At 48.7% G+C, this 134,798-nt stretch overlaps 4 protein-coding genes across 9 annotated transcripts; 3 read left to right on the forward strand and 1 right to left on the reverse strand.

The window, feature by feature from the left end:
• The first annotated feature begins 5,248 nt into the window (after window positions 1–5,248).
• Window positions 5,249–17,430, forward strand: LOC134145517 (UAP56-interacting factor-like). The gene is made up of 9 exons (XM_062585068.1): window positions 5,249–5,363; window positions 8,389–8,532; window positions 11,380–11,522; window positions 13,500–13,627; window positions 14,666–14,750; window positions 15,077–15,120; window positions 15,206–15,280; window positions 15,417–15,528; window positions 16,288–17,430. The coding sequence occupies exons 1-9, from the start codon at window positions 5,285–5,287 to the stop codon at window positions 16,381–16,383; spliced, it is 906 nt and encodes a 301-aa protein (XP_062441052.1). The 5' UTR covers window positions 5,249–5,284; the 3' UTR covers window positions 16,384–17,430.
• A 36,878-nt stretch (window positions 17,431–54,308) lies between these two features.
• Window positions 54,309–101,246, forward strand: PLS3 (plastin 3). 6 transcript variants are annotated; one of them, XM_062584325.1, is made up of 17 exons: window positions 54,309–54,361; window positions 61,039–61,188; window positions 81,166–81,252; window positions 87,576–87,739; window positions 89,600–89,729; window positions 90,087–90,219; window positions 91,429–91,510; window positions 92,065–92,230; window positions 93,726–93,868; window positions 95,018–95,113; window positions 95,626–95,821; window positions 96,456–96,534; window positions 97,158–97,272; window positions 97,414–97,547; window positions 98,253–98,376; window positions 98,947–99,071; window positions 99,947–101,246. In XM_062584325.1, exons 3-17 carry the CDS (start codon window positions 81,186–81,188, stop codon window positions 100,077–100,079), a joined length of 1,887 nt encoding a protein of 628 aa, XP_062440309.1. In that variant the 5' UTR covers window positions 54,309–54,361; window positions 61,039–61,188; window positions 81,166–81,185; the 3' UTR covers window positions 100,080–101,246. The 6 variants fall into 6 exon arrangements, with proteins under 6 accessions (XP_062440309.1, XP_062440311.1, XP_062440308.1 ...); XM_062584324.1 differs by lacking the exon at window positions 54,309–54,361 and adding an exon at window positions 55,311–55,331; XM_062584327.1 differs by lacking the exon at window positions 61,039–61,188 and having other exon boundaries at window positions 54,339–54,361.
• Window positions 101,247–104,736: 3,490 nt separating this feature from the next.
• Window positions 104,737–105,951, reverse strand: LOC134145487 (nyctalopin-like). The gene is made up of 2 exons (XM_062585035.1): window positions 104,929–105,951; window positions 104,737–104,841 (listed from the first exon to the last, which is right to left on the reverse strand). Exons 1-2 carry the CDS (start codon window positions 105,949–105,951, stop codon window positions 104,737–104,739), a joined length of 1,128 nt encoding a protein of 375 aa, XP_062441019.1.
• An 8,316-nt stretch (window positions 105,952–114,267) lies between these two features.
• On the forward strand, window positions 114,268–117,498 carry AGTR2 (angiotensin II receptor type 2). The gene is made up of 2 exons (XM_062584700.1): window positions 114,268–114,449; window positions 116,102–117,498. Exon 2 carries the CDS (start codon window positions 116,175–116,177, stop codon window positions 117,288–117,290), a length of 1,116 nt encoding a protein of 371 aa, XP_062440684.1. The 5' UTR covers window positions 114,268–114,449; window positions 116,102–116,174; the 3' UTR covers window positions 117,291–117,498.
• Window positions 117,499–134,798: the final 17,300 nt, after the last annotated feature.

A 134,798-nucleotide genomic window follows, 5' to 3' on the forward strand; every position in this document is an offset into this window, starting at 1 on the left:
AATTCCTGCGTACTCAGGCACGAGCCTGGAAACTCATTGCATGCTCCCATGGCATAGCTACCTGCAGATTTATCTGTCGTTTATCAAATTGCCACACAATCGGGCTAGATATCTAGAATGCTAAAGTCAAATTAATTTCCCTTTTTCTATCCTTCACAGCCTTTCAACGGTTCTTTCCCACCCTCCCCTTCCTCTTTCATTAAGGGCCAGTAACAAGCAAAACCAGAGTCACCAGCTTAGCGGCAAAGAGCTCCTCCCAAAGCCCAACTTCTCGCCACAACAAGTAGTAAGTCAGAGCTGTGCCATCCCTTAGTTTTGTCTGTAAAACAGAGAAAATAGCATTTCCTTATTTATAAGGCAGCTGAGATGAATGCAGGAAGGAGTGGAAATGCTCGGTTATACTGAAGCTTCACAAGACAGTGTCTATGTTTCAGGATACAGAAAACCACCAAAAATCTCCCCCTCCCATAAATAGCTTCCACTCTGAAAGACTTGTGGTTACCCACATCCGCTCTAGATGAGATAAAAGCTCATATGAGATAAAAATTTATATAAGATATGACATCAACAAACTGCAGCCCAAGACCATAAGAGGTAAGATATTAATGCCCTAGAGGGATGAGATCTAGATAAAGCTTTGATCTGTCTAGCTTTGAACGAGGATTGCAAGATGTGGTTACTCACAAGCCTTTCGCTGACAATGTTGTTGGCATGATTAGGCCGAGCCATGCTTCGATCGAGAGCATTCACCACCCGTAAGTCCTGAGTCAGTTCAGTGTCTTCAGGCAAGTAGATGTGATAAAAGCATCAAAGCGTAGGAAGAAAGCAGAGACATAGCCCGGGGTGTGTATGTGTGTGTGTGTCTGTGTAATGAGGTGTAATGCCCCCTCGACACCTACACCAGGCTTGTAGACCTCTGCCAGGCAACGTGAGATATGGGCACCTAAGGCCAGGCGGTGATTTCAAAGATTGCTGTGATGGAGACACCCCGGATGCTCGCAGCATTCCTGAATTAAATAACCAAGCTGAACACAGAGCAGAGCTTTGTCAGCCTGTATTGCCTTTTGCCGTGAGAAATGGAAGCCCTCTGAGATGGCAGCAGTGACCTTTCTTTTACATCCTTTAGAGACTTCCTTGCTTTAAGCAATCAAACACCAGAGCTTTCATAATGTTCCTATTGTGCTTCATTACGAGCAGCCTCACTCCTGTGAGTGTGAGGTGCTAGGATAACACATGCACTGTTATTTTACCACTCACATGATCCTTGTGCTGTCTCCTTGATTACTGCTCATTTCATTCCCCCTTACTTTGCATATCGGTGTATGGTCTGTTCCCGCTGAATCCTGCATTTCTTCTTCAAGACCTGCAAATGTCCACAGCTTCGCACAGGGAGTTCAAATCATCTTCAGATAACCAGATTCAAGATTCATACCAAAGTGGCAGTATCTGGGCCATTTTGAGAGTAAAGCAAGAAAAACATATATTCCATTAAATCAAAAGGCAAACACCATGTTATATATCAGTGCTAAAGGGAAGGGATTTATCTGAAGCATCATTTTGAAAGAGCTGGAGACAGCTCAAAATACTCCAGCAGCTGACGTTTGAACAGCAAAGAAGCAAGCAGGATTCGCTCTGGCTACTTTAGTGAGCAATATCTATTCTTAAAAGTCTTTTTGTCCAGACTACAATAAGACAGTAGATCCATTAAGAGAAGATTCGCGGTACCTTTTCCATTAGGGGCATCTGTTTGACCGTGTAGCTACGAATGCTTCACTGAGCACCAGAAAATACATAGCTGAAGGAGGGGGGCAGGGCGGCTCCTGCCCTCAAAGACGTAAATCCAAGTGCCACTTATTCCAATTACACGCACCAGAAGCACCTCCTCTCGGTGCCACAGGGGCCTTTCCCCTTAGCTGGTTGTTCTAACGTGATTTCTTACGGGATTTTTCCTTTCTCCCTCTTTCGAATGACTTGCTTGTCATGCAGTACTTTCCTTGCTTGGTTTTGATAATATTAGAAATACTTGGTAATATTTCAGTGAAATATTGGTTTAGAGTGTTAGAAGACCCTGAGAAGCAACATGAGCAGGGACTACTCCTACTCCTTGTCCTAGATAACTGAATGCAAGATGATCAGTTGTCTTCTGTTTTAATATAATTGTTTCAGTGCTACATCATCCTGCAGGCCTCCAAATCTAGACATGCATTTTTGTGGGATGATTTTTAGGATGTTCTGCATAGTCCAGAGGTAGAGCTCATGGGTATAGCAAGAGTAGTTTTGCATGTATCCATCTGAGGTCTCGTTTTTCAATGTACCATGCACACATGGAAAAAACAATCTCTTCCCTAAATACCTTATGGACTTACAGCACATAGGCTGCATCTGCTAAATGTATAAGAAGCAAACCATGTAAATCTTCATTAAGTGTTAATAAGGAGTGTTTGACCTGTCAGAAACAGTTGTTTTCATTGACCAGAACCCAATGACAGATGCATCTCAGCTGCTTCATTGCAGTTGATCATAAATGCTGCATGCAGACTGAGTAGTATCATCACTGCAGCTCAAATTCTGTGAACGGGTTATATAGGGGGAAAAAATCTGCATAACCTTTTCTCAAAAAGCCTTGAGAATAGTTTTGTTTGCTTCTGTCTCCTCAGGAAGATGGTCTGCAAGTGGCAGCATGTGGTTAAAAAGCCATGTTCAACATCTAATGATGAAACACCAGCCCTTGGCAGTGGTGCTCCAACTTCAGAGTGAGCTAATGAAACTTTATTGCTACCAGTGTTCATCATTAGGAGCTGAAATTATGTTTGCTGTAGTTCTTACCAATTAAAAGGCCTAAACACACCCCCTTGTGGGCAAAATATGAAATACCACAGAAATAATCTGCTCGGATTTTTGGCCTATGGAGCTATATAGCTGTTTATGCTTGGAGTGGTTCTGACATATGGTGGAGTCCTTCCACCCCACCAGACACAAACACACGCATGGAGACAGCTAAACATTTCCGTGCCATGTATTCCCACACTGTGCTGACTTACTTCCCGAGAAAAAAACTTGATTTATTTGCTCCTGCATCCTCTAGTTTTAAGCCTGTTTTACTGAAAGTGAACAGTGATATCTGCTGTAATTTTGTATTTAATAACTGTGAGATAAGGCACTCCTAACAGCAACGGACAAAGTGATCAGTGTTAATTTTAAGATGTTTATTTTTTGCATCAAGACTTAAGATGTACTACAAGTTATATAACATGCAGAAGATTCACTAAGTCTACTAAAAAGCTGAGAAACCATTTCTGATAATACAGCTGGATGCTAGCATGTGTTCCCTTCTCCCACCAGCTTCTATTTTTGTTTGTCCTTAGCTAAAAGCCGGCTAGGATTGCATAGTGCCTGGTTATGTGACAAGAGGAGAAACCGATAAACTGGAAGACTTGGTGCACCAAAGGAATGCTTGCCATGCATGGTAAGATGATCCCACATCTTCAGCAGCCATCACCGCTGTGGTTTGGTTCAGGGCTTACCTCACCGGCCAGTTGCCCCGGCGTGATTTAGCCCAGGAGTCCTAGAGGGAAACATGACAAACTCCAGGTTTTTTATAACCCTACTTCGACCTTTAGAAAGGCACATTACTGAAATTCCTGTCTTCAGAGGGAGAGGCAAGCCTGCCTGCAGATCCCGGCACCTCCGTCCGGTGCGCGGGGCTTGCACTTAAGGGGAGGGTCTGGTGCTGAGGGCCTTGTCACCAAGCCCAGCCCGCGACACTTGCACTGTTAATGTGAGAAATTACGCAGAAGTGAGTTAATGGCAGTGCTTGGACATACTAAGTAAATGGGACACTTGCCAAGTCATTAAGAGGTCACCAACTGGCAGCTGAGAGATAACTGGGACTGCGTATCAGCTGGTGCGTCCCAGAGGCACAAATATGCCTTGTGCAGGTTTATCACTGCCTTCGATCCCAGGTGGCTTAGGGGAAAACAGCTAATTATACCTCTCATCTGGTGAAATGGAATCTGCTGTAAAAGCTACGCTGTATTTGGAGACAAAAGTTGTCATTTGCAGATACCTGCTATTTTACAAGCCAGTCTAAACCCTGCCTTCAACACCATCAAAAAAGCTGCCCTCCCTCCCCACTGCTAGAGGTTTGGTTTAGCTATATACTTCCAGCCTTGTTCCCAGCAGCTGTAATGTGTCTCTGACTGCTCTAACTAAATTGCTGAGAAATTACTAATTTCCCTCAGAAGAAAAAGGGCTTGGAGAAGGAGTTGCGTTTGAACCAGGTGTCCCCAAAGAGGGACAGTGTCCCCCAGGGCACCTCACGTGTTATTAAATCATTAAATCAGAAAAAATTGCAAACTGGGTATCGTGACCTTATCCTCTGAACCCTTCATGTTAAAATGCTTTAAAGATCATTCTGCAGCATCATTGCAAAAGACAGCTAAGGTTATTTGTTGGGCTTCCAACACTGTTCTTTCGTTATTATAAAGGTACAGCTCCCTAAACCATCACCTTTGGAAGTGCTTGATCTTACCAAGAACTATACAGGTTCTATACAGGAACTAAGGGGCAATCTTTGCCCTGATTTGTCTGCGTATGGAAATGTTCACCTAAGGTCACATTAGCCCTTCAAGAAGTGCAACTGTTCTCCCAGTTCTTCTATTTTGCCTGGGTGTTTCTTCATCAGCTTTGACCGCAGAAGCTGACATTTTGTACTCAACGAGCAGGATCAGTGCCACAGCAGGTCTCATGCGGAGGCCAAAAGATCCGCTGCAGCCTCTGGCTTGTCTGAGTGAGCAGGGCAGGGGGCTTCGGGACGCGCTCTCCAAGATCAGGGCCTCCTACCCCCGTGTAGCTACGCTGGCAATGCCAAGCGGGGCCAGGGCTGGGGTGGGTACTGGTGTCGGAACGGGTGCAGGGAGTAGGCTCGGTACCGGTGATGGGGTGGGTGCCGGTGCCAGTACCAGATTCGGTGCCGAGGCAGGTGCTGGGGCTGATGCCAGGCTGGGAGCTGGTGCGGGTGCAGGTGCTCGTGCTGTTACCAAAAACTAGAGCCAGTACCAGACCGGGTGCCCGTGCAGGCGCGGGTGCCGGGACCAGGCTGGGTGCCGGGGCGGGTGCTGGGGCGCGGGCCAGGCTGGGAGCCGGGGCAGGTGCTGGGGCCGGTGCCAGCCCGGGCGCCGGGGCCGGGGCGGGTGCTGGGGCCGGGGCGGGCGGCACATTCCGGGCAGGCGCACTGGGCGCGGGCGGCGCTGCGCGCTCGGAGCGGCCGCCGCAGCCCGGGGCCATGGAGGCGGCGGCGGCGGCGGAGCCGGGCCCCGCGGCGGGGCCGCAGCCGGGAGCCGAGGAGATCGACATGTCCCTGGGTAGGTCCGCGGGCCGGGGGGAGCGGGGCCGCCCGGGGTTTTGCCTTGCACCGCGGCCGCCGTGCGCAGGGCAGCGGCGCGCTCGGGAAAAGCCCCGAAAACACCCCGAAAAGATTGCAAGCGTGGGCGACCGGAGAGTGGGGAAAAAAAAAAAAAAAAAAAAAAAAAAAAAAAAAAAGCACAAGAACCGGGCGGGGGGGGGGAATCGCAGCTCGAGGCCGGGCTCTGCTCTCCGCGCCGTGCCGGCCGAGGCGCTGCCGGAGCGCGGGCGCGGCGGGCTGCGCGGCCCGGGCGGGCGCGCTATTTATAGCGGCGTGCCCGGGATGCTCGCCGTGCCTCCGGCCGCGCCGCGGGCACGGCGCGCAGGCAGCTGCCCTTTGCTTAACTGCGGCAGAGCTCGCTGGATTACTGCGCTGACATCGCCGCGGTGGAAGGAACGGCCGCCAGCACCTTTCACGTAGGGGTTAGTTTCCTAACAGAAAGTTTGAGTCATTTCTTCCTAGAGGCGAGACGTTTGTCAGCAGGGCTGGTAGGACATTTTTCACAGCGGACTCAGCCTGAGCCTGCAGCTGATGCAAACTGATTTTTATGGTGCTGTGAGGGCTTACTGCAATAGTGGTTCTGGCCCTTAATTCATTGTTTATTTTTTTTCCTGCGGTGTTGCTTGTCCACCTCTTTTTTGGTCTTGTGGCACGTGGTGCCTCCCTTGTTTTTACTGCCACCGAATGCTTCTCTCTGCCAGACCTTGTGTGGTCCAGCTCCATGTTCAACCCAGAGTACCCCTAACTCAAGGCAGAAGAGAGAAGTGGAGAACGAGAGCCCTGGTTAGAAGTGATGCTTTTACCATCAGTTGGTTTCCTTGCTTGCATTATCAGTCAAAGTAGCTTCAGGAGTTATCCTAACACCCCGCTACAGAACTGATTCTGTCTTGAAGGCATAGGGGTACCTAATATGACCTCTCAGGATCCCTTCCAGCCTCATATAGTAAGTACATCTTTGTATTACTCCACCGACCCCATCAGTTAACAGAGTAACGTGTCCGTTGTGGTGAGGAGCACGTGAGACCCACTCACTGAATGGCATCATGCTGCAAAAAAGACGATTCCTCCCACAGGCCACCGCAGTTGCTGCACTAACCAGCTGCCAGGAAAGGCCTTTCCCATCGCACTGAGCAGCAGCATTCCTGTTACAAGAACTCCCTTATACAGACTCAGCTTAACATTATTGCCCACTCTTCCATTTCCATTTTACAGTACATTTATGGGAGCAAAAGAAAGGGTAATATCTAAGAAAACAAGACCACCAAAAGTCCGTAGAGCAGGCAGCTGAGTATTTGTCTCTTCTCTGTACCTAGCTCTTCCTCATCCTGAAGAGAGCCCACCCTTGATGCCAGCAGATGCGCTTCGAAGGTGCCCGTGTCCCAAAGGCACGCGTGGCTGAGAGCACAAGCGTGTGCTCGTACCGAAGGCGTTGCGCAGGCTCTCCCAGTGCGCCGTCTTCCTGGCAGACTTGATAGAGAAATCCAACGAGCAGTTGCACAGGCTGTTCTGGTACCTGCTCGTTCGCTTTCCCTGGCGCTGTGTTAATTTGAATGCAGGAGTTTCTTGATAGAGAATGAGAAGTGACAACCACTCTTCGTGATAATCGCCCTCTGAAAGCTAATAGCGCTTCTGTGCTTCCGCTCCAGTGATTCATTAGGGAGCTGGAGTTGCTACTGCCTGGGAAAAAGCCTGATTTGGACAGTTCTTTCCTTGCTAATTTGGCAAAAGCTGAAACATTCTGCTTGAAGCTTAATAGATGTGGTTTTATTACTGGCTAAGTATTTTCTGGAAGTTTCAAGGTTTAAAGAAAAAATTATTGGAAAATTTGAATTGATGAGATGTCCCTTTCCCTTTCCCCTTCAGGCTTCAGAATAGCTTGAATTGAAAAGACCCCCTTGATTTTAAGCCACCTTGTCGGGAACTGAGGGGCTTTAAGCCACTGTGGGATGGTTTTTTGGTTGAGCTGTGTGTCTGGAAGTGGTTTGTGCATGGTCCACATACCTCAACTTCCAGAGCTGCTTTTAAAAAGGGGTAGAAGCTTTAAGCTGAAAGTGGCTAAATCACAGTGGGAAATAAAAAGTTACAGGCAGATCTTAAGATTTGTTATTTCATTCAGACTCTGCATCATCGCAGCTGCATTGAGCTGGTGTCTTGCAAAGAAAGTGAGTAACATCTCTTAGTTCATGCAAAAGCCAAATAGAGTATATTTTCCAGAACTGCATAAAGAGTTAGAAGCCCTAGACCTCTTCAGGGTGAACAGCAGCTCTTTTAGCAGGTGTCCAGGTGAGGGAGTCCTGCTGGGTCCGTTTTGGTGCATTCCAGGCCATTTTGTCCCCCTTTTGTGGTGAGGTGGAGATGGTGACGCAGAGGTAAGAGGTGGTAGCAGCACCTTCCCCAGATAGCAAGAAAGTTGTGACTCAAGTCCTGAAGCCTGTGGGACTTAAAATACAAAGTAGTGCTGATATTTCTTGTGCATGTTGCATTTATTTGCTTACTGCTTTTGGAGCCATTGAAGTTCATGGCTTCAAGCTTCATCTCATGCCCCTGGGGGCTGGAAACTTGCTTGGGGTTTTAAAGCAGTGAGGGGAGCTGTGTTGACTCCAGGAGCTGGGAACCGAAAGGAAACCACCCCACAACCTCCCGGTGAGCTGCGAGTGCGCGCGGGACTGGCCGGGTGCTCCCCTTTGGTCGGAGCAGCCCCCGGCTCTGGGTCTGAAACCTCTTTGCTGCACACGGCAGATACGTGCCGGACGGTGACATGTTTTCACATAATTCGCTGCGCTCTAATCTCCAGCCTGCAGGAGCCAAGTAAATTGATCCTATACTTTCTGAGCTAAGCTTAATCTTTTATTGTCAGGCCAGCGTGGCTCACAGGACCGCAAGCTCCGCTTTTGTAGAGGCCGAGCGCCAGCACCAAAAGGGGAAAATGATGTTGGCAGAAATTGCAGGTTTTATGGATTTCCCCTTTGCCATTTCTGATCTAGACGACATCATAAAGCGCCACAAGAAGGAGCAGACCGATGCCCAGGCGGCAGGGAACCGGCGGAGACAGCAGATGAAGAACCGGAATCCGGCGTACGGGTACGGGCGGCCCCGCTTCCGCACCTGGGTGCAGAGGAATTTGCAAGGTACATGAGCACGCAAGGGCGGACGCGAGGGCTGGGCACCGCACTGCCCTGGAGAACACATCTGCATAACAAGATACAGCTCCCAAATCCTTTTCGGATCTCATTTCTGCGTGCCTACAGTATACGCACTTGCTCAGAATAGCTTTTCTCTCTGCAACAATAGAGTATCAGGGCCCTTTCAGAGCATAAATTCACCCATTTCTCTCCCTTCCAGCCTCTCATGAATTACTGATTCAAAGTGACTTAATACCTACACTCTATTCCCTTTTGGCTTTGCATATTTTAATTATGCAGCTTCCTAATCCCCCTTTTCCCAGAACACACTTAAATTACCCCTTCAGTAACCGTCTTTGATAGCTCAGTTATTGGAGCTAATTTGTCATTTTCGCCAACCATGCTATTTTTATGATGTGGGTTTTTTTTTTTTTTTTTGTAATACCGTATGATCACCCACTGATCTAGATTTGGTCTCACTAGCTTTTATCCACCAAGCTAAAGTGATCTGCTGTATGAAATGCCATCTTTGAATTTTCAAAATTTCTCAGAATTTTACTGTTTTTTTTTTTTTAATTACTGTTAAAACACTTTCACTGAAGATTTTGGTGGCTTGGTGGCTTTTTGCAGCAACATCCCTGCATCCCTCCCTCCGAGCATGGCCCGTTCGGACCATAGGGCTGCTGGGAGCAGGTCCCGTGTGTCTTCAAGCGGCTTCCCCCACACGCATCCCCATTCTCAACCATGTATTGCCTTACCAAGAATAGTTCTGGTTCAAAACAGAATGCTCATAATTTCCCTTTGCAAATTGATTTTTTTTGGCCAGAAAAGAAAATATAGGATTTGATATTCTTCCACATTCAAGGGACTACAACATTCAGAGTCAGATAAATCCACAGGAGTATTACATTGTAGCTATTTCTTAGAAAGGAGAACTTTTAAATTCATTTATATAATGACTTTTGCTACTCTTAGTATTTCATAGGCTTAACAGAATTTGAGTTCAGCCCTGTCAGGTACATGGACCCATGATGCTGGCTGGCACTGATGTCGCTAGCAATTTAGGAAGCTCAGCACAGGCTGGAATTGAGCCTGTAATTCTCTGGGTCTCCCTTCGCTTTGGTCCCTGCTGAAATGCAGCCCCCTCCGGGCTGAGACGTGATAACCGCTATCCAAATGAGGATCAGTACAGCACAGCACTGTACTGTCAGAGCATGGAGAAGGGTATTATGCTGATTAAAACAGCGGGAGAATTCATGCAAGCAAAGTGCTGTTATCCCTCCTGGAATTTGGTTTAAACCATCCCCCCGAGGTGAGAGTCGGGGGGATGATGCTCCCACTGCTTTTTAATGACAAGAAACTCCAATTTTAAATCTCCTCCACGGAGAGTGTCAGACACCAGGGCTTCTCCCAGGCTGAACTTGCAGGGGCAGCTCCTGGGCACCACAGGGGTGCTCAGCGCCGAGCGTGGTGCATCCAAAAAGAGGGGAATTTTCCTCAGCTGCTGATGCTGTGGACTGCTTTCAAGTGCTCTTTTATTAATAAATATCCTCGAGACTTTTTGCAGCGATGGTGCCACACTGCAAGATCCACGTGATGGACCGAGGCCTCGGTCCCCAGCTGGCGTACGCAGGAGTGCCACTCGGAGGCCGATGGCCCCGCAGTTAGTTATTCACCTCGGCTGAGATCTGCCTGAGTGCACTGCTGAGCAGAGGCTCCCTAACGTGAACTGACTGGCGGGGCATGATTTTCTAGCCAGGGTTGCCTTTTGCATCAGTCCCTCCCATTGCACCAGGGAAATATCCAGGAAGGGCAGCTGAGCTCAGCCTCTCTCGTTGGAGAGAAAATACCCTGCCCGGTTTCCAGCCGAGCTCCAGGGTGGCTGTGACCGAGAGTTTTGTAGAGCCGGAATTGGTCACATCACCTTTGCTCCTCTGCCTTGTATTCCAGCGCAGGCGTCCTGCTCCTGTGCCGCCGCGAACCCGCGTTGCGCCCTGGGGCTAGAGCCTTCATTAATCACTGCCGTGATGCCCCGGGAGGGGAATGTCCCTGCTTCCCCAGAACACTTCATTTCTAATTGCTCCAAGTCATAATGAATTGCTGTGATGTAGGAATCGATGGTAGAGGATCAATATATACATCTAACCGCTCTGGGGTCTGTATCACTGAGCTTCTGTTATGTGGTGTGCGGGGTTTTAACCATGCTGTATTACTACCCCGTACAATTCACTGCTTTCTGCCCCTTTTTTTTTTTTTGCCCATACTGATGATTTATACACCCCTGCGAGTATGCGTGCACGCTTGCCCGAGACAGCTACTCGGGAAATGTCTGCTTAATTATGACTACAGAAGTTCCTCGCAGGGAGTAATTAGGCTGTAATGCAGCATATGCAGTAAGTAAGTTTACAGCGCGAGCGATTCCAGGCTGCTGTGGGTTGGTCTTCTGGATGCTCGAGTCACTTCCATATCTGTATCAGAAGCCTCATCTGTTTCATAGGTAATTCAAAGCCATGTGAGCTCTGGGAGCAGATTGACGGGTCTCCTGATGCGAGGGTTACTGCTTTTAATAGGAATCAAAATTGTGCAAGGCTTTTCTCTTCTGTTTTCTTCCAAATTAAATAATGTTTGTCAGCTCTACCCGTAATAGCTACGCTCGAGTGAGGCATTGGAAAGATAGATTGTGTTTTTATTCTATGAAATTAATTTACTTTCCTTGAAGAAATTACTGTGCTTCCTGCATCACCGTTTATATAGGGACTTCTAGATCATATGAGTCAACCTTGTTAAGGCTTGAAAAACTGCACTCCTGAATCGAGTGGTGAAGCATGCTAAAACAAGTGTTTCCTTTCTTAGGACCTAACCGCTTTAGAAGAGGCTTTGGACAACAGCAGTACAATAGAAGGCAATTCAGGAACACGGCGCCCGGTCCCAGGAGAAGAGCAGCTGCCGTGTTAAATGGAGTGAGCCCTTTAAATCGCCAGGCGTCCGCTCAAGAGGTGGGGGGAGTGATGAAGGTACAGCTGTTCCCAAATGTCATGTACCAATCAGCTGGGTTTTATGATCCTCGGTCACCCCAAAGAACAAGCTACACCATAAATGTACAGGCACAGGCTTTTACGTGCTTGCACACCACATTTGTATGCGTAGGTGAGTACGGCACGTATATGCATAGGAAGCAGCAATTTTCCAGTTGGGTTGTAAGCTTAAGACTTGGTATATTTTTTACTGAATCTACTCCAGCTGGTTTTCCAAAAAAAAAAAAAAAAAAAAAAAAAAAAAAAGAAAAAGGAGGTTTTAAAAATGTATTCTTAAAAGATTTTAGAATACTTCCATGAGAATAGATTGCATGTTATTTCATCTCACTGTTAGCATTTACAGGAAGCACGTTAAGATTCACCACTATTTTTCCTCCACCTGGAGCGTTTTCCAAGGCCCGCTGAAGTCGGGAGGCAGCCTGCTGTGACTGCATGGGGCTTTGGGTCAGAGCCATACTTTGTGCTAGCAAGGCAGTAGCCCTCCCCAAGGAGGCCGATTCCTGGTGCCATGACGGCTGTAGGTCAGATTGCCCAGGTGCTTCAGTGTAAAATGTGGGGTTTTTTTGTCATTTGTGGCTTTCACTTTTTCAAGCTTAAATTTTCAGGTCTTCTCTCTGCTCAAAAACCCTTTAAACATTTTCATTCTATTTTTCAATTATTTTTAAGACTCAAGAGATGGGGAGGAAGATATGTATTCACCATTGAAGTAATTCTTACAGCTTCCTTCTGAGTATCTCTAAAATTAAATTAGCTTGGAATAGAAGATGGAAATCCAGCAGGTAGATAGTCCTCTGTGAGAAGAGGTGTTTTTTTCTGTTCTGGTGGAAATCTGCTCAATTAGGAGCATACGCTCAGCTAAGCTTCCAGAAAACCCACCGAAGTGGTGAAGCCCATGCCACGTTTAACGACCGTCCCCTAAGAGTGTAAATAGGAGAGCCATACACTGAGCATACATGAGCATGAAGTGCAGTTATTCCTGCAAATATAGACTGCGAAGACTCAGGTTATATACGGAGTGTAGCTGGATATTAACAGAAAGTAATCAGTAGTTGCTAGGAGGCATAGTTCTATGGTGGCTTCCATTTTGCAGAAATAAACCAAGTGGGAAGAACGTGGGAATGCATCTTACTTGGTGGGTAGTAACAGAGTGATGGTGGGTGTCCCATGGAAATACACTGGATAGAGTATGGAGCAGCTGTACCAGTAACAGCAGGAGGACCTTCACCCCTGACTAGGTGTTTTCTGATACGCTTCATATTCCAGAGCTCAGACCTGGCAACCTGCATGTCCAAATGAGAAAGAGTTGGTGACCTGAGGAAAGCCATAAAGCTTGGCTTATGCAAAATTTGTGCTTTTTTTTTTTTTTTTTTTTGGTATTTCTGCACCACTAGAACGAAATGTTCTACCTGTTGTAGAACATGAGAATATATGCTGTTCTACAGCATATAACAGATCCAAATGTGGAAAAGAAACACTACTCAGTAGAACTATTCCTGCTGTAGCTACAAAAGACCATGGAAGAGAACTGGTTTTAATAAATTTTATTTAGGAATGAGTCTCTGATTAAGAAAATATCAAAGGCAAAAAAAAGAAAATCCCCACTCTTTGCAGAGCAGAGTTGTTCTGCTGTAAGACTGCTGAAGCTGCAAAGGAGAAGCAGTTGTGAACGAAAATACAGGTAATGCAGAACATGGCTCGCAGGGCTAAAACCCCTTGGAAGCCATCCCGAGCGGTGCTGAATGTGCCGGCGAGCCGTGCGGGCACCGCCGCCCCGGCGGCTCTCAAGGCACGCGCCTCGGAGGAGCTGAGTTTCCCTCCAGGCAGGGCAGCCGAGGATGCCGAATGCACGCACAAGGGTTTTCAAGCAAGGGCGGCGAGCGGCGGGGGGGGACGGTCCCCTCCCGGCCGGTGACCGCCGCGCTCTCGCCGCTCTTCCAGGGTAACAAGAGCGACGATGCTTTTGCCAAAGGCGGTGGCGGCGGGCAGCCGGAGGCGCGGAGACGGCCGCTGCTGGGCCCCAAGAGATTCAGAGCGGCAGCTGCCAACACGCACGCCGCGGGGAGAAGGTAAAAGCCGCGGTAACTCCGGCCTTCGGGTTTTCAGCAATTTCCCGTGCACCTTCTGGGGCTGCTCTCCTGCTGTGAGCTGCTGCGACGGGGAGTTCACGCGGTGCGAGAGAAACGCCCCGGAGCGTATTGGGAAAGACCTTGGGAATAAAATACCTGCCTGCCCATAGCTAGTACGGCAGGTACCAGATCCGTCATTTTATTTTAGCGAGTAGCAAAACCTGACCTTTCTGGTTTTATTAGTCAGTCACTATGGGGAAAACTTTGGAAAGATGAAATAACACTTATTTTCACAAAGGCAAGGAATGTAGCTTCCAGCCTGCCCCAACCTTAAGGCCCAAGCAGAGCGAGGGACCCCTTCGCGCTGCACCCCGGGGCCGCTCCTCAGCCGGGCTCGCCGGATCCGGGCTCGGTAGACTTCCAAGCTGCCGCGGCTCCTCGTAGCTTCTTGGACGCAGAGGCTTTGAGGCCAGCTGAGATTCCTGTGCGCCCTGCACCGCAGAATTTCCGCTCCCGATCCCTGTGCGCTCCAGGTGGGGTTTCCAGCGCAGGTCGGAGAGTCCCTGCCCGAGCGGGGACCCAGGAAGGTTGGTGCCTGCGGCTGAAAGCGGGGCGAGAGGGGACAGAAGCTGGCGCTTCTGTTCGGATAAAGTTGCCCGACCGTCAAAATACGTGGGGAGAGGAAGCTCGGTGTCGATGTCTGCCGTTAGCTGTGCGGAGCAGAGGAGGGACTGGGTGACCCGCAGAGGTCCCTTCTGACCAGATTTCTCCTGTGATTCTATTCTATGATGTTTTTAATGGAAATAGTTGAGAACAAACAAAAGCTGTTTCAGTTTCATTTGAGCACAAAAGCTAGTTCCACTGAAATTCTTTGGCGGTAGAAAAACCTGTTGGGCTGAACTCGGTAACATATATCCTAATTTGTTTTTTTTTGCATGTTTTCTAATACCAAACTCGGGGAGGCTTTTTGGTGTAAACCTTCAGGAGAGGCCTGGCATCTCGCTCACCGACGTCCTTTTCTCTCTGCCCTGGGAACAGCAGGCCTTTCGTGCTGAACAGGGGACCAGGCTTCCAGCAGAAACGGATGCAGCAGCGCTACTCCAAAGCCAACTTCCAGAGAGGGGTCAGTACAGAGACAGCTTCTGCGCGACTTGCTGCGTGTGACAACCCCTCAGTTTTACCAGCCCGTGCCCAGCTGGATCTTTGCTTCCAGCAACAGCTGGGAGAGATGGCAATTTCTAAGGCAATATATTCCTAGGGAGTTGCTTGCAGGGCAGGGCCAATAGCTCTTTTTATGCAGCTTAGTGTTGCGGCATCTGGAAAATAAAACCTGGACAGGTGAATAGAAATAGGTTTTGTAGCTTGTATTTACATTTACCAACTGAAATACTTGAAAAGCAGTCACTGAGAGGTAATTCTCTAATGTATTTTCCTTTTTTTATTTCACAGCAAATGGATGCAACTGGAGAAGGGAAGCAGCCAAGGATGAGAAGGTAGTTGATGGAAAAGGCACACTGCAAACAGGACTCGCTCGGCGGCCCTTGAATCAAAGCGGGATGCGTTTCTCCGTCTTGGCAGGTGGCAAGTGAAACCCAGCCCCGGAGCAGTCCTGACGGTTTCCGTGGCCAACCCCCAGGCGGGCCAGAGCAGCGCGTAAGTAGGCGAGGTGGTTCGTTGAGACGGGAGCCCGACCGCAGCCCGCGCGCCGGGCCCCCTCGCCCGCTCGCGGACCGCAGCGAGCGAGCCGCCCGAACGAAACGCGGCTCGGGGCGCTCTGTGCCCTCCGCAGGCCCGGAGCCAAGCGGCCGTTCCTGAGGAGCCCCAGGCCCCCGCCGCGGGTCTCCAAGCCCCAGCCGAAGGGAGTGCTGCTGAGGTTCAACTTCCGCGCGATGGCGAACCAGGTAGAGGAGAGCCGACGGGAGGCGCAGCCACGCCGCCACTCCGCTCACGTCACGCTCAGGTTTTCAGGGCTGCCGGTTAGCTTGATTTAATGTCAGCCGGGAGGAAAATCCGGCAGCCTGGTCGGACAGGTTGTTCACGAAGCGGAAGGCGCCCGAGAAGACCGTTCAGCAGCTACGGACTCGGCGGCGTCTCTCGCGCGCGCTGCCGGCCCGCCTTGGCCGGTCCTCCTCGCGCTTGCTTGGAGGGGGAGGACGCTGCGGCTCGCCGCGAGCGGTCCTGGCCGGGGCAGGACGTTTCGCTGGTGCTCTGGGTGCTCCCTGCTCCTCCGAGACGCGCGACGCTTCCTCGGTGCTCTGCTCTCTCTTTGCTTGGGCGACCTTCTGCCTGCCACGTTTGACGGTGAAGCGTGGCCCCGGCGCGGAGCAGGTCGGAAGTCCGGCAGCACCGTCCGTCGGCGGCGGTGCTTCTTGCCCGCCCGGTTGGGTTTTTACTTGCTGCCTTGCGCTCAGGTGCCGTCTTGCTTGCTCCCGTCCTTGCCGAGGATGCCCCGCGTCTCGGGGCTGGGCACTGCTGGGAGGTTTTCCAGCTGCACCCAGCCCGTCGAGCGCTGCGTGGTCGCCGCGCGGCGAGCGGTTTAATCGACTAACCGGCTGCGAAGCGCCGTCCCGACTGATGGGCTCTAATCGATACCCTGCTACGGGCTCGGCTGCGCTTTGCCGTGCGCCTCGGGACTGAACCGCTCTCCCTTTCCCCTGCAGACCAGCCTGACGCTGGATGAGAGGTTCTCTGGTCTGAGGAATAAGCGGCGCTTCGCGGCGGCGAGGAGCGCGGGCCGGACGGTCACCATGCCGTAGCGCCGCCGGCTCGGCGCGGCGGCTGCCGACGGCGGTCGGGGCCCCGTAACGGGCAGCTCGATGCAACTCGATCGATTTTCTCCGAGATAGCTGATTTGGCAATGTGCCACCTCCTTCCCACCCCCACTCCCCCCCCTCCACCCCGAACGAGCGAGCGAGGGCAGGGACGAGGCGGCAGGAGACGCGGGGCCGGATTTGCTCCGCGGCGGGGACGGGGGCGCGAGCTGCACGGCGCGCCGGCGGAGCCCCGTCCCGCGGAGCCCCGTCCCGCGGAGCCCCGTCCCGCGTCGCGTGGCGGGCGGGTGCCACCGCCGCGTCCGCCCCGTCCGGGGGCGGAACGGGCAGAGCGGCGCGGCGAGGGGCCGCTCCGGCCGCCGCCGTTCCCCAGCTCCCGCCCGAACGCCTTATTTCTGGCGCGTGCCGGGGTCCCTGCCCTGAGGTTTGCTGTGTCCGACCCCGGTCCCGAGCCTGTCCCTGCCCGCTTGCTCGGCCAGGCCTCGCGCTGCTGGCGCTGCGTGCTGCTGGCGTGGCTTTCCCCGCCGGGGAGCGCAGACAGGCTGCCCCACTCCAACCCGGCTTTTCCAGCCCCGCGCGACGCCTGCGCTGGGGCTTTCGCAGGCGCAGCCCGTGGGGCAGCGTTAGGGATTTCACAGGCGCCCGGCCCAGAGCACCGGCGCGGTCAGACTGGCGCGTGCGGGGAGGAGGCTGCACAGCGGTCGGATGAAAATTAGCCGAGGAGCTAATGAGCTGCATCCAGACAGTTGTTAACGAAGCCCTGCCCCAACCGCGAGTCGCTAATCCCCCCGCTGCTGGAAGGCACCGCTGCGGACGCGCCGCACGCAGCCTGTCACTGCGCCCTAAGCTAGACTCACCACGGTAAATATTTGATAGACCGCTTTACGTTTTACACCGAGTGTCTTTTAACAAGAGACTGGACTTGGAGTGGGTTTTATAGGAGTTTGTGAAATGTTACTAGTTTACTAAGCAGTGATGTACGAGTCCAACGCACTGAATAATAAAAATAATAACAATAAAAAAAGTGTCAAATGTAGCATCCAGTTATTTACCTTTCTGCGACAGGCATTTGGCAGGTGTTCAGCCCGCTGGAGTGGCACCGTTTCCGTGGGCGAGCTGTCCCGGCTGCTGGGCCTCAGAGAACCAGCTGTGTAAAAATAACCGTTTTCTTTTTTTCTGGAAAAAAAAGGCCCCTCTTTGAGCGGAGGGGCCTGGCTCGGTCGTGCGAGCAGAGTTTGCTGCTCTCAGCGCTGGCTCCAAAGCACAGCGCAAGCCGCACGGGAAGTTTCTCGATAGGCACCTTGTAAAATCCGTGCTGGGATCTCTTCCGCTTATACCATTATCTGCAAACTCCCAGGGCAGACCTGGCTCTGAGCATGTCCAAGGCAGAAGGAGCACAAACTAATTTCCAGGCTAATTAACCTAGGAAAAGACACAACCTCTTCACGCAAACTCTGCACAGGTAACCTGGCAGAAGAAATACTGCTGTCACAAATGGCAACAGCCCTGATTTTAATCGCACCTTTGCTGTCAATTTTGACAACAGATGGCAGATCGGTTAAAAAAAAAATCCATGCTAACTTCTTACACCAGCTTGCAAAGGGATGGAGCCACCCACCCTGAGAAATAAGATGGGTGTGCAGCTATCATCAGGGTGCTCAGAACATGCTCTGATGTTCCCCCAGCAGCTGATTTTCAGCAGTTTTTCACTTTATATTAGTTTTTAAGGACTACTTAAATTAAAATCAAGGACTTAACGATAAAAGCTCCCCCCCTCTTCCACCCTGGTTCCCCCAGAGGGCTGAACGAGTTTGCATGAAGCGCAGAAAGGAACCAGCATTGCGCGGAAAGCTGTAGAATTTGTGAGCAAGTCCGTCGTGCTAAAACCGTTCGGGGAGCGGGCACAGCACCGGTGCGCTCCCGCCGGCATAAAACACCCCTTCCTGCCACACTACCGAAACAGCAGACCGGCTAGCTCTGAGCTCGTCCTTGCCCTTGGGCCTGGGTTAGGCGCTGCACAGCAGCCCCCGGCTTGGGGAAGGCGCTCGCTGGGCTTGGCAAAGCCAGCTGAAAGCAGTCAGGCTTAATTCTTTAACCACCGCCTGCAAGGTTCATTTTTCCAGGGTGTTTTTGCTGCTGCGGGGTTTAGGGTGCTGTTTCCGCCGCAGGGCCGGTGCCGCACGGGCAGGACGGCGGTCCCCTACCCGGAAGGTGGCAGCAGCCGGCTGTCCGTCGAGCCCCCCGCCGGGGCGCGGGCGACGGGCACTGGGAAGAGGCAGCTGCGCAGCCTGCAAAAATTCCTTTCGTTTTATTGCAGGTCAGCCAAACCCGTGTCCGGCTTTCCAAAATAAGACCTCTGACGGTGGCGGAGAGGTTTGCAAACGTAGGAGTGCCTGTGCGGGGTCAGAAGCTTGTTGCTACTGGGTGGGGGGGAGCCCAGCGTACATGTGCATCGCTGTGCTTGCCCCCAGCCCGAACCTGCAGCACGGGGACTGCTGGAGCCCCCTCTGCTCGCTGCGGCTTTCTTCCTCTATTGCAATGTGCAATTTGCTGTTATCTCTCTGTCTGTGCCCCCAAGTGCTGGTGCTATATGGAATATAGCTGTCCAGAAGCTGTTCTGCCCTTCTGAGCGCTTTCCAGCTCTGCTATATCTGAGATCGCAGGGCTGGGGGGTAGAGGTGATATTTGAGATGGATTTATACCAGCTCAGCTTTGTTTTCTGTTCCTCTCCTAATCATTCCTATCATTCCAGTTGCTTTTTGACCCTGAGTAGCAATTTGCAGTAGGAAATAGCAAGGCACATTTCTACCAGCTGAACGAAACAAGTTTCCAGCCACTGACTTGAACATCCCAGTGAACACTTTTCTCAGAAGCTGTTCACCCAGGCTGGGTGTCGTCTGTGCAAAGATCACCTAGAAACTTGTATTGAGAGGTTGCAACGTGCTGCTGCGTCTGCAGAGCCTCAGCCCTTGGTCTCCCAGTGCCTTTGCAGCACCGACCCTGCTGCAGATTGGGTTTTTCAGCCTCTGGGACCTGCAACAACAACAAAATCCTCCTGCCCTGGGGCCGTTTCTGCTCTCTCTTTGCCCGAGGTGGCACAAGCCCTCTCACCACCACTGCTGCAGAGCCCATGTTAGCAGCATGGGGAGAGCTGCTTGCAGGCAGTTTCGTGCACTCTTTTTTAACGTTAGAAAAAACCTTCAGAAAGGGTTGGCATCAAAAGGCAACAACTCAGGTAACCCCATACTCAAGCTCCAGCCCGGCTCAGCTATTGCTGGCAGAGAGGGTTACAGAGGGAGCCCAAATCCAGCCTAAGCCCTGCTGATGTGTGTCTCGTTTCTTGATGAAGGGGCTTCAAGAATAAAAACGTGCAGTTTCAGCAGAGCATTGGTCAAATCCATCCTGCCAACAAAGCTGCGGCTGAGGCATCGAACACCGGGCTTTGGACCCCTGCACCAGCAGAGCCAAGGGGAGCTGCTCTTTCAAAGCACCAAGTCCAATCCAGTACGACCCAGCCCCAATTGGCTCTCCAGGGCTTAGTAACCAACCGCTCAGGGCAGTATCTCCCGCGTTGCACGGGGGTCCTTGTGCCATCATTTTTCAGACTGGCTGCAAAACAGAGGCAGGCAGTGCATTAACTCACTGCCTGTGCCTGAAAGTGCAGGGGAACGTGTTGGTGGAGGTGGAGCCCACCCTCAGCAGCAGGAGCTGTTAGTTTTCAGGGGACCCTGGAGGGATTCAGACAGCCAGAAACCATAAGCAAAATATTTAAACAGAAACTTGAGACGCAGACGGCATCTCTGGCGCTGTGGTTCCCAGAGGGGCTGGGATAAACTGAGCAAACGGCGGTGCATCAGCCAGCCAGCAGCCGTGCAGAAAAGAGAGTCACAACAATCCGGGAAGTGTGGCCCCTAAGCTCCGATGAGAGCTTTCCTGGCCTGCAGAGCAGGGTTTCTGCAGGCTGGCAGTTCATGCATGGAGCGCGGGTGAAATACTGCCTTGCGATGGCAAAGCAATATTTGATCCCCAAAGTCTTCATGCTTAGGAGGACTCAGGCTGCGAGAAGGCAATGTCCCCTCCACCCCGTCCAGCACCTTGTGTCCCGCATTGCCCCCCTCCAAGCAGAGCAAGCTAAGGGACCTCATGCCAGGAGGGTTTCCCAAACCGGATCAGGCTGTGACGTGCAAGAGCCGCTGCTTCCCCAGCCCTCGCTCTGCTTCCCCGCATCACACGTGCATGCAGCAAAACGTGAAGGCGGGAGCCACGGGCAAAGGTCCAACGGTGCTGGGTCAGCAGCTGCTTTCCAGAAAGCTCGTATCACTTCTGAACGGCACCGCACGCTACCCAGCACGGCGCCGGGCGGGAAGGGCACCTGGTCGCATGCGGCAGGGCTTCCTCACGATTTCCCGGCCGCTTCGTACCCTGGAAATGGGAACGTCCCTTCTGGGGGGAAACCAATGGGCCTGGAGCATCCCCTCGCGCACCGGGATGCTATTCGTCCGCAGCCGGGCTTCCTTCACTGGTGTCTAATTCCCACTGCTCAGCTGGACCCACTCCGACCGCTTGTATAGTCCAACTTGAAGTGCTCAAATGTGGAACGGGAAAGCCAGATTTGGGCTTTATCCCTTGGGATGGGGGCTTAGGATGTCGTATTAAGCCATGTCCTGAAGGAGGTCCTATCTAGATACGTGAGGACTGCTGCCAGCTCTCACAGTTACCCTGAACACGCTGTGATGTTTAATGTTGCCACCGTTGCCAGCAGCGCACTTGGCAGTTGCCTCCATGGTGTGGAAAATAACCAGTGAAAAGCCTCGCTCGAGGGTCTCGGCGTCCCTCGCGCCACGTCTTCTCTTAATGACGGGCTGTGCAGGAGCCGGCAGGCTTCCCCGTTGGTGCAGATTTAGGCTGGGGATGATTAATTGCCCTAACAGGCTGCAAGCCTCCACTGCAACGTGTTTGTGCAGGTTTTTTCACTGCAGGAAAGACTTAAGGTCAAGTACCTTTGGTTGCACGTTAGCAGTCATGGATGGTGCTTGTGGGCAGTGAAAGGAGAACACCGTCCACAGGGCGAGAGGACGAGATGGGTTTACTTGCTTTGTACAAACCTGTAAACCACCCAGAGCTTGCTCCTTTTTTTTTCCCTGAGAAACTGTGGTCATCTGCAAAAGCTGTCCTAGAAAACTTGACATTTTCTAGGAACTGATTCCACTTCGGCACAGCAATAATGCAGCGGATGCAGATTCCTCCAGGATTTCAGGCGCTAGAAGAAGACTCAGCTTTTTAAAAGCATTTAAGAGTTTACCAGCTCTGCAGGCGGGGAAGAGCAGGCGTCTGGTTTACTGGTCCGTAGTGGTGCGAAGCGAAAGGACCATCCAGAAGGAGCCCCGCTAGGACCGTGGCGTCAAACGGCTACGATGGGTTGGGGAAGACGGAGAAGCTGGAAGAGGGAACAAAACGGAGACAAAGCCCTGTGGAAACTGTGGAGACCTCTCTTGCTCCAGGAGGACCCCGCGACCGCGGGCACAATGCTCGCCTCTGTTGCATGTCTGCGGTTGCTGATCACCTCCTCAAAGGCGAGGAAATCCTGGGAGTGGGGAAGGAAGCTGGTGAGACAGAGTCATTTTGCCCCCCACCACAGCCACACATGTTCAAAGCGGAGTCAGGAAATGCTGGAGGATACGTCTGAGCGTTAGCAATTGCTAAGGGCACCCTTGTTTCCAAGGTCTGCTCGGGCAAGGAGGGTCTTGGCCTACGGCACTGGCCAGGCTTTGGATAACCATGGTCCAGCTCGCTGCAGCATGCGGCTGCAGTGCCAGAGCTGCGGTGCAAGGCCAGAGCCACGGCGCAACGCCGGAGCCGCTGCACTGTGCCGGAGCTGCGGTGCAAGGCCAGAGACAAGGTGCAGCCTCAGAGATACAGCGCAATGCCTGAGCTGCAGTGTAATGCGCGAGCTGCAGGGACCGTGCAGAGGCCAGTGCGGGGCCTTTCCTCTAGGTCGGGGAGCCGCAACCGCTGCGTACCCAGACCCCAGCGGAAACCCCGCTGCTGCTGGCTCGGGCAGCCAGGGCCCAGGAAACCGCCGCAAGCTTGTGTCTGCAGACTGCAGGCAACCCGAGTGTGGAAGAAAGGTGGATTTTATTTATATCTGTTCTTTTAAAAATGGACAGGAACACCGGGTTGTGTTTTTACAGCAAGCCAGGAACACACCAACAGCCAGGTACGTGGTCCGAGGCCAGCGTTGCCTTGGGTTTGCCAAGGAGTGCGGGGGCCTCGTCTGGTACGATGCATCTAACACCACGTTTTAGAAGCAGTCTCACGCTGTTAAACGTGCCTAGTCATGAATCTACGATGCAAATGAATAACACAGCACTTCTGGAGGGAAAAGGGACTTGTGCGTGCTGCCTGCAAGATGTTCTGCTGTTGTATTTATATCGGCTCCAGCAGTGCTCATTAAAAATAGACGATAATTGCAGCACTTTTTAAGCAAGGCGATAACAGAATGTAGCCATAAACAGAATGTGAAAATGCAGCAATTTCTACCCAGCACCTAGCTTTAATGGAAGGTTTTGTCTTCTAATTAAGGCCTCCTGATCACATCTTTCTCTGTGTGGTTGTCTTTGCTTGAAAATAGACTAGCTGGTGCAGATCATACATATTTTGAGATGATACCTGTTTCAAATTACAAGCTGGTTCTCTGCAGAGCTGCTGTCTTATTGGCCTGCTAGTGCCAGCCAGGAAAAAATACTCAAAACATCAGAGCGCAGTGCGTGCACGCACAGACCACGGTGCGCACGTGCACGCTCGCTGCAGCAGCTCGCCATCCCGGGCTGCTCTGCGTGCAGACGTGGGGCTCTCAGCCCTTGCTGCCGCCTCTCTGCCAAGATAGCAGTGGATAGCATGCATCTGTTTCTCTAACTAGCTCTCCACCATCTCCTTTGCCTCTGATCCATCCCTGCAAGGGCCTTGACCTCTTCTGCTCCTAGACAGCAGCGCCTTGGTCTCAGGTAGAGAGTAGTCCCCGTTCTGGCACAGTGTTTGCTGTGTCCTGGCAGAGCAAAGGTGGACTCAAGCTTGCGAAAGACTGTCAGCAGCTGCTGCAAGCATCGGGCCCGTGCTCTGCCAGCCCGACCTCTGCAGGGAGAGTTTTACTGATGGAGCTGACCAGCTCAAGCAGGCAGAGCACAGCCTAGGCAGATCCATGCCCCCACCTTGCAAGTCCCCCTCTGCTACAGGTTTTCTGTTTAGGATGTGGAGGATTGCAGTATGCCGAGGAGAGGCTGGAGAAGTCACTTGCTCTGAAATTTCCTTTGTTTCGGACTTGCTTTGATGGAACGGACTAAAAATCCCTTTTCCAGTCCACAAAACCTCTCAGCACTGATGATCTGCCATTTGGCTGGTCTGCGAGGCTCCGGTCGGGAGAGCCGCGAGATCCCGGCAGCAGCGGCACGAAGCAGGTACCGATGGAGGGAACGGCGCCTTCTCAGGAGAGCCGTCCCTTCCACCCGCGACGGCAGCATCCCGCGCCCGCTTTGGGATCCGGCCTTTGGGGACTCCGGCCTGGAGCCTCAGAGGCATCTCACAAGTTCAGCGTGCCTTCCAGCTAACCAGAAATCTTTGGCGTATTTGGCTAGTTACTAATTTATAGCTGGGTAATTTCCTGCTCGTACGGGCTGCTGAGGGCTGCAGATACCTTGGGGCCGGAGGCAGCTCCTCTGTTATCTCAGCTGCTGCCTTCTACTCTGTCCCGTGCATGAACGCGCCCAAGCACCACGGAGGGCGGGAGGCAGGGAGAGCTAGGAGCGTCCAGCTGCTGAACACCAGCCCACGGTCGTTCGTGAGGCCTGAAGGTGTTCCCGGGCAGAGGAAGCGGGCTGGATGAGATTATTGCCTCCCAGCCCCACATCGCTTGATAACAAACTGCCTGCAAAGCAGTATTTTTCCTTGAATGCTCTCGCGTGGTTCTCTAGGAGCGGCTGGAGAGCTCCGCTGCCTGGCGTCACCTCCAAGTAAAACCCTTCTTTCCTTAGAGCCAGGAAAGAGCATTTAGCGTTTCACTGCAGTACCAGAACTAATCATTTTGGTGGCAGAGATGATTAAGTTTCAGCTGCTCGGCGAACCTCCCCCAGCTCTCGAACAAAACCAGAAATGTCCTCGTGAAAATGCTGTATTCCACCAAGGAGCTCTCACTGCTGGGATCGAGGAGGTAAACATGTTTATAGGGGCTATTAATTATACACCAGTGTCCTGACAAGATAGGGGATATTCAGTCTTTTTCCAGGTCCTTTTGTCTGTGTTATATCTAGTCCCAGACCCGTTCAAGAATTTATGGGCACCATTCCACCCCGTATCAGTGTCTGCAGGTGCTGTTATAATAGATCCCTTTGCAGTAGCCATGGTGCTGTTGTCTCCATCAGTTTGTCTGCTGCTGTCCTCTCCTTCCCCAACAGCTGCTGGGAACCATTTGCGGCATGTGTCCATCACAACTCCAGGCAGGAAGGAGAAGAAACTTTAAGAGTTTTTTCTAACAAATATTCAGCAAATGGTAGGAGGCCCTATGATGCTCATGATGGGGTCAGAAGGCTGGTCCAGCTTCTCCAGCAAGGAATTTTCTTCTGCCCAAGCCTGGTCAAACATCTCGAATAGTGCAAAAGTGACCCATGCTCCTGTCTGCTGTGGCATCAGCCTTGCACCTCCCAAGGCTCAGACCACGGCACGAGTCCTGATCACTGCCCCACTGTACACGTGAGAAGTGAAACAGGGTGTGAAGAACAGATTTTGGGTTCAGGTAGTCCTTTAGAGTGGTTCTTGCTCCACGTTCCTTTAAGTCATGCAAAAGCCCTGGTGACCCTCTCCTTTTCCACTAGTGCTTGTGTTTTTCAAAAACATCAAAAAAAAAAAAAAATCTGATCCTAAGCCCAGCTGTGCAGGCAGTAAGAACTTTGTGTGTGTCACGTTTTAGGACTAGATCCCATTTTTGTGGCATTTTAACTCATATTTAGACAAAAATGTTACTGAATATCAAGTGGTCACTGAATTCTCTTTAGTTCATTCTTGCTGACGTGGATTAGTCATGTTTACTGAACTATAGAAATGCTTGATAAGTTTTTTTTTCTTTTCCCCCACGTTTTTTTTTTTTTTTTAACTCAGCATTCCCAGAAATTGCTGGTTGCATTTTAAAACAACTGACAAAGTAAAACTCACACAATGCAAGAGAACTAAAAGATAGCGCCGCATGGTATTTTGCTCAAGTTGCTAAATCACATTAGCACTGTCAATAAATTTCCGCTCCCTACCCTAAAAGTTACAACATTTCAGCCCTTTGTGTTATTTGATTATGTTTTTATAAGAGCGAGACCATCCAGAAGCGGATTACGGACGATGCTACCCTTAAGCGGACTTTGTGCCGCCTTGCGCTGAGTGGTTTAGCAAGTGCGTGTTAAATGTTATCATAAGAGCTGAATTGTAAAGCGGTGAAATCATATGAGAGTGCAACAGGCTTAAGAGGCACAGCGCAGTTCATTTCCATTAGCTCAAGCTCAATCCCAAATATTCTGCTGATGACATTTGCCAACAAAATCTGTTATTTTCCAGCAAACCCTGAGAGAAGTGAAAAGTCAAAGGCAAGGGGCATTTTTCATCGTTTGATCCCGTCCCTGCATTTTCTCCCGGTTCTCCCCAATGGATAAAGAGCTTGGATGCTACCAAAGGATTAGCACACGAGATGTGAAGATTTTTCAAGCTTTTAAAAAATAAAAAACCTTGAAGGCTCAAGCCTAGGTATTCTGGTACCATTCTGGCGTCGCTTTGTGCATGTGTTAATTTAATTGCACTAAATCCACTGGTGGTTCAGCTGCAATGTTTTCCCACCTGCTGCCGGTGCTTTGCGGATATTTCCAGCGTTGGCCATTTGCTGAGCGCCTGGTTTCCCTCCCCTCATGGCAAAGTTTACCCGTGCCAAGTTCCTCCTCACCAGTAGCCCCAAGCTCTTTTCATTCCAATCTCTCAGCCACTCCGCATACAACTGACTTTTATTATCCTTAATAAACCCACTTCCCCCACTGTTCTTCTCTCAAGGCCACAGTCAGCAAACTGCCTTGGCTGCTAGGTCATATCTTTCTCCAAAGTGCAGTTCATGGGGCAGGAAGAGTGACGAGCAGCTCTGCTGGCACTGAGCTTGTCAAAGCTTTTCAGATCATTTTCTAGCTTCTGCCGCCGCTGCGTGCTGTATTGGCAACCGTGGCGGATTCATTCACAGGATCCTGGCGAACGTGTCAGCAGATCCGAGAAAGCAAAATCTCTTTGCTGACCAAAGCCAGCCAATGCACGGCTCTTTTCCTTTCAGGGAAGTATGATTTGCAAGAATTTAGCGACAGTTAATGAAAAAGATTTGTGCCTCCATTCAGATTTTGTCTATTTTTAGGTCTAGAATTTAATGGTAACACTCAATTAGCTTTAAGTGCCTGGCTGGGTTTGCCTAAGAAGTTTCTTACATTATCTGTTAGAAGCAGGCTACTTCTTTCTCATGGCTACCTCCCAAACCAACCGAGCATTTCACAGGCTCTCTTACATTGTAAAGTTTAGTGGGTTTCGACATCTTTAAAACCACTCTTTGTGTATCTAGCAGTCTTCACATAGCTGCTTTTATATCTCTATTTTTTTTTATAGCTGATCCAGAGTAAAAGCCGTGCCTCCCTAGTGCTTAAGAGATCGTACTAAGTGATCTTGCTTTATGGGCTCGCCAATGTGCAGCTGCCGGTGGTTTGGATGTGCTTCGCGTGTGCAGAGGACGCCCGGCCGGCAGCACCGATGCGCCTCCCCCCGATTACAGCGCGCGTCACCGAACACTCGCCTTCCCAAACTCGGCCCCGAAATTCGGCCCCGAGCAAGCTGGCAACGCTTCAGCTACGACCCTCTCCCCCGCGGCGCCGCGGCTCGGCTGCGGGTCGGCGCAGCGCCCGCGCTCCCGAGCGGCCGGCTCTCGCGGCGCGGCGCGGCGCTGCTCCCAATTAGCGGGTTTTGGAGAGCGAGAGCCAGTCTCTCCCCAGACGTGCTGGTAATGATGGCTGTCACAGCCTTCCTGCTGCCTTGCCTCAGTGCAAATCGGGTCAGAACTGCACGTTCTCTGTGCAGTAATACCCGGACGGGGACAACTTCTGCTTTGTTCTGTAATAAGATGGACCCAAGGGGCTAATTAGGCATAGTTTGGACACTAATTGCATAGCAACCCTGTTTGCCTTCAGATACCTTGTTACTGCAGTTGCATCAGTTTGTTTCATGTCATCGGTGACAGGAAATTGGGTGGCAGCCAGGTCTGCCCGGAGCAGGTTCGGAGCCTGCAGATCGCACGGGGGGGGGACGCGATGCACGAGCTGATCCCGCCGCCTCCTCCCGCGAAGGGCTGCAGCGCTGCTGCGAGCGTGCTGCAACGCGCAGAGCCATCCGCTCGGGTCTGGGGAGCAGGGTGGTCGCCCAGACCACCCTGAGCACCCACCAGATGCTTCTGGCCTCTGGGCACGAGGCTGTTGCTGTTTGGTACCCACAAGGCATGACCGGTCAGCTGTGCCCCAGGGAAAGCCAGGCTAGATGGAGCCCACTAGTGCTGCAGGTTGTCATGCTGAAGGGAAAACAGAGCAACTGTCTTTTCTTTAATACATGCTGAAATGCTCTTCTGCCCCGTCCCTGTAAGTTTTCACCAGTGAGCTTGTCTGCAAGGTGATGACCTGCACACTCCAGACAGCGCTGGCCTCCGTGTGAACGGCTGGCATCGGTCTCTACAGGCATTTTTCTTCCTTCAGCCTGACTTCCCCTTCCCCTTCGACAGGCCACAGTCGAAGTGGTGTTCGCCACACTTTCCCAGCTCTCCTCCTTGGTGCAAAGGAATGCATTTTCCGAGAGGGAATGATAAGCCCTATTATAATTCAAAAAGCTCTCAGAGTTTTACCACCTGTACTTGATTACACAGGAGAAGCAGCATAGTGCCAAGATCATCTGCAGGCACTCAGCCTTCGTAGCTCTTGGAATCAGCCAGCTCGTACCTCCAAGACTCACTGTGCAAACAACCTGAAAAGTTTCTGATTACACGATACAGGGGAAGCAGCTCTGCTTTTCTGAGAGCCTTCCAGGTTACCAGTAACTCTGAAGTGAGGCAGTGCTTTTGGTGCACCATTAGTGTCCTCACTAGTTCTCCAGTTGCCCTGGATAGAGCACAACAATGTTATGGGAAACACCCGCAAGCCCTTTGCCTCTGGAGAAATACCCTTCGGCAGCATTGCAGTTCCTCCAGGTTTTGCTTGGAGAAATCCCTTTGGAGCTTGCCCAGCCCCATGGTAGTCGAGGTTAGCGGGAACGCCTTGCAGAGGTTCTGGGCCCCCAGTGACAGCAGCCAGTAACTCCAGCTCTTACTGGCACATCCTCAGCTGCAGTGCGGCTGCTGATGGGTGCTGGAGGGAAGCAATAGGATACCACTGCCATGGGGAGCTCTTGTCTTGATGTCACCGTTTCTTTTCTTCAAAGCTAGTCTATCATAATGAATTGCAGAAGCACTGTATTGGTATAAACTGATTTCCTGCCTGCTTAACTGGATTATGCCTTCATCTTAGCCTCCAGCTCCCACTTATGCAGATAACAAGCAGGTAGCTGTCTAGGGCTCTTACTGGAATGGCTTCTGTGCACCCTCACCCACTCTGTCTGTTACCAAGGATGTTTTTTCCATCAGCCTTGATCTCTATAAAGAGGCATCTTTAGACTTCGTCCTAAAAGATCCAATGCAGCTACAGCTCCTGGCACGGGCTCTGCTCGGCAGAGCTCCGTCCTTTGCCGCACAGCAGGTGATGTCACCTCCTCGATTCGGTGACGCTCAGGAGCCTTGGAGTCCCTCCGTCTGCAGTTTCACAAACTATTAGGCTTGAAAGAGGGCGACACAGCAGAAAGAAGCAAACTCTGCACAGAGTTGGACAGCCTTAAATACATCAACGGTGCAGAAACTTTGTATAAAGCTGGTAAATCTTCCCCTAAACAAAACTGGAAAGGTTGAAATGTCAAATTCCTGCAGGAGAGAAACTAACTTTCCTAACTCTGACCCTTATCTCTGCGGCCACAAAGCACAAACTGCAGGGCGGCTTTTACCGACACGCGAAGCTCCGACTTCCCGACGCACGCGAGTCAGCGTGCTTCAGGTTCCCGGGGCAGAGCCGTCTGGGCTTGCTCCCCCGCACCGTGACCAGCGCCGAACGCGGCGGGCTCGGCGCGGTTCTCCGGCCAGCGCGTTCTTCTTGAAGTCCCCGTCCCGTCCCGAGCGAACTCGTTAGCAAGCACTCCACGTCAAAGCAGCGCAGCTCCGTAAATCGCTCCGGTTCAGGCAACGCGCTCCCTTCCCCCACGCCGAGAACTTCTGGGCAAAACCAGACAAACGCGATTGCTTTAATTCCCAACCAGCAGTTTCTCTGGGGGAAGCGGCTCCTTTCATGCGTAGCCCCTTGACGGTTTTGGCCACACCATGCCCATCTTTATTGAATGCACAAGCTGTGTTAACTGGGTGTATCATTTTTCTGCTGCTACAAACTGCAGGCTAGTTGTTAGCCCATACATGCTACAGCGGCTGAGCAGGCGATTGCATCAAGTACTCTTAACCAGAAAAGTCCACCGACATCCTCCCAAATTCTATGATTTAGTAGTTTGAGGAATTTAAATGATCAGAACCGAGTTTTCCAGAACATTTTCCTCCAAGAAATTGTAAAGCAACATCTACTACCGCTAAAATGCCATGAGCTCATTAAACTTCTGCTCCCCCAGCAACTGCATCTGCCATCTGACACTCACTGTTACTGCTAGAAACCTGGCAAAGAAAGGTACACCAAGTCAGGCTGTGGAAGGAAAGAGCTAGAAATGAACGTTTTCAAGTAATTCAGAAAATTATGGAAGCTCAGGGACCAAATGATACATTAAATCTTAAGCTGATTTGGGGCTGGTTCAATCTATTTTATAATAAGCGGAGCCAGTTTCTAAAAAAATGACAGTTCTTAGTGGATTTGTCCCATTTTTTGGCTAAACAATTAATAATTGAATCTAGTCCAAGTATTGATCCAGAAAATAGCTTGCTTGTTGCAGGTAAACACAAACATGTTTTGCTGGAAGGTCGTGACTGAATTATCCTGTTACTTTTCTTGAAAACCCCTTTCCCCAGTCTTGGCTGACATTTACTCTTAAAAAGGAAGCAAAAGTAATTATTCTAAACAATAGGCTTGCTAAACATCATCTAAGCTTAGGAGCTGGAGACTCAGATTTTGTTGCTGAACTTCCTTGCCAAACCAAGCTTACGATTCTTCGACAAAACTGCCGCTTCTAGGTTTGTGCTTTGCCTTTCTCCAGTTACCAAATCCTGTCATTTATTTGCATGGAAAAAAAAATACAAGCTTTCCCTCAGTTGGTAAAAATCTCTTTTCCGTGGATTACGGCTACATTTATTCTGCAAGCCTACCAGGGAAGTTCATCGTTAGCTGTAAAGTCCTGAGACATGAAGGCCCCAAGTGTCACGGGAGAAGCATTGCTCAGAGGAAGGCACGTGAAGCAGAGGTTTCCTCTCGCCAGGGGGATGCTGGAGGCAAGAGCAGGGTAAGGGCAGAATTACAAAGATAAAACCAGGTAGGATGGTGCCTGGGCCCTTAGGGCAGCACAGCCCGTTAGGATTATACAGCTCCAGTCTTGCTCAAGAGCTGCTTTTAGATATTGCAAAGGCCAGGTCTCCAGGCAGCATTCCTCGTTCTTCATTTGTTTTTATATATGTGTGATTTCTTCGAGAACAGATTGGTCTCATGAAAGAGGGTTGTTAATGAATACTTTCAGTCATAACATCCCCTAAACTGCAGGAAACACTGGCATGGTAAATAATAAATATTTTAATAAAAGCAGGCTATATCTCGAGCTCTGCCACTGTCGTTGTCTGCAGCTGGCAGACCTCATCTGCAAGGTCTCTTGAATACTATGCTTCAGTGATACTTCCCAGGTTGACAAGTCCAGCCAAGGACCTGTAAACAGAGAAAGAAGTGCAAGAGTGCATGCACAGGCTATCACAGCCCTAGCAGCACATCTTCACAGGGCCATGGTGTCTGGGATTGCTGCAACAACACCAGCTTCCACAGGAGCGAAGCAAAAACACCAAAGGTGGCAACAACATGATAACAGAGTTATCTGCAAAAACTGGAAACACCCACCTCTTTTTCTTGGGACCACCATCAGCCAGGCAGGCTGCAAAGAGCTGTCCCACAACATTTCTCCTAATGCTTTTCAATAATATTAGGAATTTTTTTAGCCCAAATTTAAACAGCTCCCAAATCACTTGTTGCCTGTCAGACCTGGGGAGGTAGTTCTACCCCAGGACATGCTGCTGCTGTGCGCCAAGGGAGCAATGTGTGGGAGAAGTGCTCCAGCACCACTTACCTGGGGAAGGGCCAGCAGATTAGGGGAGTTAGAGAGGAAGGACAGTGTGGTGGCCGGTTGTGCTTTATAACAACCTGCAGGATATGCAGACAAGGAGCGGTATTGACAAGCTGCGAGCCACAAGGGCTGGCTCAGTAACCACCAGCTCTCTGCATCAGCTCCTGATCTTTCTTTGCTTCCTTGCAACAGGTTGCTGAGCAAGAAGGTGAGCTGAGGACCACTTTTGAGCTCTGGAGCTTTTCTCCTGCCTGTGTCCTGAGCTAACAAGGAGCCTGCAGGAGCTGGAAATTCCCGACACAGGGCTCGGTTCTGGTTTAGCAGAGCTGATGGAAGGGCTTCGTCCTGTGCTTCCCATGGAGACCATTGTGGGGAGGTCAGAAGTGACCCCGCAGGGCTCTGCATTGCCTTGAGTCCAGTGCGAAGTGCCTCCATCAGCTCACAGATGGCATCTGGGAAAGGTTTGGCTCTGTACAGAGGATAAAGCAGCCACTCTTGGAGGGGAAACGTGGGTATAATTTGCCTTTGGGTTATTTGTGTCCCACACTTGTTACATGGAGCGTAGCCCAGGAACATTCAAGCTTGGAGCCAGGGCATCTAAACAGCAGCTTCGGTGCCGCGGGGTCCCGCGGCTGCTGAGAGCAGGCGGGCAGGGAGCTGTCGGGAGAGAGATTGTGGCTTGGGCTTCCTCTGAGTAACTTGTGCTATTTCAGGATGATCACAGGCAAACAAAAATACACGAAGAAGTCACACTCCAGCTTTTGCATTCTTCGGTTATTTTTAATGCATCCTTGTCTGCAGGGCACGTCACGCATCCAGGTCGGCTCCTAACGTCTCTGCCTCATTCCAGCTGCTGCAACACAACGTCGCCCTGAGCACTGCCGATTCTGTCTGATGCTGTCACCCTACAGGCAGATGGGACAGAGCTCCGACTCGCAGGGACACATAATGCCAGGCCCGGCCACGGGGCAGATAAACCTCCCGCTCCACGGCAGCAGCTGGATGGCCCAAGGAGCGCTTGTGCAGGCAAGGAACCCCGAGAAGTGGCTAACCCGCTCCGGAGCCGGTCCTCAGGGCAGCGCCGAGCGGCAATGCGGGCATTGAGCCCGCGCCAGCCGGGGTGGGCTCCCTTCTGGGCAGCCGCCAGCGCTTGCGGGCGCGCACGTCCTGTATTCATCTGCTGCAAACGCAGATACCTGCACATCTACTGCGGTTCCTTGCGCTACTGCGGAGGAGCCAAGCGCTCTGTGCTCTCAGCCCTCGGCAAGCACGAGGCAGCGCCGCTCGCAGCGCGCTGGCTGGGTCGTGAGCCTTGGCCGTGCGTAGCTTGCTGCTGAATCGTTTTGTGGTCGCGTCGCCACGCGCAGCGCTTCAGTCTGCTTCCTTCGGAGCAGCCCGGGCGTCAGGGAGGGCTGTGGCGCGCTCGCCGCCTCCCAGCGAAAACTCTTCATCCACCGCTTTAAATAAACTGACGCTTGGATCCAGAAGCTCGTTTCTTTTTTGGGGGGAAGGAGTTTGCACAGTAAATAAAAGACAGCAAGAACAGACTCAGACCTCTCCATTTTTATGAAGATATGTAAAACTATAGATTACTATTCCTGTTGTTTCATTGTGCAAAATGTCAGACTTCGGTTAAGGTTTTTTTGTTTTTTGTTTTTTTTTTTCCTTAACTAATTTGGAGTTTGGCTCCTGGGTCCATACTTAGCCACTTGCCCAAGTTATAAGAGTACCGAATACCCGAAATCTCCCACCAAGGTCAGACAGGATGTTTTTGAGGTCAAGAGAGCAACAAGATGCTTTTATATATATACACATACACACTACATATATTTCTCTCTATATAATGTACGTATATTTATAAACAGACTATAACTATAGATGACTTTTGGCTTTTTAATTATTCTAGCTATAGTCTAAAAGCAGCTTTCTCTTCTGAGTTGTCCTCAGAAAACTGTTAGCAGTGTTTTTCAGCTCTCTAACTCAGGCAATGCTATTTGTGTCTTAGACTGCTTTTTCGCTATTAAAAAGGGAGTGGGGAGAAGCCAAAGCAAATTGTGGGCTAAAGAGTTTATTTCATATTGTAAAAGCAAATTTTAAGTTTTTTATATCTGCACCTTCTTTTTCTTAGGGGAAATGCTTTAGCACAGTATCCAGGTAGTTCTCTGCATTTAACACTGTTATAATTTGGTTAGTGTAAGTCTGTGTAATGCATAAAAATAATAATACTGTCTTTGCCATCACAGCTCTCACACGTACCAAGCCCATAAGTGCTAAAACACTTCTGCCTTTTCCCAGGAATATTCCATCAGTGCTCTGGGAAGGTCCATCGGGGATAAATCGTAGCAGTGGAAACAGCCTGGCTGCCGGGAGCTCAGCACCATGCCCAGCGCTTGGAGCCGGAACCGCCACATCAGCATCACTTGCAGTAGCCGTTCCTGGAGGAAAAGCCAACGCCGTCATGGACGAGCAGCAGGAGGCTCGGGGGTGCTCGCGGCCGCTGCGCGGAGGGCCCAGGGACCGCGCATCCCCCTGCTCTGCGGGTGCTGGAGTTGAGACCCGGGTACTCCAAGAGCCCCTCCTGGTCCCGTGAACGGCACAGCGAGGCCTGAGCCAGCTCCTCGTCTACTGTGGCAGGGGAGAAGCCAAGGACCATGCTGCCCACCTTGCACGACTCGCTCCTCGGAGCGTTTTGCAGCCGGGTGGCACATTGCTGCCTTGTTTTTATCTGTGTCACTGTCATCCTGTGGACTTCTTCAGAAGGCCTCATAGCTACTGCAGGAAGTCAATGTAGAACCCCGTTAGAAAGGGCTGAATTCAGCCAAGAAGAATCACGTTAACAAGATCTAAGGTAGGCACCAAATATTCATCTCAATCAGTTAATTCCTGGCCTGCACTGCATCTCCGAAGAGATAGCACAGATCCAGTGAAAAGCATCACTATAAACCAGCATGTTTGAGAGAGACATTTCCTAGAGGACACAGGCTGAGAAAGAAATTCAGAGCTGTATAGCAGAAGCACAGTTGAATGCTACTAGGGATGCTGCATCATTTTGCAATAGGATGTGAATGATTTTCTCCCTCTTGTATCATTTCAGCCCAGCTTTGTCCTGTCCTTAACACACACTCCTTTGTGCTCCAGGGCCTAGGAATCATGGATTTCCAGCAAAAAACTCTGCTCGCACAACCACCACCGAAGCGTTGTTGGAATAAACACTCTCTCCAGCTTTGCGTGATTTACTGCAACCTTGTAAATCAGACTGGGCCTGCTGGAAATCGGCTCTGGAGTCGCTCCAAAAGTTCTGTGACCTTCTGATGAACAGTGAGCCCTGTGCACTTTGGTACTTGACACATTTTACCTTGATGTAGATGTTACCTGCACGGACTCGTACCATAAACCTGCCCATGGCAGTCTGGCTCCTGAGAAATCTTTGTGCACAAAATTCAAAGAAAATCTGTCATCAGTGCCAGAGAATCCAGATCAGCCCAGGAGCTCTCCTTCACTCTTTGAGGATGTGAGGAAAGTGCCATTAATACTAATAACAATGAATTATGCAAGTTCTATTGCTACTAAGAGGAAGATGCTGAAAGACCTAGAATTCCCTTTCTGAGCCAAATAGACAGCATTGCCCAGGACTGGGAACACTGCACATGGATATATTCCAAGGAAAAGGAAAGGATGCAAGATAACATCTCTTCAAAGACATTACTGCAGCCTGTGCAGCCTCATGGAGCATCTCCTGCAGTCTGCTTGTCACCTCTGATTGCGCTGCAGAATATTTTGAAAAAGGCCAACAGCCATGTTTTCGTTACAATGTGAAATGACAGGAAAATCCACCTTCTTTCTAGATTGTTTGAATGATTAATTTCTTTACTAACTATTTGCATCTTAATTTCAATTTGTTCATTTTAGGCCTGTTTAAGAAGGGCTTGTGATTGCATTGCCATGTAGACAGGCTCTGATCAAGTAGCACTCCTTCCTTCTCCTGGACAAACAGACTGCTCAGCTTGATGCTCTCACTCTAAAGGTATGTTTGGAGACTGGAAACAACTTCTGTGGCTCTTTCTTGAGCCTCTTCCAAGCATTCAGCATCCTGGAATATATTTGCATTGGAATGGGAGGTGCCAGATTCAGTTTGCCTGCATCTCCCTTTCCTACTCCTCAGCTTTGTAAAGCAAACTTCTGCTTCACATGCACAAGTGACATCTCTGCATGGATCTTAATTTCATTATCATGCATTAATTTGTGTAAGAAAACAGCAATCTGAGCTTGACTGGAGTTGCTTGTATAGCTAGCAGAGTCATTTCATTTTCTAAGGCCTTTCCACTGAAAGGGAGGAAAAAGCATTTTGAAGTAAGACCTGAGGCACGAGGCTGAAGTTTTAAACCACGTTAAGACCAGGTCTAGACTTGCAGCTGTCTAGACGGCAGCCAGGATGCCTTGCAAGAGTGCCTGGAAAACACCACGCCCTCAAACCAGAGCAAGGCACCGGCAGTCAGCAGTGTTTTTGACTTTTTTTTTCTCCCTCCTTTCCCCTTTTTGTCCTATTAGCCAAGGAAATATTCTGGAACAATGGAACTTACCCAGGTCTAACAAATCGCATGCCGTTAGCACCATTCGTCAGCTCCTCTGTCATATGCCTGCTTTACTAATAGCCCGTTCTCAATTATGCATGTGATAGAGCTGGTAAAGCAGCCAGCACCAGCATCAGCCAACCGGGCCATGAAATAAATGTCCGGGCAACTGAGCAGCTCAAGAGCTTGAATCTCAGTCCATCGGACAGATGGAAATAGGGAGGGAGGGACTACCCAAAGCCAAGTGGGGCTGATGACTCAGTGTCCTCTGTTTTCTTTCTGGATTTCAGGAATTAGAAATGCTGACTGAATATTACAGTAATCTCTTTGTAGTGCTTTTTGCTTTGCTGCTTAGGAGAGGTAGATGTGGAGGGTGAACTGTGGTCAATTCCAACAGCCTCTGCTCGAGGGAAACTGGAACTAGTCAAGAGATTGATGAGGCTCAGGAAAGGTGCTCAGCTGAGACTGAGAAAAATTTCAGCTACTCAACAGCGTCTCTTGAAGCTTTTCAGTTCATTAGTGAGAAGCAGGATATATTGGCATCTGCAGAACTAACTAGTGCTGATCTTTCCCTTCTAAATCTCATTTTCATTTTACTTTTTAGCAACCCCCCCCCCTTAGCAAATACACCTGATGGTTGCATGGCCCCTTCCCTGCAGTTTTTCTGCGGTAGTTCTCCGGTTCTGGAAGATGCCGGGAGCAAGCAGATGTGGGCAGAGCTAGGAGTGCCCAAGGATTCAGAGGCGCTCCCGTTTGTCCCACTGCAGAAAGCATCGCACAGCAGAGATTCTCCCCTCTTGCAGATCTTAAGATGAAATGCGCCCATGAAAGCTTAATGCTCCAGCCTGGACCTAAATTTGTGAATAAAACATTATGTCCTGCAGGAGTTACAGCGGCATGCAAGAACTGGGAAGGGTGCAAGGCTGCCGGTGCCGCTGGATGCACGTGGGCAGCCGTGAGCACTCCCTTGTAATCAGAGGGCAAGGCTGAGGCATCTCTGACAGCCTCATCACAGCCTGGTTAGGACGAGCTCAGACCTGGGAGAGCCCTCCTAGCAAATGCCACTGCGGGATGAGCCGCTTTCACAAGCCAGCACTGGAGGCGTCCGAGAAGAACCTCTCGCTGAGAGTGAAGACGGCTGCTGATCCCAAGAGATGCCCACCAGGCACAAGGGAGAGAGGAGTAGCTCATTCAGCACGTGAAGGTACTGAAAGTCCTCCTGCAAGGTCACAAACTATGTGGCTACAAAAACACAGTAGGAACAGGAAAAACCAGAATGCTTTCATTATACCGAACTCCATCAAACTGGACTGGCTTTGGTTGCACCTCCAGAGCTTGTATGGCCAAGCGCATTTCTCACGATGCATTTTCCACCCCCCAACAGCATAAGGCAGTCTGTTCTCAGACCAGGAGTCACAGAGGTGTCCTTGGTGGTTTCTAATCAGCTCCAGCGGTACAGGTGGATCTAGCAGTGGGATACATTATCTTGCTCTCCCGGGACACGGCTCCCTCCTTGGTGAGAAACGCTCTTCCCAGCAACCTGCATTGCAGCCGGCCAGGCTTACAGCACCACCGGTCCCAGCCCGGCACGCAGCCCTGCTGCAGCGGGTCCTCCCCGGGCTCTGCCCCCGGTCCGCTCTCCGTCTCATTTACATGTAAAGCGCAGAGAAACGGCAAACGCGGTTGGAAAATAAGAATGTTTGTGTCTTTCTACTAAACACCCCTCACGGGTGTCCCCGTCACCTGGGGCCGAGCAGGCAGCTCGCAACCTCCTCGCCGTCTCAGATGCGCCTTGGCTTCCCACCGGACCGTCACTGGCAGCAAGTCCATCAATTAAAAAAAAATATGTTTTCTGTGGCTAGCTCACAGGCAGAGGGAAGCTGGCCTTATGCGGCCCGCTAAATTGTTTGAAATGAATAATTCAGCCGGCCAAAGTGCATTTGCTAATAAAAGAGAACGGGAAAGGAGCTGTGCTAGCGGCAGCAATGGGTTGTTGAGCCAACTTGAAAATGAAAGGCGAGAAGCGGGGCGCTTTGCTGCTTCTGCTCTCTGCCCTGCACTAATATCCAGGAAAATGAAGCCCTTTGAAAGCGTAAGAAGAGCTCTGCGCTCGGGCAGAAAACTCTAGAAATAAAAAGCAGGCGCTGTGCCTTGCCTTCCTTGCGACTCTGGAGCGTGCACTAATGCATTTATTATTATTATTATTGTTGTTGTTCTTGCCTGCTTCTCTTGCAGTGGTGCCCGAAGCCCTGCCGGGGCAGCCCCTGGCCCGAAGCGTCGTAGTGGCTGGCTCCCTGCAGCTCTTGGGTTGCAGACCCGCAGAAGGGCTGCACCAACGCTGAGAAGGAGGGTTTGGGGATGCACGCCTGTGCAACGGGAAGCGATGCAGAAGCAGACCTTGGCTTGGGACAGGAGCTCTCTCCGGCTGATGGATACGTGGCTTTTTTACGCTGTTCTCCGTTCCCTGCGCACTGCCATGGGCCGCCTGGCCTGGCATGCCGCTGTCTTTGCTTTCCCTGGATGATTCCTGCTCCAGGGACCACTGGAACGGAAGAGCCCTTGGAAAGGCCACTGCTCTGCCAGCTCGTGTCCTGATGCACGGCAGCACCCTTGGCTTTCGCGGGGGCAGCAGCTTTGCTCCTGCTTGCCTGGTCCTTGAGGGATGCGGTCCCTCGGCACACGAGATCTCGGCTGGGAAATGCCGAGCGCTGGTTTGGGCAGCGCGTACGTATGTGTCCGTGCAATGAGTAATGCACACCGTGCACCGCAGGGCACAGTAATTTGCCGTTTTATGGAGACTGGCAGTGTTTACTGACTTCCTCCCCTGCGGAGATGAGAGTGCAAGCAGCGTGCCTGCCCTCCGGAGCCGGCCTCCGACCGTTACTGCTGTTTGTTATTCACACGCCAGAGACCAAGGCTGATGGTGGTTATTACACGCGTCGTCCGAGGGAAGTAAACAGCAATTGCACCAAACAGGGTGCTGTGCAGAAGTGCAGAGCGGAGCAGCTCCACAAAGGGCAGCTTTGCTCGGACTCCTCTTGAGCGTCGTAGCGCGCCGATGGGATTCCTAAAACGCTTCTGCGTTTGCCATAGGTGGAACATGTAAAAGGCAAAATGTGGTTTCTTTTCTGATGGGAGCCAGTTGTTTCTACTGCTGGGCACAGGGACCGAAAGCACTGCAGAGCAACGAAGGGCGTTCGGCTCACGCAGGGACCTCACGCAGGGGAGTGCACGGGACCAAACCGCTCCCTCCACCCACAGCATCCCGTTTCCCCCGCTGCTTTTCTGCTGCCAAGACAAAAAATGGGAGACAGAGCCTGGAAGTGAGTTTTCAGGCAAGGAGAGCGAACAAAATCTGCACGGTGCTGGCTGAGCCTGGAGCACTGTGGAGAACATCAAGGAGAATCAGGAAGAGGGGGAAAAAAGGGAGCACAGCTCTTTTTCCGGGGCACAGAAGCCTTCAAGCACCTAAATGCCATTACACAGGGGTCTATGACCTGCTAATGCAAATGCCTTGAAAATTATGTTAGTGAGGGCATCTGCAAAGAATGAGGAAAAAAAATTTGCTTTTAAACAGGCAAAATTCACCAGGTTTGCAGGATTAGGGAAATTCTGGCTCTTCATCAAAACCTTTCGACTTTGCCTGGCCAAACATACCTGATCATGTTAGAGCAAACGCAAAGACCTAGAGAAAATAGGCGGTCTCTCCACAATTTCATTTCCAATTTGTGAAAAATGCTGGCCGTGCTAATAAGATCAACAAGGAACTAAGGATATTTATGGAAAAATAAAATTTCCTGCAATGCTGCAAGGCGAGTTTTCGCGTTTCGAGGGCTTTGGAGGCAAAAAATGCCCTTCACAACAGCAGGCGCTGCTCGCGGCTGGGGAGCTGCAGGCGGAGCAGGATTTGTCCCTGTTGTTTTATACCTATTTGTAATTCAGGGTAAGGAATTGATTGCTGCTCTGTGAATGTTCATGAAGTTGCAAGGAGGCGGCTGGACCCCGGCACGGTTTTGCCTGCGCTGGGGAGCCAAATTCTCTGGTTCACGGGGGAGCGAGGTGCAGCCGTGCCGCAGGCAGCAAACTCGCTCTGCTGGGAATTAGGAGGCGGCGAGCGGCGCGTTTCCGTGCAGACTGGCCTTCTGTCAGAGCAAAGGCGTTTCTGCCTGTTTATCTGCTGCTGTCCCTTCCCCAGCTTCTCTCCCGGCCGTTATTTCCGCCCGTTATCTCACCGTACCACTCGTCATCCGGGAGCGACGCTCGGTTCCTCCGCCCGCGCGCGCGTGCTCGGGCGCGCGCCCCTGCTCAGCCCGTCCCACGAGCGCCTCGTCTTCCCAGCTCCGTCCGGCGGGCAGGTATCTTCAGGAAGAAAACCGTCAGCCCACGTCTTGACTAGCACACTCCTCTCTCCTTGGTCGTCCTCTAGGCCTGGTCTCCTCCTGGAGGAAAAGGTCCTCTGTGAGCCATCTCCCTTCCCAAATACTCCTTTTGAAATTACTTCCCAAAATATCCACACAGCTCAAGGAAAAGCTCCAGAAATCTGAATTAGAGAGGTTCTACTGTCCAGTCAACACTTCAAATATTGCTACAGAGCAGCCTTCTGAAATACGGTATTTTGGTGTGTGTTGCTCTTTGCACAGTAGTAATAATATGCAGAAATCTCACAAGCACAGCTGGTACGAAATGCAGACTTCTTGGGCTGGGGACATATATCGTGCTGCCCAGGCTGACTTCTAAACACAGAGCGCAGTGAGCATCAATTGACATCTCATGAACTATTGAAAAGGGAGCAAGGCTATTTGTGTAGCCTAAAAATACGAACTGTCTGGAGAAAACATGAAGGAAGAGTTTTAATTTGGATCTTAGCATTAGTGAAAGGATTTAGACAGTAGGGTACATTTGAAAAAAACTTGGCCTCTCATTCCTTTTCCTGGAATATCTATTAAAGAGCAAGTTAGCAATGTTTTATTGCAAACATGCAAAGAGCCCAAGCACAAAAATGCTCAGTGAATTCTTTCTCAAGAGGAAAAACCAGCTCCAGATTTGGGAGGGAGTCCTCTCTCGGCTCTCCTTCCCCTTGCCGTGCGGTGAGCCTGTGCCTGCCCCAGGGACACGGGCCTTGGATTTTGGCATGACCCACATACATGATGCAAAAAATGAGAGCATTTCACCCAAGGGATCAACCACGAGCTGCTTCTCACCAGAGTTAATACATAGCAGGAGAGCTGTGGCGGGGCAGGCGGCAGCAGGCTTATTTATCAGCCTGTCCAAAGCGGGAGGTTTATGGATATATTTTAGCATTTCAGACATTTTACAAGCCACCACCTCATGCAACTACACTAAATTTCCGCAAACGCCACCGTGATGGCTTTGCTTGGGGCCACGTTTCGCTTCGCTACGGTCATGCTGTGAACCTGCTGCTGCTGGGCGCACTGACATCCTGGAGACAGGCTGTGTCCCTTGTCTTGATGATAATACTGATCGAGGCTAAAAACTATGTGCAACCAGCTACATGGGCTAAATGAAGGGTTTATGCCATTTCCTCCCCCCCCCCCTTCTTTTTGAAGGGTGCTATATATGTTATAACTACATTTGCTAGTGCAAAGATTTTGTGATGTACTTCTTCCTCCAAAAAAGCATGTGTCACAGTTCTTTGACAGTTTAGATAATCATTATTTGACTCTCAAAAGCAAGATAGAAAGCAGAGACGTGCTCAAATGCAATAAAAATGCTATTTCCCTTGATTTATGCACAGAAATTCTGGGGATTTCTTAATGCAACACAAGTAAAAACAACACTAAATATCCATGGAGCTCCTGAATTCTGATATATTGAACTATAGTTAGGAAAATTAGTTGCCTTCTTATGAATGTTCAGTCTACCAAGAAAGAAAGGAGGCTGCGGAAAATACTGATGAGTGAGAAAATCACTGTTGCAGTGATGAAGTCTTAATAGCATCATTGTCATCTTCCAAATTTCAGGATCAGCAAAAATAAAGAGAATTTTGGAAGAGCCTTTAATGATGCTTCTCTGAGTAAGATTTCCTAAAGCGTGCAGAAGGGAAAAATATGCATTGCCCGGAGACGTGCCAAATGAGAGATGTGAATATTTGTGGTGGGGCTGGACTGCGGGTTGGGAGAGGTGGATGCCGAGGCCAGACGGTGCTGTGCGCAACCCTGGTACGTGCAAACGCTCCTCGGGGTCTGTCTGCAAGAGAGAGCAGGGGATTTCTCTAACTTGGGCTTGTTTCTGCTCCTGACTTGGCTCCGAATATCTTTTTTCCCTCAAAGTGCCTGCTACCGAGCGTAGAACCGAGCCGCGGCGTGCATGCAGCGCGCTCTTTCCCGCATCTGCAAGCCGTCGTGGCTCGCTTTGCCGGCGGGGACCGGCCTTGCTTTGCTCTCCCTAATTAGGCCAAGCCATCTTTGACGATCCGATAGTCAGGAAGGATTTTCACTGCTCAAAGGGAGAGTTCAGTGACTTTTTGTAGCTTTTTGCCTCTCGCCAGGATATTCCTGCCAGCAAGCTTGTTTACTGGGATATTTGTGGAAGGTGAATCATGATGAAGGAATCACAGACGCAGCTGAAACAGGCTGCCGCCTGGTCCTCCTTCTGGCAGCTCTCTGCAGGAAAACGCCGCTGTGATTGACACCAAAAGTTCTGCAGAGGAATCAGGCCGTCACCTCTCAGTCACAGGAGTTTGGTTTTCCTGGCTCTGCTGGGCAACAGGGCACTTAGGATTTAAAAGGAAACAGCAAGTACAGTGTGAACAAAACAAAATAAGAAAGAAATGAGAAAGTAAGAAAGGGTGTCATGACTGGTGTAGTACCTTCAGTCCCAGTGGCCTTTTCTGCAGAGGATGAGATTGAGTGGTGCTACCTGACCACCTGCTTTCCCTCTACTGCTGGGGAAGAGATTTCACAGAATGGTTGAGGTTGGAAGGACCTCTAGATATCTTCTCATCCAAGACCCCTGCTCAAGCAGGGACACCTAGAGCACATTGCCCAGGACCCTCTCCAGATGGCTTTTGAACATCTCCAAGGATGGAGACTCCACAGGTACCCAGTTAAAGAGGAGAGGGCAGCTCTCACCAGCTCTCCTTCCCCTTCAGCCAGGACGGGTCCAGTCGTGCTGCAGAAGATCCACCTGAAATGGTGCAGAGTGCATCCTTATTTAGCAGGTATATTTCGAAAGAAGAGGTGGCTGAAAAACATGATTGTTTCAACATCTACTATTTCCCCCTTTGTTTCACCTTACAACTTCTGTAACTATTTGACTTTCCAATGGAATTTTAAATGCAGCTTTCCATCAGTAATGACCTTAAATGTAAGGAAGTTAAATATAGGGTGAGGAAATTCAGCAATTACATTTCAGGTTGGACTGAGTGCTTTTGGTTGCTCAAGATTAAATATTTTTTCCCTCCCCATCTTGCCAGCCCAGACCTGTTCTTTTTGCTTCTCTTTTTTCTTTTCTTTCTTTTTTTTTTTTTTTTTTTTTTTTCCATTTTGACCATGGAGCAGAAAAACTCTCCGGTTCCTGTGCCTGCTCTTGGACAGCTATGGCACTTGTGTCCTAGGTGTCCCCTCGGTACCTTCTGTGTTTCTCCACCTTGCACTCTTGTTCACCTCCAGCAAATCCTTGAGGGATGAGGATTTAAAGCCCTTTTCTCTGCTTTCTGTTCTTCTGCTCTGTCACTCACCCTCTGCCCTCAGCCTGGCTAGGTGGACACAGGGAAGCTGCCTTCTCCCTGGCCTCCCATCTGTGCTGGTGAAGCAGACGTGGGACAGCAGCTGCTCACAGAGCCCGAGCTAGAGGTTTCAGGGAGTTTTTGAACCCGGCAAACGGTTTCAGAGACACATCGTGGCATGACGAGATACCTGGTTCGTGGTTCCTTTGTTTTCAGTGCTTCATTCCACACCAGCTCCCAGCACGTCTCGCTGTAGGATGAATATATCACATGCTTGGAGCCAGGTTGTCCGGAGCGGCCAGGTTATCCAACCTGAGGGTGGGTGCTTGGAAATTTTGGTGTTTGCATCGCCGCCTTCTCCCTCCCGATCCCCCAGCATGGCACGGTCCCGTTCCTGTTCCTCCCGCCAATGCCCGCGTTGGAAAGGGCACAGCAGAGAGTCCTCGGTGACAAACCCATAAACGCAGGCAGCTTAACGGCGGAGCTGGTGTATTATACGCGCTGCAGATAACCACGCTGCTGGGAGAGAGATAGCACAGACAATAAAATCCAAACAGGCAGTGTTTGCCCAGTGCTTGGAGCATGCAAACTCGGGGGCCAGCGGGCTGCGGGAGGCGGCGGTGCCGGCTCCACGGGCCCTATCAGCAGCTCCCTGGTCAAGGCCAGAGAAGCAGTAAAGGAAAAACTCAGTGGCCTTCTGCCGACAGCCCCACTCTGTTTGACAGAGCTGCATTTTGGCCTCGTTTGCTCCCGGTCACGTTGAGAGAGCAGCAGAGAAGTTGTCTGTTGGGACCACTGCAGCCCTGCCGGTCCCAAGCGTGCTGCAAAACCAGGCTGTGGACCGACCACGCTGGCTTGGCTCTCCACCCGGTGCCTTCCACCCTGAACGTTTTACAGGTAAAAGGGAAGCAAAGGCAGAGGCAAGGGGGAGTTTGGAAAACCCCACGGTGAAGCTCGCCGTTCATAGGGGAAGTGCGGAAAGAGCAGGGTTTTGCGTACGTGACGCTGATTAACCACGCTTTTAATAGCACTAACGGGCTTGCAAATGAGCTTGGTGCGAAGGTAGAAGGACACCACCAAGGCGTTCTTCTTGTAAGGAGAAGCGCCACGTGTGACTGCTGTGCTAGGCAGTGTATGGACACTGGGCATGGTCTTCTTTCTCCTGAAACATCTAAATAGGCTCAACAGAGAGCGAAAGGCAGCTGGCAGCTGACACACGGGGAGGCAAATTGCACGTAGCTGCAGGACCAAGACCAAGCTGGGCGGTGAGGACCTGCGCCAGAGGAGACACCAGCAGCGGGGCCTCACCAATTCAGCAGCTAGCGAGCGTTAGCTGGGGTGGGGCTCTGCAGGCAAAGCTTTCGAAATCCTCTTTTGCTCATTTTGAGATTATTATCGTGAATGGAAGAAGACACCGGAGGCTCGAGCTGGGATTTCAACCCCAGAAGCTGTGTATGTCCAGGAAGGATAGATGCATGCAGAAAAACCTTCCTTCCTGCTGGGAGAGAGACATTCAGAGACACGTTTGCATCTCCATGTGAAGGGCTTGTACGGCATGGGTTACGGACAGCACGTCTCCCGGCCCCCCGCTCCGCGAGGCTGGTCGCCAGCGGGCAAGTTAGAATCGGTTACAGGATTGGAAAATACAGGTTTTCCAGTTTGGCTGGTGAAACGAGACAGGGAAAGGATTGATTATAGCTGAAGTTGAATTAAAAGTCTTATTTGGGGTTGACTCGAAGTGCGGAACAAAATAAATTAGTTGTTTTCATCAGTTTTCTAGTTAGCAACACTCTCAAACTCCTTTAAACCTTTAACCTTGCATTTCACATGAAGGGTCAAGCGATGCAACCCACTTGATGCACCTGAATGCGTTGTTAGGATTTGTTTTTCCCAGGATTTGGGAGCTATTGGCTGAATTTGACCTGAATCCACACGCTTTCTGTCACTCCCCAGAGCTGACCTTTATCAGGGAAGTTTGCTGTCCACTGTAAAAAGACTCTTCCATAACTTTCACACCAAACGATTTCCAAATCTTTGTTGAATAAGTCTTTCAATATTATATTTAAATAACTGCATTCATAAATAAAGGAACCTCTCAGTGAACACTGGGCTGTAAAATCATCCGTAAATGAGACCAGACTCTCCAAGCTCGCTCTGGCACTAGGTGGCCTGGCGAATCCGTCAGCTAGTTTTGGAGTCACCACCACTGCAGAAAGTGCATTTCAAAAAATAAAGCTAGCGTTGGCAACTGAGCAGGAAAGTGGCAGACAAAGGTACCTCCATTTTTCATCCAGTACCCATCTGATGGATGATGAGCATGTAATAATAATAACAATAATAGAAAAAGGCTCTTTTTGCAGATTGGGCCAGGATATTTAGTGTCCAAAAAATATTTTTATGTGTTAATGCCTTTGGCAGTGTTTTGTTCTCAGATTTCTTAGGAGACACATGCGTGAATGCAAAACTAAGTCAACTGTGAAAATATTTGGGGCAAAATTCTACCTAAGACCAAACGTTGCTCACGCTGCTTGGACGAAGGTCCTCTGCTTCTTGGCTTTTGTGCTGTTTGAGGTGGATACGCAGATCTGAGCCCTTTCTGCAAGGGCTAGAGGGACCGGGGGCTGGGTTGTCTCAGGTACGCAGTGTGTGTGCGCGGGGGCTGCGAACCTCTCGCCTATGTGGTCTGGCACCCATAAAAGACCTTTAGTGCCTGTTGCAGGAGTGGGAGGAGAGTAGTGCCCTGGCCTGAGGATGACACAGCCTGCTCACTAATTCTGCCTATGCCCAGCCCACCGGAGAGCCTTTTCTTCAGCAGGAATATTGTTTTCTTCTGTTTTTAAGCCACATTGCATCTACGAATGCCCTTCCCTCCTGCATGCTCCATCAGCTCTTGCAAAGAGCTCGATGGGCTTCTGGCAGGAATTCCTTTCTGTAGCTGCTGCTGAGAAACATTTTTTATGAGCTGTTTACTGTGCTTTTCCAGTAAATGATATTTTTTCAATAGAGCATGTTGGTCAAGACCTGCAGACTGTCGTCAAACCGGAATGCGAGAAGCCAGGCCAGTATCCAGCTAATGGGTGCCGTGATGGGAGTTACGCGAGTGTGGAAGACGGGGTGTCTGCTCACTCAGCTTAACTGGCACAGATGCTCTTCAATGCCAAAAATATCCATGAAGAACAGACAGTTGTTATGAATTCATAAAGAATTGCCTGATCAAATGAGCTTTTATCCTTATGCAGTGCCTTCATTCCTCACTGGGGACAAGGCACGGAGAGTTTCTTCTGGGACATGGGACCCCTACGTGAGCTGCTCACTTAAGCTGTCCTGCAGCTGCACGCTGCTCACAGGATGCGTTGAAGTACGGTCTGCAGGACTGGGCTTGCTCTCAGATCTGCTTTTACAGAAAGATTTTACATTTTCTGAGATGGCTGTCATCACAGCATAGCTGTTGGCGTGTCCTCATCTTCTCCTGCCTAGGAAACATTAAGTGGAGCTTCCCATTAGCTACATGCTACTGGCTTAAGAGGTGCCATATGGAAAAAGACTTTATGCACTGTTGGAAGTAAGTATGGTAACGATTCCAGAGTGTAAACCAGAGGGGAAATGAGCCGGGCTCTCGCCTTACAAAGACCGATCATTTCACAACACAGATATACAGTTTACTTGTTCTTTATGAAGAAAATATTCCTTGTTTTTGAAATGAAGCTTGCAGGAATTTTGCTCCTGATTTGTTGTCATTCCTAATGAGGTATTTAGAGGGTTACCAACGCACAGTCCAATGCAAATTATTTCAGCAGCTGACAGACACATACTGCAGTGACCTCGCTACCTAATAACCTTGCCGAGAGTCAGGCACGAAGAGAAAATTCATTTTAGCATGCCTAGAGCAGCAGAAAATAGAACAGCGAGGGCTAAGCCCCAGAAGCAGGGTCAGGATGGAGAAAGCTTCGCTGCCGCTTGGCCCCGAGCTCCGGATGCCTCTGCGCTGGGGACGGACCCATGCTGTGTGCAGGGGGGACCAAGCTGAGCACGACTTATGGGGCCAGGGGATGAGGCTTGACCCACTGCACCTCCATCCTGCTCGAGGTCCTGTACAGATAAGAAGAAGAGATAAATCCTGATGTGACAGGTACTAAGGTGTGCTTTCCTGAAAAAAACAAGAACAAGGATCACAGAAGATAAGGCGAGAAGGGCCTTGGCGAGGACAGCTAGTCCGTCCCATGCCTCGTAGCAGGATCACCTCAACCTGAACCACCTGAGACTGATTTTTATTGGACCAGTCTTCAGCAGTTCCTCATGATTTCCCCATTTGTCACGGGCAATTCCTCTGCTTTTGCCTTGTCCCGCACATCAATTACCTCCAAAGTCAAATTATTCTCAGCCAGTTCTCTCTTTATCTGCTATAAACACGGCAATAACACTTGGCGAATGCAGAGCACTGGTAGGTGAATGCCGGCTGCTGTGCCAACACCAGGAGCGCGTCGCCCCCGGGCTGCCCCACTGCAGCTGGGGCAGCTCCTCCGAGCCGAAAGCGCAGAACAGCTGCGTTACGTGGCCAAGTGCAAGGGAGCCACCCGTGCTCCTGCGGCCTCTCACACATGGCGCAGCGCCTGCGCAAACATGCGTGTGTCTGGAAACAGAGATATGCATTTAAGGATAACTTTTTTTTTTCCTTTGACAAATATCCTTATCCAAAAATCAGCTTGTGGGAATTCTGTGAGGCTTATCTTGCTCTGCAATTTTCCTGCTTTCCACAGTCACTGATAGTTTCCTATTTATTAATGCTGGCACCTATCCATGCTGTGTCCCAAGCCCTGGGCTCATGGGAACGTGGACAGCCCTGCTCTGCCTCTGCTCAGCTGCGTGTGGATTTTGGAGCCTGGGGGGTGGCTGGGTTGTGCAACGCTGGCCCAGCTCTGCAGGGGCAAGGGGAACCGGGTGCCAGCAGGAGCAAGGCAGCGAGGAGGGAGCAGGGAGGAGCAAAATGTAGTGGGGCACAGAAAATAAGAAAGGCAAGAAGAAAGTTTAGCGAAAAGGAGAGTAAAAATACTCACAGCTGTTTTATGGCTTCCAAAAGAAAGTAAGTCCAGATTGGTTACTAGCAGATGGGGAAATATGGGGAATGCTAGAAACAGTGTCCCGGAGCGGCAAGAACCCCTGCTCGATTATCACACACACCCTGCATTTGACTTGCCTTGGAGACAGTCGTTTGTACCTTAGCTAGGTGAAAGCGAGTGCGAGTTCAGTAGCTGTTGACTGTCTGGTCTTGATGGGTTGATAAATTAAGTAAAGAGAAGAGACAAAAGCAGCTTCTCATTGCCATGCTGCTTTTTTTTTGGTCCACAACCATAAAGGAGGGAAGTTCCCTCTGTTGATAGGAACTGCAAATAAAGGCTCAAGTCACCCGCTCTCCTGCATGCTTCAAAGGTCAATGAGTCCTCAGGAAGCTTGGACCATAAAAAGAGTAGTTATGGGCTGTACAAAGACATAACGTGAATAACTCTGGCTTGCCACTGCGGCATTGGAGCTACAGAGTGCTCCTCAGGCTGAATGGGTAATCACTGAAAACCGTCCCTTGCCGCGAAAGGCACCATTCGGACAAAACCAGCCGCACAGAACAGGGACAGCATGAAGCCCTGGGCAACCCCTCTGCCAAAGCCAGCGCTCACCTTGCGGCAGAGCGAACAGGAGGCACCGGTGGTTGCACAACGCGGTCCAGAGTCCCGCGACGTGCCCCGTTCTCCAGCAGCTGGGGCAGCAGCAGCCCGCGTGCGCGCTAGTGGCCAGGCTCGCCTGGGAGGTCCCACAGACTTCATCAGATGTTGTGCAAGGATTCCTTGCGGAGGCCGGCCTTGTCGGTTCAAACTTACTAATATTTATTTCCTCAAAGTTGTTTTTAAGGAAGGAAGTGCCCAGAACTATCCAAGTCAATGTTTGTAGCAGGAGGAAAATCCAGTTTGCTGTAGCTCCAAAATATTATGCAGATTTTCATCTGCTTTCTTGCACTGGAAGAAAAATAGCCTGAGTTTATTAATCTGTTTAGAGTGCCACTCTGTTGTTCTCCTTTGTTGATGACAAGTGTTTTTGATATCAATATCCCGCTTCTTAGATTCTGTTAATGCTGTGGATAACTAATTGCAGAAAACAAAATGAAGATCTCGTTGAGACTGGATGCCTAATTCTGAAGACTGAGCTTCCCTTAAAGCCCGTTTCCTCCCCTTCGGAGCCCTTATGCCTCCAACTGCCCCAGTGTGTTTTGCAGTTCTCCTGATGCTTTTGCACACTCCACATCAGAGGCTCAAGTTTTTAATTACCCTATCGGGCTTCCTCCCCTTCCCCCTGATTGACACCACCCAGCAGTTAGGGTCTATGATGATCTTGACCTTAAAGCAGCAAGCTTATAGAGCTGACACCAGGCAGAGTTCCTCCCCAAGGGAGCACCATAGGGTGCTTGGCCCTGTCTTGGGGGACCACACTGCTTCTTGAGTGCTGTTCCCAAAGGGCACTGCCTGCTCTTTAACCGACTGAACGCGCTTTTTCTCGTTAATGATGTTGGCAGGAGGTGTCCACCTGACGTGGGTTAGATTTGCCGCCCAAGAGACAAGACCTGCTCATCCTCATAAGCCCCCACTAATTTTATTTCATCTGAGTATTGACATAGTGAGGCAATATGTCACATGCAAGTGACCATAATTTTATGCTGAAAGCACATATTATTCAATAGCCCAGGCAAGAGCAAAGAGGAGATAACTTTCATACGTGGGAAGCGCGGTATGGGAAATGTATCGCTAAGCTGCCAGCCAAGGGGCTTATGTTTAAACAGAGGTAATGGGAATTCATCGAATTTATTTCTAACATTAATCATTAACATTAATCTGGCAATGGCAAAGCCTGTTAAAGGGCTGCTCCAGCTTCCACTGAAGTCGACAGGAAAGCTGTGCAGGAGGCAGAGTCAGCCCTTAACCTGGCTGGTGATAAGTATTGCAGTTTATAGAAATTCATAGACTTACAGTTAAAAAATGCTTAATAAAAAAAATCCAGAATAAAATCCTTCTATTGCTGTTTTGTAACGAAGGTGTTTTCTGATACAAGTTAAATTCACAATACTCTGCTGAAGGAGTGTTTGAAATACTTATTGTCTACCCAGCCCTAAACTTCAGTTCAGGCATGCTGTTATGTGGGAAGTCCCACGTGTAAATAATGTCCCGGGCCAATTTCTAAGGAGCAGTCTTTCTGCAAGAGCCTTTAAAAACCTCCCCAACATCATTTCAGATGGTGCCCAACACTGATACTCCAGATCCACCCAGTGTTTCTGCTTAACGATCCCCCCCCCCCCCCCCCCGAGGCCTTTTTTAAGGGCGTTGGTTTTCCCTCCCCTGAGCTTCACCAAAAATTCACCTTTCCTCACCCGTCTGCACCATCTGGGCACGTAGCGAAGTAAGAAGTGGATTGCACGTGGTCAGGTGCTCTTGGGAAGGTTTGTTCACTGTTTCGCAAAGCGGTAGCTGCTGAGACTTGTGTTTGTGTATTGAGAGGATGGGAAGCGAGTATCAGTGCTAATGAGTGCTTTTAACCAGAAATAATCGCCTAAGAATGCTTCCTTATTTCTATTTTTGGAAAGAAGGCATTCACTAGTTATGTATAAAAGAATCTCTTCTGGACACATTTTGGCATCATGCTCAGCGTGTAGTAATCATACTGAGTGTGCAATAAAAATCATACACTGAGCATAATGATTGTATTAGGATACTAAGCAGTGGTTGTAGCTGAATTAATGGCTTTGCCTACTCTACCTTAACTTTCTTTGTGCATGAAGACATAGTGAAAAATCCAAATGAAGGGGCAACTGGTAAATGTTCAATATGTTTAATATTTTGCTCCCTCATTTGGAGAACAAAGAGTTGCCTGTGTGATACAACTGGTTTGGACAAAAGCGGGGCATGGAAACGTGTAATCTGCATTTTCTGAATAGTCAAGATCTACAAAGATGATTTCATGTCTCTAGCTCTTTTATGCTGGCATGCTAGCAAAATCTGACCAAAAATAATTTAAAATATTTTTTTGACTAAAATTCTTAACCAGGACCAAAATATACACTTTTTTTTTGTGTTAATAATGCAATGCAAAACATTTTCCTAAAAGGAACACAGAAATACCATTATAGAGTGTAAAATTGAACTAATCCTTTAAATCAGTATAAAATTATTACTCCTGTCTCCACAGAGCTAGTCTGATAAACTGATGAATATGGAAGAGTTTCTGACACCCGATGAGAAATTCAGCTCAGTAATAGAAATACAAGGACTGGGGGGAAGAGGGTCTAATTCTTGTCAGGAAACCTGCTCTCCCGAACGAGACGAGGAAACTCCCACTGTGAACCGCGTTGCATCCATCATGTGGGACCGCTCTGGGAGATCTTTTCATTTTGCAGCTTTGGAAAATTAACTGCAAAATGATTTTTCCTGACGTGTTGACAACGAAGTGTGTTTGGCTTTATTCTGTAGTGATGAGCCTGCCAGTCTTTCCTGTAAGCAGCGCATTCAAAGACTCATCATGTGTGATTAAGCATTTCATATTCAGAAATGTGCACCTGCAGTATTTGTAACCAGGAGAGAGAGATCATTGCTGCAATGGATTTTGCTGGGCAGTTCTAGTTAAATATGTCCTTCGTTTATTTAATATTTAAATGGAAGAGAGAAAGCTCTAACATTGGTGTGTGTCCTATCTATTTATAGTTTGTTAGATAACTGTCGCCTTTCTACATTTTTAATTTTCTAATAGGAATGGAAAATAGTTAAACACAAAAAAAGAGGACATGTGCTATTACTCTGTAAAAGATTTAGCACCTCACATTAATGTTCCTCTTTTAAATCTGAACTTATCAGTCTGTGCTGTTCTCACCCCTGGGCGTGGGAATGGCTCCGCTTTCTGACCTGAAAAAGGGCTGGTGTGCCTGAAAGCATTATCTGCTTTTCTCCTAAAACCAGGGGAAGATATTAACACCTCGATTCACCCCATAAAAGGAATGAAATCTCAGAGACTGTAACTTCTGTAGCCATTGCATGTACAAGAATCGCAGTTTGCCACCCCGCGGTTTGCAGAAGAAAGCAGGCGCTGGCGTGTTTTCTTGTGGCCTGGCAGAGGTGTGAGCTCATGGTGGTGGCAGAAGAAAGTGGAGGCCTTGGGGGTGGGAAACCTCGTCCCCATTTTGCCGTCACCGGCTCTGCCTTGTAGCTTGGGGCCCTGGCTCCTCTCGCCATTCTCCACTTTTTCCAGGCTGGTTTTTGCTTTCTCTCCGAGTTCGAGGCCTCCCTTTTGGATTAATTTCTGATATTCACCACTTCTGTGCAAAAGCATCCCTAAGGCCCTTGGCTTCCCGAGCCCTCCTTGCAGTGCTTAGTCTGTGCAGCAAGTGTAGGAATTAGGGCAGTTATGAGGCCACCTCTCCCACACTAGACAGCGGGGGCAGGAGGAGGAGGGCTGTGGCAATGTCCCCCGCCACGAAGCACAGAGTAGCGGGTGGCCCAGGCTTGCACCCCACATGCTCCTCGAGGGCGCTGGCCCCTCTGTGCAGGGGGAGCCCAGAGCTACTGTTTTGGGGGCCCCAGGGTGGAGGGAGCCAGAGCTGCCCATGCATGGGAGGAAGGATGCACCCTTGCATGGGATAAGGCATGCATGCATGGGAGGAAGTAGGGATGCTTGTTGGGGAGGAGAGGCACCTGATTGTACAGGGGGAAGGTGCACACAGGTGAAGAATGAGCAAATCTTGCAGGATAGGAGGGGTGCACACATGAGAGAGGGATGTGTGCTTGCAGGGGAGGTGGTACGTGTGCAGGGAAGGGGAGAGGTATGCACGCGAGGAGGGATGCAGGCATGCAGGGCAGGAGGGGTGCATGCATGAGCAGAGTCAGGGTGCATGCACAGGCGGGCTGTACGCATGGAGGGATGCTTGCAGGACGGGAGGGGGGCACGCAGGGAGAGCAGGCTGCATGCAGGGGAGGCTGCGGGTGCATAAAGCAGAGGAGGGATGCATGGAGGAGGCAGGGCGGCTCGCGGGGCAGGAGGAGAGGCGCGGGCCGGGCCGGGCCGGGCCGGGGCCGCGGCTCCTCCCCGCCCTGAGTGACTCCCCCGGCGCCTAATCGCCGCGCCGGGCCGCCGTGATGTGCAGCCGCACGGCCCAATCCGGCCGGGGCGGCGGGGCCGGGGCGCGCCGAGCGCGGGCAGCGCCGCCGAGGCACGGCTCGGCACGGCACGGCTCGGCTCGGCGGAGGAGGTGAGTGCCGGGAGCGGGGCCGGTGCTGCCCCGCGCTGCGGCGGCTCCAACTCGGGGAAAGTCGCCGGCGCTGCGGCGCGGGCGGAGCATCCCGGCGCGGCCCCGGCCGCCGGCGGCGCCGCTTCCCCGCGGGGCGGCCGCGCCGGCGGGAGGGCGCGGAGCGGCGCGGGCGCCGCGGCCCCGTGCGCGCCGGCGAGGGGGGGGGGGTCCGCCCGCGCGGAGCGAGCCCGGGAGCGCCGGCGAGGGCGCCGGGTCGGCGCTCCCCTTTCCTTGCGCCACCCTGCCCCCGTTGTGCGGGGGGTAGAGCTTCCCCTCCGCCCAGAAAGCCGCGAAGGGACGCGGCTGGAGCTGGCCCCGCGTGGCGTTGAACGGGGAGGGGGCGGGCGGGAGGGGGCCGCTCCGCCCGCCGCCCTTTGAGCGGGGCCGGGGCCGGGGCCGGGCCCCCGCGCTGCCCCCCGGCAGTGGCCGCTGGCTGGCGGCGTGCGGAGCCGCGCTGGGCGCCTCGGCTCCGGAGCCCTCCCGCTGCCCGGCGGCCGCGTAGCGAGCGGAGCGTTTTAACCGCTGGTGCCAAATCCGGATGCTCCCGCTGGTAACAAACTCCGGAGTCTCGACTGTGCTCTGGAGCAAGGCTTAAGGTTTTTATCTAAAGGGAACCAGCGGTGAGTCGTGCAGAGGGGAATCAGTGCTGCAGTCCCTGTCCCGGGAGAGGATGCATTTGTTTGCCCCGTAATAACTTCCAGGCAGAAGCGGGTGCCCACGAGCAGGGCATCCCCGGGCCCGCCAGGCGGGAGCGCGGCCTCCGCGGCCCGTTACACAATCCCAGAGGAATGCGCGCGCGGCGCGGAGCGCGCTTCCTGCTTTGGGCCAGCCTGTGGAAGAGACCGCGACGGATAATAGACCTCTCGGATGAATTGCTTTTGCAGGAGAGCCTGGACCTGTTGTTCAGCCCGTAACACTTGTGGCCTCGCAAGTGAGTGTGGTAACCTGAGAAGAAAAACTCCTTAATGCCGGGAGACTCGTTCAGCGTAACTTTAAAGATAACAGCTGGAACCTGGGTATAAAGGGGGAATAGTTCCAGAGAGCAACATATGTTAGCGGCTGTGCATAATGATGTATAGAAACTCGATCTGTGTTGAAAAGAAACCTTGTTCAAAGGGGAGCTGCTGGCAGTCTGTCAGTCTGGGGCAGCGTTTCTCGGGGACTGACGGACAGGAGCAGCCTCCCCCGAGGGTAATGCTCTGCAGCGGGCACTGAGCCGCGGGGTATGGTGTGGCCGCAGGCGGAACTTAGATTTCAGATCTGCTGGTGCACATCTGAGTGGCTTATTATTAGGGAGAAAAAAAAAAAAGAAAAAAAAAACATGCAAAACACCCTCTTAGCAAGTTATTCGCTAGGAGAAGTCTTTTCAGAGCGCCGCTCTTATCGCAGCCCGTTAATCTTGCCAAGCAGTTAACAATTTGAGGATGTTGCCTCGCTGTAACCGAGCTCCTTTGAAGGAATGCCGTCCTCGTGGAAGACGAATTGCTCGTTCTTTGTCTGGGCGAAAAGAGCATAACATGATTACTAAATTCAGTTATTCAGTGCTAGATAGAAAGAACTCTGCTTAACCAGGGTCTTTGTTCTCTTATCGGAGCTAAGTTTCCCCTCCTATAAAATAGGCAAATACTATGCAGATTAAAGAATGCCCAGAACTGTAGAAACCTATTTACTAGTTTCTGCTAGATTAGCTGTGCAGTGGGAAGGGCTCAGGGGACTAAAGTCTTCATCAGCTATTTGGCTGATGGATGCTCGGGTTGAGGCTAAACGTGGAGGAGCTCCTTCCCCCGGGGCGCCCGGCTGCCTCCGCGGCTCTGGGTTTCGGTTGTGCCGAGATGAAGGTGCTCTGTGGAGGAATCGCAGCCTGGCGAAGGGGTTTGCTGCTGGCTCCGCTTGAGCAGGATCTTCCAGCAACTCTTTCCTGTGTTTGCTTGGCGTTCGAGTGCAGCAGTTTAACTTGCTGTACAGTTGAACTTCATGTTGGAGCTGCTGTGTGCTTCCTGTGTTTAGTAAATCTGGGCAAGTGCCCAGTCTAAGGGCCTAAGGACCATTAAGGACCTGTGCATTAGTTGCATTTTTTTATTTTTTGCATTAGTTGTATTTTTTTTGATGAGAGTAGCTAATACTTCAACAGAAGGGAAATGCTTTTCTCTTTACATGATTGGCAGTGAATTTTGGGGGGGAGTGCTGCTTTTTTTTTTTTTTTTCCTACTATTTAACCCACTTTTTAAAAATCAGAGTTGATGGTGGTTACCTAATTAGTAGGAATACACTTGGCTGTTCACTTAAGACAGCTGCATTTTGCACTTGAGGATGTCTTGGTGGTTGTATCTCAGGTGGTAACAGTTTATTTGATGAAGCTGCCCACATACTCCCTATCTGTGATCTTGGCAACCTATTTTACATAGCATTAACTGAGTAGGGGGAAAATGCAGACAAGAGGCTGTGTGAAATCAAAATGCTGCATTAATTTTGTTTTACTGTTACTTTAAAATCTGGGGAAAAAAATGCTACCTCGTGTATCTCTGCTTCCTTTTTAAAATGCTGAGCGCTGTGGACCGGAGCCCTCCCGGGAGGTTTGTGCCTCTTTGGATACAGGACGGTGCCCTTAGAGGTCTCGCAAGCAAACGGCCTGGGGTGAAGGAAGTGACGGGGAGAGCAGCGCCTGGCCTGTTCGTGTGACCGCAGCGGGGGCTCCGCGCGGCTCCGGCAGCGCCCTGCGAAACGCGGTGCCGGTTCCCGCGGCGCGGGCGGGCTCCGGCCTCGCGCTTTACGGCTTTTGGCTGAGGAGCTGCGGGGTTGGCAGGCGGGTTAAGCCGGTGCCGGGACGGGGCGACGTTCCCGGTCGAGACCGGAGTTGGGAAGCGAGGGATGGTCCGATTTCATGCGCTACGTTGTTGCTTTGCAGTTTGCAGGGAGGTAGAGACGTGCGGTGAACTTTGTTTTGGTTGGCAGCAAGTTGGTTTTATCTCAGTGTAGCAATAAACATCAGAAGAAACATGCTTAAATTAGTTTTACGTTCTGGCTTTGAACATTGCCATTTTGTTTCAGCAGGTTATCTGCCAGTGTGCTAGGACACTAATTCAGCATGAAAAGGCAGCTCCTCATCTCCATGCTTGGTGCCAGCTGGCCGAACACGTGACAAGTTATCAACCAGGATGGGGCAATAACAGATATTAATTTTTAACTTATGGCAAGGAACTTCTCAGTTCCAACTAGTACTGGAAACAGGCTCAGTATGAGGCGTTAATACCCGTGAACAGATTCCTAACTGTTGTGAACTAAGTACATCATCCATAAAGCACTGTTGTGTCTTAAGTAGCGTTCTGTGGACATTGAGCTCATGGAGCAGTTGGAGAAAGCTGCTAATTGCATGGAAAATGCCAAACATGACTCCAGAAACTTTTACTGCTGTATCTGTGTGCATGGTAGAGTTAAATTGAAATAAGCTCATCAATCTTAATGTGTGTGCAGAGCAGAACATCCTGAATATCTGTTCATTTTGAGTAGACTGCATAATTAAGACCATCTCTTTTTTTTTTTTTTTTTTTTTTTTAAATTAGGGTGATGCAAGGATATATTAAATCAGTTTTTGTAGAGTTACTCTAATGAATGGCATAATATCACCTTGCTCACTCACCCTTCCCTGGCTCCCCAAGTACTCAGATAGGCATCTGTTGTTGACATCTTTGCACATATGTTCCTGTAGACACTCTGGGAATTGGATTATTACAGAAGCAGCAGTGACTGTTTGCATTTGTTGCTACTAGCTCGTGCATGAACTCCATGTGCAAATGTTGCTGGTGGTGCGTGGAGGGGCCGTTCACCCTGTGACAATCCTAGTGGCTCGCTCCAATACAACGTGAGCTTTACCTGCTTTTGCACCACTAAAGCACCTTACAGCCCCAAGGTACCTGATATTCTTGCTGCTGCTATATGAGTAGGTGGGGAGGGTGGGAGGTATGATCTCATGATTGAAAACAGCCGTGTGGTTGTCTAACACCTGAGCGACAGGCTCTGATGCCCTGCTGCGGCGTGGCTGAGAAGTGAGTGATGCTAACTGGCTGTCCTGGAGGTGGTTTGAGCAGTAGCAGCTCAGCTGACGGTTACTGATGGAGCTGTGGTCATCACTCTCAGCCATGTGACCGTTCCCCATGAATGTGCTACTGTTATATCTGCTGCTCTGCAGGCTTGGACTGTGGTATTCAATGGCGTGTGCTGTCGTTGTTGACTGTATTGGATGGCAGGGGATTAGCTGAAGGTATCTTTGGTTTGAGGAGAGCTGCAGGTGTCCTTCAGGGGATTGCACATCCTGCTGCGGGGTGTCCATTGAGGGTGCTCCTGTCACTTAGCTCAGGGTCTTGCTTAGTGGGTTCCCCAAACTCCAGGAGGTGCTGTGATGTAGACAGTGCCATAGGAGGAAGGTGAGAGAGACCTTTAACGGTGCTGAGGTGGTTTGTGCACAAAGGCTTAAATTCCTACGTGCAGTTCACCCGGTGGTGGCTCCTTTCATGGGCCTGAACTAGGATTTGCCTTGACAAGGAACGCATTTGTGCTGTGGTTGTGTGTGCTGTGGTTGTGTGGTTCTTGCCAGGTGTGTGTCTGCGCCTGGACTGCTAATCTGCGTGGTGTGCTTGGGGTGTGAGTAATGGATAGAGTGTGCTTTGTGAAGAAACACACCAGCGTTTAGTACAGCTGCTGTCTTAGCCGTTTCTTGGCCTGTAAGAGTAAAGCACTGTGTCCTGCTCAGGAAAGGTGAGAGTTGTTCCTCTGCGACTTGAATCCTCCTGGAGTTTGTGCATAATGTTGAAGTTGTAGGCGACAGTCAGGCTTGTTCTGTCCGTGCTTGCTGGAGTTCCTGGTCCTGGATGTTCCTCCTGCCTTTACATGAAGTTTTGCATGTGGTGAAGACTTGGATAACTCCTCTCCATAATGCTTTGTGCTGTGAAGGTCACTCTGAATGCTATGGTGTGGACTGTGCTTTGTGCAGCTTGCTTTCCCGAGTGCGGAGAGCTGGGCTCCACTGATACCCGCCTCGGTGTAGTTTGGTACAGCTAGGCTGATGCGGTGACCAGCTGCTACCAAAGAGGTGGTTCTGCTTGCATCAGCCTTGCTCTGGGCCGGTGTGCGTGCTCCTGTGACCCACGTGAGCTTGCTCAGGAAGCTCATTTTTGGCAGGTTTAGTTTTCCTCCTGTTGAACAGCAACCAGTGTAAGACTGGCTTTGTGGTATTGCCATGTTGCACCGTTTGTTAGGGGACGGGGAATCCCAGCTGCCAGCAAAACCCCTCTCAGTAGTCCTCCTACCTGCCAGCTGCCAGCTCAGCTGCCCTGACGGCACCTGGTGCTCTATTCTTAGCCTTCTCTTGCATATCACACCAGTGAGCTCTGTAGGGATTGAATACCCATAGGTTGAAAGCCTGAGGGGATGTGACTGATGTCCACTCTTTGGATGGGCGCTCACGGGGGTGGTTTGACTGGAAGGACGGGACTCCTGAGCACTGGCTGGCTGGAGAGCCTGGGTGTGGTGTGCTGCACAGTCAGGAGCTGTCTTGGTATTGAGTAAGTCTCCCTGTAACGAGGTGCTGGCATCCTCTGCGTGATCTTTCAGCTGTGTAAAGAGCAAACTGTCTTCTTGTACTGCCTGAACAAGAAAATCTAATGAACAAATGGAACAGGAAGACAGAAGTCTCCACTTCAAAGGCTGGGAGAGTGGGACAGGAGAGGAGGACATGCTGATCTGTGCTCTGCTAATATGGCACTGCTCGATCCAGAGGAATTACTGGTTGTGGGGTTGACGTCTCTGAGCCCTTTACTGTAGCGGCCATGGCTGACATCAGTGCAGTTAATAGTGGATCCCTCTGTGGGATCAAATACTATCCTGTGACTCTGTAATAAGGTGGCGTTTTGGTAATAGATCTTAAATGAGAAGACTGATAAGCCGGTCCTGTCTGCCCTGCTTGGATGTCATAGCAGAATTGTATTGCTTGTGCTCATCTAACAACTAGTGCTTCAAGCCTGTGTTTTGTTGTTTAACTCTTAACCTACTCAAAATTAGCTTTGTAGTTGGGCTTGTGACTGATGTAATGGTGAAGAATTAGCCTCCTTGTCTCCAGGAGTGTCCCTCAGCAGAGAGGTGCCTGTCTAGAGCTCTTCTTTCTGTTTTGCTTGATTTGCCAGTTGACTCCTGTTAGTTTAGCTTGGTGTAATCGGGTATCTGCCCTCTGCAGCAGTGAGTCATGGGGATGGCTGCTGGTGGTGGAAATGTGGGTATCTCTGGCGAGCGGGTTCTCCTGGGTCTCCTTTGTGTGTCTCTGGGCTAGCAGGTACCGTGGTCACTGACTTGGGGTGTTGTGGGATGCTGTGCATGCTCCCTTGGGAGGAAGTTCACTCCTCCTGGAAAGTCTTTCCTGCCACAGTGTGGTACAGCAGTCCCTGTGCAACAGGCAATTGATATGGAAGAAATAATTTGGCACGTGTCTGAGGATGTGGGAAGCAGGACAACTGTCTGAAATGGGAAACTTTGGTTAGGTCTGCTGACGATTGCTCACGTCAATCCATACGGACCGTATGCTTCTAAGCAGTCTCCTTGTCTCATTTCCTTCTTAGAAATGCTCACAGCTGTTTTTCCTGCCTCTTCAGTAGGTTTTTGTTCCTGTAAAGAGACTGACAGCTCACAGATGCTCCTGGGAGTCCCTGCTGCATCGCAGTGAAGGCAGACTCTTACTGCGATCTTCAAGAGAAGATAAAGTGTAGAGTCTCTGCAGGAGGCCTGATTGCTGATGTTTTGAAGTAAGCCCTTTTTTGTTGTTGTTGTTGTTTATTCTTTTTAAAGCTGAAAACAGTTTGCTGTCTCAGTCATCCGTTGGGGATGGGAAGTGAGAGAGCATATAGTAAGTGGGAAGCTATCACTCAGGGATGGAGTTAGGGGGAAGGAGAGATGCAGGCTCTGAAACTACTGCCTAGCATAAGAACTTCATTCAGCATCCAGTATTGCTGTTATGCTAGTGAAGTCTGGGTTGAACTTTGCCGTGTTGCTTAGTTGTAGGCTTTTTTCCTACCCCAAGTGGCCCTTAACTGAACTGATAGTGGTGTCTGTGGTACATCATTGCTGGTCCTCAGCTTTGTTCTTCTTGTGTATCTGACTGCTCATAAATAATCCCTATTCCACTAAATATTCAGTTTTCTAGGGGAGCTGAATCACAAGTGTGGCTAAACAAGCCAATTAAGCACAGTGTGGGGAAAAATTAGCAGAAGCACACTTAGTCTGAAGAGTACTGTCTCTTCTGTACTGCCCTTTTCGGTTCTGCCAGTGGAAGAAGTAATTGCAGCCTTCTGCAGTGGGGTTAATAATCCAGCCCGGGTCAGGCAGGGAAGGAGCACTAGAGATGCTGATGGCCCTTGAACAGAGAGGGACATGCATGTGTTTTTCAGTTTATGGGTGGATGTTAAAGGAGCATCTGAAGACTCTGAAAGAAGCTGTATGTTGTATTTAGGCAACCCCCCTGTGCGCTGTTAGGAAAGCGAAGATGATGGGGTGAAGTAAGGCTGTGCTGTGCTGGGTTGAATGCCTTTAGCCTAATGAGTGCCTAATGGCTGTAGCAAAGAAAACCTGAAGGTCTGCTTACGTGGGAAGCCTGTGTGATCTCAGGGTCACCTAGATGCTGAGAGCATACCACGCGTCCCCCCTCTTAGAGGGTAGCCTGTTTGCCATAAATCCTGTGTAAGAGGAATTTCCCTTATCCAGTCCTCAGGTCACTTTGGCTTTGCTTTGAATACTGCCCAGCTCATCTTTGCCATTTCTACAGCCATGCGAACAGGGGATGTGTCCCAGTGGCAGTTGTGTTAATGCCAAACAGAGATGGGAAACCTTGCTGTTGGGGATCCTGGTCGTACACCCATGGTTGGCCCCCATTCCCTGCCTTGTCCCCAGGTGTCCCATGCCTGTGCTGCGGGATGACAAAGCTGTCCTCAGCTCCAGCACATTTGTGCAGCAGTACTCTTCCCTCTGAGCCTAGGTTGTAAATGAATACCTTACAAATCTCTTTAGGAAACAGAAAATGAAGTATTCTGATGGTCATTTCTTTTCTTTAGAACAAAACCCACAGGATAAGTCTGGCCCTTCCCTCTATTCACTTTTCATAGGCTCCTTTGTTTTTTAATTTGTATGTTTTTTTCCTCTAAACTCCTCCCACCCCCTAAATAGAACAGACATCAGCCTGCAAGCAAAGGTTGCCAGACGTCGGTCTTGTGGATTATAGTGGCTTTTTAGGCTGGTCAGACACTGAGCTCCACCCTATGTAGGCTTGCATTAAAAATAGCTTTTATTTTCAGCAAGCTGTACGCAACATGTTCATGGCCTGGATGGCTTCTGGGGCACTGGCAGCCATAGGAGATGGTTCAGCTTTAAAATACCTCAAAGAATAGGTTTATTGCTAATTCAGCAGAAAGTCCTAGGCTGACCTGTGTCCAGACGGTGTCTAGCCAAGTATCTGGCTGCAAGCCACATGCTTTTTATAGATATTTGATTAAAATTTTAGCCATGCTTCTTGTAGGGCCTGGAAGAGTTTAAAACTGTAGGCTGGTGACCGCAGACTCTGTAGTTGAGATGTTTGGAAAGAGCCCTTGGTCCATCCTCTGTTAGTGGAGAGAGTCGCTGGAGGCTGGACAGGTACGGAGAGGTAAACGAATGCCGTGTTGCCGCGGGAAGGGGTTGAGCCTTTTTTCCTTCCTTAAATGCTTGCCTCCGCTGAGACTGCTGTTAAGAAAACATTGGCAAAAGCTATTATGCTTCATTAACTTTCCACTCTTTAAGCAGAGGCTTTCATGCCGCTGCCTGTTAGGGTAACATCTCGGGGGCAATAGCAAGATCTCACGTGGGTTGCAGGAGGATCCTGAAGCCCTGCCCTCCTGAGGGTGGGAGTTGCCCTCCATGGGGAACAGCAGGGAGATGGGCAGCTTGGGATCGGAAGGGGCTCTTGGATGGGGAGTTGTCTGGCTAAGAAGGGACCTTCACAGAGGAAGGTCCTACAGACTTGTAGGCTGATAGCTCACGGGAAGAAGGTCAGCTGAAAATGAGGGCAAGTGCTTCCAGCAACCAGTGCTGCTGGTAGTATGAGCTTGGCAGGAGTCAGGTGAGAAAGGGGCATTTGAGCTGGAGGTCATGCATTTCAAACATAGCACTGCCCCTCTAAAAAGCAGCCTATGATCTTTCTGTCTCTCTGCATTCGTTCTGACCAGCGTTTGGACGCTCAGTGAGAATAGCGATGTCTTTGGGCTGCTGCAGTGTTCAGCTGCTAGCTGAAGTATGTCCCAGGTCAAGTGCTGCAGGCAGAGTTACAAGGGCTGGAGACTGCTCCTTCCCCAGAGCCCTCCTGCCTGGTCTGCTCTGTCTAGATCTGAGGTGCATACTTCTCCCCCTTCTTAAAAAGGGAAAAAACAAATTAAGGCTAAGAGGTTGGCCAGTGTCTGGTGTGGTGATCTCATCTCCCCACTGCCTATTAGAAAAGCCAAGCCTCATTGCCAAGACTCCTTGAGTGAGTCTGAGTGGTTGGCCTCGGTATAGTGTAGGGAAGAGTTGAATTACTCCTTGCTTTGGGCATCTGTCCTCTGCCTTGCAGATCCCAGTTGAATTTTTCTTGTTTTGTTTCGTCTTCCCTCATCCTTGGCCGTGCTTGTGTGAGGCAACAAGTTGTTTGACGGAGCGGTAGCAAACACAGGTTACTTGCCAGCTCCTGCCTTCTCTGCAGGGGGAAGGCGATGGCTTGCAACACGTCTGGAACGGGCAAATGTGCCCTGCTGCCTGGGAGCTGGGGCCTCCAATGTTGCTGTAAGCCCCTAAAGCTGTTTAGGGCTGGGGATTGAGCCTAAATAAATGAGTAAGGGAAGGTTGAGGGAAGAGCCTGTGGGAGGAGGGCGGGCAGACTTGGCCCGTATCACGACTACTTCTGACTTGGGTGCTGCATGTGCCTGGAGTGGTTCACTTGACCTTGTTGACCAAATGTCTTTCTGAAAAGCATTTTTTTCTCTTCAAGTTTTGTGCAACCTGTTCTTTTTCTGTTTTTTCTAGACTAGACTGCAAAAAGTTTCAAAATAGGAAATATTGTCTCTTTTTCAGCAACCTGGGTAAACAGTCATAAAACTGACTTTAGAAGGGAGCTAGAAGGAATTCTTTTTCTTCTTCTAAAGTCTAGGTGCAGAGCCTTTAGCCTTTCTCTAGCTCAGCTGCTTGACTTTACTTTAGCTGAGAGTCAAGGAGCTACTTGTTCATACTGCAAATTCTTAAAGGTAGGAAGACTGACTCTTGAAGTTATGTTTGTCCTACAGATGTTTTAATGCTAAGGAAAACTAACTCTTTCTTAAGAGCATTAACTAAGTGGCTTTTTAAAATCGAAAACACAAGAACTTAAATGAAGCAAGGTGAGCCCTTGTCCACTGCGAGGTCAAGATGGAGCAAATCCATAAAACACTTTTGAGAGGCTTGCTATTCACCTATAACCAGTTTGGGGAGAAAGCACAAGGAACCAGACCTGTGATTCCGTGAGATGAGTCAAACTGAAAAACATCAGAAGTGCTGCTGTTCTGTATCAATTTTCCAGTATCGGGCGCTGATGGAGGCTGCGGTTTGGGACAATGCTGTTTTGCTGGAGGCGTTGGAGAGTGCTCGGCTCTGGGATGCAGCAGGCAATGCTGCCTGGCACCTGGTTCCCATTAGTGCTGCTCGTGCCTGCGTTCTGTTTGATAAAACTGCTCCTGTTGCCTGGCTCCAGGTGATGGGGGAGACTGTCTTGCTTTCAGAAGAGAATAATTAATTACACACTTCTAGGGATGTTCCTCCTGAAATTATAGCCTCTTTTTTGAGGTGGGGGGAAATGAAGCTTAAACAAATTCCTTTTGTCCTCCTGTTTTTTTCCCTCTTCTCTACAGACAAAGATATGAAAAGAATTTTGATATTAGAAGGAAAATAAGAAAGCAGATGATTCTGTAGTCAACTTTATATATCTGGGACTGTTTCTTTGCTAGGAGGTTAGGCATTAAATAAGGGCTCTTCAGAGCTGAGTGCCCTAGGTTTTTAAAATGCAGGTTGGAGATGGAGGATCACAGAAACTTGCACCCTTTCTGGATTAGACAGAAGATGGTGTGCAGTGAGCTGTTAGCAAAACAAGATTGTGCTGTTAATGTGCCCTGTTTACATGTTCTTCCCTGCCTACTGTGTTGGAAAACTGCAAGTAGAGTCCTGTTTCTATGCCCCTTTTCTTATACTATCTTTCCAGCTTGGCATCACAAGAGCTGAAAGGGGTGAGTGAGGCGTTATCTTGATTTTTTGCGTGCTGAAACTGTTCCATGGAACAATGTGAATTGTTAGTGGCAGAAATAATGGCCACAAGCAATGCAGGTTGTGTTGAAATGGAATGGGGAAATGAGTGTTCCTGCTTAGCAACAGCATCCTACTTCTGGTATACCTATTAGCTTCTACTGGGAAGTTAGAAGTTGCAGTTCCCGTAGCTGTTGCAATGTGTCTTGCTTTTCATAAACTTGATCAGATTGTTGTGTATTGGGTTTTTTTTGGATGTGTTTACATTGGTCTTTGCCACAGTGGTGGTAGTGTAAGTGGATTTTTCTGGTACAAAGGGTTTGTAGCTGAACTTCTGCTTATGTAGAATTTATGGCTGGATCTTAATGTCAGCTGCTGAAAGCACTGTAACAACATAAGTGCATACTCCACCAGAAGAAAAACAGGCTCTTTCTGCTGGAGGTTTCTTCCATGGCGGGTATGGAGAAAGCCAACGGAGCAGACTGTTGTGTGGGCTTGGTGGCTGGGTGGCAGTACAGTGCATTGGCGTTAAGGATCCCATCTGCACCTACTTCTCCCTTTGGTGCATGCTGTCTGGTAGTTTTTTCTGGCAGAAGCCCGTAGTACCAGGATTTCCATCTGAGGGGATGCACCCAAAATAGTGGGGGAGGGAATTGTTAATTTGCTGCTTCTATTTTCTCTCCAATACTACAGGGGAAAAAAAAAGTCTGTCTGATGTGCAATTGCTCTCCCCCTTCTGCTGCTAGAGCCTCAGGGCAACCCTTCCAGGCAGGCAAAACTGCTGAGTGTGCACCGAAGTTTCCAATGATTTCAGAAGAGCACTGACCAAGTGGAAACTTGAATTAAGGCTACTCATCCCTGTAATTGGCATTCATATTTTATGAAGCTGTATTTCAGCTTGGTAGTTTGCTGAAGAACATCTGAAAGAATATAAATCCTGTGTCCTTGTTTACGCTGCCGTTGTAATCTTGTGCTAGCTCCTGCTAATCTGCCGGGAAGGGAGTGGGGACATTGTTTGGGTTTGGAGCAGGGCTGCGGTTTTGAGATTCCAGGATGCTGAGTGTCGTTCCAGGGACAGGCTTGGATGCTGTCCGTGCTGGAGGCTCTATCGTGGGACGCTAATGAGCAGGCTGATGTTCAAGTGTGTTGCTATTTTCTTTGGGTTAAAACACTGTTTGCCTTCTGCTGTAACTGCTTGGCAGCTGGCATGCTGCAGTAGAGTACGAGTGTGTGTGTATATGTAGTGTGTGTGTGTCTGTATACATTGCATACATACACATGCATGTTCCACCATAAATTCTGTAATTAAAGGTTTCCTTGACCCAGCATAGAATAAGGTGGTTGCCTCCAGCTGGTCCCAAAAGCAAATTGCAATTGCATTTTCTTCCTGAATCCTGCATGAAACGTTTTGCCTTCAAAACCAGATTGCAATACCACCTGTATGCCCTAATACAAAGTCCTTGTAGGCGTGCGTAAAGTTATCTTGTTAGGATTGGTGTTGCACAGACAGGGAGAAGGAGTTGGTTTCTGTTTTTAAGAACTTACTCTCTGATAGCAACACTTTGAAGGAAGAGGATAGAGAAGAAATGGCAGTACAGCTACAAATGCATTCATGTTTCTCTATGTTCCTGGAGCTAATAAGCAAATTTCTGAGTCTTGACTTTAGTTGAATTCAGTTTTCCGTACATGAGAGAGGGGGAGCTGGGCCTTCAGAAAACTGAAAATATTTTGAGTAAGTGGCCCAAATGTCTGACCTAAACTTTAGCCTGTTCCTTTCTGTGCTGTTTGGCCAAGATTGGGGCTGAGCTTTCCTTGGGGATGCAGATGGGAGGTTCCAGTGCAATCCTGCCTCTGCCCTGCTCTTGCCCACCCTTTAACGTTCTTGTTGATCTGATTTCAAACTGGGCTCTTGCCACTGTTTAATATAAACCAAATGTAGCAAAGGCAGTGTGTTCAGACTTGTTGAAAAACTTGCATTGCTTTTGCCTGGCTATGAAGTTCTCAGAAATTCCTGCATCCCTCCTGGATGGATGGTTATTGCAGTGCCCAGCCTATGACAGTGATGGGAAGGTCTCGCAGCCCTCCTTCCCCACTGCTGTCCTCTCACAGATGCATATATAACCTCTTGCTAGGGTCTGCTAGGGTCTGTCCTTTTGCTCCCTTTCCTTTGAATTTCTATATAAAAAGCTCTTGGAAACCCACAAAATGGGGTATGACTGGCCTTGAAACCAAGTGTTGTGCAAGAGTCTTTTTATGGCTGGCATCAGTCAATTATTCACTTTAGCGATCAGGGATTTGATCATTGGATTGAAAACAACGTGGCAAATAGCAGAGTATTGCACTTCCTTGGTGCGTTGCCCTTTTGCATGCACTGCTTGTGGCTGATGATCAGCACTTGGATCTCGTTGGTCTAGTCAGCATCGCACCTTGTGCTGCCATTCCTTGCAGCTAGATCTTCCCCTCCTATCTGAGCAGCAAAGTTGTTTTGTAGCTTCGATCAAATAATACATCTGGGTTTTACGGAGGATCCATGGGCCTTTTTTTTTTCTTTTTTTTTTTTTTTTGAGAAATAAGCTTTATTTTCACATAAATTCATAAAACATTAAACTTTACAGCAGCACACTTACCACTTGCACATACAGGGCAAAAAATCTCATCTTTCCAAGCATCTGCAAAGAATTCCATGGCCTTAGGTGCAGCGTGGAGTTAGCCTCTCCGGCAGACCCAGCTTGCAGATGTTTTCCTGCCGGGATCTGGGATAAAAGCAGTTCTGGGGGAAGCGAACAAATCCAGCTCTGAGCTGAATACTAGGAAAAGCTTCAAGGTCTCTTAAGATGATATCTATGGCTAGTTCAACACAGCTGATGAGCCACATGCCAAAATCTTAATGTCCTGTTGCACTTGGCTACCTTCAGCACCAGGCAGGACTCCTTAATGATCTCCTCATTGGGTTGCACCTGGGGATGCTCCCTGTGATGACCCTGGGACTTCATCTTTGTGGCTTGCCTTGATTTCCCCAACAGCAAAACCTCCTTGCTGGTAGCCGGAGGTGGCCCCGCAGAAGCGTTGCGTGGGACTGAAGAGCCACCCAGTGGCTGTCTCCCACAGCCTCGTGAGCAGCCCGGATCTGTCTGCAGGATACTGGTTTGGGCAGTGGTTGACAGCTGGCTAAATGTCTATTTGCTGGTCTGAACAGCCTGTTACTGCAGTGATATCACCTCTCCTTGCATATAGGTGAAAGATATTATTAAGCAGCCCATGACCTCTGGTTTGCTGTAATTGCCAGTTCTGCTGCAGTCAAGATTTATTTCAAGAGCAACATCCTTTTTGCTGCTGTAATCTTATTTTGAAGACTACAGCAATTTACTTTCTGCTTAGTAATCTAATAGGCTGCTTCTGTAGTCAAGTTGCTGATGGTGTTTGGCTTTAGAGATGACTGGTTTGCTGTTGACTTTCTAAATCAGCACTAGGTACAGTATTTGGCTTTGGCAAGCCTGTCTGTGTTTTAGTATGTGAAAACTGAGTATCCTTGGTGGAAAGGACTGACTGAAAACCTTGCAGATCTGTTGATGCTCTCCAAACTGCATAATATTTTTTGAGTGAAAAAGCTTTTGGTGTAGACTTGGATGAAAACCACCCACGAGCATGTTGGTGCTCCTCTACTTCATATTGTGGTACAATCTACAGTAAGGCTGTTTCTCAGTATCCTTTAAAATGTTACTTCTTTAACTTTGCCGTATGTCAGAAGACCTTAATCTTACGGGAGTACACTTGTATTAAATTTTGAACCTTTTGCAAATTAATTTGAAGTTTATTCCCTGAGGAGACTGTTACTGGCATCTGTATCTTCAGGGAACACCCGTGTGCCCCTCTGCCTGTTTTGGGCCAAAGAACCCGAAGAAAAGCCTTTTCCCTTGGCGCTGATTTGATTGCCATGATGGGCATATGGTGTGCTTTGTGCAAAGTCAGGGGTAGCTGTAAAACTGCCTCAAAATAGTCCCTGCTCCACGTTGCCTCTGGTATGGCTCGGAGAAGGTGCTGCAGAAAGGGTGGGAGAACATCCATGGTCCTGGATGGGCCTGTGACCTGCTGCAGGACTGACCTGAGCAGATGCCTCCAGTGCTGCAGGGTCCCAAGTGCCTGAAGTGTCGGCTTTGGTCCACAGAAAGGCAGCACGTCTTGACAGCTGGGGGAAACCCAGAAGGACTGGGAGCGAAAAGGAGTGTTCCAGGTCCAAAAAAAAAAAAAAAGGGCTGGGACTCTGATCTCAAGGAAAAACCTGGTTCTTTCGCCCTCCCTGCAAAGTCTCCCCCCTCCACACCCACCTTTGTGCCTCTGGAATTTAATAAAGCGGGTGACTCAGTACTAAATATAAAGCCCGCTTCCGGTGTCATCTGCCGGTGGCTCATTTCCTGCGGCTGACATCAGCGGAGCCGCCAATTTTTTTTTTTTTTTCTTTTCCTTACGAAACGGCGAGGCGGGAGATGCCCCCGGCGCAGCGGGCCGGCCGCCTGCCTCCCCGCTCCGAGCTGCGGGGAGCTGGTCGGCGAACTCCTCCGCTGAGCCCTGGCAGAGCGCGGGTAAACCGGGCGACCCTCCGCTCCGCCTGGCGCTGCCGTCGTGCGCTAGTTTGCAAGTATTTTTCTTTCTTTTTTTTTTTTTAAGTAGACTAAATTTCAGCCTCAAATGCATATGCAAGCTTGCTTTTTCTTTTTTCTTGTAATCAAATAAGCATGAACCTGACTGATGTCTTGCTTTCCTTCTGCTAACGAGCTCTCTGAAAGAGCAGCTCGGAAAGCTGTTAAGGTAGAGATCTAACCAGAACAGATTTTTAACTCCTCAATTTATCAGTTGTCTTAAGGTCAAAATTGCGTGTTCCTCGGTTGTCAAATCCATTTATAGCTGTTTACATTGATGGAATTTACTTTGCAGTTGGTCAGCAGCACGAGATGAAGGCAAGAAGTGCATGAAAACCTCAATTTTTTTTTTTTTTTAAAAAAAAGAAAGCACAGAGGAGAGCGTGTCTATCCACTGCACAATTCCTGTTTAAACCCCTTATCTTTAAAAGAGAACCTGCACAGGGCTGGAGGAGAGGAGAGTCTGGCAGATGGGAAATGCTGTAGCTGAGGATCTTGAGGTCCTGTGTTGATCCTGGTCAAAAATGAGATTGTGACTGACCCATCACCATTGCTCTCTAAAGCCCTGGCTGGTAAAGCGGGGTATTTGCTTTTGGACAGAATAGACTATTTAGATTACTTGGTTTCTGTTCTAACTAGGTTTGTTCATTTATTTATTTATTTATGGGGGGTGCTCTTGAAGCCTTGGTTGCACTGAACTGCTATTAAATAGTTTAAAAAGGAAAAAAATGCAAGAGGCTTGTCTGCAGCGCTGCAGGGCAGATGATCTAAGTGAAAAAGTTTGCCTTAAAAATGCTGGCATTCCTACTTCTTGTTTCTCATCTTCCTCTTCTCCAACCAGCAGAAGTGACGTGCGGCAACTCTGCGGGCCGGGGCGGGAGGTTGGGCCAGCTCAGCGGCGGGGCTGGGACCTGGGTGTTCCCCAGGTGCCAGCTCTGGGGCCGCTGGCCGCTGGTGCGGCAGGGGCTGGGTTGGCTCCTGGATCTCCCGGGCTGGGTGGAGCTCAGCCCTTGGCGTGGGATAGGACTGGTGCACCGTGCCAGGGACTTGTTTATAACCGTAGGTTTCATCACTTATCGCGTGCTGTGGCCGATGCCAGTGTGACTTCTCTCAGCACTGCTAACTAGGAGTAGGAAAGACTTCTTCTGGAGGAGGCAGGTAAGCCAGGGCAATGCCTGGAGTGCAGGAGGTGGCAGCTGTCCTCTCCTGGATGGTGGGACTCGGTGCTAAGCTGGCAGAGCTATGGAGTCTCACCCAGTGGTAGATGAAGGCTGGGGCTTTTGGTGATGCCTTCCTCCCTGTGCTGTCATCCAGGGGTGGCGAGAGGAGAGGGATGAGACGCCTCCTGGATTACCCTCTCTGCTCGCCCCTGTTAGAGCTGCTGCGGTTCTTGTTGGGTAACTTCTGGAGGGCAGATGAGTATCCGTGGCCTCCCAGCGAAACTTGGCAGCAGGAGCCCGAGAGGAGACGCCTCCTTGTGCAACGATGTGCTTGAAGGATCCCATGCTGCTTTCCTCTGAGCCTGGGTCGTGATGTGCAGTGACATCTGTAGCTCTCCGGCTCTCTTTGGGACAGCCGCTGTCCCATGACGGGCGCAGTGTGCTGCCAGCAAGCTGGCCTTCGAGGCAGGGTAGGGAGGTCTTCGTCCTACGTGTGGTTTTTCTGTTGCAGTGACTAAATTGTGAAGAGAGCGGAGATGTGCAGTTTCCCTGCTTGAGATTTTGCTGTTTCAGAGCTGGGTTGGTTTTGGTGTGTCGCACTCAGGACCCTGTGACCTGGTTGGTGCACCCCAGCCCTGCTGACGGGGACTAGGGAGCGGCTGACCCCCTTGCCTGCTTTTGCAGGAGCAGAGGTAGCTTTGGCTTTGTGCAGGAGACTAGGTGGCTTTGCAGCACGGTGTTCATGGAGTTGTTGCCTCATCAGAGGAACATCCTAGCTATAGTTGTTTTGTGCTTCCCTGAAAGGCCCTCCTAGAGGGAGGAAGAGGAGAATAAACTGGTATATTGAGCTGACTCCAAAACTCCAAAGCTGCTATTTCGGAAGCGGGTGGGCACGTTTGCCCAGGCGTGCTCTAGGAAGCGGGATGGGAGTGTCCAGGGCACTGCTGGCTGCCGCAGCCCAGCTCGGCTGGTCACGGAGCGTGATGTGCCCATGAGTGGTGCTGGCACAGAGCAAATGCTATTTTAGCTTTGAGCGTAATTGCAGGTTGCACCAGCAGCGCTGGAGATATTTGGAGAGTAAAGCTGCAGATGTGCCAGCTGTCACTAATCGCCTCCTCCGCCTGTGGAGGATGGGCGCGTTTCAGTGCTGCACGGGCACAACTTCTGCTCGCTCTGCTCGGGCCGCGCTGCCTGGCGGTGGTGGCCAGAGATGCCCGTTGCCTTTCCGGCGGAGGGGACAGTAATCGCTATTAGCTGTGTGAGCTGCAATGCTTTTAGCTAGAAAAAGAAAAGCGAACGAGGAAGTTCTGCAGACCTGTGCGTTGGTGGCTTTGAGTTGTCCACCTCTGCTGTGGAGATCTCCCACCTCCCAGGGCTGCTTTTCTTTCCCAGCAACCAGAGGCAAGGGGAGCAGAGGTTCTTTGCCCTTCCTGAAGCAGCTCCTGTCCCTTTAACAACTCTCACCTTGACACTTCTGGTCTTGATAAAAGAAGGTAGCTGGTGAGTTGGGTTTTTGCATGCCCGCTCCAAACCCAGAAGCCCCCATGAAGCCTCAACGCTTCCAAAAATGCTTCCCCCAACTTGGGGGTGAGCGTTTCTACCGCGGGACGTGCTTCCGAGTCCAGAAAGCCCCTGGTGCCTCGGCCGCTTCACCTGCGACCTGTTTCTTCCGTCTCGCTGCGTGTGCCGTGGGGCTTGAGGGCCGTCTCGGGTGGGAGCAGCCGGATGGGGCCCCGCGGCCCCCAACGCGATGCCGAAAGCGGCATCCGCCATGGGGCAGCGTGGTGGCCGAGCGGCCCCCCCAGCCCTGCCTGGCGCGCCGGCGGAGCGCGCGCGTCCCTCCTAAGCCAACATCGTTCCTTTTAAGCTACAGCTGCAATTCTGGGCATAAAAACCACAGTTTTGGTTTTTGATATATTTACCGTCCTGAGGAAGTTGACAGGTTGTGGGTTTTAGTGGTTTTTTTTCCTCTTTTCTTCTTTTTTTTAAATACCTCTTAAAACTGAACAGCTGGAAGCCGTTAGTGCCCAGATGATGCCCAAGAAATGGGACCAGATGATGAATCACTTTCCTGGCTGTGACAATTTAAAAAAGGGAGAAAAAAAAAAAAGGAGGGGGTGGGGGGCAATGACTCAGTTCGAGTATTTTTAATTTTTAGGATGGTCGTGCGTTCTCCAAATTCTTCACCAACTTCACCAGTTTATTAATTGGTGATATTCCCACCTCCCCCTCTTAGTTACGGGGCTCAGATGGTGTGGACTTAAGTTGGACAAAAACTTGTGAAACGTGTAGTTATTGCCTGGAAATCTCACTTTGCCCCGTTTGTGGTTTATTCTGTTCTCGTGTATCGGAATAGAGTGTATATTGGAAAAAAAAAAAGGGAAAAAAACCCCACTTGCTCGGCGCCGTTCCTTACTTGTGCCTTTCTGCTCGGTAGCGGATGTGCGCCGCTCGCTCCGGGCTCCCGCCCGCGGGAAGGAGGGAGGGAGCGGGCGGGCGGCGCGCGGGGCGGGCGGCAGGAACGCTGGATTTCCAGCTCGGCGCCCGCAGCCGCCCTCGCCGCGGCAGGAGGCAGGTGAGCGGGGCGGCGGCGGCGGCGGGGGGCTCGCGCCGCGCTCGCTCCGCTTTCCGGCCGCCCCCGCAAAGGCGAGCGGGTGCCGGCGAGCTGCCCCGTGACCCGCCTGGCTTTATTTTTCTTTCCCCTCCTTTTTATTTATTCCTCCCACCCCCCCCAACCCCCTTGAATCCTTTCTGCAAAATGCAATGCTATAGTTGATAGAAAAAAAAAAAGAATAGCTCTGGCCAAAACGAAATGATTTAGCCTGGGCTTTGATTTAAGTGGGAATTAGCTGCGCGCTGGGTTAGAGGAGCCGTGCTCGCGACCGGCGCGGGGACGGCGTTTTGTTTTCCGAAGAAGCCTCTGGGTGTGTCTTCCCAGAAATCCCCGTCTGGGGCACGTCTTTCCCAATCTCAGCGTGCCGTAGTTGGTTTTTTTTTTTTTTTTTTTTTTAATGGCAGTAGTTTTTTTTAAATATAAGCCGGCGGGCTGCGGATGTGCGATGCCGAAACGCGTGTCGCGCAGGAAGCGCGAGGAGCTCGGGAGGCTTTCGGGAAGCGGTTGGGCGCCGCGGGCTTTCCCGGGACGAGGCTCTCGGCCGTTTCAGCCGCCGCGCGGCGCTCGCCCGCTCCCGGCGAGAGCTCGTTACCTTTGCTTCCGCTCTCCTCCCCGTGGCGAGGAAGGTTATAGGGGAAGGGGGGGAAAAGCGCGGGGAGCAGCCTGCCGCCAGGGCGACCCCGGCTTGGCGCCGCCGGCAGCCTCGCGGCAGCTCGCCGCTGCTGTTCTTCACCTAAACCGGGAAGATCGATGCTTCGGCTTCCCGTCGGGGTCGAAAGGGGCTTCACCACCACCTCGAGGAAGAAATAAAGGGTCCAGTTGACAGGGTTTTTCTCCCGCTTCCAAAAGCCGCTAGAGCAGCTACGCAGCAACGCTGATTTGTTGCAGTCCGGTGTTTCTTGCTCGGAATCGAGTTATTTTGATTTCTTTCCGTTGTTTTCAAATACCTTCTGAACAAGAATTCCAGCAGCAAAGAACGGGCGGAAAAATATTTTTTTCTGTGTATCAGTAGCTCTTTCTAGCAAGAGATTTGTTAGGTGAATTCCTGTTTTTAAGAGGCTTTTTAAACATAAACTGTACCTTAGACGCGGGAATTATGGCTTCTAAGTGGTTTGCTCCTTATTTAAGGCGGCATTCGCGGCCACGCTGCTCTCCCGGCGTCTGTAATCGGCAGGAGAGGCAGCGGTGTCCGGGCCGTGCAATTTCGGGACAGCTCCATTTGCTCTCGGGCTGATACGACAGTCTGCAAAATCGTTCGACGGCGGCCGCGTCCCGCCAAAAGGCCACGCAAAACCAGCAGAATGAGTAACGCTTCTTGCTTTCTCACCGAATATTGAGCATCAATGATTTTACCCTCAAAGCAAAACGAGTGCAGGCTGTAGCTGCTGCTGTCGAGCACGCGCGTGGGGGGAGCTCGGGGGTGGGCACGGGGGCCCCGGCCCCGATCGAGGGTGCCCTGCGCTGGCTTTTGGGCTTGGCCAGGGCGGGTGGGTCCTTCCAAGTCGCTTGTGGTTTAGGAATGGAGCAGGCAGAAGGTTAATCCTCTGCTTTATTTGGGAGCCTGCAGGAGAACAAGAATTATTATGAGAATAAGAATTTCCTGAGAGGCTAGCATGATTTTTTTTTCCCCCTTTCTTCCCAACCCCCTTTATTTTTCTCTCTGCCAGAGCCAGGAATTTAAATCAAGCTGTCTAAGTCTTGGCCCACTGACTTACATAAGACCACCTTTTTCTCTCCTCCTTTCTTGCGCTTGAGTTTGAATTTTCTCTCCTAAGGATTTTATAAGCTTATGCAAGCGCAGCCGGGGAGGTCGGTGGGCGGCTGCTCTCCGCCTGGAAAACGAGCACTGCCGCTGCTTCGACGGCCTGACCTGCTTGGGCCCTGGTCCTCAGTGCCAGGAGCCCTTGAGACCCTGCAGACCTCTCCATCACTTACCCAGCTTCTGTCGTCTTTTTGTGCTGCAGTCCTGCAGGATTTGGCTCTCCTGTGAGCTGGGCTTTTAACGAGGGGCTGATTCCTGTCCAGTGCTGCGAGTTGAGATTTGTCGACCAATTTCGAGCTTTCCGTGGATGCGGGTTGCAGCTTGGTTCTGGTGGAGGGCGCTGGGCCGTGCTGACGGTATGGTGGGTCTGGCTGCACGGGGGAATTTGAGGCACGTGAACTGGCTGCTGGGCCAGCAGTTGTCACGAAAAGGATTTAAAAGATGATCAGAGCCGGGGAATCTGGTGCCCTCCTGCAGGGAGAGAAAACAGCTTGTAAGGAGTAGAGGGGTGGTGTAGTGGTTATCCCCTCTGCTTTACATGCTGAACGTCCTGGGTCCTAATGAATTTGGCAGGTTGTTTTTCTGCACAGTGGCAGTTTAGCGGTGTAACAGGCGGTGTAGCAAAAGCTCTCGGGCTGCTCCCAAGGGAGAACACCCCAAAAGCGACATCTAGGAATTATCCTGGTTGGGGGGGACTCGCTCTTGGATCAAGTGCACGTGCTGCACATCCCGCTGCGAAGCTGAAGCTGCTGTGTGCAGATCTCCGGTGGCTTTGTTTGGGCTGGACCAGAAGAAGGAGCCAGCTGGGTGCCCAGATAACGGGCGGTGTCCGTCTGTCCATCCTCTCCTGTCCACGAATATATCCAAGCACAGCACAACCCTCCTCCTGGAACTGGGAGGAGGATTTGAGGCGAATTGCAGGGATTTTCCCCAAATTACATGTCACTGTGGCGTGTGCCCTAGGCGAGCGGGTCCTGGCGGGCACGTGCTGGGTTTCCCAGCTGCAGGGTGAACCCAGCTCCTTGCTGCACGGCTGACGGATCCGAAAGGGAGGCGTCTCTTTGCTGGATTAGCAAAGGCGTGCGGATTTTTTTTTAAGTGCTTTTCATTTCCTAACGTCGACTGACTTGCCCTCTCATGTCTGGAGCCCTTGTCCTGAAAAGACAATAAAAACACAAGTTCTCCTGAAAGGAGAAACACGTACCGGGTGAGTCATGGTTTCTAGACCAGCCCTAACTTTTATTTATTTACATTATATATATATATATATATGTGTGTGTGTATGTATATCAGCCCTAACTTTTATTTATTTACATTATATATATATATATGTGTGTGTGTGTGTATGTATATATAATGTGATATATGATAGGAAAAGATATTAATATACCTTTTTCGTTGACATTTTGGTATGTCTTTGTTTGCCTGTTTGAGTAAACAGGCTGCTGCGGCTAATCAGTCAGTTGTTGCGATATTAAACTGGGAGGGGTCCGAGAGTGCTGGAGCGGCTCAGAGCTCGCTTGGAGGGCGGCTTCTCCCATTTGGATCCGGAGTAAATTCCAGCCTTCTTTCTGTTGGAAGTGCTTGACTCCCTGTCAGGAAATACTTGGTTGCCATGTGTTTTTATAAAATTGAATTAATTTGCTAGCTTTCAGGATGATGTGCAAATGCCTGATTTTTTTTTTCCACATTTTATTTTATTTTATTTTATTTTGGTGGTGGTTGTTTTGCTCCTGTTTGAGCTGCAGTCCTGGCCCCGTGGCAGCAGGGCCTGGGGCTGACCTGGCGGCAGAGACCCAGCTTTTCCTCCGGGGCTCTGGCTTAAACGAGCACCGGGAAATGGGCTGGTTTTAATAAATAGCTTTAGTTCACTTGTTCCTAGACGCTTATAAAGCCCCTGAAAAAGCAGGCGCCAAGAGGGGTTTGCTCGCGCTTATTCCTCATCCCCAGCTGCTTTACAGCTGTTAAAATACAGGGATGGCGCCAGCTTACGTGACCTGCTGCTACTGCAGGTCTATTGGGGAGCAAATAATCTCCCCCAATCCAGTGACTGCAATGTGTTTGGAGGCCATAAAACTTCTTTACATAAAAACGGGATGCAGCCCCTATCTGGGAAGGCAGGCGATACTGGAAAACCCAAGATGCACTTAAAGCCGTTCTGATCCGCAGCAAAAAGCGACGTTTTTGCAGCACGGACTGGAATCTGCCGTCCACCAGCCGCTGTCCCGCAGGGCTGCGTTGAAGTGTAAAGTGGCCTTTGCTTTTCGTCCTCGGGGCGTGGGAAGAAGTGAGAAGCAAGCATAGGATCCGAAGTGGGAAAATCTTCCTCACGCGCTGTGCCCGTGTGGATTAGCCCATCCGTCACCAGGGTGCAGAATATTCCCTCCTTGAAATGGGAGTTCGTCTCTGGCCGTCGCTGCACGGCTGGGCAGAGCTTTTGCTGCTGGTAGGAATAACTGTGACGCTGGAACCGAGGCACGTGCCCTGCGTCCCAGGGGAGCCGAGCTCGGTTTCGTTTCGGAGTTGCTGAGGTCGCTTCTGCACGCTGTGTCTCGGCAAGGATGCCAAATCTGTTTTATAGACTTGCCAACCGAGCTGACGAGCATAGGGGCTGGAATGTAATTTTTAAGTGGAGATGCACTCAAATGGCTGCGAGGCATGTCCAGAGTGTGCTATTTCCCTGGAAAAGTCAAACAGCAGTTTGCTTGGGAGCTCTGGGCTTAAAGTGGTGTTGGCTGCTCGTTATGGTGCTAAAGATGTGAGGAGATATCAGCAAATTAACTCTCAATAAAGTGATTAGATAATGACATTACTGGAAATCTCTTTATAAGGGAAGTCCTAATGGTTTGAAAGTGAAACAGTAAAAGTGAGGATGGGGGGGCAGTATTTGTGAAGGAGGGTTGACTGAGTTTTCTTGCCTAGCAGCCGATAGTAGAACTATTTTCTGCTTGTTGGCACCAGAAGATGTGTCCTTGCGCCGGGCATCACACTTGTGCTGCCTGGGATCTTCTGAGCGTCCCTGCTTTGCTCCGTGCTGGAGGTCTCTTAGCTCTCCTGTCCAGCAGGTCGTGCAGCTCTTCTGCTGGCGCACTGGCAATCACCAGCCAAAATCGCCTCTGCTTTTGATACCCAAGTTCTTCTACCAGTGGTGAAATTGGCCTCACGTACCATGTATCAGGCTGCTTTTACATTTGACTGCCTTGCTGAGCAAACCCTCTGTTCCCTCAGAAGAAAACTACCCACGTTTTGGTAGCGTGAAGGGAATGGGTGACCATGGGAGCACTAAGGAGGAAAGAGCTGGTTCAGCAGCAGAAGTAGATCCTGGCCAGGCAGGCTGGGCGTTCTGTGAGACGGGCAGCGTTGCATGCAGTGTCCATGCATCTTGCAGGGAGTTGCACGGTAGCATTTCCTTACTTAGACCAACCAAGCTTGTCATTTGTGGCATAGCATGAAAATTCACTATAGCACTTTTCTACTCTGTCAGTTCATCGCAGCTTTGCTGAGATTCTTCCCCCTGCCCTATTCCTGCAATATAAGTCTGGTGATGCAGTTTGTTTGGTCTTGCTGTCAGTGGCTCTGGCTGCTTGGCGTCTCGTCCTGCCTGCGGGCAGCGTTGTGGATGCTCAAGAGGGAGCATCTGGTCTGCTTTCCTGCAGCTCTCTGCAGTGATGCAACTTCTTGTTGACTCTCTGTGCTTTTAGCTCCTGTCTGCGCTGCTTTCCCAGGGTGCCATGCATGTCTATCACTGTCCTCTCAAGCAGGTTCATGCTTTCCAGATCAAATAATACGTTACAAAAAATTAATATTTTCAGCTACAGGCAAACTTTTGTTCTAAACCCAACGAGTGCCAGTGAAGACAACTCAGAGCTTTAGGCGAAGGAGGCTTGCTAATTCGAGTAGACATTTGGGAGGATGAACCTTGGTCGTCATTCAAGCAACAAGCTGGGCTGTTTGGGATCCTGCCTTCCATAATGGTCTATAAACTTGAATTCACCAGTCCATAAAGCTGAGTTTCTCCTTCATCCTCTTGCTTACAAAGGAGTAGGCAAGCCTATTCTCATAGGCAGAGGAGGAAACCTTTAATTTCTCAGCAACTATTTCTCAGCTTATACCAACTGTAGCTAATAAAGTTGGAAGATCTTGGGATGCAAATCTCATTTGAAGTTGAATTGAGCCTGCCCAGATGCCCATTTGCAAGGACCCTGAGCTACAGGCTAGTTACACCAGCGTGTGTACTAGGTGCTGGCTGAGTCCTTTGAAAGCCATCGTTCTGTCACTGCTGAATTTATTTACTGGTTTCTACAACCTTGTTCATGGAAAGCCATTGCATAGGGGACATCCTGCCTGCAAGTCCCATGGATCAGTGATTTTTGTAGTTCATGCTGGTGAAAGTGCTGGCAAGCTCCTGATGCTCTTGTGAATGTCCTGGGAAAGAGGACGTAGGCAGGTCCCTGGGCCTTTGCCCATCCTTGTGTGGGTGGTGGTGCCTCAGGGTGGTACCCACCCAGTGGAGTAACCACCATGAAGTGCACACCTCATGAAGCAAGCCCCTCATCCTCTCTGTTTCTTAAAAGCCCCTGAAGCTATGCTGATCTGATTGAAGTGAGGCTTCTGCGTGCTCCTGGTTTAAGTGGGTGCTCTGCATTTGCTTGCAGTGTTCCTGCTGTGTCTCGCTCAGGAGGGCGGACAGCGTAAATAACCTGTTGTTTGCGTGTCTTCCTGAGAAGCTGATTCTGGGAAATAGGTGGTTGTTTATTCAAGTGGTTTGCTATTAGAAAAACAAGCTGCTTTTCCTTTTCTGCAGACAATGTCATGTATACCGCTTCACGCAGAAAGGCCGTCTCTGGGTACTGGTGAGAATCCTTACCTCTGGGGCAGCTGTGCTCTCGGGGGGATGGGCATGCAGGTAGAGCTTTCAGCATCTATTGCATTAATACTTTAGATTTCTGTTTTCTTCAAAGCTGGAGAAAATCCCCAGAGATGTGCAGTTGTATTTTTTTTTTTTTTTTTTTTTTTTTTTGTCTGTAGCGGATACCTTAATGTGTGCAGAGCAATGCAACCTGTAAAACAAATACACAGAGCTAAATATTAACAAGGCTAATGGGATTTCTGACTTGGGAAATGCACTCCCTACTGTCTTCTGAGTTTCACATCTGTTCTCTTAGTGGAAAGATAAACGTGGCTTGAAGAACAACAGTGACATTAGTGCTGACTATTGCTGTTGAATATTGCAGGTGTTTGAATGCAACTGGATTTCACGCTATGTCCCTTTCCCTCTTTAGGTACTCCTTAAGTTCATGAGATGGCCAACACCACCCAAATCTCCAAGGATGAGCTGGAGGAGCTCAAGGAGGCCTTTGCCAAAGTTGGTAAGTCACCCGTTGCCTGTAGTTCTGGCCAGCAGCAGGGAGGATGCCTTGCCCTGGTGTTGCTGTGTTTGAAATGGGTTTCTCCTACTCCTGTGAGCATCAGTGCCAACAGGGTATGGGCAGTTTCCCGCTGGCCTCATCTTCCTCTGCCTGCCTGGGAGCCCCTGAACAGCCTCAGTGCTGCTGGCTTGTCACAGAGGTTGGAAGGGACCTCTGGAGATCATCTAGACTTCGGGCTTGCACAGTTCTCGGATCTGATGGTGGCTTCAAAAATGGAAAGGCTTGTTTTGCTCCAGGCTGGCGGCAGCCCAAGGGCATGGGCAGCCTGGCGAAGAGTCTCTCCCATGTAATCACGTGGCTTTTTCACCACCTGTCAGAGGCTCTGCCGTCTCAGCAGGGCCTGGGACACGATGTTTCCTGCAGGATGAATACTCTGCTTGGAAGCTTTCCCTGAGCGTGTGTCCTCTTTCTCTCGGCTGGTTTTGGCAGTCTGGCTTAGTTTGGCAGATGGTGGGCGGAGGTGCTACATTTCTGGTTTGTGCAGGTGCATTTGAGGCACTGAGTGTGACAAGCCTGCAGGCAAAGCCTAATCACCGACTGCGTACCTGGCCGTTCAGGTAGTAGGCATGCTCTGCGGCTGCTTGCATGTGCGTTGCCCTCCGGTGGCTCCGTTTCTGTAACAGCCAGCCTGGCTCCAAGCAGCCTGGGCTGTGCCCCATTGCCTCCAGCTCTGCCTTCCTGCTTGCTCTCTGTGCTGGCATTCGCAGCCTCCCCATGGCAGGCTGATTCAGGAGGCTTAAATGGGAAGAGAACTGACATCATGGATAAAATAATTTTCTGCTGGTTTAGTTTCCTGATATGGTTTGTTGGAGGAGCATAAAAATGCAAGGGAGGAGGTGAAATGGGAGGAAGTAATTGCTGCTGCACTGGTTGAGGTCAGCGCAGCAGCGGGGGAACCACACCCAATGACTGGCATGGACCACAAAGAAGTTGCATGAGCGATCAGATCGGTGCGGGTTAGTTTCCCTTATTGGACATTGCTGTCACTTAAGCATTAGCACTTGGCTGCTGCGGAAGGCTGACCCCAGTTTTCTGCTAGTGAGGGTGTTCTTTATGCAGACTCCACTAATATTTCCAAGTGGGACATAAATCTTGAAACCTGAGCTAGTATCTGCAGTCTTTGCTTCATGGACATGATATAATTTCTGCTAAAGCATGTTAGAAGTGTGAATCAGTGTAATTGCCCCACATCCTTAGTTGAACTGCCCCCGAGGTAGGGTAAGATGTCTCTCTCTTGAACTCTAACTTGCTGTAAATTCATGATCTGCAGGGAGAAAAAAATGAATTTCAAAGGTAAACAATTCTCATGAAGCAGTGCTGCATATCAGCACTTGAGGCAGATTGCTTTGTAGGCAGCTTCTGGTTCTGCCTTGCTCTGCCCGTGACTTCCAGCAAGTGGAAGTCAGATGAAGCAGAAGGAGTCAAGGGACAATCTTAGTTCTCACTTCTTGGTGTGGTTCTGAATACGTACAGTAATAAGGCTAGGATGTAGGCAGCCTATTCTGCCTTTGAATAACTTTAAAATGGTTAACTTGGATGGGCTGTAGTGGCTTTTTGTCATTAGTGTGTGGAAAAATTATCACGATTAGGTTGGCTAGCTACCTTTGTACTGGCAACAGACTGAGCAATCCAAGTCAAATAGCGACCGTCCTGGGAGACCTGCTCGCTCTGTTCGGGAGGCTGTCCTTGTTCAGTTATAAAAATATGAAAGAAATCTCAAAAGCTTTGACATTTTTAGACATGTGATGAGCCTTGTGCGTACCCACCAGTGTGGTGGGATCTCCTGCTCCTTCTTGTCTGCCTTCTGACTGCTTTGTGTGCTTTAGGCATGGTGTGGCCCACAAGCATTGCTGTGGAAGGATCCGTACTTGTCAAGAGTGTTTGTAATGCTCTCATTCATTTTCCTCTTGGCTAAAAGAGAGCTGTATTTGCCCTGAGATATATAACTGGTCACTAACTGGCTGCGTAGCCTTCACTGGGAACTTCTGCTGGTGCATCTAGCAAGTTGATCCTCTGGATAGGAGCTCTTGATCCAACAGCTGGGGTGAGCGTTGCACAGATGGGACGTCGTGGGTGTGTGTTTGACCAGCTCTTGTGTATGCTGCTGGCCCTAAACAGAGGCATTCCCTCCAGAGCTCGAGGGCAGCCAGGTGCGTTATCTTGTGCTGTGTCACCTCTTGCTGTCCATGCCCCTTGAAGGTCCCCATGCAACTGATGTATGGCTTTTCTGATGGCCAGCAAAAGGCAAGAGAGTCCCATAGATTAGCTACTGCTTGTTAGAAGCTGTTCACAGGTGGGAAACCCATGGTTTAAGGTTAGAACGAAAGTCAACTGTAGCCCAACCAAGCAACTCCTTCAAACAGGTACTGCTGTTGGAAGTGATCCATGTGGTAAACAGCAGTAGGGAAAAAAAATACTTTTTTCAGACATTAGAATGCTTTAAGTGGGGAATAATAACCATTTAGGCTTTGGGCTTCGATCTGCATGTTAGTGGGGAAAGAGCAGGTTGTTCCAAATCTCAGCTGATCTTTGAATTTGGTCCGCAGAACTGGTGCGTGTGTGTGCTGTACGTACTCGGGCAAGCAGTGGCACCTTGTAGAGGAGGCAGGCAGAACAAAATCTGCAAACTTGCTCTGCTTATTTGTTTTTCTTCTCCCTGATTATAATGGCAGAGATAAACATCTCTGAAAACACTAAGTACCTGAAATCATAGCCTAGTTGAACATTTTGTTCACTGCTGCAAGGTGGTAAAACAATGCTCTAAAACGCTAGCTTAAGGCAAATAGGGATCTGTGATCCTGCTGGAGTGTCCTGCTGAGAGCATATATCCTTAAAAGGAAATGTGTGGGTTACTTTCCCCTCTTGCATCCTGTTATTTAAGCTATTTTAAGTACTTGTCTGGAGGAAGCCGAGCCAGAGCTGAGGCAGCTTTGGGGTTTTGTTTATTGTGGCTTTGCTGCGCCACCTGCATATGGGCAGAAGATGGTGCCATATATCACTGCAGTGACCTTTTTGCAGGTTTAGTGTGCTGGCTTACATGCATCTTTCAGGAGAAATAGGAAACTTTAGATGTGCTGTAGTTTCCTTTCCATTGAGCAGATATTATAACGAGTCCAGGCTGTTGCTTGCCTGTTAAAACAATTTTGCTGTCTTCCATTAGTAATTCTGGGCCTTATGCCTAAGGATTTCTTTTGGGATAGCCTCTGTTTTGACAGCCTCTTCAGCTGTTGAATACCACTTCAGGATTAGTTATTGAGGGGGATTTTAGACTGTCTTCTAGCTAAAGCCTGGCCTTGATGCAGGATATCCATCAAGGTTACCATATGGTGGACCCACGGGGATGCTGAAATCGTTTATAAAACTTGCTGGTGTTGCAAAGATGACAACTTTTTTTTTTTTTTTTTTTCCTCCTCGTGCTGCTACCTCAGATATTTGACTGAGATGCTGGAGGAAATTGAGATAGCTGCCAGGAAAACAGCTACGCTTTGGTGTAGGACTTAGGTGTATCTGTCGCCCTTCCAGGGCTATCCCATGAAGACCTTTGGACCACTGCACAGTCAACCACTAGTTAGGGTTACTAGGCTGTGTCTGCTACTGAGCCAGAAACACGGGGCAGCCTACCATCAGACTTAAACACTTAAATCTGCTCTTTTGTTTCCGTGCTATTAGAACTTAAAATGAGGGTGTCTGAAAACACCATGTTACTGCCAAACTGGTAACATGGTGTGGGGTCTTGCAGTAGAGCCAGCAGACCTGTCTGGCTCATAAATCCTGCTCCCAAAGTGGCCGTCACGTGGCTACACTTTTAAACTACAAAGTAAATCAGTGCTATGGTTTTCACAGGATGCTGCGAAAGAGCAAGTCTTACAGCTGGGAGTTTGAGCTGCAGTTGAGAGTTGGCAGCAGTATAATAGAAGTAGGATAAGATATTTAAATGATTTGCTCCAGCAGTCCTTTAACATCTTACATGTAGCTGCACAACACTGCTTCCTATCTTTGCTATCTGCATAAAGCTTTGCTAGAAGTCAGTTTGATTTAGGTCCCGAAATCCAAAGGTTTTGAGTGAGCTAAGGTGCAATTCTCAGCTGTGTGTGTCCTTCAAACTTGATGATGGGCCGATTGAGCCCGAGAGAGGTGCTTTGGCAGCCAGGGTCAAGCCAAGGCTCTTCATGCTGTCCAGCCGCTAAATTTTTTTCCCTATGAGCAGCAGGAAAGCTTTTCAGAATGAGGCCCCGCCTGGAGACTGGAAAGATGCCATGTTGTAGGGTGGATGAACCCTCAGAACGGGCAGATACTTGCCCAGACTGCAGCAAAATCCTGTTCTCTGACCCACAAGCCAGGTTTGCATTCAGGCAGAGATTAGCTCTGCTCAGCTGTTGGATACAATATATATTTTGAAGTCTTAGCATGTCCTTTGCAATAATGCTTACTAACATTTGGGTAGGTGTTGAACATTTTTTTTCTTTCTTTCTTTTTCTTTTTTTTGGTAATGGATTGACTGCATCAAGCGGTGAGCAGGTGTTTCTGAATTTACCTGCTCTATTTGGCAGTATGGGTGGTGGCTTTGGGCATGCTGAATATATTTCAAGGCCATAGGCTCTATAGTGAGCAAATCCCTTCTTTGACTTGATCTTTTCTACTTCTTTTCTTTCTTCTCCTCCCTCCTCTGGCTGTGAGGCAAGGAAAAGATGCATATTATGGAGCTAGGTTTTGTGCTAAGAAAACTGTAATGGAAGAAGCTGTGATTTATCTACAGGGGAAATAGTTTGCTGATGACATCTCAGACTGGACTGTTTAATAAAGCTTGCTTTGTAAGCTTATGGTTTTTGGAATAAAATTCTAAAACTGAAGGCCAGACAGCAGCCTGTTGCTATCATTAATCGTTGGCCCAAACTACTACTTCATCAGCATTACTGTAAACACTGACATTTCATAAAGAAATTTAATGTAGTTAGTAATCCTCTGGACTTGGTGCTCTTCACTAGTATGAGCCCCAAGACGAGGGTGCCGGAGGGAGCACAGGTTTATTCTGCGTTACTTTGGACACTGGCCACTAACAATTTTCATTTTACTTTCTCAGTAACTTATGAAAACAATTTTAAAATCCCATACGGATCTGGAAAATCAGCTTGGAGCAGGGGTGAGAACAAGCCGTTTGCCGGAACGTTGTTGTGAAATAAAACTTAAGCACCACTGCCGACACCTCATTAAAAAGAAGTTGACTTTCCAGACTTGCGAGGGAACCCGGCTTCTGCAGTATCTTGATGGTAGAGTGGAGGATGATACCCGATTGCAATTCAGTTTTAAAACTTAGAGAGAAGCTGCTGCTGTACGAATATGAACGGGGGAAATGCATCCTCCTTGTGTAGGATGCATGGGGAGACTCTCTGCCTCTGGACAGCCTGTGCTGCTAGAGCAGACGTGCCTGTAGGCGGTAAAGCCTCGCTAAGCATGCGGTGCTGTTGGGTCTTGGTGGTTGGCATTTGTTTTGACAGTCACTGCAGAGTGTTTTGAGGCAGTATTAAAATATCATACAGCAATTTTGTCAGTAGTAGATGACTAACATCATGATCAATGTGATTGAAAAAAATGTAAATGCAGAGCTGAGTTAGTGGTTTTTGGTTTAGAATGCAAAAAGTGCTGATTCATTCCCTCCTATTTTTAACATGCAAACCCAGCTGTGGTGCAGTTAGATGTATAAAGTAATGTATGTATAAAGATGCATAAATGCACAAAGAGTCATAAAGTAACGAAGATAACTGGCGAAAACACAGATGCTGTTTCTTGCAAAGTTTTTGGGCCAGGCTTGGTTGTATGCACAGGGAGATGTCCTGCTTAGCTCTGCTTCGAAGCTGAGCTGCAGTTGTAGCAAGACCGGGAGATTCATGGCTTTTGCTCTCTCAGGGAAGAGATGTCTCTCCATGTCCCCCTCTATGAAAGTGTACTGTGTATTTGGTTCGTGCCCTTGGCATTTGATTCCTGGTTGATCGAGTATTGTGTCCACTGGGTAGTGTTCAGTGGAATTGTCTCTAGCGTGAGTGTCCTGCTGTAGACCTTTGAGTGCATCCCTTTTCTGCCCAGATCTTCCTCGTGTTGAGGATTGATGGTCTATGCGATGTGGCTCCAAGACAGGCAGTATGTGTTGCTTTGTAAAGCCTGTCTGAGCATGAGGGACTGCATTTCCTCTTTGCTGTCTGGGGTTCGTTCTGCTGGGTAATGGGACCATTGCTAAATGCCCTTCTTCTGTTCCTTCTCCCCTTCAGACCTCAACAGCAATGGATTCATCTGCGACTACGAGTTGCATGAGCTCTTCAAGGAAGCCAACCTGCCTCTCCCTGGGTACAAAGTGAGAGAGATCATCCAGAAGCTCATGATCGATAGCGACAAAAATAAAGATGGGAAGATTAGCTTTGAAGAGTTTGTCTATGTAAGTGGTATTTCTGAATTTCCAGTGGTCTGGTTATGCCATACCTCCTGGCTGGTAGGTAGGCAGCATGGGGGGTGCGTGTTAGGCACACTAAGAAAAAGGGGTTGAACCTGGCTCCTCGACCACTCAGTCTCATCTTAATTGTCTTTCTACAAACGAATCGTTTTCTAGGATTTGCCATGTAAAAATCAACTCTTTTTGACAGACCTCTGCCTGCGACCAGCCATTTGCACTGTCATTGCTGGCCCTTAGCTCTAGGCACTTTTTTTTTAAACAAAAAATATCCAAATTTTCTTCCACATGCTTTTCCTGTGTGAAGTCTGAAAGCCCATTTCCACGTGGGGGGACAACTGGAAAAAAGACTTTCAGTTCTCCAGACTTAAGCATTTGACTGCAAGCTGCTCAGTTTTTCCAGGCACTCAGATGAATGCTTGTTTTTCCCAGTGTGAGTATAATTTCCTTTCTCGGTTCTGTGGGACTACAAGTATTTGTTAAAGATTTGAGAGGTCATTTCAAGGTATACTTGAAGATTACTCCTCGATGCGTATTTAGGAAAATTCAAGTCCATTTGTTGCCTGTAAAAGGAAGAACAGGAGTAAGGAAGTGGAAGAAGCTGGAAGCTGGATCTAACCTTTAACGTTTTCCTTTAGAAATAAGTTGGAAGGCATTTTTTGCTTTATTAAAAGCTTAACGTTTCTGAGGGACTCCCTTCATTCTTTCTATGCTCTGATGGCAGAACATTGGAAGAGTAATAACGTAAAACTGTGCAGTGCATTTAGAGAACTATTTTCATGTCAACTACTTCTCTTGATATTTCTTAATTTAGCTTCACCTTTTTCTGTTCCTTAATTGTTTTCAGACCCTCTGAACTTTTTGAGTTCGGAGTCAACTAGTAAGTCGGAGTTTGTTTGCAGTTTGTGAACGCTTGCATGCTGGGTGCATGTTTCAGCTGTTGGTTTGAACTGATCAGTACCTCTCACTTGTGCTAGGGAGGAAATGAAAATCCCTTGTGTCACATTTTACAGTAGCGATGGTTAAGTTAACCTGAAATATCCTACAGACAGCTAAATTACACAGGAGAAGCCATGATTCGTTCTAGGAATTTACAAACAGAACTGCTGCTATTTTCTAACTGAGTGTTTTTGCTGGGCTTTATGGTATGAAGTCATGTGGACTGAATTGAGGTTGGCCAAGTGGGTTAATAGTACGTCAGCTTGAAAGCGCGTATTTTCAAAGATGTTACACCGTGCTAGTATGGCAGTACAGCAAAGGTGAAAATAAATGAGCCTTTCTGCACTAAAACATCTCTTCTGCCCCAAAACTTGAGGGCAGTTAGTCAATCAGTCCCATCGTGCTGTTTTGAATAGCCTTATCTGAAGCATTTGCTGCTACAGGTGAGGGGATTAGATTGTTACATGCCTAAAGAGAATAAGCTTTGTCTCTGGTAGTCTGGACGAAGTTGTCTGTGTGAGCTAAAGTCACATTCGCGTGAGCATCTGGCTTTCACAGGATCGTTGAGATTGCACAAAAGCTTAGGAACGTTGTTCCTCTGGAAGCTGCTGCATGTGTACCTGCTCTCTACTGCAAAGTTTTCACGTTTTTCTGGTGGTACTTGAAAGGTAAATGTGTGCAAGTGAGTTTGTACCCGATGCTTTTGTTTCAGGAGGCACTTGCAATACTTGACTTACAGAGTGGGACGGCTCTCTGCCCCCACCTCTGTTCAGTTTAAATACCACTACAACTTTGCTAGGCTACTCACATTTGCTGATCATCCTGCAAAGCTTGCTTTGAAGCAGAGAAGAAATTTTCCATTTTTATGAAGATCATCTTTCTGTCTAACAAAGCACTCTTGAATTCCAGATTTTCCAAGAGGTGAAAAGCAGTGATATTGCTAAAACTTTCAGAAAAGCAATTAACCGAAAGGAAGGCATCTGTGCAATTGGTGGCACATCGGAACTCTCCAGCGAAGGAACGCAGCACTCGTATTCAGGTATTACTTTGACTTTGAGCCCTTTTCTTAGGGGACTGAAGGCCATACGCCAAAAACATAAGTTTCTACTACCTGCCGTGTGCTGGGCTTTGGGTATCCTATATCCAAATGGTCGCAGATCGAGGTGAGAGCAGACTAAACGTAGGGTAATATGAGATGGTCAGTGTGTAAGCTAAATGAATGCTTAGTTGTTCTGTTAACTTTGCTTGCTGATGAACTTTGAATGACAATAAAAACAGTGTGGCTTTATTTACTTTTACCTGGGCTTATTGTATACTGATTTTTGGGGGAGTGGGGTAGGGGCTCTTAGCTATGTTACAAGGAAGTATATATTAAATTTACAATTGGTTATCCTAGAGGAAGAAAAATACGCCTTTGTAAACTGGATAAACAAAGCCCTGGAAAATGATCCTGACTGCAGACACGTTATTCCAATGAACCCCAATACAGATGACCTGTTTAAAGCTGTGGGAGATGGGATTGTGCTGTGGTAAGTCATGATGGCTTCTGAATTCAAAACACCAAACCAACCCCCAAACTCCTTAGTTAGGGGTATTTTCCGTCTGTGCTGGTTTTTTTGTCCCAGTCAGTGTGCACAGAATGTTTTTTTTTTTTGCCTATATAAAGGGGTGCTTGATTGCTGGGGCTTTTGATGTCATTCATGATGCTTCCGCTTTGATGCCACCTCCATAAGCTGTCTAAGGCTTTTCCTTGAGTTTGAAACAGAATTTGCTGAAGGGGAGAAGGTAGCTGTTTAAAATCTTCCATTTGGTGGAATTGCAAGTGGTTATGACAGTAACTTCTGCGGAAATGTTAGCAGCTTTACGAATTAACCCAGAAAAGGGGTCCCTGGGAATCCCCGTGTTGCTTTTGATGGTAGCTGTACTAGGCTGGTGATGTAAACCATTTTGCTGCACGCTGAAAAATAGGAGGAATCCAGTACTGCTTAACGGCCAACTTTCGGCTTAAGAGGGGAGAGGGTTGTTTTATTTTAATGTAACTGAATGAATATTGTGGAAAACTGGATGAGCTTGGAATTTCAGTAATGCCCTATCAGTAGGCAAGTGATTGCTAGTGGGCTAAATAATAACTTTTTTTAAAATTTGTGTATTTTTTTTTTATTTCCACAATTTCAAGTAATTCACTACTTCAGATGAAGACTAAACTAAATAGGAAGTAGTTCATAGTATAAAGGAAAAACTTGCAATGTTTTCTGATGGCTAAAAATTTATGTTCCAATGCTCACGCGTTTCCACACATTGTGTTTACACTTTTTTTTTCTTTAGTAGTGTATTTTTATTTATTTATTTATTGCGCTCAGTGGCACTAGCACACCGTTACCGTAGGAGGAAGCGCGTTGTCTCGCCAGAACCCGTAGCGGCCGTCAGCCGAGCCGCGCGGCTTCGCTGGCTCAGCGACGGCGTCGTGAATAATTCACGCGCTCCTCCTGCTCCGGCCACCGAGATCGCTGGTGGCCAGTAACGTGTTTAAGGTTTCACACATAGCTATTAATTACAAATACATTCTTGATAGCATAAATATTAACTTCTGGTTTACACAACTTTGATTTAAAACCCCTGCGAAAAAAGCAAACAGGCCGAAGAAAATATACTGCCGTGAGGACTGTGACAGTGGAACAACTTTTGCTGAAATGAAATACTAAATGCTGTTCAAATATTGTTGGTTTTCCTCCTGCCAGCAAAATGATCAATCTTTCTGTTCCGGACACGATCGATGAAAGAGCGATTAACAAGAAGAAGCTCACGCCGTTCATAATTCAGGTACGATGCGCGTCCGCGTCTTGGCCGACGTCCGCGTTAGGACGGCTCGAAGGACAGGAGTGATGATTTAGTGCTGACAAAACGCGTGAGCGGGCTGAAACGCGGCGCGCGTCTGATATTGCAGTGGCAAACGTCTACAGCACCATATATACATACATACATACATACATACATACATATATATATATATATATACATAAAAATGTGTGTGTGTGTATATATATATATATATTTTAAGGCAATATGGTTCCTGGCAACCTGTGAATGGTTTCCCAGCTGCTTTTGCACACGTGGGGGCATGTGTGCACACGTATAACATAACGCTTCTCTATGCCAGCGGTGCCACTAGCTGCAGCTCCGCGGATGAAACTAAATACCGGAGGCTGAAATTAAACGCTGGTGCCTCCGCCAACTCTTATCGGTGCAGCCCGCGGCGCCGCCAGCACCGCTGAAACGCCGGCGGGGCGCGAGCCGGGGCCGTCCGCGCTCGGACGAGGGGCACGGCGCCGGGCGAGGGGCCCCGGCCGCCCCTCACGCGGCCGTGTCGCCCCCAGGAGAACCTGAACCTGGCGCTGAATTCTGCCTCCGCCATCGGCTGCCATGTCGTCAACATCGGCGCCGAGGACTTGCGGGAAGGGAAACCCCACCTGGTGCTAGGGCTGCTCTGGCAGATCATTAAGATCGGCTTGTTTGCTGACATCGAACTCAGCAGGAATGAAGGTAAATGGAGAATTTTTTTTTTTTTGGTAGTTTTTAATTTATTTTGCTCCTGGCCTGCTGAAGGTGTGAATATGTCCCGGCTCGTCCCGGCCTCCCACCTGTGTCTCAAGCTTTGTGGCACGAGTGAGCGTGTTTTCTTGTAATGTCTTCGCTGGTTAGGGATGCTCCTGAATGTCTTTCAGCTTTAGATGTGTACTGGTGTTGAGAGTAGTTGTATTTAGCCAATAAATATATTTTTAGACCTGGTCAAAGTGCACATTATAGCTTTTCAACTTAGTTTTCATCAGAATTTCTGTGGTTTAATGTGACTTGACAAGGGTGCCCTGCCTTGATCTCATCAGCCCCTTTCTTTACCCCCTTTCTGAGCCTGCACAGACCATACTCTGTCTAGGCTTCGGGCAGGAGCCGTCACTGTGCTTTTGCCTCGAGGGCCTGGGCGCAGTTCTACTGGCAAGGTTGAGTCACAGGTGAGATTTCAAAAGCTGCTGCATCATTTTCAGATCGTAGGGAAGTGGGCACCACTCCCAATGCAAGAAGGCTTCATCTCTTTGGGAATGCAATTGCGTTGATTTGATCCTCCTAAAATCCTCCTTGCAGATGTTGGTGGAGCTGTGGAGCTCTAGTTTCCCTCCTCAGCAGTGAAGCTTTTCCCCGCCATGCTTGCTTGGTCCTGGACAGCAGCCTCCAAATTTGAAGCTTTTCTAACCATTCAAAGATCTCTGATATTCCTTAGTGGGCTAATAAAACCATGCAGCTGGATGGAGGACCTTCAGGGTCTCTTATTTTAACTTCCCTCCTCAGCAGTGAAGCTTTTCCCCGCCATGCTTGCTTGGTCCTGGACAGCAGCCTCCGAATTTGAAGCTTTTCTAACCATTCAAAGATCTCTGATATTCCTTAGTGGGCTAATAAAACCATGCAGCTGGATGGAGGACCTTCAGGGTCTCTTATTTTAACTTCCCTGTCATGATCAGTTAATGCTGTTTGGCTTAGACCTTGAAAATCTGTGGCAAGGGAAGCAGCTGATAGCCGAAATGGTGCCTATCTTGGCTTCTAGCTTTGGCTTTTTCAACAGTGCATATGAAATGACTTGGAAGCACTTTTTACTTTTAGCTTACTGTCATTGACTTAAAGGGCTGTATGTAGAGTTCACTGGGAATTTTCTTATATGAGAACGTGGAAATTCTTTTTTTTTCTTGAGCAAAGTTTCTTTGTTGGGGTGGGTGTTGTGTATGTATGTGCCATTCATACCTTGCTGTGTGTGTGTGTATAACAACCCATCCAGACCTCCCCCCCCAAAAAAAAAACACCCCAAAAAACAGAGAACAAAAAATCCCCAAAGAACCCCCCACAATTCCAACCCAAATTATTCTGACTTAATCAAACTGGAGGAAAATGTGGTTGGTCTTTTCCCTTTTTGCTCACTGATCTGTTACTGCATCTCCAGTTTTGTCATGAAGGTTTGTGTCTTTTGAAAACTTCTTCCTTTTTCTTCTAGCGCTGGCTGCCTTACTTCGCGATGGTGAAAATCTGGAGGACCTTATGAAACTGTCCCCAGAAGAACTGCTCCTAAGATGGGCAAACTTCCACTTGGAAAACGCAGGCTGGCACAAAATCAATAACTTCAGTTCGGATATCAAGGTAGCGCGAGCTCTCCTGGTCTGCATGCATGTGGGAAAATGCTGGCAGTGGGCCGGGGCTGCGTTTGCAGGTGTAAATGAGGTTCCTAATCCACAGATGGGACCTTTCTTAAGGTTATTGGGATAATCTGAGCAGTTTTAACAGGAGTCTTAGTAAAAGATGAATAGTATATTTAGGGTCTTGTGCTACTCTGCTCTCTGTCTTGGCATGGACCGAGCCTAGAGTTGAACTTTGCAGAAAGGCTTCTGCAGCCCTGAGGGGATCCCACTGCAAAGCTCTTACATGCTGTAATTGTGCACTAGTAATACCAGTTTGTTCCCTTTTTATATACAACATCTTTCTGCTGGAAGTGGTGTGTTTTTTATTCTTTTTTTCGGGATGGGGGGGTGTTGCAGCGCAACTGCAAAAAGCACTGTGCTGCAGCTCACCTAGAAAGGGCAATGGTGACCTTTAGGAGTAGAAATGAGTGGGGAAGGTCTTACTCTTTTTCTGTTTTTAAATGAGGGAGTCCCCTATATATATATATATATATATATATATATATATATATATATTTAATCTTTTATTTTTTGAGGGGGGAAGGGGGCCACAGCATGTTGTTCAGACTTTACTCACGTGGCCAGCAGTCTGGAGTATGAAAATCAAGACTGAAGCAGGTTGTAGACTTCATTCAGGGTGAAGGACTGTTGAGGGAAAAGAAATTGATATTTGAGATGTGTGGGAAGCCCAGAGCTGTGTGCACACACGCACATCTTGCTTCCAGCTTCACAAGCTACTTGCAGTGCTACTGATAGCTGCTGGCTTGCCCAGTGCAGCCTGTAGACTGTATCCTGGAGTCCTTTGTAGCGCTGGGAAGCGAAAGGATTTGTAGCTGACAAAAAAATTAAAATAAAATAATAGTGGGCTTAACTATTTCTAACCTCTTCTCTTTCTGTTTCCTTTTCTGCTGCCTGGATTTCTGTCATCGTGCTCTTTTCTTTTCGTTGTCTGTCAAGCTTACCGATTTTGGTAATTCAGTAAAGGTACATAAGCCAATTGTGCAGAGACTTGCTTAAGATGAGACTGAAATGAATTGCTGTGGTGTATTCAATGCTATGAGTGAGACCTGAGTGTTGGGTGTTTATTTGTTTGTTCTTTTTTTCCTTCTAGGACTCTAGAGCTTATTTCCACCTTCTCAATCAAATTGCACCAAAAGGGCAGAAAGAAGGAGAGCCCCAGATTGACGTTAACATGTCGGGTTTCAACGTGAGTATTCAGGCTGTCTTTTCCCCACGTTCTACCATTGCAAGCTGTATGTGACCCTATAGGTGCCCGTGACCTCTGGATAACCTGGTATCTTGATTTCAAGGCCATGCACAGAGTCAGCAGGCATGTGCACACCTTGGGTTTGTGCTAAACAAGTGTTTGGTGCAGTTAACATGCACGGTTAGGAAATCTTTTGTGTTTTGCCCCATTTGGGAGAATGCAAGATTCTGCCCTTGAACCACTGTCCTATGAAGTTTGAAAGCACCATGCTAGGATTTTTTTATTTTTTTTTTTTTAAAAAAAAAGCAAATGGCAGACTAGAACCAGTATATCCAGAGTAGCGTGGATTAATGTGCACGATTCGTCTGTTCCTTTGGTTAGTGGCTGGTGTCTAACGAAAGCTGGCGAAGCGGTGACGTTGCTCCAGACCTGGAGCTTCCTAGCTGTGCCGCTGCTGCTCTCTGCCCTGATGGCTCCTGTCCCTTGTGTGTCCCCCCCCCCCCCCCCCACAGGAGAAGGACGACTTGCGGAGAGCAGAGTACATGCTGCAGCAGGCCGACCGGCTGGGCTGCCGGCAGTTCGTCACGCCTGCCGACGTGGTCAGCGGCAACCCCAAGCTGAACCTGGCCTTCGTTGCGAACCTGTTCAACAAGTATCCGGCACTGACCAAGCCTGAAAACCAGGACATCGACTGGACTCTACTGGAAGGTGATGGCTGTGTTGGTCACAGAATGAGCAAACAGGTGTATTGCGAGAGGCTGTGCCCACGGGGTATCTGTGCTCGGGGGATGCCTGTTACTTGAGGCTTTGGGGCTGAAGTGGTCATTTACCCGATCTGCGCAGATGAATAGCATGTCCGAGGGCCTCTTCAGCTGCCCTGGTGCTGCCGTGGGCTCTGAGCTTGCAGGAAGGTTTTTGATGGCTTGTTAGTGCCGGTGCCAGGACTGGGCAGTTGGTTTGCGGTTTCCGGCTGTGCGGGTGGGAGCTCTCAGCCCTGCAGCGAGGCGCTCCTGGGAGCCTTTGGCAGACCCTCGGCAGCGCTGTGGTTAGGGCTTAGGCAGCAGTTAACTCACTCCTGGGTGAAGGACCTTACTGATACCTCTTCTTGCCGAAAACGTAAAAGTTACGCCCTTCTGAGACCTAGGGAAATTAATGTGACACCCGGTATGTTGGGGCAGTCCAGTTTTTCTAACAGAGTAACAATAGCAGCAATAGTCTTTTTCCTGTCTAAAATGTAAATGAGAAACTGTGCCACTTGGAGCTCCCTGTCTTGCAAGGCGGAAAGCCCCATGCAGCTCTCCGAGCTTTCGGAAAGTTCACGTACCCATCTCCTTCCTTCTAGGAGAGACACGGGAGGAGCGAACCTTCCGCAACTGGATGAACTCCCTTGGTGTGAACCCCCATGTAAATCACCTCTATGGGTAAGTGCCTCTCCCCGGAGAGATCTGACAGCATCTGACTGAAGATGCTCCCGCGCCAGTGTCCTGTCTCCCACAGTGGCCGAGAGAAGAGCTTGAGAAAGGATGTTTGCGTGGGGAGGGTCAGGGCTCAGTGCACCCACCCTGCAGCCCTTAGCTTTGAGGTTTCTGAGCCAGGATAGGCAGACCAGGCTTACAGCATTTGGCTTTTAGGGGCTGAAGGATCTACTTGAGTGACTGTGTCGGAGCAACTGGTCCTTAGATTTCATGTTGCCAAATTTTAGGGCTCAGCTGAGGCCTCCTATTTAGGAGGCTAAGTGCTCTGGGTGCAAAGTGACCCCTGGTAGTCAATGGAGAGAGATGGGCACCTTCTGGATTTTAAGTAGCAACACTGTTCTCTGGATCTGTTGCTCATTGCCGTGCTAAAATCTGCTCTTAACTTAGTAGCCAGCTATGTTAAACGTGGAGTACTTTTGTTCCAGAAGTTACAAAGCATTTTGAAAAAATTTCTTCTTAAGATCGAAGTTGCGACAGCCTGTAAAGAGTAGTAATTGTCCATAATGCAACAAAGTCAAAGTGCACTTATGTTTTGAAACATCAAGGTTAACTAGTGTGTTCCTTTTTAGTGATCTGCAAGATGCACTCGTAATACTACAATTATATGAAAAAATCAAAGTTCCTGTTGACTGGAATAAGGTTAACAAGCCTCCATATCCTAAGCTTGGTGCAAATATGAAAAAGGTAAGCATTTCAAAACACCTTAGAAGATGCCGTGGACACTAGGAATCCAAGTAAATGCACGGTATCTAGAAATTTCTATTTGGGGCTTCCAGTTGTGTGTATCTGAGTGACTGTTGCTGTTTGAACTCTTTTCGTGTGCAGTTAGAAAACTGCAACTATGCTGTAGATTTGGGAAAACATCCAGCTAAATTCTCCCTGGTTGGCATCGGAGGACAGGATCTGAATGATGGAAACCCAACGTTGACACTAGCCTTAGTCTGGCAGTTGATGAGAAGGTAAGGCCCATCTCAAACACACGACACTTATGAAGGGAGTACGAGGTTTGGGAAGACTTTTGCGTTGCTGGGCACCCAGAGAGGTTGCAAAGACTTCTGTCTTTGGGGGTTTCCAAGACTTGGCCAGGCAAAACACAGTGAAGATGATCCTGTGTGCATGTGAGAGGTGGACCAGCGACCTACAGAGAGCCCTTCTGAGACATTGTGAACATCCTGGCCCCTCCAGCCCACCCAAAACTGATACATGTGCTGATACCCAAAGCAGGAAAATTACACATGTTTATGTGTGTATATCTGTTTTATATAACTATATACATATATGCATGCATACATACTTACGGTAGTTCGCTATTTGGTATTAAAGTCAGAATACTAACTCTTAAATTAATCTGCACCTTCTAGCTATGTGTTACCTCTCTGAAGCAAATTATATCAGTAGCCAAACGCTTTTGCAAGTGACCTGAGCACAGGCAACTTTGTGATTCACATTAAAAGGCTTGAAAGGCTTGTAAGACTAAATACTTCAATGAAAATTTTACTTCAGAGAAGATACCTAAGTCTTCCTCTTTGCTACAGCAGTAAAAATGCAGAGCAGAGGCTGAAGACTTCTGTGTGTTGTCATGGGCCTGTCTTTCACCCTGCATGCATGCTAGCTGGGACTTCTTAAAGCTCTGCCTAGTCTTGTTTCTCTTTTCTGGTTTTCAGGTACACGCTGAACGTCCTTGAAGACCTCGGTGATGGTCAAAAAGCAAATGATGACATTATAGTCAGCTGGGTAAACAGGACCCTGAAGGAAGCCGGCAAGTCCACTTCCATCCAGAATTTCAAGGTGCAGGTTCCCCTCTTGCATCCAAAAATAAAGGGCCCCATGGGCGTGGGTCCTCTGCACTGCAGGGCAGCAGCACACACAAAATGGGTATAAACAGGACAGGATTCAGCCTTTGCTGACAACAAAGTGGTTTCAAGCTTCTAGAAAGGAGACTTTTTGGACTGCCAATGTGGGGGAATAGCAGTGGGGTAGCCTAGCTGATGGGGGAGAGGATGGGTGATCAGGCTGTGCTGCTTGCAGGTGCAAGGGCTGGAGCTGGTGAGCCTTGGTGGATGGGAAGTCCCTTGGGACCTGGTTGCTGGGGCAGACCTGCCAAACAGTCATTGTTCTGCATTTTCATACCCCTTGCGGCAAGCTGGAGTAATCATCTTGTTGTGTTGCTGAATGAGAAGCAGCAGTTTGGTTTGCCTGTGGTCCAGCTGGGAATAATCCCTAATAGCACTGCTTTTAAACAGCTTGCTTAAAGTCTGTGGCACATTCCAGAGCTGTCAAATTAAGGTGAGACATGTGCTAAGGATTAGACAGGTATCTTTATTTGTATCTTTTCTTTTTCCTTTTTTTCCCCCCTAGGATAAGACTATCAGCACGAGCTTGGCAGTTGTGGATTTAATTGATGCTATACAGCCTGGTTGTATCAACTATGACCTTGTAAAGACTGGTCATCTATCAGAAGATGACAAACAAAATAACGCTAAGTAAGTCTGCTGGCTTGAAAGCTGCATTGCATCAAAAGAGTGCAACTTCTCTGCCCTGTCCTTAAGCTGCAGATGTTTTTCTATATTATTGTGGCTTTCAGTTTCTGTTGAGCCAATGCCTTCCAGACAGGCAGCACTTGAAATCTCATTCCTCTCCTTGTCAGTGACTCTGAAGGAGTTGTTTGCTGGACTCTGCAGCCTGCTGAGAGAAATGCAGAAGAGCCCAAGCAGTTCTTAGCTACCATATTCTGCTTCTCGTATTCTGTCTCTGTCTGTGTGTGTGTGTGTGTGTGTGTTTTTGTTCAGGCATATGAAGTGCTCAGCCAGTAGCTCAGGGTTTTGAAGCTGAACCTTGGGTTGGGTTTGTACATCTGTTGTTGAATGATCACAGGTTTTGAAGTTTCAAGTATGACTGTTAAAACAGGGCTTTGGAATGTTTTCTGTGACTGCTCTGCAGTAGCAGAATAACAGCAATTTTTCTTGCAGATAATAGTTTTGCTTGATTATTCCAAAAAAGTAAACATAGAGGAAAATGTAAGTATTAGCTGATTAATCCTTGGTTGTACGTGCTATCTACTAGCTCTAGCAAAAATCAGTTACAGTTTTTAACTATTGATAAAATGGACTAGACATTCAAAGGTGAATTTGTGCACATATTAAAGACACTTCCCTGTACTCAGGAAAAGAACATGTCAAACGATCATGATACATTTTATAAAAACAGATTTGGTGTGATTGGACTATTGCACATCTAGAAGCCTTCTCTGAATCTTAATAAAGAGAAGCGGGAGGTGAAATTCTGTTGGACAGAGCTGACTTGTCATTTAAAGGCAGCAGTCTAAGTGCTGACACACTCATCTTTTCATGGCGAACAGGTATGCCGTGTCCATGGCAAGAAGAATCGGTGCCAGAGTTTATGCCCTTCCAGAAGATCTCGTGGAGGTGAAACCGAAGATGGTCATGACCGTTTTTGCCTGCTTGATGGGCAGAGGAATGAAGCGAGTATAAAAGGGTTGATACATGTGGAAAAAAAAAAACAAAATGCAACAAAAAACCCAACCTGCCACCCTGGGTGCATGAGTAGCAGATCAGCTGAGTTCACGTTGAAATGCTCTTGGCCTAGGAACTGCTGAAGTTCAAAGAACTTTGTTTTGCTTTGCAAGACAAACTCTTATCAAATTCTCAGGGAGAGGAGTTTTAACCAACAGATGTGCTCTTTTCCCTAAGGAAAGTTTAACTTATCAAGAGCTCACAGAAATGCATTCATAACAGACCAGCATCTTGCAATAATGCTCTGGAGCTGTTTTCACCTCATTATTTCTCAGCTGCTTGGTGCGTGTTTTTTTTTTCTCTGAGGGCTGTAAGGTGGTTGGTATGAGTTGTAATGGAAACAGGTCTTATTTCTGCCTGCAATCCAGTTTAATACGTATAATTTGTATTACATGGTCCAAGCATAGTCTAGGTTTGACCACTTCCTTACCTTTGCAAACTATAGTACAAGTTGGGATCTGCAGGCTAGCTCTCACTGTTAAATGAGAAATGTGTATAATTTTGAAGATGGATCTTCCTATGGTATTCTCTGTACATGGTGCTTTTTTTTATAAACCTAATTATTTTGATTACTTTACAAATAAAGCATGGCAGTGTTTTTCTCTTACTGCTTATATAATTTTTTAAGCTAGACTATATACGAGAATACCACCATCCTTGGACCTCTCGTAGTAACTCATGATATCATGTTGCTAATGGCACGGTTGCACCTGAGAATGGAAGTGAATGCATTTTTGTATGCATCTTGGTTCAGTTGTGTGCACCTAGAAAGTAATTTTTACAAAAATCTGCATGAAAACTATAACTTTTTTTTTATTTAAAATGCTGTTGGATATAAAACCATAATCCATTGTGGGGAGGTTTTGTGCAGGGAAGAGGCAAATGTTATAAACAGGCAGGGTTCAATAAACTGAATGGCAAATGTGCTGGAACATAAAACTATTTTTACAGATAAAAAAAAAAAGTGTCGCCAAAGAAGGAAGATGCTGTATCCATAGGAGTTAATATTATCTTGCTTTGGCAAGCTGTTTGCTATATTTTGAGATCATATTGCTATTCTGAGCTATTCAAAGTGATGTAATATGGTGGCAAAGCATTAGTTGAAATAAAAACATTTAAATACAAGTTTCCCTCCTTATTTACGTTGATCTAGCAATTACTTTTAGGTCAAAGCTCTCTTGCTTTTAGGTTAACTTTAGTTAATGTTGGGGGGTTTTGTTTGTTTGTTTTTGTACTAGGTCCACTGAGCTGTGCAATTGCCTCAAGTCATGTCATGGTGTTGAACAAGTAGTCTGCTAAAGTGACTTTTAAAATGGGTGGTGGTGCTGCAGTTATTCGTGGCTTGCTTTTTTTTGCCAGGTTTGCCTTTATAACAGCTTCCTGAAGTCATTGCTGCTTGTGTTGGTGTCTCAATGAGTTCTCAGTGGTGATGCCCATGGTAGGGGCCAGCAGCCTCCTGTTGCAGCAAAGCCTGGGAGCACAGGAGGGAAAGCTGCTTCATGCACCGCCAAGCTGCAATCCAGCCTCGTGCCTGGAAACTGCAGGGCTGTCAGAACAACTTGTGTGCGTTTGGTGTCATGCAAACAAACTTCTGTGACCGTAACTACTTGGTTGTCACCCTCCTCCTGACTTCTCTGCTATAGCAATGAATTTTTGGGCAGTGAAAACAAGTAGGTGCATGTTGTGCAAGAGGCAGGCTGCAGCTCATCTGTCAATTAGCACAGACAGCACGTTGCTGCCGAGCCTTCACTGTGGGCATCATCATGGGCAAACAAGGTGGTGCAGCTTTAGGAGTGGGTAGGAGGTTTAAGTGATTAAACAGTCAAATGCTTAGTGGAGACTGTGGGAACCCTGTTACTAAGTATGTCATTCTCCATGCTCCAAATCATCCAACCATGCTGCTGGCATGAAGGAGCTCCGCTCTGGTAGTGGTGTTGTCTGTGTTCCTGAACCATGTTTTATAGTTGTATCCTTACATTTTCCTTGTGACTGCGGGCAGGGGAAGACCAGAGGGCACCTCTTTACATGATCTGGACCTCCAGGAGGAACTGCAGCTGCAGGAGTTCCTGTTGAAAAGCAGTTTCTGTTGAAGTAGGTGGTAGCTAGAACAGCTGAAGCCATTGGCAAGAGTTGCATGCCTTCCTTTCATTTCCCCTTGTTGGATATTTTGGGTAATTGAATGCCAATCATATTGGCACAGTCATTGGCACCTGCAAGGCTTTTCCTTGGTAGTGTGGCAGGGAGATACCAGAGATACCTGTGGCACCAGCATCACCCTCACTGCTTATAGACCATGATGTACTGCTAACATGAGCATGCTCTTGTGTAGCTTGTAAAGCAGAAGCTCCTGCAGCACAAGAGCAGTACTGTGGCCATTGGAGGTGAGAGCGCTTCTTGTGCAGTGGCTGGTGGGAACGTGCCTCGATTCTGGTATGTGAGCCACAGGCTGTGCAAAACTGCTCTGGAGCCCCTAGGCAAAACTGCAAGTGGCCTGCCTGGCATGAGGAAATACAAAATGTTGTTGCTGCTTGCAATTTTTCCCAAGTATGGCACGTACACCTGCTCTTTAGCCCATGGGGACCTGCAGAGCGCCTGTTAGAGCAGGCCTTTACTGCATGATCCCATCTGGTAGCTGGGATTTTGGTGCCATCCAGGGGCAAATGCTTGGTACTGCAGTAAGCATCACTGGGGGCGGGGGGGGGGGGGGAGAACAGTTGCTCATGGACTGTGTTGACCATGGACATGTCGACCAAGTAAGTGTTCTCTAGGGTACTTGAGCTTGTGATGAGCTGAGTGACCTGCTCAGCAGCTGGAAGTTAGAAGAATTGGGAGTAATCTGTGTCCCGAAGGCCTGGGAGTCACAAATGCCTGAAAGCCTGGAGGGCCTTTATGCTTCGGGAACTGCAAATTTGGGATGAGCGAGTGTGGAGATCCATTTTTTTTTTTTTTTTATGAAAAACATTTGATTTTACCCTCCCTTCCCCTCCCTTGCAGTGCAGTGAAGGAGGTGGAGAAAGAGCCTTGCCTCAAGCTGAAATGAAGTGCCACCTTCTCAGACCTGCTCCCTGGCCAGAGCCTTCCCTAGCCTCTCCTGGGGCTTGTGATGCTCCAGCAACACCTTTGCCCCTTCTTGGGTCCTGTTACATCACCTAGAAACAAATTTTGGTAGGGGTTTGGGGATGACTAGAGCAAATCAGCCATCAGGTGCTGGTCCTTGAAAGCAAGCTGAGAGCTCGGCGAGGCTGTGAGCACAGCAGGGAACATTAAATTAAAAGTGAAGGAGGAACCAGTTTATTTCCAGTGCTAGTTTTTTCTGGAAGGCGCAAGAATAGACTAGAATTGTAGCTGCTGCTACCATGAGTGCATCTTGCTGCCTCCTGGTGCCCAGTTAAAAGAAGGAAAATTAATACAGCTCCCAGCGCTGCCCACGCTTAAGTCAAAAGTGGTTTTTTAAAGAGATTTATTGTCTATGACAACTTCTTTTGTGGAAAAAGTGATGATTTACCGCGTGCTTTAGACTTGCTTGTGAGTGAGTTTTCTCCTTAACCTCTGAGATCTCCTGCAAACGTCTTTCCAAGCCTAGGATCTGCTCTGAGGATGCAGGCTGTGTATTTTGATGGATGTTCTTCTGGTGTTCCTTACCAGCTTCATTTTTTTGTGGATAAAAAAAAAAATGCAGCCACGTGTTCTTCAGGAGGGTGCACCGTACAGCTTGCCAAGTATTTTGATCACTCCTTCATTGTAGCTCGAAGGAGCAATTTGGAGTTGTGCTCCTGTTTGGTGTTTAATGAGGTGGTGGTTTAAAAGGGTCAGGCATAGTTTCTGCAAGTCTCCACTAGAGACAAGTCTCTCTTTCATTTATAATGCTCACCAGTTAGTATTTTTTTTTCAATTGAAAAATCTAATTTTGCAAGGACTTCAAAAAATTGCTGATGCACGTTTTGTTTATTTTTTCTACCTTTTCTATTCCGACCTTTTTCCACCTTTTTCCTATTGCAGCTACATAGAAGAGAGGAATGGAAAGCAAGAACCATCCTAGAGATATTTTTTCACTGCATCCTGAAGTGTTTCAAGATGAGGAAAGCGAGGCTGGTAGTGAATGCAAGGAAGCAGAGGAGAGACTGAAACAGTACAAGCCAAACGTAAAGAAAGTATTATAGTATATATAAAGAATGCATTGCCCCTTTAATACTTGGCACAAATGTAACTGCAAATCTTGTAGCACAAGACACAACCTTTGGGTTTTATGGTGCAGCCCCAGTTCCTCTTCCCCAGCCCTGCAGTAACAGCAAAGGTGGGTCCGACGCTTCCCTCACCAGCAGGTTTTCATTGCCAAAATGTGCTTTTTGCTTTGTGCTCAACGACAAGCAAAGGATCCTCTTTCCCTCTTATCAGCTTGGAACGGATCCCCTGAAGAACGGGACGCACCTGATTTGCGTGCCGTGATTTATTGCGTGTCTTTGCGAGCGCTCGGTGAACACCAGGCGTGTCTGGGGGCAAGCGCTCGCGTGCGGCGACAGCTGCTGCGCGCTCGCTGCCTGCCGGAGCCCGCGCGGGGGGCCGCAACGCCGCCGCGACGGCCGTGCCCCCGTCCCGTTACGCGCTGGCCTCGCCGTCAAAGCGCCCAGCCCCAGGCGAGGCCGGCGAGGGCGACGGGCAGCAGCCGGGGGCCGGGGTGGACGCGCGGGGCCCCGCCGGCGCCGGCCGCCCCGCACTCGTCCTCGGGGGCGAGCGGCGGCGGCGGGGGGCAGCGGCCGGGCGGCGGGGAGGCGCAGGGCGGCCCCTCGGGCGCGCGGCCGGAGCTTGCCGTGCGCCTCCAGACCCGGAGCGTGTGGCAGTCGCACTGCCAGGGGTTGTGGGACAGGAAGAGGTGCTTCAGCCTCGGCAGCCGGGTGAAGAGGCGGGCCGGCAGGGAGCTGAGGTTGTTCCGGTTCAGGTGGAGGAAGCGCAGCTCGGGCGAGCGGGCGAGCGCGGCGCCGGAGATGGAGGAGAGGCGGTTGTTGTTGAGGTAGAGGTGCCTCAGGTTCGGCAGCCGCCGCAGGGCGCAGCCGAGCCCCGTGAGCCTGTTGGCTTCCAGGTGCAGGGTCTTGAGCCGGATCAGCCCGTCGAAAAGCCGATTAGGCAAATCGGCGATGTGGTTGTGGCCTAAGTTCAACACGCCCAACCTGAGGAGCTTGGCGAAAGCGCCGACCTGGATGATCCATATCCGATTCCTCCTGAGGTTCAGCTCGTACAGGGCTTCCAGGTCCCTCAGGGAGTCCCTGCCCACGGCTTCGATGCGGTTGCCCTCCAGCGAGAGCGTCGCCAGGCCGGAGAGGTTCCCGAAGGCTCGCGGGACGTAGCGCATGCGGTTGGAGGCCAGGTCGAGCCTGCGCAGAGAGGGCAGGGGGGAGAAGAGCAGCGGGTGGATTTCGAAGATGTTGCAGCGGGATAAACGCAGGCTGGTGAGGGCCCGCAGCCCGCGGAAGGCGCGCGGGTGCAGCGAGGTGAGGCGCGCGTTCCCGCTGAGGTGCAGCTCCCGCAGCTGCCCGAGGGCCAGGAAGGTCCCCGGGGCCAGGAAAGTCAAGTTGTTCCCGTCTAACCAGAGGCTGCGGAGAGAAGTCAGGTTTCCGAACGCGTTGGGGCTCAGGATCCGCAAGTAGTTATCGGAGAGGTTTAGAGAGACGGTGGACGCGGCTATTTCTGCAGGGAGGGCGCTCAGTCCGGCTCCGTCGCAGCGGATGACCGCTTCGGGTGCGCATTTGCATGCGCTCGGGCACCAGTCGGAGGTATTCAGGCTCAGTCCAGCCCTTGCTGCACAGGTGAACACCGATACAACAAGAAGGAACATGACCAGCCACGAGCCAGATCCCACATCTAATACCCGAGAGGTGCTAGAGAAGGAGGCAAGAAAAACAGCTTGTTCCTCTCGGGCAGGTGAACCGCAAGCATGCCCGAGACAGCTGGGCTGTTTTTAACACAGTGAAATTAAATTAGCTGGTTATATCTGCGGCAGACCAATGGGGATAAAGCCTTTAGGCGGATAAAAGCTGATTAAGCGCCGCTGTGCTGTAAAGAGCATTTCTGGGAGATGGGGAGGTTTCTCAACCGTGCATCGTGCGCCAGCCCGGAGGTGAATTTTCCCACCTTGCCCATGCTCTGGCTCTCTTCCCAGCTCCTCTGCAGCCGAATGGGAGGCTCATACTGGCTGCGGGAGGCTCGTGCTCCCCGGGATGCTTCTGGGCTCTCGCAGAGTTGACAAATAAAAGCCTTCGGCATAAGGCAGAGACTTTCTGCACAAACCTTCCTCTAAGTCTGCAAGCTTTCAATGCAGCCTCCATCCAGCGGCAGTGCCTCCCCGGCCAGGCCCATGGAGTGCACGAGTGCCTTGTGCTCAGTCCCTCTGCAAAGCAAGAGTTTCTGTTTGGATGTCTCACTCGAGCAGGAATAAGAAGGTGACTGGGAAAGGCCAGCTCTTTGCCCTTACCCCTGTGGTCTTTCCAAAGGCATCCAGCTGCTCTGGCTTACTGGAAGGAAACGTAGCTGGACACTGAACCCAAGCAGCTGAATATCCTGGTTGAGCATCTTGACTGAAATAAGGCTTGAGCAACCTCCATCTCATCTAAGAAGGGCTGTCCACCCTCCCTGGGCACCAGTGCCATATGCGGTCCATAGCTGCTCTGCCCTGAGTCCCACGGCTCCTAGCTAGCTGCTCCTGAGCATCCCAGCAGGGTTCCGGCTGTTTGGTAGTATGTCCCAGCATCCAGGCTCCTGGCAAGGTTGGCACCTTGGGCTTCAGGCAAAGCAGGTGCCCCCTTCTCCAAGGTGGTAATGGAGCACCCGTGATACTGCCAGGGCCATGCTGCCTGTCTCTAGTTGGTCTGATGGCACCATCAAACAGCCAGAGCTACTCTTAGGGCCCTAAAGGCTCATGTGATTGGTCCCCTGCCTGGTTTTCATCCCGTATCCAGAGCATAAAGGAAAGTATCTGTTCTCATTTATAAGATCTGATATGTATTCACTCTTCCTATGTGGATACTGCTTTCTGGAAAGGAGCAAGCAACCAGACCCATATGAGAATGTTCCTGAGTCCTCCTCAGACTTCCAAGTTTTCCTTCGCTGCCTGCATCTTGGAGGAGGTATGATGAGCCTCTCGGCTTGCTAACGTACCTGGCAACCAGGGACTGGTGATCAGCAATCTGATTATTTTGTGTGTGACACCAAGAGAACTAGAGCTGGGCCTTGCAGCCTATGTGTCAGAAGGATACTGGTGGCACAGCTATGGCTCTTCTTTTTTTCTTTTCCCTTTCTGTTTTTCTTTCCTTCTCTCCTCAACATTTTTGTTGTTTCCCTCTCACTTTTCTATATCAGAGTTCTCAAGTTTTTGGTACGTTTGAAGCACTTCTCCCAGTCCTCACCCCCCTTCAGGTGCATTTCCTTGCTCTAAAGTGCTTGTCCTGCCTCAGTTTTTTCTTTTGATGTTTTCCCAAATTTAGATTTCCTCCCTCTCCCTAATGCATCTTACCGTGGTCCTATGCTTCTCTGCCCAGGGAGTGACTGAAAAAGCAAATAAGCCCTGAACCAGAACTGAGTATGATTTAGACAAACTTACTTACAAATCCATTGTTTTCTCTGCAAAAGCAGCTTAGGCTTTCCTATGCCATCAGATAACTGCATTGGCTTCAACTAGTTCTGTTTTGCCTCTTGTTTTTTTTTTCAAGCAGTGACCCTCCCAGAAAACAGCTTCTCCCTGGAAGCTTGGCTGGGACTGTAGTGTTGTGTAATGGGGATCATCTTCCAGCTGTAAACAACATCATTTATTTAGCTAGACAGGCTTTGCAGTGAGGAAACTAGGGCCCAAACTCTATTTGTCACTGTGAGAGCAGCGGTACCATGGCCTTGGCAGGAGGCATCTCCAGGTAGTGGGGTGCTGGTGGCCGTTGCTCTGGATGGGAAGGTTGCCCCACAGATGCCGATTTGGAGTGGCATTTCCCATGGCTGGTATCTCCATGGCTTTCCTCTGCGGCATAGCATGGACACCCAGCGCTCGCCAGCATTGTCTGGTGTCCCTGCAGAGCAGCCAGGTCTCTGCTGGTCCCCACAAGGATGAGCAAGCCACTCTGTGTCCCTGGCTGGGAACAGTCTGTCTCTCCTAGCTAAACCTCCATAGCTCAGGCTGAAGAAGACAGATTGCTCGCTCTCTTGTCGTTTTTATTTGATGCATACTTTATTCATGGTCATAAATCCAGCAGTGTTGCCATGTTTCAGCCCTTTTTTAAGCCCAGCTCTGTCACTAATTCTGCTTGTTTTGCAGCTGATTTCATACTGGAGATTGTCAGAGAGCAAAAGTTTGCAGTTCTCAGAATTCCTTGTTGCCAGATGTTGCTCAACAGCCCTAAAACAGCGGCATAACACACGCGTGCAGCTGCACAATGTCTCCTTGGTTCAGTGTAGCCTGTAGGCCCAAGAGCCTGGGAGTGTCAGACTGGTCAGATTTTTACAGCTTGTTATGGGCTTGGCAATTCCAGCTGCTTCTTGGAACGATCCCACGATGTGCGAGGGGCAGCAGCAGCCTTGCCGGGATTTTCGGCTGTGCCAGCTGCCTGGAGCACGCTCACCAAAGGCAGCTCCGGTTGCAGCTGCTGTTGGATCGAAGCAATGTGGTCATGGAGGTCCATGCTCCAGGCAGCGTGGACAGGTCGGGGCTGCCTTCATCCTCTCCCTGCTCCATCGAGCCCAGTGCGTCACTGTGCTCCCTCCCAATCTGCACAAGCACAGAGGTGTTGTGGCATGTAAAGAGCCTGCAAGAGCCGCTGCTTGCTCTCTGCTGTCCGCACCCGATGGCAACGCAGGCAGTTTTGCAAGGTGCCTCCTCTCCATCCTTCCCTCCTGCCAGCCTCGGCTGTGTGTGCCACATGCCTCTGCTCAGCACAAAATGGCTGGGACGCAGTGAGCCCTCGCAAAACACCACTGAGAGCTAAACTCTGTGCTGGGGGCTGCGTGCTGGTCCGGGATAACGGCACAAATCCCATGCACCTCGCACAGCAGCTGGTTCTGCCTTTCCAGCCGCTTGTCCCCAGCTGCGAGCGGCAGTACTGCAGGCACCCACAGCTGGTGGCACGGCAGGGATCAGTAAAGACCAGGTTCCTCCAGTGAAGATCTATGGGGTTCTTCTCTCTACATACTTTTTTAGGAAGTACTTTCTCACTATGGTCCACTCTGTTCTGGCCGTTCAGCCCCGAGGCTGTATTCTTCAGGCTCAGCTTGTGCTCCGTAGGTAAAGATTTAGCTTGTCTGCTAGGAGCATTTCTTTCTTTCTTTATTTATTTTATTTTTTATTTTATTTTATTTTATTTTGCACACACATCATGTGTTTTGGTTATGGTGGCTCGTTCTTCTGCATTGAAAGGAAAGGATGAGCTACTGCATTTCCCTGTTAAAATATGGTGCACTCATTGCATGACCATGGTTGCATTTTGCCTTTTCCTCAGGCAGTGATTTATCTGATGTCTGGGATTTATAGCCTAGCACACCCACTTCAGAGATTGCTTGCAGCTGATGTCGAGGGCCTTGTCTAGTACTGTAGATTTTTAAGGAGTTGTATTTTCTTTCCAGGGTGGTTTGATGCAAGCAGCCCATGCATCTGCTATGGGATGCTTGGCTTGCTGTCCCCATGCTGAGATTCTGATGCTAGCTGCTCCTTGGGTTTTTGAAGGCTCTTCTGCCATAGCACGCACTTCATTCCTAGACAGACAGACGTCTTTGCATTACTGCTCAGAGGTCTCCTTTGGTGGTGTTTGGTAGGAAAGAGGTAGGGACAGCCTGTCCTGCTTTCCCGTGCTGTGCTTAGCTTCTCCTTTCTGAGATTCTGTTTCTCCACTACTTCTTTGGGCATTTTCCTTCCCTTCTGTCAGATTGTCCCCTGGTTCTCTGGTAGGACTGTAGCAAGCTACTGCTCACATTATTCCCATTCCAGCATTATTAATAATCCCATGGTATCATTGCTGTTTAGTAACACTGCCTTGCTAGTCTGTTACAGTAAAACAGAAAGGTTTGTTTTCTCTAAACTCCCCAGCGAGTGAAGGGAATGTGAACAGGATTGCTTACTAGCTTTTTTGGATTGCAAGGGAGATGAAATAAGCTGGCACACTCAATACCAGGAATATTCTGGTTCTCACCAAAGCTTAGTCTAGCTGATGACCTACCTCCTCCATGTTTGTGTCAGCATTTCTGGTACGTAAGAGAAACTCCTGGTAAAAGCACTTAAAAAGTGGGAAATAACGCTTACGATGGGTACAGCTCAAAACAGTAAAGGAGAGAAGACCTTTTATTTAGAGGATATCTGGGAAGATATCGCTGTGCAGAGTTATCTCTTGGAGTCCTGGCTCGCCCTGGAAAAGCACCCTAAAAAGAAAAGCAGTATGAAGTACACCTGCTCCCACATCCTTCAAACGCCGGGCTATTTACAGGTGTGTTAATACCAATAAAGCAGCTACTAGACAGGAGGGAGCGCTCTCCCGTAGGCGGTTGGCATCCGTCTCGCCTCCTGCTGCTTGTCACCGCAAGAGCTCGGGAGGAGAAAACTAACTGTGATAAGAAACTGCTCTTTGAGAGCTGAGCGTGGCTCCCGCTGGGCCCTTGGGCGTCAAAACTAGGTTTCGAGCCCCAGAAACGCCGTGCTTCCAGCCAGCAGCGCGCCCTGTGCGGGAAAGTCGCTGGTGCCTGCCGGTTTCCCACCCCATCCGGCCCCAAGTGCTGCAGGCGTCAGGGGCACTGGGCGCGCTGCGGCTGTTAATAGCAGTGGGCGCAGTGCGCTTCCAAAGTCACCCGTGCGCTTGTTTTCTTTACTGCTTTTAGTAACTTGTAAAATGCCTAAAGCCGATTATTTGAACAAACAACGTCACGGTGGATAATCACGGTCTTGGCAGCGTTATCGGCTTGAGAAAAGCAACTCGTAAAGCAAACGCCTTGGAAACCTCTCCTCCATGCCGGATGCGAGAGGGGCGACCCTCTTCCTTCTGACCTGCCTCTGCCGTGCTCTGCGCCCTGGGGCTGCTGGAAAGCCAGCAATCCCCCCAAACCTGCTTCCAGCTGAAATCACACTTCCAGGTGAGAAGGTGAAATGCTAACCAATGTCTTTTTAAAAAAATGCTAGCAGTTCTGCGTCCTGGCTGAAACACTGAGTTGGCAAAGAGTTACCCACTGTCAAAACTGGTGGTGCTGCAGAGGTCTGCAGGATGGTGTGAGGACCCCGGCTGCAGGCACCGGATGCACATGGGACTCGCTGCCTTGGGCACTGGTCCTCTGCTGGGATCTGCTCTCCTCCTGCATTACCAAACGAGTGCGAGAGAGCAGCCTTCTCCATGGCCCAAACCCTTAAGCAAACAAAAATGGGAAGGAGAAATCCATATCCAAGCTGATGGAGTGCTGGGTGAGCCCTGCTGCAGGCAGGCTGGTTTTGGGGGTGTTTGCAAAATGTCCGGTGCGGTGCAAACGTGCCATGCATTGAGATGCAAACACATCATTTGGCCCACATGCTGCCTGGAGAGCAGGTTTTCCTTCCGAGTCAGAGGTTTTTATGTGAAGTTTTTCGCTCTTGCTTTCTCCAAAGAAAACAAATCAAGACTATGAATGCTCGCCACAGCTGGATCCCGCACCGCTCTGGGAATTTGGCAGGCTGGCGAGGTTTAGCCACCAGAGCCTGAGCGGTTTGAAACGCTTCCTCTTTGGAATATTCCATCCCAAACAGCAGCGTTTCCCTGTGGAAAGCAAGACCTAGGAACTTGCATGTATTGAGCTGTTTTAAAAAGATTATACAATTGATTGGAAGTCATTATTGTAATGTTGCGCATTGCGCATGTTTGTTTTTTTTTTTTTTTTAAAGTACTTCTAAGAAGCTCTTTAGATGTACAGGCATGAGGTAGAAGGTAAGTCTGAGTGCTGCAAGTGAGCACGCAATAAGAAATCTTCTTGAACCCCTCCTTTTTTTTTTTTTTTTTTTTTTTTTTTTAGTATGAAAGACATGCATAAAATCCTTCTCCAAACACATGCACCAGGAAACAGCAGCTCCTCACGGTTTAACACTAAATGAGTCTCTTTCCAGTGAAAACTCCCCACTTTGGTGACTTTCCAAGCAGAGCAACAGTAAAAAGCCTGAGGTCTCTTCCTCTGTGCTTGTCCTGTCTGTGCTGAGCCCTGGTGCAGCAAATCCAAGGTGGATTTAGGAATCGGGCCCTGGAAGCGGGACAAACGTGTCTTGTGTGCGCCGGCGGATTAGCACAGTGCTGCGTGGGACGAGGAGGCTCCGTACTGGCAGTGCAGACTTGTCTTTTCTTTCCTAGCCATTTCCCATGCTGGCAACGTATAGATGGAAAGAGGAGGGGGAAAATATTTGCGTGTGGCTAACAGGAGCTTTGGGACAAGAACATGGGATAAGACAGGGAACTGTATGTTCTGGAGCGTGCCGGGGAGAAGGGGACCATCCCAAGGTGTGACCCTGTTGTACCTGCTGCACCGGGCCCATCTCTGTCCCACCAGGATACTTGCAGCCGGGAGAAGGTTTTGAGCAGCTTTTGAGGCGCTGCTAGAACAGAGTAGATGTAGCAAGTATCTGCCAGGATCAGAAGTACAACTGGAAGGGAAAGCTTTAAATCTAAACAACAATCTGGGTTTGTTATCATTGCGAATAAACATTCTCATGCTATTGACTTTTTTCCCTGCTTACAGAGCTCACTGGACGTTTGATGAAGGATGGAGCAGTATCCTCAACTAGCCATTTGTGTGCAAAGCCAGCAGCAAGAACTCTTAGCTGAGGGTGGCTCATTGCCACCCAGCAATAAAAAGTTGAAGGATGCAGGTCAGAGCGAGAGCTACCGTCTCAGGTCACTCAGCTGCATCGAGACTGCAGCCCTGCGGACCTGGAGGCAGGTTGTGTGTGCAGGGGTGCTTGGTGGCAAAGGATGTACTTCTTCCCCTTTGCAGGAGGACATGTGACTCCTGCACTTGCTCACCTGAGTGTCTTGCTGAACTGTTGGGTGCACGTTTGGTTTGACCAATGAACAGCATATTTGCAATGCATCTCTAACAGGCACGTGGACTCTCACTGGGCCAAAAGCTGAACCATTCTCTGCAGCCTTCTCATCCCAGGGTTTCTCCAAAGAGGCAGGTGAAAGGCTATTTTCCTTCTAGCAGCTCCCTCTTGGGTCGCCATGGCATAAGCAGAGCTTGCTGGTTATGGAGCACCAAAGCAGGGCAGGCATTGGGGTTTCCTGCAGCTGCACTGGTGAATTATCGAAGATGATGATGATCTTCGGCATGGGACAGCAGGCCCATGGCACCTGCCCCCGCAGGGCAGGGAGGAGCTGTGGCTGTGAGGACTTTTGTGGCCACTTTCCATGGCCACAAAAGCAAGGGCAGCCGCCCCAGGGGAGTGCTGCACAGGCATCCCCAGCAGATGGGCTGGTGCTGTGTGGAGCTCAGATTCGGGATAACTGCAAATGTTCAGAGCTTCTGGAGGTTTATTTTGCACCAGCGGTTGCTCTGCAAGAGTTGCATGGGCAAGGCAGCAGCTCCATCCTGGAGGAGGAGGAGGAGAAAGCTGGAGCCTGCAGGGGAGGCAGGTTGCAGCTAGGGCAGCAGATGGGAAAGCTCAGCTGTATGCAAACGGGCTGTTGGCCGAGCGCACGGGCTTGCCGTGCTTTAACCATGTGCTACCCCGGTGCAGCCCCTGAGCTGAGAGTCCCCTGTGCCACGTCGGCCTCCTCTTCGGCACAGGGTGCGTGCGTGGCTCAGCCCGCGCTGGGACAGGGGCTCTCCCTTGCTGCCGGCTGGGAGACGGGATCAGCCCTGCTGACACTGGCGGTTTTGGTGCGAGTGCTGCAAAGTTCCTCCGCTTTCCCTCTCTCCGTGCTCACGTTACAGTCAGTCTCGCTGTAACAACCTCTTCCACTCTCAAACATCTGAGCAAACACCGGGACTCCCTAAAGTTCATGGAAATCCCCCCCGCCTACCGAGATCCTTGTGTTGTGCATTTCTCTGCATGTGTGCATAGAAACTCATAGTGATACTTGTCTGAATTTCCGTTTTCTTTCCTTTTTTCTTCCTTTTTTTTTTGTTGTCTTGTTCCTCTCTCCTGATTTACTGCCTGTGCTCACGTGGCCTGGGAAAGGGGGGCTCTCAAACTGCTTTGCTTCCAAAAGGAAAAGACGCTGGCAGGCATTCATATTTCAGCCCTCAAGTTATGTAGGTTAAAGTCTTCCAGTGGGAAAATGGAGCGCGTAAGAGAGCTGGTGGTGATGCTCGCTAGAAGGAAAGCAGAAAAAAGGAGCGCATAATTCCAGCCAGATGAAGGTAAGGTTTTAAAGGTATGTTTTCTATCTGCTGTTAGAGCATAATTTGATTTGCTTTGTGATAAAATCACTCATCGTGTCTTAGAGCAGGAATGGCTGTCTCTTAGAAGCAGATTTGAAGCTACCGCGTTGTTCCTGTGCAAAGGGGGGAGCATGTCCTCAACAATATAGCGACAATTAAATATCATATCGTCCCTCTACTGAGAATAAGTCAAACGCATAAGGCTTTGCAACTGTTTCAGAGATTTCAGCATCTGTGGTTAAAGTGAAGGGTTCAAGGCATGAGAGTTAAGGGAGAAAGGGGGCTCCAGACGCTCCCTTGAATCCCTTCTCCTCTCCCCAAGTAACACTCTTGCTCTGGTCTGAGATCTGTCCGATTATGGCATGGGGGCTTGTGATCCACTATGTGGGGCTTTAAATACAAGCAGAAATGCGCGTTAATAGTCTCCTCTAAAATTTTCATTGTGTTGAGCCAATATAATTAATATTCAATTTTGTCAGACTATGCAAAGCTCCATGGTGCATATTTTGCAGTGAGCGAACGATAAGAGATTGTACACTAAACTGTTAATATAGAAAAATACTTCTGAAATGATCAGTTGCCCTCTGTAAAATGAGGGAGCATTACTCAACTTTGTCTTTACTTGGTCAAAATCTCTGTTGCTTTAGAGCCCCCTGAGAATTCTTAAATGCCTGACTGCTTCCATAAGGACTTAATTAAAAAGGAATTGTCTTTCTATTGAGTACATTAGAATATTTGGATATGCTGGTTTTTTTATTGGCTATAAAGTCTTGAAGTTTGAAAAAAGCTCGGCTCAGAGTGCAGACTCGAGAGACCTGAAACAAAGTCTGTCCGAGGAGCCTTTTATTTGTGCCATTCCCATACTGAAGCCCAGTCCTGATCTTTCTAAATGGATGACAAATACTACTGTTAAATCCAGCACCTGCAAGGACTAGGTACTTGAGCATTTGTTGCTAATATCCACATTGGAAAAAAAAATTAGTTTACTCTTCTGATTAAAAGCCATTAAGGGGGCAGGAGGTGCAGGTGTGCTTTGAGAAGGAATCTGTCAGTGTGTGATATTCTGCAAAGGCCCTTCAGTGTGTCTGTGTCCAGCCCCAGAAATTAAAGAAACCATGGCTTGCTGTCCTAATAGCCGTATTAAAAGGCTGTATTGGTCCCTGTGAAGTGCCAGGAGATCTGTGGGTGTGAAGTGCTTGATCCCTGCTGGCAAGTGCTGCTGTTTTGCTTTATTTTAACTACACAGAGTGCTGGAAATAGGATGAGAAAGCTGAGGAAAAGGATCGCGAGGAGCCTAGGTGTTGCTTTGGTCTCAGAAGTCCCTTGAAGAATCTGCGCTTCCTGAATCAATAATCTTTCTGCTCTGCTGTCTGCAGAAATCACTGTCTAATCGCAGACAAAACCCAGCCGTTTGCTTCTCTACCAGGCTGATTAAAACGTGCTGTGACCTTCCTAATGCTAGTTGTGTCCTGTTAGTAGGATGGAGGAAAGTAGTCCTGCATGGCTGTCTGGTATTTCAGCTCTCAGCTTACTGACATCATTTTAAATGATTTTATTTTATTGTACCTGTGTGATTCCAGATCTAAGACGTCTGCAGAGTGCGTGTCTAATGTGTGGTTTATGATCTGCAGGTGAGCGATGCAATGGAAGAGCGGTGCTAGCACATGAATTTTCAGCAGAATATTTCTTTCCACCAGTGTCAACATGCAGAGCAACTACTCCCTGGCCATCACCACCGGGGAAACTCTCCAGGCCCTCTACACGGCGCTGACCAACACGTCGGCTGCCCTGCGCGGGCCGCCTCCCTGCCCTCTTACCTCTTCTGACTACCAATTTTCACTAATTCCAGTACTCTTCTCCATAGTTTTCATACTGGGGTTGGTTGGCAACAGTGTGGTGGTGGCCGTACTCTGCCGTCAAAGCGGCCCCAAAACAGTTGCCAATATCTACATTTTCAACCTGGCCATGGCGGATTTGCTGTGCCTTGTCACCCTCCCCTTCTGGGCTACATATTACGCACACGGATACAACTGGCTTTTTGGATCTCTCATGTGCAAAATCTCCAGCTCGGTCCTTTGCCTGAACATGTTTGCAAGTATATTTTTCATCACCTGCATGAGTTTGGACCGGTACCATGCTATTGTCCATCCTATTCGCTCTCAAAGGAGAACACTGCAGCAGGCATACGTTATAGCACTGGTTGTGTGGAGCCTGGCCTGTTTCTCCTCCCTCCCGACTTTTTATTTCCGTGACACGCACTACATTAAAAGCTTGGGGGTAAATGCTTGTATTATGGCCTTTCCTCATGAGAATTATGCAAAATGGTCTGTGGGAACAGCCTTCCTGAAAAATACAGTTGGTTTCTTCATCCCCTTGATAGTGATCACCACGTGCTACATCTGGATCAGGAGGCACTTGCTAAAAGCACAGGAGTTTGGGAAAAACAAGCAGAAAAGGGACAAAGTCTTAAAACTAGTGGCTGCTGTTGTTGTGGCCTTCTTGATTTGCTGGCTCCCATTCCACATTTTAACATTTTTGGATGCGCTGGCTCATATGGACATCATTAATGACTGTGCTGTGACAAGCATCATCGACACGGCACTGCCCTTTGGCATCTGCCTGGCATTTGCTAACAGCTGCGTCAACCCTTTGCTGTACTGCTTTATTGGGAACCAATTCCAGGAGAAGCTCCATCACTTGTTCAAACGCCAGGTTTATCAGTTCAACAGCCATCGAGAGAGCTCCTCTTTGCGAAAAGGGAGCTGCTTCAGAGATGCTGAGGCTTTAGGGGGTGCTGGAGAGAGTCCTGGGCCCATGTAGTAGGTGCCTGGCACAGCACAGGGCTGCACCGGAGCAGTGGGCTGCCCTGCAGTGACGATGCTCTTCTCTCCTCTTCGCTTTGCATCTGCTCACCTGCCAGTTGTTTGGAGGAGAACTTGTTTTCATCATACATGGGGATTTTCTCTTCCTTTCCACAATGAGCAGCAAAGTTTTGCATAGAGGGAAGTTTCTGGCAAATAAATATATCAATGGCATTTTAAATATCAGCTTGTGTGTGGCTGAGATTGTGTGGGTGTTTAATGTAGCACGGAATGACAAAGTATAGCGAGGGAGCATTGCACCAAAGCTACCAGGACCCGAGTGCTGAGTATTGCATCCTAACTAAGCTGATTTTCTCAAAGACATGCACACTACAAAACATGTAACTAAAGCAGAGCACCTATCTGCACTGCTTTACCTATCTGCAAGAAAATATTTTTGACTTCTATTTTATATATATTTTTTTATTTAAACATATATATATACACACACATTTTTGAATGAATGGGTATATAACTAGAGATAGCCTACATTAAATGCATCAGACCTTTGTTCTGTTTCCTGGCCTGGGAAGATCGAGACATGGATATACAAACTGTTGGAGGCAGGAGAGTACTGTTTGGGCAAAGTACTACTATGTGCTTTCTGTGATTTTATACCTTTCTCTGAGCAGGTAGCAACTTCCTGGTCTAGATGGTCCTTTGCTCTGAGGCAGTGGCTCAGAGTCCTTTGCTCAGAGCCCAAGTGGCTGCCCTGACACCTAGAAGTGAAATTATGGGCCAATTCCTAAGCCACATCCAGTTCCCAATATTTAAGTTTACCTCTTTGTAAATAAAAAAGTATAATTATTTGGCAAATAATTATTCTATTTTGAGGATATTTTTGAACATTGGAATTTTTCTTTTGTTAAAGCTGATCCTAAATGCCATTTTGGGCCCGTAAGAAAGGATCTGTCTAAATCTTTTCAAGTCTGATAGGCTAAAAGAGGGATCCGTTAACACCTTGCTTGGCTCCTAGCAGGCTGTCTCCAGGCTGGGGCACCCCGCGTGACCGAAGGATCATTGCTGTCAGGGGAGTTTCCCTGACGTATTACTCTTGAACCTTGCCTGAAGACACCTGGATCTGCAGGTCAGAAATTCCACATCGCCTGGGGGGCATCTGAGGGCCTGACCCTGGGACACCCGACGCCTGGGAGCCCTGGGGACCTGGCTCCTTCATTCACTGCAGGGTGGTGGCAAAGCCCTTTGCTTGCTTCCACAAAAATGAGATTTTGCAAGAAATGCTTTGCTTTGGCTGATATATGCCAGCATCGGAGTGATGCAGGATGAAAAAATTTGCACAGAACAGGGCAGAATGGGGACTTGGCCGCAAGTAACCCCCAGCTCTGGCCCAGTCTGGTGGTCCAGAAAGCGGGTGCATAGCTGGAGAGACGCTTGTCCCAGAAAGCGGAAGAGGCGCCAACACATGCCCCGTGGAATGTTTTTGTTGAAAATGCTCCGGCGGGTGCTAATAGCGTCTGCGGCGTCAGATATTTCTGGAAAGACAAACTGTTAATTGCTTAGCAATGAGCATAACAACGCAGTCAGGCTGCAGCAAAACAAATAATCTTATTAAGAAAATTAGCAGGTATTCAAAGTGGCAGGGTCAGAGAACTAATAAGAGGTTGCTGAGCCTTTGTGCCTTTGCTGCAATACAGATTAGGGCAGTAATAAGCACAATCGTGCCACTAATTGGTATGTATGTAGGCTGTAAACAGTCACTGAATTACATGTGCAGCCTTACCTGACCCCTCTGCAGCCTCAGCTGTATTTGCTCGGAGCGTAAGCACAGATGGCACGTTTTCTCTAGGTCAGGCCAGATTTGCTCAAAAAGAACATTTTTTTTTTCGCAAGCATTATGCCTTCTCTCTCATGTACAAACCTGTGCGGATAGGGAAACATCACTAGAATGTGAAATGCGGCTCTAATTGCACTTAGGTCTGTAAGAGGTTAAAAAGAACTGAGGAGAAAACTTTTGAGATGAGAGGGAGCAACATGGGATGGGCAGAGATTTACCCACTGCCTCCCAGGGGCCGAGGCAGCCATGCTCACTGTTATCTTAGAAACAAGAAAACAAAAATATGTATTAAATGGGAGGCAAAACCGAGAGTGGGGGGAAAATTCTTTCCTCAAAAATGCAATTGCAGAAGAAGTCTGTCCAGAAGGTCATGTTCTGCGAGAGTGACAAACCAAGCGACCCTGTGAGCTCGGCAATGTGACATTTCTTTTTGCCAGATCTAGCTGATCCCTCTGATAGATCGTGACTTTGAGGAGCCTGGACAAATATCAAAAATGTCTGTCTGGAGAGGAACTTGAGGTAAAAATGGGGGGCATGCAATGTCAAGATGTTGCTTCGTTTTTTAGAGCACATTGGATAATGTTGAGCTCTTTGAATTTCTTTCCTAATACTCAAGTGTCTCGTGAGATTTTTCAGGGTTTTTATATTGGAAAAGGTGATTTTTCACATTTCCTGTATATTATGTTTATTTTTTTCTGGATTTTCTGCAGAAGAGACACTATAAAAAGGCAGACAAAAGTTTAAATAGTGCTCTCTTGCAAATTTATAAACTGTTCTTTTTTTCTTTGGAGGCGAACACTTCACTGGCATTCGCAAGCCATTCTAATAACTGTACAGCACTACAACCTCTCTTTGTTAGGCCTCCAGTTCCTCCTCCTGTCCTGGATTTCCTTAGACACCCCTAGAAAATGCAGACAGCATATCAGTGGTAGGAGCCTTTGATGGAAGTTTTGCAAGCCCAGGAGCCCTACTCCAGCCTGCCTTGCCACCTGGCAGCCCCTGTGACCTGCCCTGGGATTTTGCTCTGGAGCAGTTCACTCAGCTTTGGCAGGGACGTTCTGGAGCATGCGTGGTTGCTCAGTGACTTGTTTGCTCTGCAAATGTGATTAAATGAATTTATAAGTGGCAGCTGGATTTTGCCCTGGGTTGCACCCGTTCTGCCCTTGCTGGACTGCCACAGTGCGGTCCATGCTAAGAGCCGAGGAAACCCCATGTGGAGATGGTGCGTTGCACTCTTGTGCGGGCAGAGGGAAATGCTGATGTCTCTGCAGCAGATGTGATGCACCTGCTCCCACGCTGGTGTACGTGGATACTGCAGGGGCAGAGCAGAAGCAAAATGTCCCTGGCCGATGACCATGGGCCAGATCCCCTGGGAAATATAGCTACCAACAGGTGACACATGGTACTTTTCCTCTTTTTCCCACTATGGGCAGATGTCCTTCTCAAGCAGCAGCAAGGTTTTTGGAGCAGCAAATGCCCCAGACCATTTCTGGGCCTGTCAGCAGCTGTTCGCTCAAGAGGGTTTGAAGACCTGAGCTGCCAGAGTGGGATTTCCCACAAGGGCACGGTCTGTCCCTGCCACTCTTGCACAGCAAATCCTATTTGCAGCTTCCTGTCCGAGCTGTCTTTGATTCCTATCAGCTTTAATGAGCTGTAGAAACAGTCTCGATCTGAACTGAGCATCCTGTGTGTGTGCCTGAGCTGGATTTATTATGTGACCTCAGTATATGGAGCAGAGAGCTGCTGGCATTTATTAGTACAAGCAAGTGCTGGGTGGTGAGCTCAATGTGTTGTTTATGTAAGATATACAATAAGAAATGTTTAGTACAGCATGTTCTGCCTGAGAAGTCAACATAGCCTGAGCCTGGCCTGGCACCAGCTCAGCACACTTGTCCCATTGCTCAGGATAGCTTTTGGGCAGCAATATCCTTTTGCCACCCCACAGCTGACGGTCACAGCGTGGCAGCCCATTGCAGCGCGTCTCCTTGCCCTGGCTGCAGGGCAAGGAGGTGCCACGGGGTGAGCTATCTGCTCACGCTTCCCATGTGGATATCATATGGGAATCCTCCTGGAGAGAATGCAGGAAACCTGAAGTGTGGGGATGAAGTGTTTTGGCAGCCTTTTCTTGATGCTGGCAGACTCGCTGCTTTGGTCTCAAAGGTCCTTCCCTCAGAGGCAGATGACTGATGCTTTTGGGAAGGGCTGCTCCACTCAGCAAGGCCTTGAGATTTACTTTCCCTGTGTCTGTCTGCTGTTTGATCTAACTGTGTGGGACAGAGGGGGGCTTGTTGCTTTGGCCAACAGGCTCTGCCAGTGGCTGTGGGCAGGATTTGTGAACATGGACATGGAATGGCTCATTAGCTTGAGAGGCCTCCTGGGAGTCTCCTATTGCTTTGTCTGATCAGGTATCCATCTATGGAAGGTACCAAGGGCTGCTACGTTCAATATCATACGTCCTCTGGTCCTGGTGCAGTGGTTGGCTTCCTGCCTTGCATTTTGGGGCAATGTCTGGTGAGATATCTGGCTGAGAACCAACACTCCCACAGTTTGTTAAGACGTGCTGGAATACAAAAAGGAAAATCAAAAAAAAAAAAGGGGGGGGGGGAGAAGAATCAAAACTGAGATTTTCTTGTGGGGAAATTGGACTTTCTAATTTTTTTTGAGGTGAAATACTGCTTAACTCTACTGGATGCTTGACTTGCAGCAGGAAGCCGTATGTGCATTCACGTCTCCTAATGAGGTATTTGCAGCCATTCTCCCACACTGGTATTTCCACATCTGTAATCACCACTCTGCAGTACTGTGGTTCCCGCTGCTTTTCACAGCTGGAAACGGGCATGCTGGGTGCTGCTCTGTGTTTCTCGGGGGACACGCCAGCCGCTGCAGCTGATGAGGACTGGAACCATGAGGACTTGCACCTCTTCTCCATAGTTGGCACGAAGGCACCTCCCCACAGTACTCCCATCCTCAGTGAGCCGTCAGACACCGAGTGTGCCTGACGTCCCTGCGTGCAAGCTCTGGATGTCAGTTGCTGTGTCTCTGAAAGCGTGCAGACACTGGCATAACTCCTTCAGCTTTGAGAAACCTCTTTCCCAGCTTCGCTGCCTGTCTGTTGCTGGGACACGAGCAGGACTTGGGAGGCCAGCAGACCAGGAGTGCTGGAAACCATCTGTCCTGAAATCTAGCCACAGACCTGGCTAAATTGTTCCTGGTCTTGGAGCGGAGCGACCTGGGATGGAGAAGAAGCCAGCCCCTTGGAGCTGGCCGTTTCCAGTGTTTACTTTCCATTTCCTCTTCAGCCAAGAGCCAGTCTGTGTTTGACGCTATAAGCTCTGCATAGGACTCTGTTGATCCCCGAAACATTTCACAGGGACAAACCAGATTAATATAGAAGTAGATGAGAGTCATGACTGACTTCCCTGTTATCCTGAATAAAATCTCTGAATTTATAAGGCTCATTATCCCCTGCTGACAACCAGTAGCTCTTCAGTTGATCTAACAAAAGTTTGCAGAGCTCTGCTCCATGCCTGTAAGGCAAGGAAGCCAGATCCAGAGAGTTTTGATTTTAAGAATTGTAAGTTCAACTCTTTTATTGTTTTTATAAGAAATAGGAAAATCAACAACAAAAAAACAACAAAAAAACAACCTGATGAGTTTCAAGGCTACAAATGTGACTTATCCAGCACAGATGCTAAGTCAACTTAACAGAGAGCTAGAACGAAACACAGGATGCGTCTGTCTCTGGAAGTCAGCTCACTTGCCAAATGTTAAGAAGCTTTCTAGCAGGAAGGAAAAGTAGGATAATCACTAAATGCATTTAGACACAGATTTATTACGGATATAAGTTGCAGTTACTGTTGAATGTGGGGGAGAGCTTGCACAGACTTAATGCAATGACATGGAAAGATGTCAAATCCATATAATATATCCACGAGGACGCAACAGCAGTATGTTATTACTGGTGTTTAAACTGTGGTTTAACAGTTTTTTCTGCATTCCCCAGAGAAGCCTCTGACTGTGCTCTGAAGCTATCTGCTCATGCAAAAGGAGGTTGTTCGTCATGTAGGAAACATGTGCATGCAGATGGGTTTGGTGCTGGAGACACAGGTACTGAACTCTGCAATCATTTTCCTGTGCCCTAAACCTCCCCCTTGGTGCTTTGTCATGAGACAGCCAGCTGGCATAGGAGCCCCAGGGCTGGCAGCGGGGAGCCGGCGGCCAGGATCGGCCCCGCTGCAGGCGATCCAGGCTGCCCTGCCAGCAGCTGAGACACCCGAGACCCGGGTGCACGGTTCACAGCCTTCCTCAAAACTCAGACCGAAACATTTGTGCTGAGCGTTAGGACACGCAGAGCATCGGCTCTTTCGCAACGACAGGACAATGAAAATTATAAATGCAGCGTGTGCGAGGCACGCAGCTGTGCCGTGACAGAGCAGAAAAAATATATCACTACTGCTGTCTCTGGATAAAATGAAGCACTTCACCTGTAGCCTAAAAGCAGCTGCAAATCTGTTGCTTTTGAAAATCTTTCATGGAGATGATGATGATGTAGCAGGCAACTGTTCAAGGTCTTCCTTTCCCCTTGCAGGAGAACATTTGAGTTTTCTTTGCAGATGCTGAGCACCTCTATTCTGTGTGGTTTGACTTGCTCTGATAAGTGATGTAAGGGATTTTATACAAAATGAAATAGATCTCATGATCCTCATGCTGCTAGCATCTTACTCTGCAAATAGCTTCACTGATTGCAAAGAGATTTCTTCCAAAGTAATGATAGCAAAATTTGGCTTTCTGCAGTCACAGACAAATTCCTATAGTTAAGATTTTACAGCATCATAGATTCCTTTTTTTCATAAAGTTCTGTATGTCCTATCTTACTGCATTAATAGTCTCCTTTAAGAAGACTAAGGTGTGCAGAACTTGCTCTTCAACGTGTATACTTCTTTGGAAGAGGATTCTTCCACGTGCAATTCAGCTGCAGTAATTATGCTTCACAGAGGTCTATTTAAAAATATATTTTCAGAACCAGATATAATTCATAATGTAGTCAATGTACTTATTTTTAATAGTAAAAAGATTCATTTTTCTTTTAAATCTGTGGTCATAGACTGCTGCAATTTGGAACACTGTGGGCTTTTATTAAGCAAGTAAATGACACAACCCAAGGGAGTTGTCTCAAGGACAAGGCTAGGAAAAAAAAGACTCTAAGGTGTGATTTTAAATGTACTGCATTAACTGGGGAGAACTCCAAGGACTTCATTGGCTCTCAGCCTGGGGTTTGGCCGTCTTTCATGTGATTTTATTTTGATCCTCATCCCCTGCAGGAATGTAAAGAGATCTTTTTTTCAGCCAGTGGAACAGCCAAGAAAGAAATTCCCCCCAAAAGCCAGGAATGTTTTTTTTTTTTTTTTTTTTTTTTTTTTTTTTTCCCTTCAGCTCTGAGTCCAGCATGGGTCTGAACTCTAAAGCTACCTGCTTGTCAGAGGTGCTGAACTTCTGCTGCTGAGACCTGATGCAGCTAACTCTCTGTAGGATGATGATCAACAAACAGTTGATGATAACAGATGAAAGTCCCCAGTGCTGAGCTTGCTGTAGAAGCCTGCAGCTAATTCAGCTGCAGGAGTATTCAGAGCAGGCTTCACAGGAGGCAGGAGCAGATTCTATCCATACCCAAGTTGGGTGGGAAATTATGTTATCGATTGCTAAAGACAGTGCTTGGGTTAAGCAAGATTTTTTTAAGGCAAACTATGGGGGAAAAAAATTCTATCAGGTGAAAAAATGTCAGAAGTTCATGTGGAACAAACAGGGTGGATTCAGCATGAGGGCCTTTTGAAAGCCTCCAAATAATTACTTAGGAGTGTTCAAGGGGGTTTCCTTGGGTCGCAGAGCAGGTGGCAGCACTAAGAACTTGTTCTGGTGCATTGGGACATCGGTGACACGTGGCCCAATGAACCTAGCTGGATGCGCTTGGAGACTCACAAAGAATGAGAGGTTTTTCATGGAGCTCCCTCCCACTGCGGTCCTTGTCATAAATCTTTGCTATGTTCTTGTTGCCACCTGTGTTTGTCCTATAATCCTGGCCACAACATTACTGCATGTAAGACCAACTTAAAGTATACCAGTGAAGCAAGTTCGGTAATATTTAACGTCTTCTCTGAATAGCTCACAGTGAAGTAGTGTAGCAGTTAACATCTACAACTGTGGTACAGAGCATTTCCTTTGCCCGCTTCATGTGTGCAGGTTCTTTATAGACGCAATAATTAAAGAAAGCACATAGAGAGAATCCGTTTTCAGCTTCACTGGGGTCTTCAGCCCTTCCTGTCACCATTTCAAGAAGAAAAGTACTCAAACCACACAGAGAAGCTGAGCAAAAGGTATTGCAGCATAGCAGAGCGAAGGGAGAGCTACACGTTCCCCTTCCTGCCGTGGTTAAGGAAAGGTAGTGATCACTTCTCCCTTCGTGCAGGTGTCCATACAGCTCCCCAGAGAAGCAGCCTTTTGCAGCTCACCTCATGTTGGCTCTTCACTCAGTGTCTTTTCAGGCTCCAGTCTTTGCTCCCTGCTCTGCTACTCTGGCATGGAATATGTGCCTGTTCTATAAAAACATACTTCATTTCCTCGTACAATCTCACGTAACAGCACATACTGCTCTAAAGGCTGAATGTGCTTGCAGGCGTTTATTTAACACAAAGCTTATCCTGCAAAGGCACAGCGATTTTGCAAGAAAGTGATTGTGCCCTCTCTGGTTGGGAAATACTGAAAGGCAAATTAAGAACCCCTGTCCTCAAGTCATTTTGCCAGGCTGCACCCTTGCTGTTAGCAATGTCTCATTTCCTCGTTAGCCTCCTCAGGGAAACCTGAGCACTTCCATTAAACTATTACATACTGGTATCCATGTTAAAAGCTGTAATCCCACTAGGTTCTTGTCATCCATGAAAGTGTTTTGAGTGTTTTCTTATTCATCGCTGGTCTCTGCTTTTGCAACTCAGTCAGCAAGAAGACACCCCTTTTGCAGGGTGTGAGTCTGGCTCAAAGGGAGAGGTAAGGCTCTGACTGCTTTTTTGGAAATCAGCTGGGAATACCTCAGCAGAGTAGAAGAGGGTAACCTTTCCCCATCCCTTTCTCCATTCCTTTCTGTATGTCCTTATAGCTACAAGTTAGACAAAGAAATTTAGTCTTGTTTTTCATACAATGTGTACCTCCTTGGAGGCTGCCAAGTGTCAGGCTGCCAGCCAATACATATATATTCAGCCCTGCATTCTGATTTACCGTGAGTGTATCCCAGTTAGGACACAGAGGGCTGTTTTGCAGTGTTGATGTTAAAATGCTGCTGGATCAAGCTCTGTAGCTTTGTTAACAATCATATTTTTTGTTAAGTCCTTAGGTAATATGATATACCAGAACTTCTCCTTTGGTATGCTGAAGTCAAAGAAGAGGCGACCTAGTGCCTGCTGCAGTAGAAAAATGACTCCTTGGAAGGTATGAAAACATAGCTTGAATGCAGTAATAATGTCGTTTATGAAAAAGAGAATGAGTGCCAGACCACCCGCAAGTGAGATGCAGAAAATCCTTGTGGATATCTGCACCTGCGAGCAGAGATGCCACCAACACTGCCAGACCAGGGCTCTTCTCACGTAGCACAGGCACTGACCTGAGATGCCCACATTTTGAGTCCCATTGCCTTTGGCTCCCCTTATATTCAGTGGTGAGAAAGGTGCCCAGCCAGAGATTGTATCAAGTCTTAAATGACTGAATTGCCCTCTGGTATTGCTGTTCTCTATGTTGTTTTTTTTAAGGGAGCCTAGAACTATTGATGTGATTGGAAGAGGCCCTAAGGTTTTGATCTAATGCCCCTCCTTTGTCCTTTGGAGACATTTAGCTTTCCATGGGTTGTCTGCACGTAGCATTTGGGCTCCTACCTGCTTGCTTAGATGACTAATGTAGGTGATATGAATAGCTCCCCAAGGCATGTGTCTCAAGCACCTCTGTTAAATACTGGTCTTTAATGCTTTAGGTGCTCAGCCAGGCTTCCAGTGACACTCTTGCCTTCAAAGGGAACCTGTTGTCTAGTGGGTTCAGCGTAATCTGGATACAGACATTTCCCCGTGGAGGTTGTATGTATTTATATGGAATGAGCCTGTCTAATTTACATGAAACAATCCTACCAGGAAAAGAAGCGATGCTTTTCTGTGTCCCTTTCTGAACCACGGCAAGATGACCATGTCATATTGTCCAAAAAGCTTGCTGAAACAGTTAAAGTTCCTAAATTTTAGATTCCTCAATATTTGGGTGCAATAGATGCTTATTACAGTAGGCAACTAATGCACCAGTTAGTCAGTGGCAACTGGAACCTACTTAAAATTCCGTACTTTCCAAAATCAGACCACAGATATCTCATATGGAACATGCAGAAATGGAGGTGCCCAAAATCAATGGCCTGTTTTGTGCATTTGTGCCCATATTGCAGTATTCAAGCAACATCATTAAAACCTTCCTCCCTACAAATATCCGCTATATACATCAAGACTTTGTCGTAGGAGTGTCTGCAAGCACAGGGAACACTAGTGTAGGAATACTTAAGTATTAACCAGAACAGAAGTGTTCAGTGGCCTGGCTTTATGCCTCCCAGTCGCTTGGCTCTTACAAGTCTATTCCAGGTGTGCTGCCTACGTATGCCCTCTGATAGGGCAGTTCACATGAGCCCTAGTGATAGCTACAGTTTGTTGTTGTTGTTGTTTTCTTTTTACACCTCTCTAGTATCTGAAATTCCAAGATTTTAAGGTCAGAAGGGATCTTTATGATTGTCTACTCTGATCTTCTGCATAGGAGTCTCACAAATTAATTCTTGCTTCAGCCAGTGCCTGTGATTGAGCTGAATTGGTGGGTTTCTACCTTTTGGGATATATGATGTCTTCAAGATAAATATCGACCTATTTCATTACTCCATATAAGTTTCCTTTCTGTGCTTTAATCTTTCTCATAGTTCTCCTCAGAACCATCTTTCTCATTGACCTTGTACTGTTGCATTCAGAAGACCCTTACCAGGTTATACACATTCGTGCTGTATAATAAGGCATAAAAGAGCAAGCACTTATTTCATAGGAAACCTTCATGTGTGTGGACACAAGGATGCAAGATAAATGCCACACGCACAAAATAACTGGGCCTCAGTCAGTACCTGAAGCCAAACACAGCATTTACACAGCATTTCATGTGTTTTTTCTTAAATGTCTCACACAAATCCCTCCACTGATGACAAAATCACATAGTGATTCTCGCACTCATTTCAGAGAGCAAGCAGCCAACGTTTTGATAAGCATGAAGCAGAGAGCATGGGGTATGCAGTGGGCATGAGGCAGTTTATTTGCAGTCATTTGCCCCAAACAAAAGACGCTCTCATATTTAACAGATTGTTAAGATTCTTCCCTGACAACTGAATGACATAAATGTTCAAAAAAAAAAAAAAAAAAAGAAAGAAAAGAAAAAAAAGAAAAAAAAGAAAGAAAAAAAACCCCTCATCACAGAGTAGGTGACATTCACTGCAAGGAGGCCATCAGAAGCTCCAAAAATATTTCAGTTATACACTGCGGTCTGTGATCTTTGCTGGTGGTGATCTGGAAGGAACATTTGTTGGTTTTACATCAACTTTGTTTGAAGGCAACAGCGGACTGCATTTGCAAGGCCCCTTCCAGAACACGGTCCAGGAATAGGGCACTATAGCTAGAGACTAAAAACAACGTGTCTGTCGATGTGTTCGTCGTAATGACTGAGATCTCCTCTGGCGAACTCCTGGGCTGCGAGGCTGAACTAAGCAGTGCAGTCCTCTTTTTGTTAAGTACAGTCACGAGCAGTAAGATTGCTGTTATACTTTGAAACAAAATGATTTAGTAAATGAATACTACTTGGCAGTTTTGTCAGCTCCCTTCCCTATGTAATTCCTGCCCACAGAGTCCTCCAGCATTTTTGTACAGTTGAGGAAATCATAAGGGTTCATAAACCCTTAAAATGTGAAAACTGAAGGAATGCTCCAAAGCTTTTCTGGTAAGCCTCAAAATTCCCTGGTAGCACTAGTGTTGTAACTTTCCAAACCAGAAGAAATAACACAGATAAAAATTGTACACAAAATGAATACACACAGAGAAAAACACCATGTTTCAGCCAAGAGGGAACATTCTTTTATAAGTTTTTTTTTTAACAAGATATAGATTTTTTTTTGCCATTTCCAACACAAACAAAGGCTAAGATTGAGATATCTGTAGCTGTTCACCAGCATTGTTCACTGCAGTAACTCCTGCTGCAAGACAAAGCATCCAAACGCACCCAAGTCTTCACTTCACTTTCTCCTTTGCTGTTCCAAGATCCTGCTGAATCCCACTTTTAGACATTCTCAGACCAGTGTTTCCCTGTCCTGTGCTCCTGGTTGGTTCCTGAATTCCTAGGTTGGAATCAGTCATTCTTGTTAATAATGAACTTATCAGTTCTATTTTTTATTTTTAAGTTTATCTTTTCATTTTGCAAATCTCGGGCCAGCTCTACTCTAACATCTTCCTATCCAGTTTACAGCTCTTTCACAACTTCAAGACTGCATTCCTCAGAGCTGAAAGTAGATTTTTGTGCCAGATTTTATTTCTCTTCTCTCCTGTGTCAGGGTTACTTCCTCTCTCCTGACCTTCCTTGCTTCCAGTAGAACTGGTTAAATTGTGTTTTGTTTTTCATCTGATAGAAAGTGGCAACATTTTGCTGACAGGCATTGACCTCATAGAATACCAGGTCACATGTAGCAGCACCCAAGAGATGTTTGTTTACATTCAATTTCTTCCAAATTTGGTCCCCTTGTCTTCTTCCTTCCCTCAAACCCCATTATGCAAACAGGGATGCGACCTGGCAGTTTCCAGTAGCAGTCCGTCCTGTTGTCTAAATCGTCGCAGAAACCCGCGTTGTCGGGTGCTTGTCATATTCTTCATTAAATAAGCAAACCCACTTCAGCTGATTCAGCTTTTGGGGGTTGTTGCTTGCTTTACAAGGTGGGAAGTTACGGCTTCTTTCTGTTCTTTACTTCTTTCTTTCATTTCAGCTTCAGAAACTGAAGTCTCTCACTCTTGGGAGCACTTGGTAATACTGGTAAAGACAGTTAGGTATCTTCTAGAAGAAAAGGCGTAGATGGGCTGTCAAGAGCACCTTCAGTGTCCAGCATCAAACCCCCCTTACTCTCTTGCTGACCCTTCCCACCTGAATAAAAATGTCTTATAAATAGTATTTTCTTAGGGAAGAGAATCTGCTTCGAACGACTTGGAATGGGAATTCTCTTCCCTTATAGCAAATGTGTGCAAATGTGTGCACTGCAGGCTGGAGAGAAATCCAAGCCACAAATTCAAATCACCAGCCACTAATTATGCCTACATTTAATTTTATGTCTCAGTCTGTGTACTGGACACTTTCCCATAGGATCATTCTTTAGTTCCTCTGAACTGTCTTTCTAAGTTTCTTTTATCACTGTCTGATATAGGAAAACTAGTAGTGTGTGTCCAAGATTTCTTGAGTTAATAACTTCCTAAGGCTTAGCTCCTTTTCGATGGCCTTCTGAACTTCCTGTGTGAGTAACAGCAATTATTTGTTTAGAGCTGACTTCATAAATGTTCTCCTGGGTTCCCATATAGACAACGCAGAAAAATTACACACCAAAATATGCTATGAAAAATCTGTGATGCACTTCCTGAAAAACTACTCAAGTCTTAATGCAGCTTAATCCCCTAACTTTTTTGCTGCAGGGCTTAATCCTCTAAAAAGGTGCTTCTCTAACTCTCAGTAATGCGCTTTGGGACACCATCCAACCCAATTAATGACAGTGCTTCCTTTTCTTTCTCCACCAGGAGGCAAATTGGAGGTTTTACTGTCTCTTTTTTGTTGTTGATGGAAGGAAACCATTGCTGAAAGCACCTGGAAGGGGGCAGAGGGAGGGGAAAAAGGCTGCTGTTGTATTTATCTTTGGATGAAGGGAGGGAGAGGGACTGGTCACTATTTGTTTTTGCTCTGGCAGCAAACAGGTTCCTGGTTTTGTTCAGATTCCTTGGAACCTTTGTCTCATGCCTTCATGAGACTCTTTCTGTTGGCCAGCAGTTTTGTTGCTCCTCAGAAGCACAACTATCTTGCAAAGGTCCAGCTGAAGCACAGAATAATAGGGCAAAGATCTACAAATCTGGCATCTTCCTTGAGCTACTAAGTGGTGAGATCCGCTCAGAGCGTTTTGGAGGAGAGGACAGGAAGTGGTCCATGCCTGGTTGCCGTGCTGTGGGTCTCCCATGAGAACTGTGCTCATCAGCCCTGCTGTTGTGAAATCAGAGTCTGTTCTGATGAGACCGGGGCTTTCCCCGGGAGGCAGTACCCTGGCCAGCCCCAGATGAGTGCGAATATTTCTTCCCAGTTGCAGCTATGTGGGAGTGAAAGAAGATCTCAAGGATGCTCATTAGCTGAGAAATCTGAGTACAGGAGCCTTTAAGGGCAGGACATTCATACGTAGGAGGAAAGTTGTCCACATTTTTCTGCCTGTTGCCTTATAGTGGGTAGGATACTCAGCCCTGGCAGTTCCCAGTGCACACCGTGCCAAATGCTGCAGCAGTTATTAGACCTGATGTCAGACGCAGCCCACCCAGGCTCCACTCCAGCAGAAGCAGGCTGTGGGGCTTTAATTTCCCTAAAGTGAAGGGCCAGAGGGGGCTGCCGGAGTCCTGCGAGGGGGTGGATGTGGTAGGATAGGCAGCTGGGGAGAAGGATGCAATCTTAGCCCCCTCGCCAACTTCTGCTTCAGCCTTTATCTCGAGATGAAGTCCTCCTCCACTTCCTCCACCCTCTCTTTGAGGTCAGCACAGCTGAGGAATGTGTGTATGAGTTTTGGGAGAGAGAAAAACACCCCCCTCCCACACCCAGGTATAGCCCTCGCAGCCTCCACCGTCCAAAGGCTTAATAGCATGTTACCTGCTGGTATCATGATGATTTAATGAAAGATTAAATAGTATCATCGGTTACTTGCAGCACTCCCTAGTCTCGTCTTAGTCTGTCATCAGCTTCGGGAAGGCTGCAAGTCTGGGGCTGAAATTATGAATTTCAGGGCACATTTACAGATGGGGGAGGGAGATTAAGAAGCCATAACTTTTGGACATCCAATAGAGCTGGATCTGTGTTTTTTCCCCATTACACTCGGATTCTGTAGCGGATGTGGAAAGAGCTCTGGGCTTGCCTGTGTTTAGGTACATTAGCTGCTGGGACCGAGGAAGACGCATACTTATGCAAACAACTTTTCGGAGTAACCACGCGTCGTCTTCTGCTTGATAAATCAAACGATGCGAAGTCCTGCGGGACTTCTGCACGGCGAAGCGCTATGCAGGGATAATCTCAGGTTACTACGTACCTAAGCGTTGTCATCCCCATTTTATACGGGAGGAAAGAGACACGGGGAGTCGGAGTTGCCCTTTGGAGCGGCGCGGCTGCATTCCAGGCATAGCGCAGCCTCCTCCGGGCTCGGGCTCGCTGCGAGCCGAGGAGACGGGAATCGGCCAGCAGCGAGTCTCCGGCAGAGTCAGCCTGGGTGTTCTCAGTTTCGAGTTCCCTGCTCTGCCTGGCACGCTGTACGGCCTGCATTTAAAGATTTGTAAAAGCACACTGTAAGCCCTGGGGAAAGTGGAATTGTGCCAATAATTCCATCTGATTCACCTTCTTTTGCAATCTAATAAAAACCGGAAAATTAGTCTATGCCGAAATTCTCATGTTCTGAGAATTCTTTATTTTGGAATCATTATGAAAACCTGAATGTTCTTAGTTTACTACAAAATACACTTTCTGATAGGCTTTACTTTCAAAATACCAAAACAACTTAATTAAAATGATTTTTTAATTAGATCAAGATATTTGATGGTTTTATCATTACAGACATGCTATAGTCAGGATTTCAAATTAGCTATATTGTACTGAATGGAACATTAAAATTGAATTCAGTTTGTTTTAAATAAAATATTTATGCAAAGAACAGAAACAAAATCGATGCTGCCAAACACACTGTAGGGTTCTGTGAAGTTCCTGCTTTCAGAGAATTGTTCTGTTGGCAAATTTCAAGCCTGTACTAACAGCAATTGGAAGAATGAGACTAATGATCATCATTCCTAATATTTAAAGGTAAATAATTTTTATAGGAACATAGAATTTTAAAAATCACAGGGTGATTTTTAAGGAGAAGGCTGCAATGTGGTAAATATGAATAGAATAAAATTGTTAAGTGAGAAGAACATGTAGTTTGGAGGTTTTAGTTTGGCAATTGCCAATTATTTTTGGAGTAGTTTCTGAATTCATCCTTGAAACTACCATGGGCATGGCATTACTGAGAGCCGTCCGTATCCTTTACGGGAAAGGCAGATGAGCGGCTCCTCACCTTACGGCACACGTCCTCTGCAATTGCTCTGGATTCAGTTGTAGGGCAAGAGCCGCTGTTTCGGTATTTCCTGAGAGCCATCGGTCTCTTTCTGGAGGTGATGAAATCCCGATCCTGCACTGCCAGTTCTGTTTGTGACACTCTATTTGTACTTTTTGTTTCCCATTTCCTGGTACTTGAATAATTTCTGCCGAATCAGATCAAGGTGTTACTACACTGGGGAATTTTGGTGCTTAAAAAACGAATGGTTCTGACCTGACAGTTATTGCTAGCACCTTCCTCTTCTCCCCATTTCTTCCTGGAAGCCCTCACCTCACTCTCTGCCCGACTTTGATATCTATTCTGTAATAACTTGTGACCTTCAGAAGCATTTTCTTGCCAAAAGCCAAACCAAGTTCTCCTTACTTATTTACCAAAACCTTATTCTGTCAATACAATGCTTAAGACCGCCGGGAATGCTTGTTTTAAGCTGCTTTCTGCCCATGCCTATGTACACTGTTTTGTGAAATACTTCTGACAAAATACGATACCCCACCTAATTTCTCTTCTAAATGACATACTGTTCTGCGAAAGGGCACAGTACTTTGCCTGACACAGGGTGCAACTCAGTCCCAAGCCCTGGCAAGCAGTGCAGAAGCCTGAGGCCACGTCTGTCCCAGGCTTCCACTTCTGGATTTGACAGTGTTTCCTACTTGTTGTTCAGATGAGCTGGCTTTCCCTTGACATTTCAGCCCTTCGGAGAATAACAGAGCTTGTAGCCTTCCTTCTATGTGCAGTCAAAAGAACTGTTTTCAGATCCAAAGCTTAATTTCCATTATAGTCCTCACAGCTGCTCTGACAGCCATCCTAGTGAACCTGGGCACTTGCTAGAGCGCTTTGGAGATGGAAGGAGAGCACTGTGCGTACACAGTTATAAATTCTGCACCCTTAGCGCCTCTCGGTAATCTTTAGAATACTGACGGATTTTTGGACCTTATTATTTAACCTGGAAACCTCTATACACTGTTTTTTAAGATGATTTTCAAAGTACAGAAATATGGCTGTATTAACAACGAGTATAAAATGTCTTCGCAATGTAGTCACAAATATCACACCCCTTCATAGAAAAGAAGTTTTTATGGTCTGGATTTTGTGCAATGTATAGGAGTTGCAGAGTTTTCACGGGTTGTAAATCATAACTTGAACAAATTGTTCACTGTGAGGGCCCAATCCCAGTTCCCAGTTTAGAACACTGAGTCTTTACCAAAAATGTGATT

This window comes from Rhea pennata, chromosome 11 (assembly GCF_028389875.1).
Source record: "Rhea pennata isolate bPtePen1 chromosome 11, bPtePen1.pri, whole genome shotgun sequence".
Classification (NCBI taxonomy): domain Eukaryota; kingdom Metazoa; phylum Chordata; class Aves; order Rheiformes; family Rheidae; genus Rhea; species Rhea pennata.

What these genes read in the sequence shown, in the direction of transcription:
- LOC134145517 (XM_062585068.1), top strand. Translation starts at nt 5,285, where the DNA reads ATGGAGGCGGCGGCGGCGGCGGAGCCGGGCCCCGCGGCGGGGCCGCAG. An exon ending in GCCAGGCGTCCGCTCAAGAG is followed by an intron (nt 11,523 to 13,499) that starts GTGGGGGGAGTG and finishes CCGCTCTTCCAG; the next exon opens with GGTAACAAGAGCGACGATGC. An exon ending in CAGGCGGGCCAGAGCAGCGC is followed by an intron (nt 15,281 to 15,416) that starts GTAAGTAGGCGA and finishes TGCCCTCCGCAG; the next exon opens with GCCCGGAGCCAAGCGGCCGT.
- PLS3 (XM_062584325.1), top strand. Translation starts at nt 81,186, where the DNA reads ATGGCCAACACCACCCAAATCTCCAAGGATGAGCTGGAGGAGCTCAAG. An exon ending in CGAACTCAGCAGGAATGAAG is followed by an intron (nt 92,231 to 93,725) that starts GTAAATGGAGAA and finishes TTTTTCTTCTAG; the next exon opens with CGCTGGCTGCCTTACTTCGC. An exon ending in GACAAACAAAATAACGCTAA is followed by an intron (nt 99,072 to 99,946) that starts GTAAGTCTGCTG and finishes CATGGCGAACAG; the next exon opens with GTATGCCGTGTCCATGGCAA.
- AGTR2 (XM_062584700.1), top strand. Translation starts at nt 116,175, where the DNA reads ATGCAGAGCAACTACTCCCTGGCCATCACCACCGGGGAAACTCTCCAG.
- LOC134145487 (XM_062585035.1), bottom strand. Translation starts at nt 105,951, where the DNA reads ATGTTCCTTCTTGTTGTATCGGTGTTCACCTGTGCAGCAAGGGCTGGA. An exon ending in TCCGGGTCTGGAGGCGCACG is followed by an intron (nt 104,842 to 104,928) that starts GCAAGCTCCGGC and finishes CTCGCCCCCGAG; the next exon opens with GACGAGTGCGGGGCGGCCGG.